We start from the raw sequence: 144179 nt of genomic DNA, 5'->3' as shown, positions 1-144179 counted from the left end.
GCAGCTGCATGTTGAGGAGCGGAGACGCGAACCCAGTTCACCAGATTATGAGTCCACCACTCTTAACCACTACACCATGCTGGCTCCCATGTTGGTTTTCTGCCACTTACATTTGTTTAGAATCTCCTGAACTTTTTTTATTTTTTATTTTTTATTTTTTTTTTGCAAGGGACTTGGATTTTCTTATTTATAGCTTGTGGAACCAGCTGCACTGGGCTTTGGACAACCCGACCATCAGCTGTTTGTTGGGTTTGCAGAGTGCTATGTAAGGGCTGTGCCAGCACCCGATTTTGGGTGGTTCCCTCATACAGGGCACTGAGCCAAGGGGATGCAAAATTGAGATGATCCATAATTGAGAATATCCATTTGGGGGCACCCAATTTTGGCCTTGCACAGGGCACCATTTTACAAAAGATTACCAAAGTCCACCTTTGCCTGCATGGTTTAATTGCAAGCCAGGCAGGCAAAAATGGGTCACTTGGCATCATGTTATTGACAGGTGGGCAGCCCCACCCACTTGTCAAACTTGGCCCATGAGGAGCAGGGGAGATAATAATTGGGCCTACTGACCAGGTCCAATTCCTCACTCTTGATATAGGGCATCAGCCTTGTTGAGATCACTGGTCCATCGCAGTCTAACTTTCTGTCCTGATTGAAAGCAGCTCTCCAAGTTTGTGGTCCCACATCTTTTCCAGCCCTTGTAGTACTCAACATCCTTTTTTCACTGGCAATGCCAGGTTCTGAAGCTAGCAACGTCTGTATGCAATGCATGCGCCTTACCACTGAGCAATGGAAATCCATTGGAAATTTAAAAAGTTTTCCTTTCTTGTTCTCCACCAGCTTTGCCTGTTACTCACTCAAAGGGTAGTTGACGTTTGCTTATCTCGCTCTCCCATGTGAATGATAAATGACTGGTTTGCCTTGAATCCAAATCATTTGTATATGGGTAACAGCAGGACACGCCAGATGTCTTCAGACTTAACAATTATTTTTTAAAACTTACAGAACACAGGCTAACAATTTTAACTCATAAGAGGAACATAAACATTAACTGAATAATGGCTTGATTGCTGCTTATCTTGGCCAGAATTGCTCAGGACTTTTGAGGGCTTAGCAGACCCAAGGTCTTTCTCACGTATTGCATCCAAAATTGAAATCATTCACTTCTTTTCCTCTCACATGATCTGCTAAGCTGAAGTCTTCTGAGCTTGCCTCTCTAAGAGGCAGTACACAACAATATCTATGAGATTTGTTCATAGATAAATCAATAACTAAATCTTTCTCAAAGTCAACAAGGTATGGATCATGGAAATAGTTTTTCCAACTTTGGTTTCATTGGGTACTTGTAGACATTCTAGGGCTGGCTGTAGTTTCTTACCATCCAACATTTCTTCAATGAAAATAGGGATGTTCTAGTCTGTTGTTGTTGTTGTTGTTGTTGTTGTTGTTGTTGTTGTTGTACTATTTATACCTCACCCATCTGACTGGGTTGCCCCAGCCACTCTAGGCGGCTTCCAACATATATAAAACCATTACAAATCATTAAACATTTAAAAACTTCCCTAGATAAAAGGAATATTAACAGATTGGCTACGGTATCACCAATTAAATGATGTTTTTAAAGTAGATAAAAAAGAGGGTTTGATACAGAAAGATCGAGATTTGGAAACTGATCTGTTGGAAAATAAGGTGAAAATACTATCAAAAATGTACAAACTATTGTTGGACTGGTATACGAAAGATGAAGAATTCAAGGCAGTGATGATACACTGGGCTGGAGATTTTGGGTATAATATTTAACTTTCATCATGGTAAAAGTTGTGGAAAGAGGAAATAAAATTTACATCATGCTGTTTGTTGAAAGAAAATTATATGAAAATGATGCACCATTGGTACCTAACACCAAGTAAAATTGCAAAAATGTATAAAACTAAATCAAATATGTGTTGGACATTTAAAGAAAGAGAAGGTACATTTTATCACATGTGGTGGTCATGTTTTAAAGTAAAAGACTTCTGGGAAATGATTATAATGAATTAAAGAAAATGTTTAAAAATACATTTGTTAAGAAACCAGAAGCCTTTCTTTTAGGTTTAATAGGTGAAGAAATACCAAGAGACGATAAAAGACTTTTTATGTACGCAACGACGGTGGCAAGAGTGCTACTAGCCCAAAAATGGAAAGAAGAAGAATTACCAACAAAGGAAGAATGGCAGACAAAACTGATGGAATATGCAGAAATGGCAAAGCTGACAGGGAAGATCAGAAACCAAGAGGATGAAGTATTTGTTAGAGACTGGAGTACATTTGTAGTTTATTTAAAAAAACCACTGTAAACAGTTAAAGTCATTGGTAGCATTGTAATGACATTTTTAATGTGAAATTGATATGTTAATTGGGGATATGCAATAGTTGGATAAAGCATAGGATGCCGAAAAATTAAACTTTTAATATCTGAACCCATGGGAGGGGGGGGGGGAGTCTGAAGGTTCAGAGAACCTTATAATTCGATGTTTGAATTGGTGAGAGATAAAGTGTATAAAAATGTGAAAACCTAATATATATAGATTTTTAACTTCCCTATACAGGGTTGCCTTCAGATGTCTTCTAAAGGTTGTATTGTTACTTATCTCCTGGGCTTTGGGGGGGGGTGTCACATAACTCTATACCCTCCATCATTTCTCCAGTGAAAATAAGGACATTCTGGGATCAAATCAGAAACTGGGACGGCTTCTATAAATCTGGGACTGTCTCTGGAAAATAGGTACACTTGGGAAGTCTGAGATTTGAGGAGGCCTTCAGCAAAGTACTAAGTCCTAGGCAAGTCCAAGGCATTTTGCTTTCTAAGCTGGAATAGGAAATTGCACCTTCCATCCCAAGTCAAGGAACATAGTATATAAGGCTACCTATTTATTTATTTTTGACAACTTAGATGGAAAAATTGTGAGTAAATACACACCATAAAATTAAATTAAGCAATTGGCCATTTGCTCCCCATTCATGACAACCAAATTTGACTGCCTAATGGTAGGAGAGCACTCTTTCATTGATGGATCATCTCAGGGTTACTTGGCAGTGGTGGCAGCTCCAAGGTTGGCAGCTGCCATTTTTAATTTCCCACAATGCCCCAGAGCATCCAACATAGGGACACTCCAGGGCAAATTAAGATGGAATCCTAAACTGGGATCCTAAAATAGTTGCCCTAGAGTGTCATGTGCTTGTGCCAGGCCTACATTCTTCTACCTGGCTCAAACAAAGCTCTGGGAGCTACGTGAATTACAGATTTCACGTAGAAACTACAACTAATCCAGTTGTGGAAACTACAACTAATCCAGAATGCAGCAGCAAGACTGGTGACTGGGGGCAGCCGCCGAGACCATATAACACCGGTCTTGAAAGACCTACATTGGCTCCCAGTACGTTTCCGAGCACAATTCAAAGTGTTAGTGCTGACCTTTAAAGCCCTAAACGGCCTCGGTCCAGTATACCTGAAGGAGCGTCTCCACCCCCATCATTCTGCCCGGACGCTGAGGTCCAGCGCCGAGGGCCTTCTGGCGGTTCCCTCATTGCGAGAAGCAAAGCTACAGGGAACCAGGCAGAGGGCCTTCTCGGTAGTGGCACCCACCCTGTGGAACACTCTTCCAACAGATGTCAAAGCAATAAACAACTACCTGACATTCAGAAGACATCTTAAGGCAGCCCTGTTCAGGGAAGTTTTTAACGTGTTTTTACTATACTATACTATACTATACTATACTATACTATACTATACTATACTATACTATACTATACTAAAAAAAGTTTTACTATACTAAAAAAGTTTACTATACTAAAAAAGTTTTACTATACTAAAAAAAGTTTTTACTATATTTTTGTTTTTTATGGAAGCCGCCCAGAGTGGCTGGGGAGGCCCAGCCAGATGGGCGGGGTATAAATAAATAATAATAATAATAATAATAATAATAATAATAATAATAATTATTATTATTATTATTATTATTATTATTATTATTTTGTCACACACACTTGATGAAACCAGTAGATGCCGAGCGCAAGGTTTGTACCTGCCTTCAAGGATTTATATATCCAAGCATCCTTTTAAAATTTGGGAGTCACATTAGTGTCTGAGTGATTTCATGGGCTTCCTTAGACAGGTATGTAATTCAAGCTCAGACATGGTTAATTCATAACGGGGTAATTTACATTCTTGTTTTTGAAAACACAGACGCACAGGGCAGATTAAATGATTTAGGGACCAAAGAAAAGATTCCCTTTGACACTGGGAGGGGACAGCAAACTTGGCTGCATGAGTTGCAAGGCATAGCCAGGCAATCATAATTCACTTGGCAGAGCAAGGTAAACAGAGAGGAACCAACCCTTCTCAACTCCATCACATTAAAAGGGCTTTTTGAAATAAATTACGCATAGGCTATCAAGGTTAGGCAGGGATGAGGACCCAAAATCCTGCTCAGCCTCAGACCTTGAGAAATTATTAGCTCCAATCGTTTATACAGTGGTACCTCAGGTTAAGTACTTAATTCGTTCCGGAGGTCCGTACTTAACCTGAAACTGTTCTTAACCTGAAGCACCACTTTAGCTAATGGGGCCTCCCGCTGCCGCCGCACTGCTGGAGCCTGATTTTCTGTTCTCATCCTGAAGCAAAGTTCTTAACCTGAAGCACTATTTCTGGGTTAGCGGAGTCTGTAACCTGTGTATGTAACCTGAAGCGTATGTAATCATGGGCCTTCATAAGTATATAAGCAAACCAAACACAATAGTAATAGTATTAGTATTGATGAGGATGAGGATGTTTGTATCCCGGCCATCTTGATTGGGTTGCCCCAGCCACTTTGTGTGGCTTACAACAAATGTAATAAATAAAGCATGAAAGATCCAAAACGTCCCTATATAGGGCTGCCTTCAGATGCCTTCTAAAAGTTGTATAGTTTTATAGTTCTTTATCTCCTTGACATCTGACAGGAGGGCACCGCTCCCAAGAAGGCCCTTCGGAGTGCACTGAGTAAGCATTTGATGTTTAATTGCCGTAAGAGACTCTGGATTGTATATTTCACATTTCTGGTTGCATTTATTTATATGATAAACAAGGGTGGTGGTGGTGGTTTAAATAAGTTTATAGCACCATTATGATTTTACTGTAATTACCTGTGCAAAAAAAATGGGGGGGGGGTGTTGATTCTGTGTGTGTGTGTGTGTGTGTGTCACAGATTTTAGCTTGCCCATCTCTTTGCAGCAGGCCAGAAACTTTATCCCTTGCTATGCAAAAGAAATCGTGCGAATGAATCACAGAGTTAAACCTACATTTACAGTTAAACACATTCATTCAAACCAAGGCTGCATGCCTGGTTAATAAGCTCGTGCCATTAGCTAATGTTAGTATAACTCACCCCCAGAGCTAACTGCAAAGGAATCTCAATTGCAGAATACCTCTCTGGTGAACTCTAGATAAGTATACTGCTATAGTTAGGAAGGTGGACAAGAAACCTGAAACTGGATTTCCATTTAAATAGTATACTTGTGATTGGAATTATTGGTATTTACCCATTTCCTCTTGGGTTTCACTCCTGACTCGATAGGTCTTTAATCTATAGAACCCTTGTGCAACATTATTCTAATATAGCAATTCAGGTACATACTTTAGTTGAAAGTTCAGAGTATGCAGTGTCCCCAAAGGAATTAGCTTTCTATTCACACAGCTTTAAGTACATAGAATGCTATTCCCAGTGAGGTAATAATAAGCCCCTTCTTTGACCTCTTTAGCGGAGCCTTTTGCTGGCTGAGAGTATAACCTTTCAGCTCCACAATTATTGTGGTAAAGAAATGTATTGAACTATTTCGGTGGCCTTCCTTTCTGAAATCTATTCAGAAAAGCCTGGCAAGAATACACTGTACCACCAGTTGTTGATATAGACAAGCAAGTGTCCAGAAAAGCAGCTCAAGGCAGCAGCACAGTGGAGTCAGTAGCACCTAAGACTTAAGTTCAGGGTTGTGGGTTCGAGACCCACGTTGGGCAAAAGATCCCTGCATTGCAGGGTGTTGGACTAGACGACACGAAGGGTTACTTCCAAATCTATGATTCTATGAAAAGGAGCTCAGAACACAAATCCTTGAAAAGGAATTCATCACTATGGATAATACCATTGGTTGACAAAAATCTTGGAATAGGCAGAGAAGGTTAATATTGATGGCAGTGATAAAAGATACAAATTTAGAATCTTTTAAAGAAGACTGGCAGCCCTATCTAGTCTATCTAAAAAGTTACCTCCCATATGCAAAGACCACAGCGAGGTTTCAAGGGTAAGTAAACAGCAGACTGTTTTAAGAAACATGTTAAAAGGTAAAGGTAAAGGGACCCCCTGACCATTAGGTACAGTCGTGACCGACTCTGAGGTTGCGGCGCTCATCTCGCTTTATTGGCCGAGGGAGCCGGCGTACAGCTTCCGGGTTATGTGGCCAGCATGGCGAACCAGAGCAGCGCACGGAAACACTGTTTACCTTCCTGCCAGAGCGGTACCTATTTATCTACTTGCACTTTGATGCGCTTTCGAACTGCTAGGTTGGCAGGAGCAGGGACCGAGCAACGGGAGCTCACTCCGTCGCGGGGATTCGAACCACCAACCTTCTGATTGGCAAGTCCTAGGCTCTGTGGTTTAACCCACAGCGGCACCCGCATCAATAAGCATGTTAGAGAAGATTAAATAAAACGGAATCTTTAAACACAATTGTATGTAATTTGAGTTAAAGACATTGATGTTAGGTGAGCGGGAAGTCACTAGTTTTGTGGAACAGGAATAGAATTGTTATCAAATGTAACTTTCTATATGGGGAAAAAGAATAAAAGATTATTACAAAACAACAACAACACAAAGACTATAGGCAGTACCATGGACAGCAGCAAATAGGGTGCTGTTCACCTTACGCAATACCTGTACAGTGGTACCTCAAGTTACAAATGCTTCAGGTTACAAACGCTTCAGGTTACAAACTCCGCTAACCTGGAAGAGTTACCTCGCATTGAGAACATTGCCCCAGAATGAGAACAGAAATCGTGTGCCGGCAGCAGCAAGAGGCCCCATTAGCGAAAGCACACCTCTAGTTAAGAACAGTTTCAGGTTAAGAACGGACCTCCAGAACAAATTAAGTTTGTAACTAGAGGTACCACGGTATGTCTATCCATCCATCCCTCAGCTTCCATTCTAGGGAGGTTCAAACCATTTCCTGCCATACGAGAAAAAACGGCAAGGGGGTGTAGCAGGGCCACGCCAGCTAGCTCGCCAAACCCCAACCTACTCCAACCACAAGCATCAACCAAATGCACCACCATAGCCCTATGTGTGAAAGGGCTGTACAAGTGGACCAGGACATTCACAGGGAAACCAGAATGCTTGTTTACAAAGCTATTGCACTACTGACCTTACTGTAGGTTTGTGAAAAATGGACCGCTTATAAATGTCATTTCCAACTCCTCAAAAGATTCCATCAACGGTGTCTCCAAAAAATTTTACACATCACTTGGGAAGACAGACGTACTAATGCCAGTGTACTGGAAGAAGCAAAGATCACCAGTGTCAAAGCAATAGTTCTTCAACATCAACTTCGGTAGATTGGCCATGTATCGTCTTCCAAAGCAACGACACTATTCCGAACTTAAAAATGGAAAGTGTAATGCTGGTGGTCAACAAAAGAGGTTTAAAGACTCTCTCAAGGCAAATCTTTAAAAATGTAGTATAAACACCGACAACTGGGAAACACAGACCTGCGAGAACTCCAATGGGAGAACAGCCTTTGTCATGGGCTTTGAAGACGCTCCAACTCAGGACGAAAGGGAGTAACGTGCTAAGAGGAAGGCATGTTTGGCAAACCCTCACTATGATCAACTCCCATCCGGAAACCTAAGCCCCCACTCCCATCTAGAAACCTATGGATGGATGGATGGATGGATGGATCCAGAATTGGCCTCCATAGTCACTTATGGACTCACTGTTAAGACTGTGTTCACGGAAGACAATCTTACTCGGCTACGAGTGATTGCCAAAGAAGAAGAAGCCAAATCTCATCCATTTCCAGTTCTGCTGGAGCCTCCAAAGGACTTAACACCATAGCCACAAGCTCCATTGGCAAAATGATACTATCCAGGGCTCTCCCCCCCCCCCGAAATCAGGTGGGCACCACTGCCGTTCTAAGAGAACGGGAGAGGTGTTCATGGCAAGTTGCGGCACCTCTTTAAAAATAGCACTGCCCTTAACACAAGAAACAAAACTGAGGACAACATGCTAGGCAGATAGGAGCAAGCTCAATGCAACACTTTTTGTGGGGCAGTCCTTGCCCCCAAACAGTGGGTCCACCACAGACATGAGGCAGATTTCATCCTGGAACAATTCTGAACCTGAAAACAACCCTTCACCTTTGTCCATATAAATGAGAGCTTACCATTCCATACAACCTTATGCCATGGTAACCAATGTGGTAAACTCTATATGTTGCTGCCCTGCAACTTTCATCATTCCATGCTGCCTGGGGCTGCTGGGAATTATAGTCCAACAACCTGTGGAGGGCGCCGCCTCAACTATGCCTGCCCTGCGTGGTGAATTCTCTTCTGTGAGCTTGTAGCTTGGATTATTCTCTATTCCAGTTTGTTTCATGAACTTGTGCGAGGAGATGTTAATCTATGCAGATAAATTTCGAAAGGTGAATGAGCTGCCACACTCCAATGTAATTTATGTGCAATAATAGATGTTATTTATGTACTCTGAAGGCTCAGCGAGCCAAAACATCACCATTTTGTCTACTTTCGGAGTGACTAAGTAAGGCATTGCACTGTGGTGAAATTATGCTGGTGTGCAAAAGCTTGCCTCTCTTGTGGCAATCCATATACATAGCCTTTACCACAGGAGAAGAAAAATGGTTCCCTAGAAAAATGCAGGGATGTTAGTAGATGGCTGAATTGTGCTATTTGTTATTTTACTACTACTGGTTGCTTGTCATGATGAGCAAAACATGAGGAAGGAAGAGCCTCTTTACAAAGAGGAAACCCTGTGAATATGATGTGCAGCCTGGACACAGATACTTGTATCCGCTCCTATTAAGTCCCTGTTGGGGACATCATTGTCAAGGGCAATGAATGACTTCCCTTTCCTAACAGAAAATGGCTCTGAACCTGTTGCCAGCAGGTTTGCTGCATGCATGAAAGTCTCTGCAGACATTCCGTGATGTCATGGCAGCACAGCCAAACACTGCGAGGGGTTTTCAGTGCCACAGTTGTGATCAAATATAGACACAGCATTGCTAACTGACTATTAAAACCCATGAGAATAAGTTATAGATGCCCGAGTGCATCTTGAGGTGAATTTGTTTTTGACTCAGCATCATTTTGTCCATTTTTCTCAGGATTGTGGTGCATTCCCACCACAATACTGTCGGCCCACAGTATTTATCAGGGAGATTTTCAATTATATACTATAAGTTAATTTTCTTTAAATATTGAACCCATTAGTAATTTAATAAATACATTGCAAGTTTTCAAATGTACCTTTTTCCAGTTATATTTTAATAAATTTTCAAAAATTTCACATATACACTCCAATACATAATAAGTTTTTATTCTGTTTTTGCCAACTTCCCATTTCCCATTGAGGCATTTTTTCTCCCTCTTTGCTACACCTTATCTTCTATCTCTTATACCATAACAACAATACAATAATTTTTAATGCATTTTCAGACGTGAGTGTTTGAAGAAAATAACATAACAGTAAAGTGCTGAAAAATCCACATTAACTAAGAGGGAGAATTATTTGGAATAATTCAAACAACTGTCTCTCTCTCTCTATATATATAAATATATATATGGAGGTATTATGTCAACAGCTTTTCTTCTCTCCTGAAATAAAATCACTCTTTATCTTGCAACCTAGTAAAAAGTAGGCCGGTACTATTGCCACCATATTGCAGATGGAGGCTGATTCAAAGAACAAAAGGCTTGCCAAGGGGGTTATCAACTCAGCTCATTGTAAAGGTAGGATTTCCTAATTCATAGGTAAAGGTAAAGGGACCCCTGACCATTAGGTCCAGTCGTGGCCGACTCTGGGGTTGTGGCGCTCATCTCGCTTTATTGGCCGAGGGAGCCAGTGTACAGCTTCCGGGTCATGTGGCCAGCATGACTAAGCCACTTCTGGCGAACCAGAGCAGCACACGGAAACACCGTTTACATTCCCACTGGAGCAGTACCTATTTATCTACTTGCACTTTGACGTGCTTTCGAACTGTTAGGTTGGCAGGAGCAGGGACCAAGCAACAGGAGCTCACCTCGTGGCAGGGATTTGAACCGCCAACTTTCTGATCAGCAAGTCCTAGGCTCTGTGGTTTAACCCACAGCGCCACCCGCATCCCTGGTAAAAAGTAGGCCGGTACTATTGCCACCATATTGCAGATGGAGGCTGATTCAGAGAGCAAAAGGCTTGCCAAGGAGGTTATCAACTCAGCTCATTGCAAAGGTAGGATTTCCTAATTCATAGCACACTTCTAAATGTTCTGTCACCTGGGGGCAAGCCCCATTGAATTCAACCAGGCTTTCTTCGAAGTAGACATGTATAGGAGTTTGCTCTTAGCGTCTTAAGTGGCACCAGAACAGTCATGGCTTTCAGTTGCGAGGAGTGACTCCCAAGCCTTCTATTTCTCTTTTCCTTTCTTCATTTCAAATGTTCAACAGGGAAAGAAGCAGCCACATTTCTAAGGATTTTCTTTTTGTTTGCTTTTTAGGCTACCCCAACCCCAAGCAAGCACGAATTCAAAGGCCTCGTTGGGTGGAAATGGAAAGCAGCTTCCTTGCATTAATTAGCGAGGCTTTGCTACGATTGCACTAAATACTTTGTTAATAATTTATCTGACGGGGAGAAAATTAGGCACTATTCTCCCTGACTTTGATTTTCAGAAATGTGCTTGATATGTGGAATTATTTGATGTATCTGAACACATTTCTGCCTGTGGCTTGCTCATGCATTATTCACTGCAACAACTAAAGTATTTGCTTTATAATTTGCCCTTTTTTGCTCTCCACTCATTCCTCACCTAAGTCACGTAACATCATTTCCAGGCGGCGTGAATCCTGACCCAATGCAGAACAAATGCACAGTGGGAAGGGGGCTGGCTTTAAGGTAAAGACTGGCCACTGGATGTTGGGGGCAGAGGATCTATACTAAAGGAGACACGGGACTATTCTCTCCAGAAAGCTGTCAGTGTAGGATTTTTTTCACAGAGAGTTCAGCTGGCTGGCCTCCGTCTATCTCGGGAGACAGTGGAAGAGTGCTCCTTCGGATGTTAACTCAAACCGTTGGAGAGTTACAGAACCTTCTGTGGCTGTAGAGACCACAATATGGGTTGTTGTTGTTGTTGTTTAGTCGTTTAGTCGTGTCCGACTCTTCGTGACCCCATGGACCAGAGCACGCCAGGCACTCCTGTCTTCCACTGCCTCCCGCAGTTTGGTCAAACTCATGCTGGTAGCTTCGAGAACACTGTCCAACCATCTGGTCCTCTGTCATCCCCTTCTCCTTGTGCCCTCCATCTTTCCCAGCATCAGGGTCTTTTCCAGGGAGTCTTCTCTTCTCATGAGGTGGCCAAAGTATTGGAGCCTCAGGATCTGTCCTTCCAGTGAGCACTCAGGGCTGATTTCCTTAAGAATGGATAGGTTTGATCTTCTTGCAGTCCATGGGACTCTCAAAAGTCTCCTCCAGCACCATAATTCAAAAGCATCAATTCTTCGGCGATGAGCCTTCTTTATGGTCCAGCTTTCACTTCTATACATCACTAATAATCATTATTTTGGAGAACGTGGGGCAACTTTGTTATGGCTTAGGCCAGGGCTAGGTATGGAGGACCAGGGTTGCCCTCCAGTTGTGTTGAACTCCATCTTCCATCAGCATCCAGCCCATCATCACAAATGGTCAGGGATTATGGGAGTTGGAGTCCAACATTACCTGTTGGGCCACCATTTCCCCATCCCTGACTTAAGCCAACTTAACTTTGATTTGGGGCCTATACCAATGTCAAGATTACAGGCCTTGAGGTTGAGGAAGATTTCCTAGTCCTTGTGTATCTGCTGTGATGGAAGGAATGAAGATTGTATTGGTCTGGAGTGCTGCTACAGTTTGATTTCACAAGTACTGATCTGTTGGGGATGACCAGGATGGAGTCATCACTTGGGAGGTGATGGGGCTGGGAGGTCAATAGCAAAACAAAAACAAAAACCAATCATGCTCATGGGTCTCTGTGCCAGGTGAAAGGCTGCAAGTTTCCAAACACAGCCTATTACATTCATCTCCCAATTAATTTTCAAACCATTCTTCTGCCTCTGGCAGCAAAGTACTGCAGCAGGAAAGCATTGAACTGCATTAGAACATCTGAAGTCCTTTGGCTTTCCATATCCCAGAGCCCCATTTTATTGGCTAGACTTGAAAAATAAAGAGTAGCTTGCAACCCAGATTGCTTAAAAGGTAAAGGGACCCCTGACCATTAGGTCCAGTCGTGACCGACTCTATGGTTGCAGTGCTCATCTTGCTTTATTGGCCGAGGGAGCCGGCGTTTGTCTGCAGACAGCTTCCAGGTCATGTGGCCAGCATGACCAAGCTGCTTCTGGTGAACCAGAGCAGCGCATGGAAACGCCGTTTACCTTCCCGCCAGAGTGGTATCTATTTATCTGCTTGCACTTTGACGTGCTTTCGAACTGCTAGGTTGGCAGGAGGAGGGACCGAGCAACGGGAGCTCACCCCGTCATGGGGATTCGAACCGCCAACCTTCTGATCGGCAAGTCCTAGGCTCTGTGGTTTAACCCACAGCACCACCCGCGTCCCTCCAGATTGCTTACTGCAACTCACAAATTAAAATATGGAACCCAATAAAAGCCAAATATGCAATTTTTTTTTACAAAGCATGAAATATAATTTGCTTGATAAATGCTAATCAAGTTTGATATATTGGACAGGAAAGGCACTGTTGAATGTCAGCAAATGTGCTAACTGCTTATCTAAGACAGTTTCCTTGGCATGCTAAGTTTAGGTACCCTTTCCTTATTTGTCTAATGGATCAGTTCTAGCTTGGGGAGCCAGGGAGGAGTAGAACAATGTCTCCACCACCACATCACATGCAGAAAGTAGGAGGGCAGCTCTTCCTTTTGGGCTGGCGTAGCTGAGGGGCCCAGGGATCAGGCCCCTTGGAGGACCTTCAGAGATTTAGAGCCAGTAGATTCAAAGCTACCATAGCCCTGTCCCTGAAATTCCAGCTTGGGGGGCTTTCCACTTGATATCACTGGTGGGAGAACTGCTGACACTAGCTTTCCATCCACTAGGGCACAACTGGAGCCTTCATTGCAGGGGAGCCCCCATCCCTGGCATTCTCCTTTCTGCCACTGGAGGCCAGCAGATAGGCATCAAGGTACCATCTTTAAACCATCAACAGACGAAAAGGTTGCTCTCTAAGGCAACAGAGGAATCCCAGAAAATGAAGAGGTACTGGGAGTCAGATGACATGTTGGTGATCTGGAGATAGGAAATTTGAAATGGAGCCCAGAGGGAGGAATATGGTGCTTTGAAGGATGAAAACATAGGTACCATTTCAAGGTTTTGGTTTCCTTCAGGGATTTTTTAAAACCAATTTTCTGTATTGTTGTTTAAGGACATTTGTTGTGGTTACTTTTAAAAAAGCTTTATACTTTTCAGATTTATACATTTCACTGATTTTACAATCGTTTTGACATTTCCCCCTCCTTCTGAGGTTCCTTAAATTTATTTTTAATATCTTCTGCATATTATCTTAATTTGCTCATTTATTCGTCTTTAAATATATACTCTTATGAAACTGCAGGTTATTACAATAATCCTGCCAGTGTTTTTACCTGTTTACAATGTATCTGTAAATATTCAATAACCCATTTCCATTCTGTTACAAAAAGTTTGTTGTCTTGATTTCTTATTCTTCTGGTGAGTTTCGCCATTTCTGCATATTCCATAAGTTTTTGTATCCATTCTTCTTTTGCTGGGACTTCTTCATATTTCCATTTTTGGGCAAGTAACATTCTTCGTTGTCGTTACTTTTTAAACCTTGTAACAGATATAGCAATGTTTTCAACCCAGGCACTACAGTCACTTTTTAAAAGTGAAAGGATTTGTGCCTTTGAGATACGTCCCTCATAAGCCTGATCATTTAATTCTGTAAAACCATGGCTACATGGTAATACCAGTAAGGTGGCCAACAAGGAAAAAAACACATGCAGCCCAAAATATAATTTTCTCTCCCACGTTGCCCAAGATTTCCCCTGTTTTAGAACTTTAATGCCCTTGCTGCAGATATTCTTTCATTCTATTCCATCTCTGAAACCATGAGGACTAGAAATATGTTTTTAAAAAGAGAAAGAATTCTCAAGAATTGTGTGCTTAGTGTCATTCTAGACACCACCCAGAAGTTCAAAATAATCCAACAATGAAGCCTGTAGTCTCTTTCCAGACTCCTGTCAAGACTGCATAAACAACTGACATGTCGGGTCATTTAGTTTCAAATTACTACTACTACTACTACTACTACTACTACTAATAATAATAATAATAATAGTAATAATTTATTTGTACCCCGCCCATCTGGCTGGGTTTCCCCAGCCACTCTGGGAGGCTTCCACAAAGACCAAAAATACACTAATATGTCATACATTAAAAACTTCCCTGAACAGAGCTGCCTTAAGATGTCTTCTGAATGTCAGGTAGTTGTTTATCTCTTTGACATCTGATGGGAGGGCGTTCCACAGGGCGGGTGCCACTACCGAGAAGGCCCTCTTCCTGGTTCCCTGTAGCTTTGCTTCTCGCAATGAGGAAACCGCCAGAAGGCCCTCGGCGCTGGATCTCAGCGTCCGGGCAGAACAATGGGGGTGGAGACTCTGCTTCAGGTAAACAGGTATACTCCTTCAGGTATTCAAAGGGGAATTGGGGACATGTAAAGCAGGGTGTGTGATTCTTTAAATTCCCCACCGTCTCAGATGATTCCTCAGGATCCAAGATCCTCACGTGCAGTTTCAAGGCCAACCTTCTACGCGTGTGCCCCAGCCATTCATTCACTGATAATTAGATAAAACAAACTGGGGGATTTTTAAGGGATAAAAATTTGCACGTAGTAACGGTAATATATTACCGGAGGGTTGCACTTTGTTACATCCATTTGTTAGTCAAGACGGCAGAGCTGCAATTTAATAGGCAAGGAATAAGTACAGTAGAGGAACAGGGGGAAATTAAATTCCGCATGATCAGCAAGGTTTCGAACAATCGCTAGCCAGCTGAAGTGGGTGCCATATCTATAAGTCATTTTGTTTTATAGGCCATTAGGATCTCCTGAGAGAGGCTGCATGGAGACCGCTGCTTTTTGTTGAAATTAAAATGTCAGAGAAAAAGAAATAGAACAAAACAGGGAATCTGCAATTAATTACAAGGCCATAAAAATTCAATAATCAGGAGGCAGTGGTGCTGTAGGCACAGCGGTATCTGATTCAGGCTAACAGGAATGGAATACATTAATCTTTTCAAATTAGTTTTTTAATCTGACAGGGATATATAGTGACGTGTTCTTTTACTGTTCAAGCAGGGCTCCTGTCTAATATATAACGTTGAGTGTCTTGAATTAGGACATCTATAGCCATTTGGTGACTACAACATTTTCTCGGCATTTATTCAACCCTATCTGTACACCTGTCCTACAGCAATCAGGCGCAACATGTTCAAAGTTCATGTCCCTGATACTGCCACCGGAAGGAGGAGAAAAGAAAAGGATTTAAATGCCAAGCACAAAGGCAAAAATATCAGCTCCCCAAACAAGCTAGCACAAATGCTTCGAAGAGACAGCCTGTTCTTTCGCAGACTGCAGTCGCAGGCGAGGGAAGAAGTTGTCTCATTATACATGGGTGCAGTGGAATCACCCCATTCACTAAATCCACTCTTGTAACATCCCAGTTGCTAACATTTGCACCAATGTATCTGTCCATTCCATAATGATGTATGGAAGTGAGAGCTGGACCATAAAGAAGGCTCATCGCCGAAGAATTGATGCTTTTGAATTATGGTGCTGGAGGAGACTCTTGACTGCAAGAAGATCAGACCTATCCATTCTGAAGGAAATCAGCCCTGAGTGCTCACTGGAAGGACAGATCCTGAAGCTGAGGCTCCAAGACCCTGATGTTGGGAAAGATGGAGGGCAGAAGGAGAAGGGGACGACAGAGGGCGAGATGGTTGGACAGTGTCCTCAAAGTTATCAGCATGAGTTTGACCAAACTGCGGGAGGCAGTGGAAGACAGAAGTGCCTGGTGTGCTCTCGTCCATGGGGTCACGAAGAGTCGGACACGACTAAACGACTAAACAACAACAACATCTGTCCATACCATCAACCGAATGCTTGGACTATGCCAGCAGAAATCCACATTTCGCAGCGCCCTTGCCAGTTAGCTAGCATTCCACCGAGATGGTTTGCAAATAAGAATAAGCAGTACGTGGAGCTATCCATCACTGGTGCTCTGAAACCAGGCACTCCTGGGTGCATCAATCTCTGCATTGTGGGAGTTTGCCAAAAATAAGAGAGAGAGAGAGAGAGAGAGAGAGAGAGAGAGAGAGAGAGTTAGTTGTTGGCTTGATCTCTTGCTGCACTTACCCCATTAGGGGCCAGACAGTGTCAAAGTGGTTCGCTCTGATCTCCAAGGTTGTTGTGTCTTTAAAAAAAGAAAGAAATGCTTTTCAGGTTTATACATTTCACTAATTTTACAATCATTTTAACATTTCAAAATGTTGACTTCCTTCCCCCTCTTTCTGTGGTTCCTTAAATTTATTTTTAATATCTTCTGCATATCCAAATTAACTTAATTTGCTCATTTATTCATCTACTCTAAATATAGACTCTTATAAAACTGCAGGTTATTACAACAATCCTGCCAATGTTCTTATCTGTTTACAATTTATCTCTAAATATTCAATAAACCATTTCCATTCTTTTATAAAAAGTTTATTGTCTTTTGTTTTTGCCACTTCTGCATATTCCATTAAGTTTTTGTATCCATTCTTCCTTTGCTGGGACTTCTTCTTCTTTCCATTTTGGGGCAAGTAACATTCTTGCCACTGTAGTAGCATACATGAATAAGTTTCGATACAGTTTCGGTAGAACTGTCCCTACAATTCCCAAAAGAAAAGCTTCTGGGGTTTTTTTTTACAAAAGTTGTTTCAAACATCCTTTTCAATTCATTATATATCATTTCCCAATAAACTTTAACCTTACTACAAGACCACCACATATGATAAAAAGAACCTTTTTTCTCTTTACATTTCCATCACTTATTTGATTTAGATTTATACATTTTTGCCTATTTAGTCAGTGTTAGATACCACTGATATATCATTTTCATATTATTTTCTCTTAGACCATAACATGCTGTAAATCTGATATCCATATTCCACAATCGTTCCCATGCTTCCATGTCTATATTATGACCAATATCTATTGTCCAATGAATCACTGAGGATTTTACTTGCTCATCAGAGTTGCTGTGTCTACTTCTTCCAGCATAACTTGCTTGCCTTCAGACAACCAGTCCTAAGATGCTCGTATCTATTCTATTGTTTGCTATCAGATGTCAGTGGTTAGAATGATTACTGTGAGTTTGATATACGGCAGGGGGTGGGACGGGGACGGACGACCTGTGGTCTTTCAGATGCTGTTGGACTACAATGCCCATCGTTCATGACTATTTACATGCCTGTTGCAGATGATGAGAGTTAGAGTCCAATGCAACTGGAGTACCAGTCAGTTGGGAAACAGAGAAAGGAAGAGATAACGTTGAGCCCTGGAATATACTTTTGTGGGGCTGCATCTCTGGCAGATCATTTGTGATGCAACGGATTGGCTGTTGTATTGTTTAAGCTGTCTGCCTTCCTCCTATGCTCAACCTGTATGCTTGCTAATAAACTCAAATTTTGCACAATGCCTTAAAGGCCTCAGTGCCTTCCATAGGAGACCAGTCCAGACAAAACAGCATCCCAGGAACTTCGTGTGTGTGTGTGTGTGTGTGTGTGTTTATGTATACACTTTTATTAAATTTTCTGTTTTACAATTTAGAATACTCATTTAAACATCCTTAAAATATCCATGACTTCCCTTCTTCTCTTTCCATGGTTCATTTTGCATGTCATAAATCCTTGCATATTTTACATAAACTAAACCTTTCAGTATTCCATCATTACATCCATCAAAACTTATTTACACTGTTGAATTTATCTTAAAGCTGCCAACGTTTTCAATTGTACACAATTCCCACCCCCGTATATTCAATAAACATTTTCCAATCTTTCCTAAAGGTATGTTCTTCTTGTTATCTTCTTCTATATGTTAAGTCCACAAGCTGCACATATTCCATCAGCTTAAGTTGCCATTCTTCTTTAGTTGGGACCTCACTCGTTTTCCATTTTGGGGCTAACTAAACCTGGGCCGCAGTACATAAATAGCCTTTTTTGACACCTGGGAATTTCCATCTGAATTATCCCCAACATTTTGGGGGGGAAAGTACTTTTAAACTTTTTTAAAAATTTCATTATGAATTATTTCCCAATACTCTTTTACCTTTTAACACGTCCACCACATATGAAAGAATGTTCCATCAACCTCCTTGCATCTCCAACACTTATCTGTTTCAGTCTTATAGATCTTAGCAAGTCTGCTCGGAGTTAAATACCATCTGTAAATCATTTTTAAGTAGTTCTCCTTCAAAGAATAACACCAAAGTTCAGTATTACAAGTTGGGTGGGGTATAAGTAATATATTATTATTATTATTATTATTATTACTACTGACAAAAAATTCAGGATCTGGGGAAAGCTGGTAATACGGACAATGAAACTGTTGTTCTTTGAGAACTACCAAATGTTCTCGTTGACCTCAAATGCTTACTCGCTTTGGAAAAAGTTGACTTTTTTTTTTCTTACGCTGATTCTGCCAAAGCATTTTGTAAGAGATGGATGAGACTGAATTCTAACGTAATTTATAAGCGTGCGAGGTTCAGTTATATTTATCTGCATAGTCCATGTTTAATTTATGTAAAGTCATCATTGCAGGCTTAAAAAAAATCCTTTCATATTTTGTTATAAGAACATAGGAAGAGCCCTTCAAAAGTCTACTGAGTCCAGCATCTTCTTGCCAACAATGGCCAACTAGATGCCTCCAAGAAACCCTCAAGCAGAACATTGTTACCATTCCTCTCCCATTGTTACCATGCTAGTCACTGAACCTGAAGGTTCCATTTGGCGTTATCATTCTCTCTGCATGCATAGCTCAGAAGCAAGCGTCAATCTCTCTGTAGCCAAAAGCCACAAGAGAGAGAGGTATAAACAGGCTTAGGTGAACCCTAAAGGTAGGAGAACCTCCCTCCAAAATCCAATGAGAACTGAGCATGCTCACTAGGTATGGAGCATTGGGTCAGCTGCAGATTTTTATTTTATTTTATTTTGTAAGGGTACTCCTCCAAGTCTATAGAAGTTCAATGTTGGTGGAAAGGATTCAGGACCTTGGGTTAAGTACTTAATTCGTTCCGGAGGTCCGCTCTTAACTTGAAACTGTTCTTAACCTGAAGCACTACTTTAGCTAATGGGGCCTCCTGCTGCCGCCGCACCGCCGGAGCACAATTTCTGGGTTAGCGGAGTGTGTAACCTGAAGCGTATGTAACCTGAGGTACCACTGTACTATGAAACTAATGAAGCTTAAGCTCCAGGGCCCCTAAACACAGAGGGACCCCAGAAGCAATTTTAGCCCATGTTGCTTAATTAAAAATAGGTCTATTCTAACAACAAACAGCTTTGGAAATTAGTGAAAGCCAGGGAATCCAGAGTAAATTACAACAGGGCCTGGGAAGCAGAGAAGAGCTTTCATTAAAGCACAGTGGAGTGGTATGATGGGGGGAGCACCCAGGCAGTGGTTTTTGGAGTGGGAACAGGGACCTTATAAGTCCATACGAGTGTCCCTACATTCAGCTGTGAAATGTTGGAGGGCACACATTCAGCAGAAATTCTCTCTTCAAGCACTTGCTAAGCCTCGATGTGAAAAGCTGGTCAGAAGCTACTCGGAGATATAACCAGACTGTGGTGTTTTTTTTAAAAAAGACACCCACACACCAGAGTGTTGCAAGCGCAGAAAGGCCAGAGGTAAAGTATTTTCCCATCCTGCACAGGAATGATAATATCCCAGGCACAGGGAGCGAATGAGCTCTTGGCCTTAATCTCCTCAATGGAGCTTTCTGTGGCTTTGCTCGAAGCACTGGAGGGAGAATGAATCTGGATGAGGGGATATCAGCGACTGAAAGGCTCTGCTCAGTCGAAAGCTGAACAAACCCTTGCCTTGTCTGTTGTTCAACATTTCTGCTACGGCTGTCAGCAGCAACCCTCTGAGCGGGGGCCGTTTTGACTTCTTTATTTTGGCTTTCAATTCCTGGATTGGGGTTTGTAGTGGTTGCTTTTGCGGGAGGGGGGGCGTGTCCTCGAATGCTATCCTGCCCTACGTAACTTGTGACCCATGAAGACTATTGCAACCCACTAACCACATTTTGTGACCTGCCAGGTGACTCCTCAGACCATTACATAAGAGGGCTGGGTGATATCACGTTTACAACATCACAATGCATTGCGTGTTGAGACCCCGCAGCCACCCCCTCGTTGGAAATAACTCACACAAGGACACAGATATTAGGTTTATGTTATTGGGCAAAATTTTGGCCACGACTTTATTGAAATTACAGAATGTGAGCGGTATTGGCTTAGGCATTGATTGGACCTGACTATATCTGACTTCTGCCCATTGTGCAGGAAGTCTAGTAAGGGTAAGCCACTGGTAGAGGGAGCCCTGTCGATGTGAACCAACTCAAGCTCCCCCTGGCATTCCCGTCAGGGTCGTGTCAAGGCCTTAGCCCCCCAGCCGGGCTTCAGACTAGATCAACACCCCTGGGTTTCTTTAACAGAATACCCTTAAGCATGGAAGGGCAGGTGATAGCCACACCTCCCCTCCCCCACACAAGGTCGAACAATGCATAACCGCAACCCTAACAAAGTTGTGACGATTGCTACGAGGTAGGCGAAAACCAAGTGGCCAGTGCCAATTTGCCAAGTGGAAAAATTCCTACCAGTCCCCTCGGACAACCAAGGCGACCAACTGAAGTCCATAGCAAGGCCATTGCCTAACCTGCAAAATAGGGAGGGAGGGCGGGTGATTGAGGAAGCGAGCCAAAGAGGAAGTCTTCTGGCTCGCTGCTCCATTTAAACGGCCCTGGCCATGCTTCCCCGGCCAGCGGGTTGGCTGGCCAGGCTCTGACGTGGCCGGGATCCCCCAGGCAATGGGGGACAAAGTCCCCCGCCCCCGGTGGGGAGTGGGTGGCCACCCGGTCCACCGCAACTCCTTCCCACTGGGAAGTGGAGCAGATTTACTGGCTAAACATCGCAATATAGTAATACATCGCGATGGTGAAAAGGAAGGAGCATTGGCACCAGCCCCAGGGTGAAACCGACACCGCTCCCACTGTCGCTAGTGTCTGGCACAGGGAGGGAAAAGGCAAACCACCCACTCAGCCAGAGAAGGTAGGTAAGGGACCGGCCAGCTGGCTAGCCCCACCCACAATATACTACCAGGTGAAAACACCTTTGCGATCTAGCCCTCAAACTGGTCCTGAACAATGTATCAATACATCACCCAGGCCTATTATATACAACTGTCTGTTCTTACAATCCCAATGCAACCTGGGATTATTTATTTCATCTACAATGAATCCAATTTGTCTAATTCTGGGCTTTTGTAATCCTGAAACAAGAGAGGACTGTTAAACTGTGGGTGAACATATCAGGCGACACAGTGATTCTTCAAACAGCTCTTGTTTATTCACAGGCCCAGAACAGAACTGGGCTGAAGGGTTCAGCCAACCTGCTTATATAGAGCTCAGCTATGAAGCAACAATAACAACTTTCTGTAACTATCCAATCACTGAACGTCGCTTTCAGTTCCTTATTTGCATATGTGGACCTGAGTGAAAACTATCTACAGTATCCCCCTGCTGGCCCAGGGTGAGAACTTCAGTACATAACAAGGACAGACAGTGAACCCATCAGAGGAGACTTCGAGCTACACAAAAGCCTTTTTTTTTTTTATCTGGGGCTCTCCCTGAGTGGAGAACAGCATCAAAACAACACATGGTGCATCATCGTTATAATAGGAAAGCAATTTTAAATCACAGAAAATCTAAATCAAGTCACAAAATTAAAAACAAAACAAAAATAAGTAACTAAAATATACATCCGGGCAGGCTTGCTGAAACAAAATAAGTTTTCAGCGGGCTTCTCTATATTGAGGGTGCCTTTCTAATATCAGGGAGTTCCACAGCACAGGTACTCCTGCCACACAATAATCTCTCCCCATAAGGAGCAAGGAAAGAACTTGAAGAATGTGCTGGAGAATAGTAAGGGCTTAAAATGTTTGCAGTCTGAGCCACTGGTGGATCTTCAACACGAGAGCTGGTTTGGGGGAAACCAGAGTTGCTTGCTACAGATCCTTAGGCAGCTCTGCTTTATATTTTGAAGACCAAGAACTTAGGGTGAATCACCACGCCAAATTATGTCCACTAACCCATAAAGAACATATTTTGTACGGTACTGGTCTGTATATTGGAAGTCCTAATAACATTTTAACACCTTTGATCACATCCTGTGCTAAAACGTCATTAAAAGTGCGACTATTGGCCCTAACGGAGCCCAGCCCTTTCCATGTGAGCTTGCTAAGCCAGCCAACTCCGTCTTTTGCCCTCCTTGTTTGTCATCCTTCCTAATTAAGTCTGCTTCACAGTGGCTCCAAAATGCACAGAATCCCTTCTCAAAAGGCTTTTATTTTTAATCCTCCATGACAAGCCTTATATCATGTTTGATAGAGAACTGGGGGTGCGTCGGAGAGAGAAATGAATATGCCCTGTGACTAGAGGAGAGGAGAGGCAGTATTTGTTGTAAAGGCCTTTAAGCTATCTGTCTAGAAATACAGCTTGTTGATGTGAGCTATTGATTTCCCCCACCTCACCCCAATTCACATAATTCATCTCTTGGCTTCAAAGTTATATAAGCAGCAGGAAAGAGAGGTACCATCCCAGGATGTACATACATCAGCTCACGTATACATCTATTGCATGCTCCTTTTCCCAAGCAGCAATAATGAGGTATTTTTGCAAATAGGGGCATAAGGAATATGCAGCTGTTTTGGGTGCACAACAGTCTCTTGAAGAGCCGCAATCAGTGGCGGAGGAAGCCTCTTGGGTACCTGGGGCGGCGTGCCCAGGGGTGGGCAAACAGCCCAGAGGGGCACGGTGCACAGCACCCATAGGGATAGAACAGGGCGCTCGGCGTCCCATGCCATCCCTATGGGCACCGCAGTGCTCCCTGTCCCTATGGACACTGTGGCGCACCCTGTGCCATGCCATCCTGTGCCGTCCCTATGCCACTGGGCGTATTTTCGCGATTGGATGTTCACGGTTGACGGGTGACACTAGCACTACCGGCTGCCCAGCAGGCAGTGCTCACCCCCCTGCTGGCAGCACTGCATGTCAGCCGGGGGTGCGAGCACTGCCCGCCGGGGGTGCCAGGCGGCGCCACCCACTGATTGCAAAAATCCGACTGGCAATCACATAAAACCACCCATCGGGAATGCGAGCGCTGCCTGGTAGGGGGTGCCAGGCTGATCGCCAGGCGTATTTGCGCAATCAGTGGGTAGATTTTCACAACAACGATCGCGCCAATCGCAAAAATCTGCCTGCCAGGGGTGCGAATGCCTCCACGCAGATCGGCCCAGGGGGATTTTGTCACCCCCCCAGGAATGACACCCAGGGTGGATCGCACCCCCCGCACCGCCCTTGCTTGAGTACATGCTTCTTTCTTTTGTCCTGTTGTTGTCAAACCAGATTCTCCAAGTGTGCCTCTTTTCCAGGGACAAGTCATGGATTTTCAGAAGGCATCCTGGTTTCTGATTTGATCCCGGAATGTCCTACTTTTCCTTAGGACGTCCCTATTTTCATCGGAGAAATGTTGGAGGGTAGGGTTGTCATATTTCAAGAAGTGGAAATACGGACACAAATAAATAGTTGAGCTCTCTCTCTCTTTTTGGAAGATTTCAGTTAGGTTGCCAAAGAACCGACCCCCAGACGTCACTTCTGCCATTGAAATCCCAGTAATGTCTGGTAAAATCTGGACGTATAGCAACCCTATTGGGCAACGCAGTCAGATGGGTGAGGAACAATAGTAATAGTAGTAGTAGTAGTAGCACACAAAAGCTCATACCAATAACAAACTTAGTTGGTCTCTAAGGTGCTACTGGAAGGAAATTTTTTATTTTGTTTTGACTACGGCAGACCAACACAGCTACCTACCTGTAGTAGTAATAATAATAATAATAATAATAATAATAATAATAATAATGGAATAACACGTCCCTATTTTCATTGGAGAAATGTTGGAGGTTATGTCTGTCAGTATGCATTTCTTAGTAAATACAGTATTTTTCTGATGTGTAAAGATATTTCCTATTCTACTTAGTTCAAGAGGGTTCTGGAGGCTTCTCTGTGTGAAAGAAACAAGCAGAAGGTTCGTGATGTTTGGGTTATTCTTTCAGAGAAGCTGAGTACAGCTGGTCTAAACTGGTTCTGTTATCTCTTCTGTCAAAGTCATGCTGACTATAATAAGTGGCCAGAAGGAGCCTCTTTTCACTTTTTCTTTCTCTTTTCCTTCTGGTGTGGTGTTCTGTACACAGTATGCTTAGTGTTAGGGTTTAGTCTTATTATAAGTTTGTAAGTTTAAAGTTAAGTCTGCTGCAACTGGATTTCTTATGGACGGTGTCAATCCTGAATGTATTGGATTTGTGACTATTATGCTCGTTTGCCTTCAGTAGCAATAAAGTTCTGTTGGATGAAATGCCTCTGGTTTATTTTGGGGGGAATCCTGCAAAGTGTTTTAAGTTTCACTCTGCTAACTATACATTGGAATCTGCTCTGGATCAATATTGAGTAGAATTTCAATGACAATGTCGAACTGGTTTCATAGGTTTGTAAATCACAACATAAAACTGCAAAACTTGCTTGAGGGGTGTGGGGCAGGGCGAATGGGAGTTTGCACACCACAAGCAATGATAGCTCTCTCATACTGCCTTCAGTGTCCAAACAACAAGAACAAAAACAACAACAACAACAACAACAACAACAACAACAACAACAATCCAGAATTTACCAGTGAATGCTGACAGCCATGTAAATGGGATTGTCAGCTTTCACTTGCAAATCTTTGAAAAATGAGGAAGCACATTTCTATTCTCAAGCATTAAAAAAATTCATCTGGGATCATCAGGATTCATATGTGAATGTCGACAGTGACCACATTCTGGACATTCCCTGTAATATAAATATATGTGGGATTGACTGAAAACCCAAATTCAGAAAGAGCTGCTAACTTATAGTGAATAAATAAATCTCCCTGTAGGTTTGTAATGATCTCTTCTCCCACTGAAATACGGCTCCTTCTTCAATTTACAGCGGAGGATGTGAAGGGTGGAAAGTGGCTAATCAGTGGAGAGAATAATCAATTCTAGTAAATTATAGGGAACAGCTGTAAGAGATTTATAGAGAGAGTGTTTCAGAGTAACACACATATACCATCCTTCTGATATTGAGAATCTATGTGTCATCCATGTACAAATAAAGATAAATATATCCCCAGGTAGTTGACATTTTGTTGTAGTAGAGGGGAAAAACTCATCCAGTAATTTAAGCACTTGCTTCACAGAAGTGATTTATGAACCTGAATGGTCTGATCGGAGGTACACAGCTTGAGTCTTAATAGAACCCCATTTTGAGAATTCATACATCCTTAAGAAAAGAAAACCCAGGATACACAAGACGTTTTATGTTACCCATCTATACTTTAAAGCATCCTACGTCTCCCACCAGGGTATCCTATGAGACCTTGAATATGTTTTTATTATCCTCTTATTTTTTAACATTTATTAAAGCGTTTTTTTCTGCCACAGGCACTGACAGTGATTTGCAATAAATTAATCCTACAGTTTAAACACTTAAAAATAACTTTGAGAAACATCAAATTACAGCTAGTGGTTGCAATCAAGCATTAACTCTGGCAACATTATGCTGATAAGTAGATAGATTCGACCAGCGCTGCATATGACCGTGTATCAAAGTGACCAGGATGGGTGCCAGGGGTTTCTCACTTATCTGACATCTAAGCACAAAGCAAAAGCCCATGGTTCGGTCATGGCCCCACAATCCCAAGAAATTGTTAGAAAAGAGATCAAAACTAAAATTGCCAAAATCCCAGCTTTTTATACAAATCTACAGTGCAACCCACAATACTGTGTACAGTTTGTTTGTTTGTTTGTTTGTTTGTTTGTTTGTTTGTTTGCTTGCTTGCTTGCTTGCTTGCTTGCTTCATAAAATTTATACACTGCTTGATTGTAAACAAAAAACCAACCTCAAAGCAGTTCACAAAAAGACAAAGCAAGATTCACAATTACAACAATTACAACACTAATTTTAAAAGTACAACAATAATTTAAAACATACTGAAATATACTCGGAGTTGAGAATGGATTTCATGCTATTTATTCTGCTCATAGTGGTGAGGAGGAATGGAAGTTCCCCCACAATATCTGTTTTATATACATTATATACACAAAGGGCTGCACGTGATTGGCTAATTCCAGGATTCTTCTGTAGGCCAATCAGGTTGTGGATTCACTTCCACCTGGAGCTGGATTGGGTGGCTCCTGCAGACCAATCATACTTCTGCATTGTTCTAGGACCAATCAGACTGCTGCATTTTGGATCTTATTGTTCTCAGTTCATAACACATACAAAAACTTAAAATACTACTACAAGTTAAAATTCACATGAGCATCAAGTTCTGGCCATCGCACCTCGTAAAAGATATTGCAGAGCTGTATAAGATGCAGAAAAAGGAACCAAAATGATCAAGGGACTTGAGCAACACCCATACAGGGAACAGTCACAGCGTTTGGGGCTTTTTACTTTAGAAAAAATATGGGTAAGGGAGAGACGTAATAGGAGTGTAGAAAACGATGCCTAGGTTGGTGAAAGTGAAGTTTCCTTCTGAATACCAGTTGCTGGGGAATGCAAGCAAGAGAATGCTAGCTGGGACTTAAGGGAATTGGAGTCCTCCGCATTTGCAGCATAGCTGTCAAGTGTCCCTTATTTGAAGGGACAGTCCCTTATTCCAGCGCCATGTCCCGCTGCTGTCCCTTATTGATGGCTATCCCTTAAATGTCCCTTAAATGATGTCCCTTAAATTTCAAAGGAAGCAGCTCCTCTCCCTCCCTCCTTGCCGGCCAGGGAGGAGGGAGGCTCCAGCTGTGTTGCTTGGCTGTGTTGCTCACCCAATAAGAAGTCTAAGAGCGACTGGGGGGTGGAGCTTGCATGCGTGTGGCTAGTTAATGCAAGCTGAGGGTTTTTTTGAATGCTGGACGCCATTTTGTTGCATGTGCTGCTGCAAACTTTGCAGTGCAAAGCCAGGCCGGGGAGCCATCTTCAGTTGAGGCTACATAGGCCTTGTGGTGCATGTGATTCAGATTCTAGTCAGTTGAACCTCTGGTTACAAAGTTGGTTGGACAGTGTTCTCGAAGCTACCAGCATGAGTTTGACCAGACTGCAGGAGGACAGGAAGACTGGAGTGCCTGGAACAGGTGAGGCTGCAGGTCCCTTATTTTGGCTGCTGGTCCCTTATTTTCAAGGCTGCTGGTCCCTTATTTTCAAAGCTGTAAGTTGACAGCTATGATTTGTAGGGCACCACATTGGAAACCCTGCTGCAGAGGATCGGAGCCTCTGGCAAAGAGGTTCCCAATTCAAGCCCCAGAACCCCTGACAGCTTCAATGAAAACACCAGTTTGGAATTTGTCAGAAAAGTCCCCAAATCATGTTGGCTCATAGCTCAGATTCTGATATAAGAGAATGCAGTGAGCCTGTAGTGAAAGATATATAGAAGGAAATATTTCCCACTGCCAGCAAATTAATTTTTTCCTGTCGGGAAAAGCAGTATTTCTGCACAAGATTTTTTCATTTATACTTTTTTTGCGGTAGCCGAACTATTCTGACAGAACTTCCCCAAGCAGCACGATTTATAACATCCAGAATCTCTTCCAGGAAACATGAGACAAGGCCTCACTTAATTCTAAATAAAAGGTCTTTTGGTGATGATGCTGTTAAGGGGAAGTAAGTTATAAATGTAGCTACACTTTGACAGTAAACTTATATTCATTTCAGAAGATCAGAAGTTATGAGCTCAGTTACAAGATGAGCTGCAGGGCTATAAAAAAAAGCTAGAAGTGATTGCTCACGCTGACACAGTATTTGAGCTTTTGAAAATGTGTATATTTGAGAATTTCAGAGAGAAAAGAATTTCCGTGAGTCATGAAATTTCCTCATAATGGTTTTTTTAATGCAAGAAAGAAAGTAACATGGGGAATACTCATGTGTATTTAGATACACTGGATTCGAAAGATTTGTATGTTGTGTTTGTAAGGAAGTTGTAAAATACAAGTTGTTCGTTCAAAACATGGTCTGTTTGAGCAGCAGAAATGTTAATAGATTTGGGGGCATGAGTGGGGATTTTGGGCAAGAATCTTATAGAGATATGTGAGTATGTAAATGTGAGCCATGTCAATAGATGATGTTTTTGACGCGTGGCTGAATTGTCTGTTCACTTCTTAGTTTAAACCAAGCTTTCCCACAGAAGTGTGAATGGTCACAGAAGAGGCTTCAAAGCACCATTACATGAATATGTTATTTCCTCTCATGTACCACATAGGGCTCGTCTACATGTCGTCGTCATCATCACCATTATCAGGGCTTTTTTTCAGACAGAACTCTCCAGAACTCAGTTCCAGCACCTCTCAGGTGGGCGCCATTGCCATAATTCATGGTGAGTTTTTTCTAGAAAAATTGCACTATTATTGTAAATATTATTGTAAAAATATGTACAATATTTTTGGCAAAGGGTTAAGGGGGTAAAAGAAATCACAGACTGAAAGTCCAGAGGTAGCATTATTATCAACTTATGATGGAGTGGAAGGTTCACGGGCTATGAAGGACTTGCTCACAAATTTATTGACAGCTGCACGAATTATAATAGTTAGGAAGTGGAAGGGGCAAGGAGAATATAAAATGGAAGAATGGAACAAAGAGGTGTGGGATATAGCTATTAATGATAAATTAACACGTGCCATTAAGGTAAAATGGGGAATATGCAGGAGAAATGATTTTGAGGAGATATGGAAGGTGTTTGTAGAATTTGTACTGTTAAAACGGAAGGGGGTCAAACCATCGCAAGAGGTGTTGAAATTTTGGGAGGTTGGATAGTTACAATGGAATGGTCTCAGTGGTGGGGTGCACATTTTTATTCTTATTTATTTATGATTATTACTTTGTCAAAAATAAATAATAAAATTTATTAAATAATGAAATAATTGAAATAACAAAATGCATTTCAAAAAAATTAAAAATTGCACTGCTATACAGCTTTAGATGTTTAAGGGGGGGGGAATCTTAAAATGGTTTACAACCTACATTAAACCACCAAACAAAACAATCCAGAGTAAAACAAAAGTCAAGCAGACGTTCAAAGCGACAGAATTTACAGGAAACTAAAATATTATCTTCAAGATTTCAAAATAAACATGACTAAAGGAAGCCACGTTTAAAACAGCGAGAGAAGAAAATACTATTATAAGCATGCAACATATCTGCTGCTGTTAATCCTGCCAATGGCAGTTCATGGCAGCCGACTGTGGAAGCTCAGGCTTGATCACCCGGGTCTGCAATAAGAGATGGTCTCTGGCCTCCTCAGCAGCCTCAGATTTTGTAGTTGGAGTCAATCAGAGCCCCTTCAGGCCAGGCGGAAAAAGGGCTTCCAGGGCTTCCAGCTACAGGGGTGCCATCAGGGGGGTGAGGGCCAGAGGACTCCCAACAAATTTCAAGAAGGGTGCAGGTCCCCTCAATATTCCATGGTCTTCAGCGGACTGCGACAGGGCTCCCTGCGGCTGCGGCAGGCCTTGTGGCCTCCTTCCACCGCGTGACATCACATGTGCACATCGTGCGGGTGATGTCACGCATGTGCTGGGCTCCCCCAAAGTTGGGTGGAACCCGGTGCCTCTGTCCATCCAAGATGGTCCACTTCCACATGTCCCTTGGGAAAACCTGCTCTTTGCTGCTGAATCGGAGCAAACTTCAAGCGGATTCTCTGCAGATTGAAGTTCGCTCTGATTAAGTGGTAAAAGGGCGGGTCTTCCCTGGGAAAACACAGAACACGTGGGAACACGGACCTGTGCTTTGTGGGCACGGGACAATCAGAAGTGTGAACAAGCCCAATATAGCTTTGCTAGATCTTCTGCAATTCCACACTGCAAAATTTCACCGATTGTACTTAGTGCATGATTTATTTATTTATAGATTTCTATTCGCCAAAATGATCCCAGAGCAATTTTCAAAAAGGAAGGTAATAGAAAACAAAATGCATCACTAAAAACATCAAAATGTATTCTCATAAATAACATAGTAAAGGTAAAGGGACCCCTGACCATTAGGTCCAGTCGTGACCGACTCTGGGGTTGCAGCGCTCATCTCGCTTTATTGGCCAAGGGAGCCGGTGTACAGCTTCCGGGTCATGTGGCCAGCATGACTAAGCCGCTTCTGGTGAACCAGAGCAGCACACGGAAACGCCATTTACCTTCCCGCCGGAGCGGTACCTATTTATCTACTTGCACTTTGACGTGCTTTTGAACTGCTAGGCTGGCAGGAGCAGGGGCTGAGCAACGGGAGCTCACCCCGTCACGGGGATTCGAACCGCCGACCTTCTGATCGGCAAGCCCTAGGCTCTGTGGTTTAACCTTCATCAATAACATAGCAGTGTCCTAAAAATGACTTAAGCACCTCTTGTGATGCCTCATTACAAGATGGCAGTTTCAACCCATTTCCTGTTTTAAAAAATCTCAAGTAGCATGATTAAGATCCTGGAGAGCCATTGACAGGAAGATCAGTCCCCTTATTTTTTTAACTGCTTTCTAATTATTGGACTACTTCGCCTCCACATGGGCACATTTATAGAGCTAGTACGACGGTGGGGGAAAATGTCCCTCTTGCAATCTGAGCCAAATTTTGTCTTGTACTGTTTTCCATCTAAATGGGCGAATGAGAAGGCAGCTTCACACATCCATAATAAGATAGTGACAGAGTACTGGCAAGAAGGGAAAAGCATGAGACAGTCTGAATAAGCAACAGTTATTATTACAGTCTGAGTAATGGGACAGACTAATGAAATTTAAAAGCTGCAATATTTGTCAACTGTTCACTTTCTTTTAGAGCTCCAAGAACAACTGTATCATTAAAGTGAGAATCGTTCAATATTCTTCCACAGCACGGTCTGGAAATTCTGAAGAGCTCCTGTTCATTGTAATATGCTTTCTGAATAAGAACCCGCTGGATTGTTTCCCAAATGGATTGACAAAAAATAGACTACAGATTCTCCTAATGTCTCTATTTTTCAAGGACAGTCCCGGATTTACAGAAGCCATCCCAGTTTATGAATTGATCCCAGAATGTCCCGCTTTTCCTTAGGAAGTCCCTATTTTCATCAGAGAAATGTTGGAGGGTATAGAGTTATGCGACCCATGAGCCAAGGAAGTAAGTAACTGTGCAACCTTTAGAAGACATCTGAAGGCAGCCTTTATCATTTCCCATACACAGAAACAAGTGTGCTAGATTTGTGGACAACAATTCTTCACCACCCTTTGTCCCCGTTTTATTGCCTTTGGGTTCAGTTCCTAAACAGCTTGTTTTTACCAAGGAAGTGCAACAGTCTAAGGACTCAGCTATACAGCTGCAAATAAAACATTTTAAGTGTGTTTTAAGTGCATTATACAAATGTGACACAAGATGGCGATGGTGAGCTTATGGCAAATTCAATATATTTTTTCCAAAACGCTTTTTAAAAAAGCATTTTCATGGCATTTTTTATATGTGTCTAGCTTCCACCTGAGCTGTCCCTTTTGCAACTTGAATCAACATCATTCCTGCAGTTTTGGATCTGGAAACCCAAATGCCAGCTTAAAACTTCTTCTTTTCCCCCATTGCACTCTTCAAATCCCTTGCCTTGTTGAACTTGTAATACTGAACTTTGGTGTTATTCTTTGAAGGAGAACTACTTGAAAATGATATACAGATGGTATTTAACTCCGAGCAGACTTGCTAAGATGTGTGAGACTGAATCAGATAAGTGCTGGAGATGTAATGAGGTTGAGGGTACGTTTTTTCTTATGTGGTGGACTTGTAAAAGGGTAAAAGAGTATTGGGAAATGATCCATAATGAATTGGGGGGGGGGGATGTTTAAAAGCATCTTTCAAAAAAAAAGTCCTTTTAATTAAGATGGAAATTCCCAGGTGTCAAAAAGCCCAAAAAAAGAAAACGAGCGAGGTCCCAACCAAAGCAGAATGGCAACTTAAACTGATGGTATATGCGCAGCTTGCGGATCTAACTTATAGAATAAGAGAAGAAGAAGAAGAAGATTTGTTTAAAGAAGATTGGAAAATGTTTATTGAATATATGGGGGGTAATTGTGTACACTTGAAAACATTGGCAACATTAAAATAAATTCAACAGTGTAAATAAGCTTTGATGGAAGAATGGAATACTGAATGGTTTAGTTTATGTAAAATATGCAGGGATTTTGACATGCAAAATGAACCATGGAAAGAGAAGAAGGGAAATCACTGGTATTTTAAGGTTGTCTAAATGAATGTTCTAAATTGTAAAACAAAAAATTTAATTTTATACACACACATACACACACACATGCATACACAGTGGTACCTCGGGTTACAGACGCTTCAGGTTACAGATGCTTCAGGTTACAGACTCTGCTAACCCAGAAATAGTACCTCGGGTTAAGAACTTTGCTTCAGGATGAGAACAGAAATTGCACAGCAGCAGCACGGCAGCAGCAGCAGGAGGCCCCATTAGCTAAAGTGGTGCTTCAGGTTAAGAACAGTTTCAGGTTAAGAACGGACCTCCGGAACGAATTAAGTTCTTAACCCGAGGTACCACTGTATATATAAACTTTGGTGGTCTGGTAACAGCGAGTCAGTTGAGTGAAGCATTTAATTGGCTAAACTTGCAAGGCACTTTGAAAACAAATCTTTGAAAGGCCAGGCAGCCTGCCTGAAGCAGGGCGGGATGAGGGAGCGAGAGGAAGAGAACGTCAGCATTTGTTACGGAGAAACCTCATTTGAGGAGCAAAGGTGAGCCGAGCCAGGCTCACCCTCCAGCAGCAGAAACTGCACCGGTCCTTGTTTGCCGGTCGGTCGGAGCGCAGCCTGGCGTCTTCTACTTCTCATCTGTGCTTCGGTTATTTTAATAAATATTTCTGCGATGATGGGTCACAATTGGTTTCACTGAGGAAAGCTTCCAACACTCCTTGGCTTGTTCCCCCAGGGACCGGGATTTGTCTTTCGTTAAACAGCGCTCGGTGCAAGTGAAATAATATCGGGCCTGACCTCATGGCACAGGGCAAGATAATCCAAATAAACTCGGGTCGGCCTGCCAGGCATCAATATTTTGATTCGTGAAGCTGGCCTAACGAGAACGCCGATCTCGGTGAAAATCAGCGCTCGGGCACGACTTCCCCGAATCAATCCCAACCCCAGTATTTGTGTTGGACAGCTGTGACAAAGAAAGCAGTCATGGAGATGGATGAGATTCAGGCACAGGACCCAAAAGCAACATTCTGTTTGGTAGGTTGCCACGTCACAACTAGGAGGTCCAACCCAGTCAGTTTGATGGGGCGGGGGGGATAGCTAAAAAGAAACTATTTTGCCACTACCTGAAATCGATGAAACATTCTTTTTTTTCTTTCTCTTTTTTTCAGGAAGGAGCAAATCAGTGGCCAGGGGACCTGATGGTTTATTTGTTGCAACAAAGGTTTCTTTTCTTTTCTTTTAATTTTTATTTATACTTTTCAAGTTTCACTCATTTTATACATTTCACTTATTTTATTCTATTTTATTTTTAAATATTTTATTTGGTTACATCCTTTATGAAATATCTCTCTAACAATTTTGCCCCACTCCCCTGGACCTCCCTCATACTTCCACTTTGTTTTACTTCCAATTTATTCATCCTGCATATTATTTCCCCAATTAATTCCTAATACATTTACATCTCCTTTTTTATTATATACATTGTGAATGTTCACTCAAATATTTCACTGATTTTACAATCATTTTGACATTCCAAAACTTGACCTCCTCCCCCCTCTTTCTGCGGCTCCTTAAATGTACTTTTAATATATTCTGCATATCCAAATTAACTTAATTTGCTCATTTATTCATCTTATTTAAATATATACTCTTATGAAACCACAGGTTATTACAATAATCCTGCCAATGTCTTTATCTGTTTACAATTTATCTGTAAATATTCAACAAACCATTGAGGAAGCATTCTGATCAGGAAACATACCATAAACTCAGGATATCTTGGTCTAAATTGGTGGTTTTCAAACACTTTCCTTGTTATTTCATTTGCCACAGTATCCATGTATGCTGCAGAGAATTATGAACCATATAGTACAGAGGGTCTTTTCAGTGGTGGCTCCCCTTTCAGTGGAATGCACTCCCTAGAGAGGCCTGCCTGGTATCTACAGTTTCATCCTTTTGCTACAAGGCACAAGCTTTTCCATTTAGCCCAGGCTTTTTAACATCTTTTCGTAATTTAAAGCTGCTATTGTCATTCTGGAGTGCAATCCTAATCATGTCCAGTAATCGTATTCCTTTGCATTGTCATTCATTTTATTTTATTTGGATGTGAAACCTTCAGGCCACAGAAACAAGTGTTAAAGCAGACTGGATTTTAGAGTTTCGTTCTCAGATTGGAGGTGGTGTTGTCTTCTGAAATCTTAGCAAATGATTTAAAACTTTTTCTTTTCCTGGTTATGTTTCAGAAAATAAAAGCCATTCCCAGCCCCTAATTTATCACCAAAGCAAGGCTGACATTAATTGCATTCTGTTATTACAAGCAGGGGTCATGTGTGTATTTCATAATAAAGTGCGTTATCTCTTTTTTTTATAGATATATCCATGCAGGCTAAACAACATTAAGAAACCTAAGGTCAAAGCCCAGTCAGTTAGAAAGAATAACAGGGGAGGCAATGGGTGGAAGCAATTTATTTTAAAAAACCCAGTGTTTTCCTTCTAAGATTATACCAGGATGTTATATTTAATTTAATTTATTAGTAGCATTTGTACCCCCACCCTTTAGCCCAAAAGGCTCTCTGAATTTAAGTCAATGTACCTCCACCGTTCTGTTCGGTCTGCTGAAATCCCTGCCATTCTGTGTTGTCCTAAAATCTATTTATTTTATGACAAATCTGGGTTGCCTGGCTCCCAGGATTCTAACCCCTCTGTCAAGTGGGACACACAGCATTCAGATGTTAGTTCAAAGGCAGAAATCTGCTCTCGACCATGGTTTCCAGGGAGCGTTGCAACTGCATTTGGTCGGTTGAAGTACTTGTAGCCAATGGCTTTGCCTCGGGCAATACCATCTTGATCATGAGTATTCAGAACAAGAATTTCCCCCTTAATTAAAAGTGTACCTAAGACAAATGTGCCAAGCAACAGCAATGAGGTGGGGGGCAGGAGAGAGAACATTAAATGACCTCAGAAAGAAAAGAGTCTGGAGTCACAGAGTGTGCAGTTAGTTTATTATCTTGTCCCTGCAAAATATTTTGAGCACAATTCTCCAGGAAGCTCCATCAGACTAAATGGGAACACTGATGTACAGCTCCTAGTCGTTTCAATGGGGTTTGCTCAAGCTAATCTCCTGCTGCCTTATCTCCATTAATAGAGGCTTTGACCAAATAAAGAATTTGAATTGATCACCTGACTTTTAACGAATTCATTACAGTGGTACCTCAGGTTACATACGCTTCAGGTTACACACTCCGCTAACCCAGAAATAGTGCTTCAGGTTAAGAACTTTGCTTCAGGATGAGAACAGAAATTGTGCTCCGGCAGTGTGGCAGCAGCGGGAGTCCCCATTAGCTAAAGTGGTGCTTCAGGTTAAGAACAGTTTCAGGTTAAGAACGGACCTCCGGAACGAATTAACCCGAGGTACCACTGTAATTTGTTGCCTATAATCAGATCCTCAGATGCATGACTTTTAAAGATTAGGGCGCAAGAACCTGCAATAATTTAATCACCGATGGAAGTAAAAGCCATTTTTAACATTTACTTTTTCACTGCTTGCTACGCTAACACCCCAGACCTCAGCTTAGCAGATACAGCCGTGCCTTGATTTGCATTGATTAAACTCCCCACAATTAACCCCACTCACCTACAATCATTATCCCACTTCCCTGGGAGTAAGCCCCACTGGATTGTGGTACAAACACAGATCAGGCAACCTTTGTCCATTCTCGTTCATGCTGCCAATACCAAAGTGGCCTATGCAGTTGTCCCATGTAAGGTTATCATCCCCAACTCTGGCACTGAAATCTCCCAGCAGAAATAGGTGTTCCCAGGCTCAGAGCCTCCTGGCAGTTTCCTGGTTCCCTCTTCCCCATTAATTCCAGGTATTTGGACCTGAGTGCCTTACAGTATGATGAGAAGAACAGGTCATTCACAGATCAGAGAAAGAGGGTGAAACATCTGACTAACTTAGAGTTAAGGTAAAGGGACCCCTGACCATTAGGTCCAGTCATGACCGACTCTGGGGTTGCGGCGCTCATCTTGCTTTATTGGCCGAGGGAGCCGGCGTATAGCTTCCGGGTCATGTGGACAGCATGACTAATCCGCTTCTGGCGAACCAGAGCAGTGCATGGAAACGCCATTTACCTTCCCACCAGAGTGGTACCTATTTATCTACTTGCACTTTGATGTGCTTTCGAACTGCTAGGTTGGCAGGAGCAGGGACCGAGCAACGGGAGCTCACCCCGTTGCGGGGATTCAAACCACCGACCTTCTGATCGGCAAGTCCTAGGCTCTGTGGTTTAACCCACAGCACCACCCGTGTCCCTTAACTTAGAGTTAATCTCTTTATTAAGGAAAGCAGGCCAAAGAACGAACGGTGACTTCTAGAGGCTGCTCCTGTCTTGATGAAGCAGTTGTATGGACTGGCTTGTAGCTCCCCCTTCACTCCCGAACCCTCTGTGTCAGGCCCCTCACTCTGTCTATGGCAGGATCCAAGGGACCATCTCTGTGTCTGCCTGGCTCTCTGCTTGGCAGCGTGCAATAAATGCCTCGTTCTGGGAGTGGTTGGAGCTGCTGTCAGCAGAGAAGCCATCAGAGTGGCTTTGTGGTAGAATGGCCAAGTCTGCCTTGTGCTGGGGCACCGGCCTCTCACCTCCTCTCCATCATCCTTCTAGCTCCCAGCCTCCAGTACTTCCCAGCTCTTCCCCTCCTCTGGGGTGTGGCCAGTTTCCCACCACCAGGACCCCAGATCCAAATTCTCTGTGCTTTCCCTGTGCCTTCCTCATCTAGTCAGTCCCTGACACAGTAGAGAAGCCTTTCCTATTGCGTGTCAAGGTCCCCAGGCCACCCCAAATAACTCACACATCACACAGAATTTTTTGTTTAAGGTTTTTGGCATAATTTTGGCCACAACTTTATTAAAATACAAAAATGTGAGTGGTTGCTTAGGCATTGGTTGCAACTATCTGCCCCCCAGTGGGGGACAGACTGACATTTCGCAAGCCTGAGAAAGTCAGAAAAGGGGAATACATTTGGGGGTAGCGACGGAGGAGGGAACCTGCCCTCGTTGTTGTTGTTTAGTCGTTTAGTCGTTTAGTCGTGTCCGACTCTTCGTGACCCCATGGACCAGAGCACGCCAGGCACTTCTGTCTTCCACTACCTCCCGCAGTTTGGTCAGACTCATGTTTGTAGCTTCGAGAACACTGTCCAACCATCTCGTCCTCTGCCGTCCCCTTCTCCTTGTGCCCTCAATCTTTCCCAACATCAGGGTCTTTTCCAGGGAGTCTTCTCTTCTCATGAGGTGGCCAAAGTATTGGAGCTTCATCATCACGATCTGTCCTTCTAGTGAGCACTCAGGGCTGATTTCCTTCAGAATGGAGAGGTTTGATCTTCTTGCAGTCCATGGGACTCTCAAGAGTATCCTCCAGCACCATAATTCAAAAGCATCAATTCTTCGGCGATCAGCCTTCTTTATGGTCCAGCTCTCACTTCCATACATCACTACTGGGAAAACCATGGCTTTAACTATACGGACCTGCCCTCAGCCTTCCCCAAATGCAACCAGGGGCTCTTGTGTGGCCCTAGCCCCTTGACAGGGTTCGGACAAAAGCAATAGCGAGCCCCTGTATTCCTTTAACGGAATCCCTTGCAGCAGCGGCATTAGAGGGGCAGGCACAGCCAATCCATGCCCCTCAACCAACCAAACCATAAACCAATGCCTAACCGCGACCTTACAAGTTGTGACGATTTGCTACACAGTAGGCAAAAACCAAATGGCCCCAGCCAATCAGCCAAATGGACAAAATTCCTACCGGGCCCCTGCCCCAAGAGCAGACGACCCCATGACAGGCATAGCAAGGTCAAAGCGAACAACCCCTAAATATAGGGAGAGGGGGACGGGCAATCCGATTCACAGAGCGAAAAGAGGAAGCTCTACGCCTCATGCAGGGAGTTTTAACATTTCTGGCTGTCAATCAACAAATGGCAACATCAACTTCTTCCCAACAACAAGGGAAGCCCAATCACAACAGTGGCCAATGATCAATTAGCCCGCCCACAACTTTGGAGTGTCCTGTCGGCCCCCACCGCAACACGTGCTCTCCATGAAGGAGAACACGCTTTGTCATGGATCAAAGCCTCTTCTAACTCGAGTCGTGGTACTGAGTTCTCAGACGCTGTCCTATGACTCTCACTCACTCAGATCATTGTTTGTACACTTTCCAATGCGTCTCGTCTCTTTAATGAGAGAGTCTCGTTTCAGTGTTTTCAGTAAACTTCCTGCCTTTCTGAGAAGTCAACGTAGTTCATCAGCAAAAACTCTAATGAGATGGTACACAGCACCACGCTCGTGTTCGCTGTATAATAATTTACATTAAGTCTTCCTGCTAAATACATATTGTTCCCATCAGCGAACAAACAGCTTATCCAAACGTCCAGATAATTTGAACAACATGTTACGGTTGCGGCATAATGCGACAAAGCAGGCAGTCACAGATGAGTGAGCAATATGCCAATAAAATGGAAAGAAATAAATTAGTATCATGGTAACACATGTGTATTCACAATTAATAAATTCCACTCCATCAGCCCATGATTTAATTATGCATTATGTATAGAGGTACCATGAATCATTCATGAATCCTGTTAACTAAATTGTTATTTGCAAGGCATGTGATTTACATTAAACATATTTACATTAAATTCTCCAAGTGGAGGCAAGAAAAACCTCTTGGCAATTTTTTTATATAGAAAAAAAGTTGGAGGGGTTGTTGTTGTTTAAAAAACACACACGATAAAGATGAGAAATTGTATCTTATGAATTAGAAAACAACATCTCCATCTACAGAAAACTAAAACGAAGCACACACTTCAGTCTATTCCGATTCATATATAGGGTCTCTTTCAGTGGCATGCAGTGATTTTTTTTTAAGTCAGTGACATCACACATGTGACATCACGAACATGACATCATGAATGTGATGACATCATGAGTGTGAGCATCGTGCCTCCCTCCCTAAGCTGGACAGAAGTTTCCTGGGCTTTGGGGAGGAGGCACCCGGGGAACATTTAGGGGACTAGCCTAGTCCCCCTAGTGATCTAGTTCATTGACCGCTTATCACTGGTCTGTTTGGGCTGCTGGTCTGGGGTCAGCAGAGCCTTTTAAACTAAGGCACAATGGTGGGGTTCTGTTGCCATTTTAAATGCACCCAGTCCTCTGGGTCACTACACACACACACACACACACACACACACACACATAGTGACTCCACAGATGGCAGGGCCAGTGTTGATGTTGGAAGTCTCATAAGCTCTCCTGGTGTTTAATACAAGGTTGAACTAAAGAACCTTTTGCAACCTTTTGTAGAAAACTAGTCTTTGGTTACTACAGCTAAATAATAATAATAATAATAATAATAATAGTAACAACAACAACAACAACAATCCCATCTGACTGGATTAGTTGAGGAAACAGTGCTTTGTAGGGAATAGAGTAGCTGCTTTGGAAGTTGATAATCAGGCATCCGCACAACATGGCCAGTCCAACGAAGTTGATGTTGAAGAATCATTGCTTAAAAATGGAAAGCATAATGCTGGTGGTCGACAAAAGAGGTTTAAAGACTCTCTCAAGGCAAATCTTTAAAAATGTAGTATAAACACCGACAACTGGGAAACACTGGACTGCAAGCACTCCAATGGGAGAACAGCCTGTGTCATGGGCTTTGAAGACGCTCAAATTCAGGACGAAAGGGAGAAAGGTGCTAAGAGGAAGGCATGCTTGACAAACCCTCACTGTGATCAACTCCCACCCAGAAACCTATGTCCCCACTGTGGAAGGACGTGTGGATCCGGAATTGGCCTCCACAGACACTTACAGACTCACTGTTAAAACCACGTTCATGGGAGACAATCTTACTCGGCTACGAGTGATCGCCAAAGAAGAAGAAGCTTTGTGGAGATCCACCATTCAGTCCAAGCATTCTTAGGTAAATTGAGGGACAATTGCTGAAAGATGGTGAAGATACAGCACTTGGGGAACAATCTGAACAGAAAATTTATATCTCAACATTTCCCCTTGATGTAGTTTTAATGGTCTGGATACCGAAGAATAATATAACTGCCTTTAGCAGATATTTTTTTAATGACCATTATAGTTTTCATATTTGGATACTCCTGCCCTGGTTAGGTTAATGCTATTTGCCTGCAATCATAGAATTGTGGAGTTGGAATGGGAACCCAAGGGGTCTTCTAGTCCAGCCCCTTGCAAATGTATTGTTTTTTTAATTCCTGTTATTATTTATTGAATTTCTATACCGCCCTTCATCTAAAGGTCACAGGGCAGTTTACAATATCAAGTGTATGCTCTGCCAAATGGAGTCCAATAGCTCTAACGTGGTTCACAACGCAGTCAAAGATATTCATTTAAGATAGTGATTTAAAAAACCAAAACATTAAGGACAAGCTGCACATAAAAAATCTTTACTCTAAAGTAAGGGCTTTTCTATGGTGGTAAGGTAAAGGTAAAGGGACCCCTGACCATTAGGTCCAGTTGTGACCGACTCTGGGGTTGCGGCGTTCATCTCGCTTTATTGGCTGAGGGAGCTTCTAGGTCATGTGGCCAGCATGACTAAGCCGCTTCTGGCGAACCAGAGCAGTGCACGGAAACGCCGTTTACCTTCCCACCAGAGCAGTTTACCCATTTATCTACTTGCACTTTGACGTGCTTTTGAACTGCTAGGTTGGCAGGAGCAGGGACCGAGCAACAGGAGCTCACCCCGTCGTGGGGATTCGAACCGCCGATCTTCTGATCAGCAAGTCCTAGGCTCTGTGGTTTAACTCACAGAGCCACCCGCGTCCCTTTTCTATGGTGTTAAGAGGGTGCAAAAAGGAGGAAGCCCTCATAATTTATTAATATTATTATATTATATTATATTATATTTTAGATTTGAGCATGTAAAGCAAGTCTCCATGACATCAATAATCTACAGTCATTTCTAAACAGTTTTAGACAATTTGTATTTTAGTTCACGGATGAAAAAAAGGTCTTTTTCTGGACCTGCTCATAAAAAAAGTTGCCAGATTAATCTTTACAGCCCTGATCCCAGTTTGGATGCACGACATCTTGGGCTTCTGGGGATGCCTTGAGGCGCAAGGGCAAGGTGTCTCAGCCAATTAAAGCAGAGGAAAGAGAGGACGAAGCATGACAGCTTCCTAGCTGGTCCTGGACCGCAAGCGTTCTGCCCGATTTAGAAAACCATTATAATAAAAAGGTTGGTTGATGTTCCTCAACTGGCTTGGTTTCATGAAATATTCAGATGCAGCCATTGAAAGGGAGAATGACTCTATGTTAAAACGACATGGCATTAATACTGCACTCTGTTGCATTTGGGTCGCTAGCTTGGCTTTTTGCGTTCTCAGGAGCCCATTTCCTCAGAAGGATCAGCACAAAGGCGGACAATTCCAACAAGAAAGAAAAACTGGAGGCACCTAAAGAAAGCAGCAGGGCAACATAAGGAGCTTGCCGGGTGAGGAAGGGAATGTATAAGAAATGGAAGAAAGGAGAAATCACGAAGGTATTGAGGAGATGCTCATCCAATCTATTAAGTTGTGAGTGGACATAGCAGACGACACAGAGATTTCTCCAAGCGGCTCTTTATTGTAAGCTGGAACTGAACTGAACAGCTCAGACGGCCTGCTTTTATAGGCTGTCAACATTGTAACAACAACAACCCAGGGTTTCCCGCCTAAATTAACTTACGTGGACCTGAGTGAAAACTTTATACACAATACACCTGGTGGCCAGGGTGAGAACTTCAATACATAACACAATCTGCAGATGACACCAAACTGGGAGAAATAGCCAATGCCATTGAAGAGAGAATTGGGATTCAAGATGACCTCAGCAGATTGGAGGACTGGTCCAAAACTAACAAAATACATTTCAATAGGGCCAGTGCCAGATTTATGTATAGGCTTAGCAGGCTGAAGCCTAGGGCCTCTAAATCTAGGGGGCCTCACCAGCCCGCCCGCTCCCCAGTGGGCAGTCTCCCTCTCCCAAAATTGCAAACCCAAGACTTCATGCGATGGCAGGGCAACTCGGACCTCTAAATCTAGGGGGCCTGGCCAGGATGAAGGCCTGTAATATACTCTGGGCTTTACGAGCTTTACAAGGCATCTGACCCTCACCTGAGCCTACTTCCCAAGCTACCAACCCCCACCTGGGCTATTTCACTATTCAGGTCAACTTTACAAGGTTTAATTCCATTCCTCTCATCAAACCGTTTTTTGGCAGGTCTGCTATAATCCTGATTCCGGAGCAAAGCACACAAGCCACCCCACCCGCAACAGATCCGTGATTTTCAAAATTTTGTCCATACAAAACACCATCTTTGGCAACTGCACATTTGCTGTGATTCAAATTTACATTAAAACCATGCTTGGTCAGGGTTGTCACACTCAGCAAACTCTTAATTCGGGCAAGTAAATGACATCTCTCACTTCATTACAAATATTTTATTTTTATTATTATTGACGTCCTATTTAATAATTTCCATTGGAGAAATGTTGGAGCGTATGCAAAAGCCTACTGGAATAAGAAGGTCTTCATCTGCTGGCAGAAGGAGGGAGCCTGTCTAACTTCTCTAGGGATGGAATTCTAGAGTCTGGGAGCAGCTACCGAGAAGGCTTTGTCGAAGTAATGATTCTTCAACATCAACTTCGTTGGACTGGTCATGTTGTTCGGATGCCTGATTATCGTCTTCCAAAGCAGCTACTCTATTCCAAACTTAAAAATGGTAACCGTAATGCTGGTGGTCAACAAATGCGGTTCAAAGACTGTCTCAAGGCAAATCTTTAAAAATGTGGTATAAACACCGACAACTGGGAAACACTGGCCTGTGAGCACTCCAGTTGGAGAACAGCCTTTATCAAAGGTGTTATAGACTTTGGAGACACTCAAACTCAGGACGAAAGGGAGAAACACGCCAAGAAGAAGGTACGTTTGGCAAACCCTCACCATGATCCAGAACTGGCCTCCACAGTCACCAATGGACACACTGTTAAAACCGTAGTGATTGCCAGAAAGAGGTGGGGTGGCAGGACTAAAAGAAGGTAGTCTTCACAACCAAGCTGGGCTGACAGAGCCACTAAGTAGATTTGATCTCGGCAATCGGGCAGTTGAAGCCAAGATTCTTTGCGCATTCATCCCGGATGAAGACCAGCTAAAAGCTATCATGTTGCCTCCCTTACAATTTCCCATCGTACCGGACATCTCCCTGCTCCCCTGCACACTTTTGCACAGAGACTTATCACAAAATAGATCTCACGGAGGGCAAGGAAAGTCATTTGCTGTTGTGGTTAAACATTAAAGACCGCACTGGGCTGTCACTTGCAATTTGCATTTACAAACAGCTGTACTGGAATCTTCTATGTCCAGCAACAAGCTTTCTTCTGTGCACAAAAAATAAATTTGTTCATCCAATTAGCAATAAATTATCTTGACTTAACTTCATTAGTGAGCAGCATTTTTTTCCCAGATCCAGAGGACTAGGAAAGTGGAAAATGAATGCTAGTACAGCCAGACTGCTATCTATCTATCTATCTATCTATCTATCTATCTATCTATCTATCATCTATCGATCTATCATCTAGCTATCATCCATCTATGTATCTATCATCTATCTATCTATCATTTATTTATTTCCCTCTCAGTGGGAACAGTTTCAGTCCTGCAGACCCAGCTCAGCACCCTAAGCTGCTACCTTCCTCTCCCACCCTATCTTCTGCCTCAGGGTGGGTGAGTTCAAATCTGCAGGAAGGAAGGTTTGTCCTTCATTTCTTCTCAGTGACTTCACGGCCATGTTTGTTTGTTTTGTAGGCGACTTCTCAGTGCTCACAGCTATGTTTGATTTGAAACTCCTTTTGTACTTCAGTTTTCACTTTTCCCTTCTCCCAGAGAGAGCATGGGGCAGGGAGGGCATGTTAAAAACAAAACAACAGAAAGAAATGGCGAGAAGGAGAAGAGGATCCCCCAGGAATGACCGGGATGGGAGAAAATGCCACACACATATCAACAAGGACCCTGTTACCATAGAGGTTTCTGGTGGGTTGCTAGACTGCTACTCTTTATTTAGGGAACCAGCCAATCTCCCTGCCCTCTCCATGCATGTGAATGGAGAAATTTCTCTCCTGTTTAAATGGCTGGTGGGGGAAATCTCAAGCACACCAAAAAGACTCCTTTTACCACAAGGGTCAGTGGTGAGGTTTCTCCTCCCCACCAGTAATTTTTTGGAGAACCGGCCTCGTCTTTTCCCCTATGCAGGTAACAGAGAGATGGCTCCGTATTAGTTAACCAGCTTCCGTTAATTAACTTTTCCAAAGTGACCTTTAAAGCACCACGCACTTGCCATGCAATTAGAAGTCATCGCGGAGATGTTTGCCACAGAGTTGTGTGGTAAACAAAAACGCGATGGCTCGGCGCCCTCCTCCTTTTTATTGAACTTTCCCGTGGCATGCAAAGCGGGCTGGCATAATAAATAAGGGAGCTGGGATGCGGGTGGCGCTGGGGGTTAAACCACAGAGCCTAGGACTTGCCGATCAGAAGGTCGGCAGTTCGGATCCCTGCGACAGGGTGAGCTCCGTTGCTCAGTCCCTGCTCCTGCAGTTCTAGCAGTTCGAAAGCACGTCAAAGTGCAAGTAGATAAATAGGTATCGCTCTGGCAGGAAGGTAAACGGCATTTCCATGCGCTGCTCTGGTTTGCCAGAAGCGGCTTAGTCATGCTGGCTACATGACTCGGAAGCTGTACACCGGCTCCCTCAGCCAATAATGCGAGATGAGTGCCGCAACTCCAGAGTCGGTCACGACTGGACCTAATGGTCAGGGGTCCCTTTACCTTTAATTTAATGCTCTATTGCATGGGGTGCCCCATGAGAAGGAACGGTGTTTGCAAAATGTACCGGCACCACATCAGCTCACACCCTAAAAGAGTTTTAGTGTAGTTCCTTGTATAGGAAGAGTAGAGAGATAATGGAGAATAATACATTCATTCTTGGTTGGCGTAGGGTTCTTGTATTTTTAATAGTTGTGTAGAAGATGGAATTTCAGCAGGTGTAGCTAGTCATGCTCAGGGCTCTTTAGTTTTTAATACCTATTATATTTCTTCAACCACGTGCCGGACACGGGTGGTGCTGTGGGTCTAAACCACTGAGCCTCTTGGGCTTGCCAATCGGAAGGTTGGCGGTTCAGATCCCAGCGACAGGATGAGCTCTTGTTGCTCTGTCCCAGCTACTGCCAACCTAGCAGTTCGAAAGCATGCCAGTGTGAGTAGATAAATAGGTACCACTGCAGTGGGAAGGTAAACGGCGTTTTTGTGTGCTCTGGCACTCGTCAAGATGTCCTGTTGCACCAGAAGCAGTTTAGTCATGCTGGCCTTGTGACCAGGAAAGCTGTCTGTGGACAAACACTGGCTTCCTCGGCCTGAAAGCGAGATGAACGCTGCAACCCCATAGTCGACTTTGACTGGACTTAACCGTCCAGGGGTCCTTTACCTTTACCTACCTTCAACCATGGGCAGCCAGAGGATGATGCTAATGGCCATGGTTAAAGGTGAGGATGTATTTGGCAAGGCTGATGATGAACCAGGTGTCTCCTAAATATGGAGCAGCTTGAGAATTTGCCCCTCAAAATATATTGGGAGATATCAGTGCCACTCCCCTCCTCCTCCTCCTCCTCCTCCTCCTCCTCCTCTTCTTCTTCTTCTTCTTCTTCTTCTTCTTCTTCTTCTTCTTCTTCCTCTTCTTCCTTTGGCTGCTTTCCCCCACCAGTCCCACCAAACTGCATCCACATTTATTTATTTTACAGCTTGACAAAGGGAAAGTAGACTACAAAGAAGCGACTGCTTTTTGGGATTCGGGTTTTCAGCCAGTTGAAAGGAAGTGCAGAACACCTGACAACATCCTCAGGTTTCTAAAGCTCACCCATTCTGCAGGGGTAACTGACAGCCCTTTCAAGGGAGAAGCTCCTGAGTACTTAATAACAGAGAATTAACAACCTGACAATAGGCAAGGCACTTGCTCAGGCATTAGTAAGAAAACAGAGTGACACCTTCCATGAAAAGCTCCTTGAATGCCATTTAAACTTGTCACATTGCAGAAAATAGAGCTGCAAATTGATAAAAAGAAAAAGAAATCAGGGCTGTTCATTATGCAAGCTAAATGTCTAATTTTCTTAAATTGCATCCATTTTTCGCATGTTAAAACAAGAGGCCTTCTTTGACGGAAGAAATAGCAGCGAGGGGAAATTCTGGTGGTCTGTGCCAGTTAACCCACTTAGGACAGGAAGAACTACAAGGGTTAAGGCCGAAAGACTGGGAGGAGCAGGCGTCGTAGCTGCAACAAACATGTTCCTGCAACAAGGGAAATGATTTGGGCGAGGCGCAGCACAATTAAAAAAGATTGTCAAGCTAATAACTGGAATATCGATGGCATAAGTAAATATTGTGTGACCAGGCGGCGAGAGCCCCAGCCCCCAGGGATCATAAGGAAGGAATAAAAACTCTGAGAACATTATATGGAATTAAAATTAGGCCACAACTTTATTAAACTTCAAATGTAGGAAGACCTTGGCTTAGGACTTGGGCATGTATCCCTCCCAGCCCCCCAGCCGGGGGGAACTGGGGCACATCAGGGCAAATGGGATATGGGGGTGCTCTGCGAGACGTAAGTGTAGCAGGCAGCCCAGCCCATATCTCCGCACGCAGGGTAGTTCACTGACAACCTTTCAGTGTATGGACAGTGACACCCATATATATAACCCCTTTAAGAGGGGACCCTGGAATCGCCGCTGCAGGGGGGTGAGTCACCACTTCACGCCCCCCCCCCACCATATAGGGAAGAAAGGACTAAAGGATTCCACCCAAGGCTATAACCGCCAAAGTTGTGACGAATTGCTACAGGGAAGACAAAACCTGCCAATGCAGGAAAACTTCTTCCCGGTCCTTCAACAGCAACCAGTCCTGCTCTGTAGCAGCGCCTGCTAAACAGGAAGAAAAAAGTTAACCTGCAAACAAGAAAACATTAAACTAAGGGAGGGGAGGGAGGGTGACTCTCCAGAGACTGCCTGGATACTGCCGGCTCCACCCCCTTATATATATGGGACTGGCCCCACCTCCCAGCAATGAAACTTGATTACTGAGGCTGAATGTGAAGCTCCAAATAATAACACTGAGAGGCAGGCCAGTCCCTGTTTGCCAGTAAGTTCCCTGGGAACTGTAGCGCCACACGCAATCCCGCAAAGGGGACCCACAATGTAAAGCGTGAGTGCTCATTATTGATACCTTCTATTTCCATTGCAAGCACACTTTAGTGTAGGTCCAGTGTGTACATTCTGCAAAATTATTATTATTATTATTATTATTATTATTATTATTATTATTATTTATTAATTTATTTGTACCCCGCCCATCTGGCTGGGTTTCCCCAGCCACTCTGGGCGGCTTCCACAGAAACCAAAAATACACTAAAATGTCACACATTAAAAACTTCCCTGAAGTTAAGATGTCTTCTGAATGTCAGAATAAAAAAATTCCTTCCAGTAGCACCATTTTTTTATTTTGACTATGGCAGACCAACACGGCTACCTATCTGTTCTGAATGTCAGGTAGTTGTTTATCGCTTTGACATCTGATAGGAGGGCGTTCCACAGGGCGGGCGCCACTACCGAGAAGGCCCTCTGCCTGGTTCCCTGTAACTTGGCCTCTCGCAGTGAGGGAACCGCCAGAAGGCCCTCGGTGCTGGACCTCAGTGTCTGGGTAGAATGATGGGGGTGGAGATGCTCCTTCAGGTATACTGGGCTGAGGCCATTTAGGGCTTTAAAGGTCAACACCAACACTTTGAATTGTGCTCGGAAACGTACTGGTAGCCAATGTAGGTCTTTCAAGACCGGTGTTATATGGTCTCGGCGGCCGCCCCCAGTCACCAGTCTAGCTGCCGCATTCTGGATTAGTTGTAGTTTCCGGGTCACCTTCAAAGGTAGCCCCATGTAGAGCGCATTGCAGTAGTCCAAGTGGGAGATAACTAGAGCAGTGTTTCCCAACCTTTTTTGGGCAAAGGCACACTTGTTTCATGAAAAAAATCTCGAGGCACACCACCGTCAGCGCGCAGCGTCACGCCGAGAGGGACATGAATTGCTAGCAAATTACATAATCACCTCCTTGAGGGCTGGCTCATCTTCTCCGAAGGCAGAACCCCATTAATTAACAGCACAGACTCACACCATAGCCAAGACGAGGGGGAAAAACCTCAGTCATGCACAGTCATGCACAGTCATGCACATGTTGGGGCTAAATGAGGACGAAGATCGGGCAGAGAGCAGGGTTCAAATCACCCCACCTGGCCAGGACAATCCCTGGGTGCTCCCTTGGGCCACTCGCCTGACCCACCTCGCAGGGCTGTTGTTGCGAGGATAACACGGGGAGAACCACGCGCGCCCCCGGGAGCTCCTTGGAGGAGAAAGCGGGCGATGAATGCAATGCACGAAATATATGAGGCGACCAGGTTTTGCAGGTGAGGGGCCCCCGCCAGCCTCCGCTTCCAACACCCGGCGCAACAACGCCGAAGTTTCCCCCCGGGCTCGGCTCGGGGAGCAGCGCTGCTCCCCCCCGGCTCCCCTTCGCCCTCCCAGCTCTCTCTGCCGCCCACTGGGGACCCCCCTCACCTGCCAAGTCTGGAGCGCCGGTGGAAGTTGCATGCATGCATGCAGGGCGCCGCGTTGCCATTGCACTGCACTGCACTCCATGCAATGCCTGCACGCATGCATTGCCTTGCACGCCCGCCAAGGGGTCTCCCCGCGGTCCGATGCGTCCCCTCCGGTGCGGATGCAGCATTGCAAAAATAAAAAACCCCCGACGCAGCCCTACCTGGGGGGCAGCCTCCGCCTCCACCGCTCCGCCTCCGTGGGGATCCCCGGGCTCCATCCTGCCGCCCGATCTCTGCGGGGGCGCAGGCAGGCTGCGCGGGGTCTGCACAGAAGAGCCCCTGCCCGCCCGGCCGCCGCCGCTGCGCTCATTCCATGGCCGGGAGAAGAGCGCTTCAAACAAAACGCCCGGCCCGCCAGGCCACGCTGGGAAACGTAGTTTGCGCACCCCGCGCGGGCGTGGAGCCCAAGGGCGAGGGGACTACGGATCCCGGCAGCCCCCGCGCCGGGGACGGAGGGGGAGAGGCCGGGTGCAGGGATGGAGGGACGGGTGGGCGAGCGAGTGAGTGAGTGGCAGCCGCCAAGCCTTGGCTGAGAGCCAGGAAGGGCCTTCCCGGAGGAGGAGGAGGAGGGAGGCGCAGAGCGGGAGGGAGGGAGGGAACCCCAGGGGTCATCTAGTGACGGCGCCCCAATCGAAAATTTGACTTTAAAAAAAAAAATCTTTCGAATTTTTTAATTTTTCCCGCGGCACACCAGGCAACATCTCGCGCCACACTAGTGTGCCGCGGAACAGTGGTTGGGAAACACTGAACTAGAGCATGCACCACTCTGGTGAGACAGTCTGCGGGCAGATAGGGTCTCAACCAAAAAATAAAGCTATTCCTGGACTGCACCATGAAAGGTGAGCGTTTGCATGTCTCAGATTTGCATGAAGCAATTTATCTTGCACATCTTTATGCTCTGCTAAAATTCTCCCCCTGACTCACCAACGGGAGGCCATTCAAACATGCAACACACACTGCTAGTCTGAAGTGTTCAATCGAGGAAAATCTTTGCCGTTTGGTTCTGCTAAACGCGTCAACAGAGCCTTGGAGCCAAGCGACACATGGCGTTAGCCATTAACCGCTTAAAACTACTGTGTGTGCCGCTTTTCTGCTGGAGAAAAACCAGCTATAGGCCCCAGATCTGTCAAGTGCTCTCAATCTAGACTGTTTTCTACTGAAAAGCATCGCCTGCCTGTCTGCTACTTACCCCTGATTGTGATAAACAGAACTTCTGGAGGCAGAAAGCAGCCGGGGAGATGTTTTTCAGCAGAAAACAACCTGACGCCTCGTGAGATGCGCTCTTGGCACAAAGAAGGATGACAATAGATTGGGGGCTTGCTTCAGGGACCTCATGTTGGCTACCCCTATCTATAGAATGGAAAATTCAGACACCACTGAAAACAGAGGTGTGCATTTGTCCCCAAAGTGGTTCAGAAACGAAAGCATATGAAATTAAAAGCAAACAAGTGGTATAGCTAAAGTAAATGCAGGTATATTCTCTGGCTCAGTAATTCTCCAACTTCTCGTTTTAATGTGAACCGACATTCGCAAAATAATGTCTTTTTCTTCTTTGGGGAATTATAGGGACAGAACTACCTAAACTGTTAAGAAACTTATTCATGTACGCTACTACAGCGGCAAGAATGTTACTTGCCCCAAAATGGAAAGAAGCAGAAGTCCCAGCAAAGGAAGAATGGATACAAAAACTTAATGGAATATGCAGAAATGGCAAAACGTACCGGAAGAATAAGAACTCAAGACAACAAACTTTTTATAAAAGAATGGAAATGGTTTATTGAATATTTACAGATAAATTGTAAACAGATAAGAACATTGGCAGGATTGTTGTAATAACCTGCAGTTTTATAAGAATATATATTTAGAGTAGATGAATAAATGAGCAAATTAAGTTAATTTGGATATGCAGAAGATATTAAAAATAAATTTAAGAAACCGCAGAAAGAGGGAGAAGTAAGTCAAGTTTAGAAATGTTAAAATGATTGTAAAATTAGTGAAATGTATAAATTTGAAAAGCATAAATAATTTTTTAAAAAAGTGAACTGACATAATTCACACTTTCAGAACCAATACATAGGCTGCCGTTTTTAATGAGAACTTTTCTGAATTCTGCAATGCAGTTCTCCAACCAAAACAGCCAGTATGGAGTAGCAGCAGGATTTCCTCACTTTCAGAAGAGTCTACCTGTTGCATCTATATGAAAAAACAAGATTGCCTTCTTCCCAGGTATGGGATTCTTTGACAATTTGGAGGGAGCAGAGTTTTCATATCCCTAACAGATAGCTCAATCAGTAGAGCAAGAGATTCTTAATTCCAGGGGTGTGGGTTCAAGCCCCATGTTGGACAAAAGTTTCCTGCACTGCAGGGGGGTTGGACTAGATGAGCCCTCGTGGTCCCTTCCAACTCTACAATTCCATGATTCTATGAACTATGCTCAAGGTCAGCTCTAGGAAGCTGGAGAAACTAGCATCCAGAGATGCAAAGAGGTGGAGGGAACATTTTTTTTCATATGTGGTGGACCTGTAAAAGGCTAAAAGAGTATTGGGAAATGATCCATAATGAATTGGAAAAAAGTACTTTCCCCCCCAAAAAACCCGAGTCCTTTCTGTTGGGAATAATTCAGACTGAAATTCCCATTATTTATGTATGCTACTACAGTGGTACCTCAGGTTACATATGCTTCAGGTTACATACGCTTCAGGTTACACACTCCACTAACCCAGAAATAGTGGTTCAGGTTAAGAACTTTGCTTCAGGATAAGAACAGAAATTGTGTTCCGGCGACGCAGCGGCAGCAGGAGGCCCCATTAGCTAAAGTGGTGCTTCAGGTTAAGAACAGTTTCAGGTTAAGAATGGACCTCTGGAATGAATTAAATACTTAACCTGAGGTACCACTGTACTGTGCCTTGTTTTTTGATAGCCCCAAAATGGAAAACAAGCAATGTCTCAACCAAAGAAAAATGGCAAGTTACATTGACAGAATATGCACAACTTGCAGGCTTAACATATAGAATAAGAGAACAAGAAGAACAAACGTTTAAAGAAGATTGGAAAACGTTTATTGAATATATGGGAAATAATTGTGTACAGCTGAAACCACTGGCCGCATTAAGATAAATCCAACAGTGTAAATAAGTTTTGATGGATGCAATAATGGAATACTGAATGGTATAGCTTTTGTAAAATATGCAGGGATTTATGATATGTAAAATGAATCATGGAAAGAGAAGAAGGGAAGTCATTGATATCATAAGGACGTAAAATGAGTATTTTAAATTGTAAAACAGAAAATTTAATAAAAATTATATACAAATAAAAGAGAAACTAGCATCTCTCATCTGCCGGCGCCACCTGAAAGCATTCTCAACTTTAGCGTTGAGTGCCATTTTATCTGCCTTATACTACACCAGCACACATAAGTTTGGGATGGGGGGAATATAATCCTTATTTTAAATCTCATTTCAGCACATAATAACACCCTCATTCATTTGTACAGTGGTACCTCGGGTTAATAATTCGTTCTGGAGGTCTGTTCTTAACCCGAAACTGTTCTTAACCTGAAGCACCACTTTAGCTAATGGGGCCTCCTGCTGCTGCTGTGCTGCTGGAGAACGATTTCTGTTCTCATCCTGAAGCAAAGTTTTTAACCCGAGGTAATATTTCTGGGTTAGCGGAGTCTGTAACCTGAAGCATCTGTAACCTGAAGTGTATGTAACCCGAGATACCACTGTATTGTCCTTTTGGGCCAGTACTACTGTTACCTGTTGATAACATGAGGTAGCAGAACAAAAAGCAATCCAATCTAACCTGTGGGACATAACCCACGAAGACTCTCCTGCCTCGGCCCTGTGCATATATCTCGCATTCATTTCAAAAACACAAGGGTGTCCCAGGTTGCGAGCTGAGGTTGAAGGAATCCCAGGTCTGATACGAAAGCACAGAAATGTTAAGTTTTGCTATTCGAAATACAATCAGACGGTGGCAGCACTGGGCCACGTTAAAGCTTCTCTTCCAAAACCTATAATGCGAAGTTATCTGTTGCTGGACTTTGGACCGGAAAAATCCCCACTTCCCTCTCTCTCCCCCTGCAAACAAAAAACAAAAAAACCCTGCTGGTTTCAAAGAGTTAAGGCGTTTGGCTCTCTGTTTAGAGCAGGGGTCAGCAAACTTTTTCAGCCGTGGGCCAGTCCACTGTTCCTCAGACCTTGTGGGGGGCCAGACTGTATTTTTTTGGGGGGGGGGGAAATGAACGAATTCCTATGCCCCACAACCAACCCAGAGATGCATTTTAAATAAAAGCACACATTCTACTCATGTAAAAACACCAGGCAGGCCCCACAAATAACTCAGGGATGCATTTTAAATAAAAGTACACATTCTACTCATGTAAAAACATGCTGATTCCCAGACCGTCCGGAGGCCGGATTGAGAAGGTGAATGGGCCGCACCCGGCCCCTGGGCCTTAGGTTGCCTACCCTGGTTTAGAGCCACAGATGCTAAACTCTTTGTCTTAGAAGGAGCAGCACAGCTGACAGGTAAGACTGATGTCTAGGTGCTCCCAATTTGCTTTCTAAAGCAGCGCAGCGTAGGTGCTTTTTTTTCCCCAACTGGAGAATGTTTTCTCATTCCCTTAACGCGCTTTTTGCATTGTACAAATTGCCACTGCAGGAACAGTTCTATAAATCTCCAGGTGCCTAGGCCTCTACTCGATGTCCCCCTGACCTGCAATCCTTGGCAAGCAGCGGACGGGGTTCATGCATCTCGATGACGCATGACTCCCGACAGTCGAAATGGATGATGTTACAGTAACCCCGCTAGGTCAGGGTGACTGAACATGATGTAGCTGGGAACCCAAAGTGGTCCCTCCACATCCCATCGCCCTGCGCAGTGGCAGGAAAAGCATGCCCTATTTTAAAAGTATGGACTTCTGGCTGCAAAGGAAAAATCGGAATATGCTCCTAATTCTCAGATTGAAGCTGCAGCTTCTGTTGCATCTACAACTTGAATTTGCACCTTGGAAAGAAGAAAGGAAGAATCATCTCAGCAAAGTCTGGTTTCAGCCACAGACAGGAACATTTGCATTTGTCAAACCTAAATTTAAGTTGAATGGGGCAGTGGGTTTTAATAATGTGGGCAATTTTCCTTTTCCTTTTGGTGTCCCTTCCAGACACTTTAATCACCCAAGTTGTCCGCCGTAGTTTTTCCTAAAGCAACAAAATAGAAGAAAGAATCTTGATGGAAAAGTCCTGCCTCTTTTCTTCATTTATACCCTGGGTCTGGCTTCAAAAGCATTTCTAAGTTGGACCATAAACTTCTTTTATAAATACCATTTTTCCTTGAAAGCTATATCTTACTGCAATGGCCAAAGTTTTGTCATGTGCTAGATTAAGATGCCTGACAAAAATCAATAATGCTGAGGTAACAACATTGGTTTCTGCGAGGCTCTCAATTACTTTCTCGGTTGTTTGTCACCGGGAGAATATATGATGGGTTGTTTTCCCTGCAGGCTGTAAAACTAGCCTGTTTGCCTTCCATCAACTCTGCATATGTCACTTTTACACTCCTAAGTGTATTACTGATGTGTGTGTGTTTGAAGAGCCACGAAACGTGATCCAGTGGGCAAACCCTCCTGCCCAGGCCTTACTGAAATGAGGGGCACAGGTAGCAGTGGCATCACAACAGGGGGGCAGTGCGCCCTGGGTTCCATGTCTGTGGGGGTGACAAGAGGTCACCCTGTGGGGGCTCGCGGTGGCATGAGCAGCCATCGTGCTGCCACAGCTGCATGTGGAGGATTCTTCGTTCGCGGCTGCAGCCACGAGCAGAGGATCCCGGCACTGTCCATATGGCGCTGGAGTGTCCCTGGCGGGTAGTGCTCTGGTCTAAACCACTGAGCCTCTTGGGTTTGCCAATCAGAAGGTCAGCAGTTTGAATCTGTGCAACGGGATGAGCTCCCATTGCTCTGTCCAAGCTCCTGCCAACCTAGCAGTTCGAAAGCACACCAGTGCAAGTAGATAGATAGGTACAGCTGCGGCGGGAAGGTAAACGGCATTTCTGTGTATTCTGGCTTCTGTCACAGTGTCCCGTTGCATCAGAAGAGGTTTAGTCATGCTGGCCACATAACCCGGAGAGCTGTCTGTGGACAAACACCTGAAAGCGAGATGAGCATTGCAACCCCATAGTCGCCTTTGACTGAAGTTAACCATCCAGGGGTCCTTTACCTTTACCTTTACCTACTGAAATGAATGGGAACCAAGTAAGAGCATCCCACTTGCTCTCCCTGGGTAGTGCTCATGGGGTCGCTCAGTTGGTAGAGCACGAGACTCTCAAGATCATGGGTTCAAGTCCCACATTGGGCAAAACGATTTCTGCACTCAGGATCCTTTCCAACTCCACAGTTCTGTGGTTCTTTGGTTTCCATGGAGCTTGCACAATAGACGGCAGGTGAGATGTATCTAAGGAAGGAAGAACAGCTTATTGAAACGAAGGGAGTAGGCAGAACTGGCAAAGCTCACAGCGAAAATTAGAGATCCATATGTGGACTGGAAACTTTCTGCGGAATATCTAAAGAACTATCCTCACGGCATGAAAACACGAGCAGGATTTGAAATATGAGCGACAGCAGAAAGACACGAAGGCTAATAAATTAGGGTGCATATAAGAAGAGTTATAAGTTAAAATATGCAGCGTTGAAGGTAAACACTGAACATCGTGGAGACAGGTGGGAAGTCAATGGATAAATGGGCGAAAACATTCCTTTTTAACCAGGCCTTTGGTTTGATCTGTTTGGCATCCTATACCCTTTTAAAATGTGGCTCTTTTCTGGGAGGGTGTTATTGGGTTGTTGCTTTTATTCTGATTATATACGTTGTGATCTTTTCTGTAAACCGCCCTGGGACCTCTGGGTATAGGACAGAATACAAACACAATCAATTAATCAATTTAAACATATTGTTGATGGTAAAGTATGTAAACTAAACTTTTTTTAAAAAAAAAAGAAAAAAAATCATAGTGATTGTTTCTCTATTTAAATTGCAGTAGTTATTTCTAAAATTCTCTTCCTCTCTCTCAATTAGCATATGTGAAAAATTGGCAGCCTCTTTTCCCCCCTCCTTCCCTAATTTTTGGTGGTGCCTTTTGGTGTCCTTCCTGTTTCAAATACAGATTGAGCCCCCTTCGTCCCTGTGTCGATCAAGCCCCATCTTCTATTTCCCTAGCTCGTGAGCATTTCAGCGGTGCCAAGCAGCCTGTTGAAAGCCATAACATTCACAAGCAAGCTTTTGGAAAGCACACGGTCATGTTATCACCCTGCTGGGATGTCTGCATCCATCTCAGCAAGGCCCAGCTGGCAAGAGGAGCGTGTTGCTCACGCTGAGACCTTTTCTTCTTTTTTTGTCTTTGGTCCTCTTTCACCTGAGCAACGGCAGCAAGAGCCAGAGGACCAGGGGAAGGGTGCCAAGGAGCACAGAAGGATGCAGCTGGTCTCCTGTCTCAGAGGACGGGAGGTTTTACTGTGTGCCCATATAACCTTGCTGCCGAACTGCCTCGTTGGCCCATCATTTGGATGGAGGCAGAGGCCATTTCCCCTGTAACCAAACGGGGTCAGTAACATTGTCCTCCTTCTGAGCCAAGCTGCCACCCAATTCACAAATTGATCTTCCGTTTCTTGATCACTAATGGGCATATGTTTGCCACTCCAAGCATGATATGTTTTTTTTTGGGGGGGGAGCGCTGGACCTCCCCATGACCTCCCTTTTTTTCTCTTATACAGTGGTAAAGGTAAAGGTAAAGGGACCCCTGACCATTAGGTCCAGTTGTGGCCGACTCTGGGGTTGCGGCACTCATCTCGCTTTATTGGCCGAGGGAGCCGGCGTACAGCTTCCGGGTCATGTGGCCAGCATGACTAAGCCACTTCTGGCGAACCCGAGCAGTGCACGGAAACGCCGTTTACCTTTCCGCTAGAGCGGTACCTATTTATCTACTTGCACTTTGACGTGCTTTCGAACCCGCCAACCTTCTGATCGGCAAGTCCTAGGCTCTGTGGTTTAACCCACAGCGCCACCCGCGTCCCATTATACAGTGGTACCTTGGGTTAAAAACTTAATTCATTCTGGAGGTCCGTTCTTAACCTGAAACTGTTCTTAACCTGAGGTACCACTTTAGATAATAGGGCCTCCCACTGCCGCCACGCCGCCGCTGCCGCGTGATTTCTGTTCTCATCCTGAAGCAAAGTTCTTAACTCGAGGTACTATTTCTGGGTTAGCAGAGTCTGTAACCTGAAGCGTCTGTAACCTGAAGCGTCTGTAACCCGAGGTACCACTGTAATAGCAATGGTGCCCACCAGAGAGACACCCAACCGAATGGTAGGGATGGGCTCAGAAATGTGTATTTTGGATGAGGTCTTGTTTGTGACCACTGTGTCTTTCTTCGCGCCACTTGTCTTCTTCCCCTTGAACTTTGCTTCTTCTTTCTCAGCGTCCTTCGGGGAGTCCCTGCCCCCCTCTCCCTGCTCCCCAAAGCCTAGCACTCGATTTCATTCTCGGACAGCAGCTCAGCCAATTGCTGCTCATCTCAAACACCTAATAGAGAGCCAGTGTGGTGTAGTGGTTAAGAGCGGTAGACTCATAATCTGGTGAACCGGGTTCACTTCCCCACTCCTCCACATGCAGCTGCTGGGTGACCTTGGCCAGTCACACTTCTTTGAAGTCTCTCAGCCCCACTCACCTCACAGAGTGTTTGTTGTGGGGGAGGAAGGGAAAGGAGATTGTTAGCCGCTTTGAGACTCCTTTGGGTAGTGATAAAGTGGAATATCAAATCCAAACTCTTCTAATAATGCCGGGGTTGCCGGGAACAATATATTTCAGCCACTGAATGCCTGGGTGAACAAGGATTTGTTTTTTTCCATTTCTCCTGTTAATAATAAGGGTAATGGCTATGCATAGCTGCCTCTGGGTGGCTGAGTGCCTCAGAGGTACCACACTTTGCAGTGTGTCCAGCTGCCCTATAACCAAATCAAATGTTTAAAGGGGGTGCAGAAGAACTGGGACCCATTGCAAAGAATCTGGAGCTCCCATAACCACCACTCCCTAATAATGCCGCTGGTGAAAGGATTTCCAACCCCCAATTAAAAATGAAACTTAATAATAATAATAATAATTTATTATTTATACCCCGCCCATCTGGCTAGGCTTCTCCAGCCACTCTGGGCGGCTTCCAACAAAACACTAAAATACAATGACCTATTAAACATTAAGAGCTTCCCTAAACAGGGCTGCCTTTACATGTCTTCTAAAAGTTTGGTAGTTATTTTTCTCTTTGACATCTGGTGGGAGAGCGTTCCATAGGGCGGGTGCCACTACCGAAAAGGCCCTCTGCCTGGTTCCCTGTAACTTGGCTTCTCACGGAACTGCCAGAAGGCCCTCGGTGCTGGACCTCAGCGTCCGGGTAGAACGATGAGGGTGGAGACGCTCCTTCAGATATACTGGACCAATATACTTCAGATATACTGGATGCCTCAGAATCCGCACACGGACGGGCTCTTCTTCAACTGTCTCCTTTTAAAACAAGCAAAACTGGACTTGGATGCTCTCGCTGCCCTTGTAAGAGGTCGCAGCTGAAAGGAAGATGCCGTTTTCCACATCTGCTCTGTTGACAAGAAACCAAATGGGCCCTTTTGGACAGGCAGGAGGCTGTTTTGGCAGCTGCGGCCTTAGTTCTCCGACCCTTCTGAACCCAGGTGGGAAGGGCAGCCCAATGGTGCTTTTTGCTGGCTCGAGCCTATTAACCGAAAGTTATCATTTCAGTTTGTGCTTTTCTCTATAGCACGCCGTTTTTGGATGGGCAACCCGATCTGCCGTCTCGCCTTGCCCTTGGCATAGCCGCCGACCATTTAGCAAGCTGCAATTTGTTTGTGTGAGCTCATCAGCTTTAAAGAGCAGGCTGTTGGAGGCGTTGAGAGCGTGGCTGAGAGAGAAATGTAAAGGTTCGAGTGATGCTTTCGGCAGATTGGAATATACATAACGGTCTTAACTAGAGGAGTTTAGGCTCCAGAGTATCTATTGAAGTTAAGTGGTGGCAAACCCCCTTCATCGCTTGCTTGATTGCCCCATTCACAAAGACACTAGAGATAAGTGCTTACGTCAGCCCAATATTTACATCCTCCAAATTGTGGCCAATTCAACATAAAACTGCATACCTTCAACAGAGCTTCCAAATGGCCAAAGCAGCTAAGCGTCTCTGACGATAATACAGTTGACCATTTTAACAACGAGACATGATTTTGTATTGCTTTCTTCTTTCCTTGGGGCAACATTTTTGCGACAGCATCTTAGATTTCCAAATGTGCCTGGGGTCCAAAAAAAAGGGGGGGGGGCTTGGGCGTCCCAACCAAGGAAGAATGGCAGACCAAGTTAATGCAGAAACAGCAAAAATAATGGGAAGAATAAGGAATCGAGAAGAAAGAATTTTCAACAAAAATTGTCGACTATCTTAAAAACTATTGTAAACAACTAAACACATTAGCAGGATTAATCTAAAAGCAAATAGTTTAAAAGTTTATTTAAAAGGAAACTAGAGAGTAGCTAAGTAAAAGGTGTAAAATGGGAGATGCCGTTTTGGAAAGGATTTTATACGAAACCACGGAAGGGGTTGGGAGTCAAACTGAGTATGTACTGATTTACGTGTGATTGTTGTTAAACTGAAAACTGAAAAATAAAATGTTTGTTTGGGGTTTTTTTTTAAAAAAAAAAAAGGCTTGGGACCCCTGCTCTAAGGTAAGGCAATATTATTCTCCTACACATTGCTAACGGAGGGGAAAGCAAGACTGAGAAAGAGTGGAATACAGAACAGGGGTGTGGTACAAACCAGGGGCTTTATTTGTTTGTTTTATTTAGGAAATTTTTGTTCCCTCCTTTGTTATTCTCAGCAATAAAGTCAAAGTGTAACATAGCCAGAATACACAAAAACAGAGGAAACCGATGCTCAAAAAACAATTTAATTTCATAAAACCGACAATCTCAACACTTAGGGTAGTATTCAGCTACGTTTTGCTCAAGAGTAGACTCGTTGAAATGAATGAATGCCACTCATTAATTTCAATTTGTTTCCTCTTGGTAGAACTAAGCTGAAACCACCCTTAACAGGCTTGGGGGGGGGGGGGATAAATAAGTTTGAAGCGGATACTGAAACGTTAATCCCGGCAGTAGCTTTCATAACAAAATAAGCAGAAGTAAAACAATGCTTGTTTAATTATCGTGAACTTGATCCATAAAAGCAATGATGCTAAACTTTAGAAAGCATAATAGGAACCACATAATAGGAAGTGGTTACGGAGAGTGACCACTAGATGGAGGCAGATAGTTACTAATCTGATTTATGATATTCAACAGGGCACCTTAAGCTGCGCTCCAACTTTCTTTTTAAATCCTTTTTTAAATCCTACAACGGAACGGAAACGGGATCCATTCTGCAGTTATTTGGACTGGTGCAAATCAAATGTAAAGGCAGTGATCTTTTCATTTGTGGGTTGTAATACTGTTGAGCAAAAGTGGTTGGGTGGTATAGGTCAGTTTTTAGAGCATGAGACTCATAATCTTACGGTTGTGGGTTTGAGCCCCATGTTGGGCAAAAAGCTTCCTGCACTGCAGAGGGTTAGACTAGATGACCCTCGTGGTCCCTTCCAACTGTATGATTCTAGGATTCTGGGAAGCAGTGATTTATTGTAGTAGCTGTGTGAATGGCGGAGTGAGATTGGATGCCTTCAAAGAGTGTCCTTTATGTTAATTGGGGTTATACATTTTACTATCTTTAATGCTTTTAATGTCCCATTGCTCCAGAAGCAGTTTAGTCCTGCTGGCCACATGACCCGGAAAGCTGTCTGTGGACAAACGCTGGCTCCCTCAGCCTGAAAGCGAGATGAGCACCGCAACCCCATAGCTGCCTTTGACTGTCCAGGGGTCCTTTACCTTTTTACCTTTACCTTACCCTCCCAAGCATCCTCCATGGGACAGCCCTTTAGATATATGAAGGTGGCTATCCTGTCTCCTAGGGACGCGGGTGGCGCTGTGGGTTAAACCACAGAGCCTAGGACTTGCCGATCAGAAGGTCGGCGATTTGAATCCCCGCAACGGGGTGAGCTCCAGTTGCTCGGTCCCTGCTCCTGCCAACCTAGCAGTTCAAAAGCACGTCAAAGTTCAAGTAGATAAATAGGTACCCCTCCGACTGGAAGGTAAACAGCGTTTCCATGCGCTGCTCTGGTTCGCCAGAAGCGGCTTAGTCATGCTGGCCACATGACCAGGAAGCTGTCTGCGGACAAACGCCGGCTCCCTCAGCCAATAAAGCGAGATGAGCGCCGCAACCCCAGAGTCGGTCACAACTGGACCTAATGGTCAGGGGTCCCTTTACCTTTACCTTAGCCTACACAGGGCTCTGAGCCAAAGGAGGGCATAATAATAATAATAATAATATAGGTACCTATTGAGAAGGTCCATCAGAAGGCAACTGTACCAAAAGGAATTATTGTGAAAATAAGAAATATTTGCAGGGGGCACTAATTTTTAGTCCTCGTTCTAGCTGCCATGTTACCAAAGTCCACCCCTGCCCAAGGCAACCCAAGCAATTTACAACCCTGAAACCCCCATAGATACATTAAAACCAGGCTGGTTTTAATTAAAACCATCCCACCTATTTCTAAAAGGCATATACATATATATAGGCATCCGTCTGTGTCGGAAGACAAGGGAGGTGTGTGTCTTCAGAGGTGAGGTCAAACTGTGTAAATTAGGTTCTTAATATTGTACACTGTCCTGTGATCTTTGGAGAAAGGGTGGTATATAAATAGAAATAATAATAATAATAATAATAATAATAATAATAATAATAATAATAATAGCTAGACCATAAGTTGGGCAACCAGACTGCACTTCTACATCAGACGTTAGGAGGAAATCTCTATATAGGCCTATAACAAACATAGGCAAACTCGGCCCTCCAGATGTTTTGGGACTACAATTCCCATCATCCCTGACCACTGGTCCTGTTAGCTAGGGATGATGGGAGTTGTAGTCCCAAAACAGGTGGAAGAGGGCAGAGTTCGCCTATGCCTGGTGTTACCCCCAGGAGCACTGGGCGGCTTCCAACAAATTAAAACACAGTATCAAGGTATCAAGTTACAAGGTTTCAAGGAGATTCCAACTAAACATCAGGAAGTTGACATTTTGGAAGGTCGGATAGTTACAATGAAATGGTCTCGGTGGTGGGGCGCACATTTTTATTGTAAGTTATTTATGATTATTACTTTGTCAAAATAAAAAATATTATTACTTTGTCAAAATAAAAAATATTATTACTTTGTCAAAATTAAAAATAGGTTTGTTTTTTTAAAAAAAAAAGTTCGACAGCGGAAGAAACACCCTCGTGAGGTTTCGGGTTCTCCTTCCTTGGAGGTTTCGAAGCAGAGGTCGGGTGTCCATCTGTTCTGGATGCAGGCGTTCGGAATTCCTGCATCGCAGGGGGGTGGACTAGATGACTCTGGGTACCCCTCTTCCAACTCTATAATTCGATCGTTCTACGATTGTCCAGGCTTTCAGCCTTTTCGCAGCTGCCGGGGGTCGAGCCTGCGACGCCCCGGTTGCTCTATCCACAAGACTGGTGGGCTTCCCCCCAGTTTCGCCCCTGCGCGCGCTGTCCGCTCAAACCGGGAATTTCCTCTCCCTTCCCGTGACGACAGCAAGAGCATGCAGGCGTCACGTGAGCGCGGCGGGGAGAAAGTACACTTCGGCGTGCAAAGCTGCAGGAAGCCTCCTCTCTCCCTGACACGCTTTCCAAGAAAAAACCCAAGAAATAAAAGCCCCCAAAATGCCCGCTTTCAACCTCTCCAAAGAAGCAGTCGTCGGGACTGCAGCGCTGGGGGTGGTTGCTGTTGCTGGATTCCTAATAGGTAAGATCCTGAGACTAAGATCCCTTTGTCCTCTGAGTCCGCCTTGGAAGCAGGATCCGCGTGGGCGCCGCCCTGTTTCGCGTTCGCCAGAGGCTCCACGGCTTGTTGCGCGCGTGACCCGGGCGAGGGTGGAGTCGTGGGTGGGCTGGGTGGCAGGAGGGGCAACCCAAACCCTAGTGAGCTCATGGGTTTAGGGTTGGGGCAAGCCCCAGTCTCCCTTTAACAGGACAAACTGAGGGAGTGCGGGGTGCTGACACTATGTGACACTCAAAAAGGGAAAAATAGGTAAAGGGCCCCTGGATGGTTAAGTCCAGCCAAAGGTGACTACGGGGTATGGCGCTCATCTCGCTTTCAGGCCGAAGGAGCCAGCGTTTGTCCACAGACAGCTTTCCGGGTCATGTGGCCAGCATGACTAAACCGCTTCTGGCGCAACAGGACACCGTGACGGAAACCAGAGCGCACGGAAACGCCATTTACCTTCCCGCCCCAGCGGTACCTATTTATCTACTTGCACTGGCATGCTTTCTTTTTTTAAAATGGATTTTTATTAAAGATTTTCTTGGTTTACAAATGTATGTGCAATCTCTCTTTTTTCAAGTAACATGTTTTACAGATCTGTTTCATTTGTTGAGACATTAGGAAGAAAGGGGGGAAAGAGGTGGAGGAGGGAAAGGTGAGTGGGGTCAGGTGGCAATGTTTCTATTTTACTTAATATATGTGGGGTTTTGTGTTAGGGTCACTTGTGCGGGTTCTCTGCTGTTCACTTGTGTTCCTTTGGAGGTGAGAGAGGTTGGGGTTGGCCTAGGGTGCGGTTGTTTGTTTGTGACTGGCTGTGGTGATCTTTGTTTTCGTGTGTGAGTGGGGTGGGTGGGTGTTTTGGATCAGGTTAGCCATATTGATTTGTATGCTGTTGGTGGATTTTTGTCATTGTCTTGTTGGGCTGTGTGTGTGATAAAGGGGAGCCATACCGGGGTGAAGGCCTCTTCTTCTATTTGTCCCCGTGTCAGTTTCAGTTTATTGGTTAATTTTTCTAGTAAGGCTGTTTCCCATACTATTTGGTACCATTGGTCCATGCTTACTCCTGACAGGTCTCTCCAGTGTCTGGTTATGAAGTTCACTGGCATGCTTTCAAACTGCTAGGTTAGCAGGAACTGGGACAGAGCAACGGGAGCTCACCCCATCACAGGGATTTGAACCGCCAATCTTCTGACTGGCAGGTCCAAGAGGCTCAGTGGTTTAGACCACAGCACCACCCACATCCTTTGTATTCTCGAATGAACGTTTTTTTGAAGCCGAACATCTGACACAGCTTCCAATTGAGTGCAGGAAGTTCCTGCAGCCAATTAGAAGACACTCCTTGGTTTTCAAATGGTTTGGGGAGTCGAACGGACTCCCGGAACAGATTAAGTTCGAAAACCAAGGTACCACTGTATAGTGTAACAGCCCTCCTGTTCAAGGCTGGATGGAGCCTGGTAAAAGGACATGATAGCAGAGTTTCACTGTAGTGCTATGGTGCACTGTTCGGTTTGGGGGGCTGTGGAAAATTCATGTTGTGGCAATCTGCATGCTCCCAGTCCTGTGATGCCCTTCTATAGGGAAGAGGGTGGGGCACAGCCTTGATCTCTACTACCCCGGTCCTAGGGCTCTTGTGCTTTGATGTACACATTGAGTTTGGGATGAGCTTTACCGTTAACTTCCATGAAGAAGACAGGCCTGTAAATAGGCAGATCTGCTTCCACCATTGAAGTGAACGGGGAAACCCTTAGGTGCAAGGGAGTGATGTGTGCATGAAGCCCCACCAGAAATCTTTGGAAGCTTATGGGTTTGTATGCTTGTCTTATTTCTTTCCCAAAAGGCAGAAGATATTCAGGCCTTCCCTTTGGAACTCCCAAAAGCCGTTTCCGAGGGAAAAACAGCCCATTACTGCAGTACGTGCTGGATCACTCCTTGAGGGAGCACCCGGCTTTGAAGAAGCTAAGATTGGTAAGTATGTCTTTCTACTGGGTCTATCTTCCCGACTTCAGCTCTCGCATAAGTGCCCCGTTCAGAGTCCACTTAGGAACTTGCTCGTGCCCAGAACTGGGTTTTGTCTTCTCCATGAGATGATAAGGATAGACATCCCAGAAAAAATATATGGTTGTTTATTTTCTGCAATGGTTTCATTTCGCATCAGAACCGTGTTGTCTCAAGGAAAAGGTATATGGGGCCCACAATGAAACCCACAAGCTCCGCCCCATGTTTCTGTGCTGTTTTCACCAGATAATTCTCATATAGTCTTCTAAAAAACAATAGAATACAGTGGTGCCCCGCAAGACGAATGCCTCACAAGACGAAAAACTCGCTAGACGAAAGGGTTTTGCGGTTTTTGAGCTGCTTCGCAAGACAAATTTCCCTATGGGCTTGCTTCGCAAGACGAAAACGTCTTGCAAGTTTGTTTCCTTTTTCTTAACACCGTTAATACAGTTGCGACTTGACTTCGAGGAGCAACTCATAGAACGCGGTGTGGTAGCCTTTTTTGAGGTTTTTGGTGATTTTTGAAGCTTTTCCAAAACTTTTCCGACACCGTGCTTCGCAAGACGAAAAATTCGCTAGACGAAAAAACTCGTGGAACGAATTAATTTCGTCTTGCGAGGCACCACTGTATCAGTAAAGACCAGGACTTGCCTTTCCCCTTGTAAATGTGGCCATGCTGGGTTCAATTGCAAGTGGAGGCGCATGGTGGCTGACTCAAGACAAGAGAGAGAGGTGCTCAGTTAGGTTTCTCCCCAACCTGCTAGTCTTGTTTGTGGAGGAATTTAGCTTTGCTTTCCTGAGAGAACTTTGCAGTGGCGTAGCGTGGGTTGTCAGCACCCAGGGCAAGGCAAGTAATTTGCACCCCCTAACCCGGTAGGGGCAGAGAGCTGCGAGTGCGAGTGTGCCCCCCCCCCGATGTTGCGGCCTGTGCGGCCGGCCCCCCCTGCACCCCCACACTACGCCACTGGAACGTTGCATCATGTGAACACCAGGCTGTGTTCCTCTGAAGTGGTACTGCTAAGCAGCAGTGAGAAGTAGGCCATATCGTGGCGTGGACTCTCCTTTCCCCTTCCCGCTGTGAACTCGCTGTGAACTCAATTCTAAATACCCTTGCAATTCTAAATAGCCCTATTTAATGCAACAAGAGTTCCTGGCGTGCTCTGGTCCACGACTAAACGACTAAACAACATAAAATGCAACAAGGCTGACCTATAGGTACTTTCTAGGAGCTTGTGACAGCTGAACCTTTCATTGTAGTGAATATTAATTCATGTAACCACTGGTGGAAGAAGAGGGGTGTGGGGGGAGCGCACCACCCCAGCAGTGTGATCCCGGTGGGGCGCCATTGCGGCTGCCCCCGAGTCCGCGCTGGGTGTGCTATGCCCCTAGGGTGCCCTGCCCTGCTCTCCGCCCCCTGGTGCCGGAGCATGAAGCTCTGCCACTGCACGTAACAGTTTTGAAAATGTGTACCCCTGTGTTACCTGTCTGTTCAGTCGTGGATCAATAGTTTCCCTGCTCCCCTGCTATTCAGTGTATAGCCTTTACAATTATTATTGTGGTTATTATTATTATTATTATTATTCGTCAGAGTTACCGGTTGCTTTTTCTTTGCTAAAGGCAACTCAAATGACTTACAGCCAAAGACTTTATGCAGAAACAGGGCTTTTTTTCAGCCGGAACTTGCCCAAACTCAGATGGCCGCCATTGGACTACATGGAATTGGCGGAAATGACTGGTAGAATCCGAGACCAGGGAGAAGAGTCGGTGGAAGAAGATTGGAAGAAATTTAAAGACTATTTACAGAAGTATTGCAAAATTAATGAATGTTAGAATGGTGTTTGATTGAAGTTAAGAGGTTTGTAGCTGTAATGATATAAAAGAATATGGAAAAATTGGATTTCTAAATAGGTAAAAATTTAATGTTATAATATATTAAGATCAAAGATCAGGATAATAAGGAGGGAAAGAAATTGCTGAATTAATTAATTGAATTGGAACACAAAAAAGGGAGGAATGAGGAGGTCAGGGAAACAAGGATATGAATGTAAGATATGGAAAGGTTGATTTTTATTTTTATTTTTTTCCTTTTTTCTGTAAGTGTACTTATTTTTTTATTCTGTATTTTTCTTGTATTTTTATTTTTGTCTTTTACTTTTGTATTTCTTGTTTTTATGTAATTCCTTTTTCTGAAACTTTAATAAATATTTTATATAAAAAACAAACAAACTCAGGTGTCCGCCATTGCCATTCAAAGAGAACAGGGGTGGCATTCATGGAGAGTCCCGGCACCTCTTTTTCTTGAAAGAAAAATAGCACTGTGCAGAAGGTTATTGTCATTTCTCTGGTCATGCAAATGGAGAAATCAGCCAAAGGCAAATTGTGTTCACATGCACAAATAGCCCCCACACCCTATAATAACTTATAGCACTGGTTACTGATCAGTAAGTTAGCAACTTGTAACAAGCAGATGTTCTTTTCTAGGTTACTTGGAACCTTCCCAATAAAAATATGATGGTGTCTCTTGACGAGGCCCAGCTTTTAGCCAACCTGGCGAGGCTGATCAAAGCAAAGAAGGTCATTGAAGTAGGTAAGTCATTCTGTTTATGCAGGGAAGGCTCCAGAATGATCTGTAGGCTGAATTGCAGGATCTGTGGGTCATGTGGCTGTTGCCTGCTAATCACATCTGGAAGAGAGGTGACCTTATGTCCACTGGAAGTCTGGCATCCAGTCACTTACTTTCTTTTTTTAAAAAAAATAATAATAATTCATTGAATTAAAAAAAAAACCCACATAAAAATTCCAGTGCGTTAGAGAGAGAGTGTCAACATCCCATCCTATTTTCCATGACGTTTTTCTTATCTCCCCTGTGCTGTATCCTGTCTTCCCTCTTTTTTAACGTAGTTAAATCTTTCATTCTTTCTGTTGCTCATAGTTTGAAACCTGCTGGCGGGTTCTTCGTGCTATAGTATTTCTTCAAATAATCTGAAAAAGGTTTCCATTCGTCAAAATAAAAAAACACCAGTCATCATTAGATTATCGTATTTTAGCTGTTAGCTTGTCTGATTCAACATAGCCCGTTACTTTGCTTAGCATCCAACCACTTTCTAGTTTCTGTTCTTTGGCCTGTACATTCGGCTTGACTCTAAAGATCCCCGTGTTCTTTTCAGGCTGTGGACTGAGGCATAGGAACAAATACTCCCAATTCTGCAACAAACGTTTGTTCTTTTAGAATTTCTGTGGCTTTCTCAGCATTCAATCCCTGGCCCTCCACCTTAAAACATTGCGTTGGTTTCTCCAAAGAACGCTGTCTCCTGTCTGAATTATCCTAGCTTCTTGGAGCTGAGCTGGCCAGGGCAATGTTGAATGGAAGCCTAGCATTGAGCAGGCTGCAACCTCTTAGGCCAGCCATTCTGAGAAGTCCTATTTTTCCAGGAAGTGGCTTCCGAACTGCACTGCGTCCCAGACCATATTGTAGTCCCAAACTTGCCACAGCTCCTGCAAATGTACATTGGCTGCGGTTAGATTGCTCTGAGCATTGTGAAGTCGCAAGGGCAAACACTATAAATAAGTAAGCATTGAATAATTGCATTTCAGGGCTTAATCCACGGTCAAGAGCACCAGTCTGAGCTGCTTACAGGAAGGGCACGGCAGGGCCAAATGAGAGACAAGCAAAGTCTTCCTGGCTGCATGGGTGGAAAAAACACTTGGCACACAAGTATCAGTTGGGCCGCCTCTGCCACCATCTCCGCTTCTGCATTAGTTACTAGAGACTGCGAGATAATTCGGGGTGGGGCAGAGAAGAGCAATTTGTGGGTTTTGCAGAGACATCCCAAGCATCCGTGCAGGATTGGTCATTGGGCAAAGGACCAAGAGATGTGTGGAGCCTGCTTCTCCCCCCCCCCACTGTAGCTGTCTCATGACGCAATGGCATTCTCCAAATAGAACATGAAAATATTCAAAACCCTACCAGAGAAGAATGGCAGATCAAGTTGATGGATTATGCCGAAATGGCCAAAATGATCAGAAGAATCAGAAATCGGGAAGACCAAAATTTTAATAAGGAATGGGGAAATTTCATAATTTATCTTAAAAACCATTGTAAACAGTTAAAATCGTTAGTAGGATTGGAATAACCCACCCAAGAGGCCAGGATATTATTTTTAATATTGTTCTCTCTCTGAAAACAAGTACTGAAGACATCCACAGTCTCTCATGCCTGGAGGAGGTTGTGTTAAGATACCAGTTAATGGGATCTAGAACTCGTGGAACTCTCTGTGTCGCAGAAATAGGAACCAAGCTCCGACAACTGCCCGTAATTCCTGGTGTGTTTCAGGTGTCTTTACAGGGTACAATGCCTTAAACATGGCTCTGGTCATACCTGAGGATGGCAGAGTCGTCGCCTGCGATATAAGCGAAGATTATGCCAATATCGGAAAGCCAGTGTGGAAAGAGGTAAATGAGCTGCGCCGGCACACCTGGGGATTGGAAGACCTGAGAACCGGAGCTAAGCAACATATTACATGGGAGATCTGTCATTTCAGGCATTGGTTGTCTAAGTTTTTAACTCTGAATCAAATGCGGGGAAGCACGGATTTGGTTGGCGCAGCTGGGCTTATAAGAGTATATAAACGTCTCCCCTTGATGCTGTTTCCTCCTATCTAAATCAGTGGTTCCCAGCCTTTTTTGGGCCATGCCCCATCTAAACATCTCTAAAATCCTGATTCTGCCCCCCCCATGACATATACTGTATTTTTCGCTCTATAAGACGCACCAGACCACAAGACGCACCTAGTTTTTGGAGGAGGAAAACAATAAAAAAAAATATTCTGAATCTCAGAAGCCAGAAGAGCAAGAGGGATCGCTGCGCAGTGAAAGCAGCGATCCCTCTTGCTGTTCTAGCTTCTGGGATAGCTGCGTAGCCTGCATTCGCCCCTAAAGACGCACACACATTTCCCCTTACTTTTTAGGAGGGAAAAAGTGAGTCTTATAGAGAAAAAAATACGTTAATTCTTACTATGGATAAATCACGAATTCCCTGAGGTATCTGAATTCCTGCCAATCACCAGTGCTCAGAGCAGGGGGAAATTCCACAACTGTTGACTGAGTGCTCCCAGAGCACCACTCCCCCTGAATGCGCCCAATGTGTTTTCTGTTTAGATAACCTTTTCTGTTTAGATAACCTCTCCATTGCCACCAGCTGACTGCCGTGTACATGCCAATTTTAATTTTAAAAATGTTATGTCACAAAATATCTTTATATACCGTGTATGAGGCCCCTAGAATCATAAGAAATGCAAAAAAAAAAAAAATCACTGCTAATAACTCATTCTCGAATTGCCCCCCTTAAAAATCAAATTGGGAACAACAGAGCTAAATCTTCTCCTCCCCACCCCCCGGCAATCTGCTATTGGCCCTGTAGAAATACAACCGCCGAAGTGTTATTTGGCACTTACTCAGGTAACTGCTTGCGAAATAATGTTGCAGCCACTCCCTAGCAATAATGGCTACATTACCAGTAACTGATGCTGGCACCATTAGCGTCCCACAAAGTACAGAATGTCTGCAAGTGCCAAAGCATCTTTATGCTCCATAAGTGATTCCGCTGTGACACATTGTTTTGAAATCTTTGCTCTAGCTAGTAAAGGTAAAGGACCCCTGGATGGTTAAGTCCACTCAAAGGCGACTATGGGGTTGTGGCGCTCATCTCGCTTTCAGGCCAAGGGAGCCAGTATTTGTCCATAGACAGCTTTCCGGGTCATGTGGCCAGCATGACTAAACTGCTTCTGGTGCAACGGGACACTGTGACAGAAACCAGAGCGCACAGAAATGCCGTTTATCTTCCCACCGCAGCAGTATCTATTTATCTACTTGCACTGGCATGCATTCAAATTGCTAAGTTGGCAGGAACTGGGACAGAGCAAGAGGAGCTCACTCCATTGCAGGGATTCGAACCGCCGACTTTCTGATCAGCTAGCCCAAGAGGCTCAGTGGTTTAGACCACAGCGCCACCCGCGTCCAAATGTTGTATTCCGTCTTAGGGCATTGGACACGATCTTGCCAGATGTCAAATCCTGTTTTAAATCCTCCCTCCTAACTTCAATGAAGAGATTGAAATATATGCTTGATGCTTTTCTCGAAATATGAGGACTTTCTCCCCTTTTCTGCACGTACATAGCGCAATATTTTTTATCTGAAACTGGTTCTCACCCACTGCCAAGTGTATCCACGGCATATGGTTGCATGGCATGCAGTGGCGTAGCGTGGGGGTGCAGGGGGGGGCGACGCACCGGGCGCAACATCTGGGGGGGGGGTGCGCTCGCACTCACAACTCTCTGCCCCTACCTGGCTCACTCTCTCTCACTGCAGTGCTGGCTGTGCGAATCTGATCCGAGCCGCTGGGTCGCCGCCCACTGTGGAGGGGGGGTGCCAGGCGTGCGGTGCGGAGAGAGAGCGAGGGACTATCTGGGGGAGGGACAGTGCAGCGGCCGCCCAGCGCAGCGCTGAGCGCAGGAGAGAACCACACCAGACCAGCCCAGGCAGCAGCAAGAAGAAGCTGGCAGCGGCGGCAGGTTAGGGGTTAGGGGGCGCAAATTACTTGCCTTGCCCCGGGTTAGGGGGCACAAATTACTTGCCTTGCCCCGGGTGCTGACAACCCACGCAATGCCGCTGATGGCATGGGTGCCTAAGAGGGCAGGAGTGGCTGAGCTGGCGCCGCTCAGATGCTGTTAAACTCCAGCACCTTCAGCCATGAGGGCAATTCTCATGGATGCTGGGACTTGTAGTTCAGCAATATCTGCCACAGGGCATTGCCTCTGACGTGGCGCTATTTTTGTAGATTTTCTTGTGTTCTGAAAGCTGAGCATTCCCATCCTGTAACAAGCAAAGAAATAAAAAAAACCTGCTTATCTCATCAGAGGAGTTAGTTGCCTCTTCCTCCTCCTCCTCCTCCTCCAATAATTAAATAAGTAGAAATTAAAAAGCAAAGAAAAAAGGGTGCGCCATTTCCTTGCCCAGTCATGCCCCACAATTTATTTGTAAGGGGAAATGTGGATATGACTTATATCAACTATCAGCCAACTGGCTTCCATTTGGCAGCGTCCTCTGTGTTTTCATGTTCAGCCCTGAAACAAAGGGATTTCAGAATTTGTGACTTTGGCGGTTTGCTGGAGAAAGGATCCAGGAGGTAATGGTTTGTAGCCTCCAGCTAAGCCACAGCTGAACCACTCAGCTTTTATTTCCACCACCTCTCTGTTTTTCCTCTCAACTCTGATTTCCCAAATCCAGGGATTTAGTGTATTCTGTAAACAACCACCCACCTGGTCAGTTGTGGCAAAAAGGAAACTTTGCAGAAGTTGGGTTTTTTAGGCCACAAGCAATGTACCATATTTTTTGCTCTATAAGACTCACTTTTTCCCTCCTAAAAAGTAAGGGGAAATGTGTGTGCGTCTTATGGAGCGAATGCAGGCTGTGCAGCTATCCCAGAAGCCAGAAAAAGCAAGAGGGATTGCTGCTTTCACTGCGCAGTGATCCCTCTTGCTGTTCTGGCTTCTGAGATTCAGAATTTTTTTTTTCTTGTTTTCCTCCTCCAAAAACTAGGTGCATCTTATGGTCTGTTGTGTCTTATAGAGCGAAAAATACGGTATATAGGTGGCCCATAAAGCTTGCTTTGGGCTAATAACTCTTGTGGAGAGTGGTTTAATGTTCCACGTAATCTTCCCAGTACTCCAATTCACAGACCAGACGAAGACCTCTTAACCTTGGCCTTCAAGCAGAGTAAATGATATCCAATGAAATGGAGAAATTACATATGAAAAGACATTGATTTTGTCAGGCCTTCTGTCTCAAAATCACCTATAGTACAGTCGTACCTTGGATCCCAAATGCCCTGGAACTCGGGACGTTTTGGCTCCCAAACGCCTCAAACCCAGAAGTCATTGTTCCAGTTTGCGAATGTTCTTTTGGAACCCAAACATCTGATGGGACTTCCGTGGCTTCTGATTGGCTGCAAGAGCTTCCTGCAGCCAATCAGAAGCCACGATTTGGTTTTCAAACGTTTTGGAAGTTAAACTGACTTCTGGAACGGATTCCGTTCGACTTCCAGTGTACGACTGTATGCCTTTCCTAGGAAATAACCTTTTACCCCTCTCTCACTTCAGGCAAGAGTGGATCACAAAATTGACCTAAGGATAAAGCCAGCCAGCCAAACACTAGGTATGTCAATAATGCCTGGAAATTATAGAATGTGCAGCTGAATTGTGACGTGTCATAGTGGTTGAAAAGAGTAGATAACAAAATGGGTTCACCAGTTTAGTGGTGTGTCAGGAGAGTGGCTTAAAAAGTGTTGTTTTTTCATAAAGGATGGTTTGCTTTTTGGTAGGCCCCTCACCTCTGAAATCTCAACTTACACAAAATCAAACAATATTATGGCACAGCGCTATTGTACATTAGGCAATGCTAATGGGAGGAGTCTGCTAATTTCACTGAAACTGAACTGTCCTATAGATGTTTCCTATTTGAAATGAAATTGTCCTTTTTTTAATGTCTAGATGAACTTCTGGCAAATGGCGAAGCTGGGACATTTGACTTTGCTTTCATAGATGCTAACAAAGATGGATACAACGACTACTATGAAAGATGCTTACAGCTCGTGAGAAAAGGAGGAATAATAGCAATTGATAATGTAAGCACAGCATGCTTCCTCAAGAAAGTCTCGTGGCACCTTAAAAGTTCTTAACAAATTCATTGGAGCATAGGTATTGGTGGAGCCTGTTTGACAATCAAATACTAAATCATTTCAAAGAATTCCAACAGATAATTTGATTATACGAACACTATAGAATCATTGAATTGTAGAGTTTTCGAAGAGGGGTACCCAGGGTCATCTAGTCCAACCCCCCTGCGATGCAGGAATCTCAACTAAAGCATCCATGACAGAGGGCCTTCCATCCTCTGCTAAGAAACCACCAAGGAAGAAGACTCCACAACCTCGTAGAAGTCCGCTCAACTGTCAAAACAGCTCTTAATGTCAGAAAGCTCTTCCTGGTGTTTAGTCAAAATTTCCTTTCTTGTAATTTGAAGCCATTGTTATAGGCCCTACCCTCCAGAGCAGGAGGAAGCTAGCTTGTTCCATCTTCCATGTAACAGCCCTTTAGATACCGTATTTTTCGCTCTTGGCTCTTGGAAGTCTTGGCTTCCTCTTTAGCCACGCACAACCTCTCCATCCGGGAGAGGCTGCGCACGGCTTTGGCAGAAGCCAAGACAGCGAGCGGGATGGATCCTGCTCACTTTCTTGGCTTCATTTTTAGCCGCGGGGCTGGGGCGGGGGAATCCCAAGCATCCCCCGACCCCAGCCCCCAGAACAGGTCCGGGAGTGGTGGCAAGGTTGTGTGCAGCCTTGCCGCCGCTCCCGGAGCTTGCGGGCTGGGGGAGCGCTCCGAAGATTTGCGGATAGCTGCCTGAAGCCCGGGGAGCGCAGTGGGAGTTGGCACTGTGCTCCCCGGGCTTCAGGCTGCAGACTTCTATCCGCAAGCCTTTGGAGCCCGGCGGGAACTCCCACCGCGCTCCAAAGGCTTGCGGATAGCTGCCCAAAGCCCAAAGCCCAGGGTGCGCAGCGTTGCGCTCCCCAGGCTTCGGGCTGCAGGCTGCTATCTGCAAGCCTTCAGAGCCCGGTGGGCACTCCCGCCATGCTCTGAAGGCTTGCGGATAGCTTCCTGAAGCCTGGAGAGCGAGAGGGGTCAGTGCGCACTGACCCCTCTCACTCTCCAGGCTTCAGCGAAAGCCTGCATTCACTCCATAGGATGCACACAAATTTCCCCTTCATTTTTGGAGGGGAAAAAGTGTGTCCTATAGAGCGAAAAATACGGTATTTGGAGATGGCTATCATATCTTTTCTCAGTTTCCTCTTCACCAAGCTGGAACATTCCCAATTCCTTCAACCGTTCCTCATAAGGCTTGGCTTCCAGACCCTTCATCACCTTGGGCACCCTCCTCTGCACACATTCCAGCTTGTCAATATTCTTACATTGTGGTGCCCAGAACTAGACACATTATTCCAGGTATGGCCTGGCTCCAGGCGTGGCAGAGTAGAGCAGGACTATGACTTCCCTTGATCTGGATACTAGACTTTTGTTGATGCATAGCGTCCAGATCAAGGGAAGTCATAGAAGCCACTCCTTTATTTTTGGGTGACAGCTTTAAAGTGATAGGCCCTCAGTCACATGAGTATGTTTTACGGAGGAAATACTGGCGGTGGTGGACAGAGGGCACATATTATGCCTTCCGAGCACAATTCAAAGTGTTGGTGCTGACCTTTAAAGCCCTAAACGGCCTCGGTCCAGTATACCTGAAGGAGCGTCTCCACCCCCATCATTCTGCCCGGACGCTGAGGTCCAGCGCCGAGGGCCTTCTGGCGGTTCCCTCATTGCGAGAAGCAAAGCTACAGGGAACCAGGCAGAGGGCCTTCTCGGTAGTGGCGCCCGCCCTGTGGAACACCCTTCCAGCAGATGTCAAGGCGATAAACAACTACCTGACATTCAGGAGACATCTTAAGGCAGCCCTGTTCAGGGAAGTTTTTAACGTGTGATATTTTATTGTATTTTTGGTTTTTATGGAAGCCGCCCAGAGTGGCTGGGGAGGCCCAGCCAGATGGGCGGGGTATAAATAATAAATTATTATTATTATATTTACTAACAGGAAGGAAAGGAGGAGAAGGGGGAAAGCATTTGGAACTTGGTTGGGAAGGGAATTATCTCTTGTATCTTAAAAAAATCTCAGTTACTATTAGTCAATTTGTACTGGGGGAAAAAGACTAAAGTACAGTCCCTTGTTTGGGAGTAAGACTGCTTGACTCAACTTATGAGCAAAAATTGAAATATAGAGGGCCTTCTTGGTGGTGGCGCCCGCCCTGTGGAACGCCCTCCCATCAGATGTCAAGGAAATAAACAACTATCTGACTTTTAGAAGACATCTGATGGCAGCCCTGTTCCGGGAAGTTTTTAATGTTTGATGTTTTATCGTGTTTTAATATTCTGTTGGGAGCCACCCAGAGTGGCTGGGGAAACCCAGTCTGATGGGTGGGATATAAATATATCGTCGTCGTCATTAGATGGCTTAAATCTGATTTTCAGAGCTGCAGACTACACTTTTCAAGGAGTATTTTGGTAAATGGGCTGTTTGTTTCAAATCTGGTGGTACATTGGTCAGACTCCAATGTCAGGCCCTAGGCATATATGGAAATAAATATTGATAAAACAGAATGAAATATATGTAAATATAAAAGGTGCGCTGTGCTGTGTTTTTCTTGTAAAAATAAGTATACATTTTCTCTCCCCTGTCCTCCCCACCCTTTCTAATAGGTTTTGTGGTCGGGGAGAGTCCTTAAGCCAGCCAAAGATGACCTAGATGGCCAGCACCTCCATCAGTTGAATGAGAAGATCTTCCGTGATCCGCGAGTGAATATTAGCATGCTCACCATTGGCGATGGGGTGACGTTGGCATTTAAGCTGTAGAAGAGAAGCCCAGGTGTCGTAGATGGGCTGGGCCCTCTAAGCATGGGAACATTGAAGATGAAATGATGTATATTTCTGAACTTGTCTCAATAAAATAGCAACTGACATAGACAAGTTCCTTCTTTTCTCTATCGCAGTCACGGCTGAAAATCATGGAGGGCGCAGGAAAACTGTATTTTGCATGTTCTCAGTGGGGGGAAAACCAAAAATTCCTATTTTCACATGCAAAATCATACAATGAAAATAAGCTTCAAAATACCAAAGGTGTTTCCAGGACACATTGGACACCAGTTGCTTAAACGAGAAATTCATGTTGGGGAGGGGTTCTAGACTAGTCTCCCCAGTATGATGATGATGATGTTGTTGTTGTTGTTGTTTAAATTACTGTATTTTTCGCTCTATAACACGCACCCGACCATAACACGCACATAGTTTTTAGAGGAGGAAAACAAGGAAAAAAATATTCTAAATGAAACAGTGGATGTATGATTTTTGTGGTTCATGCTGTGGCCACAGACATGTGATCTGACAGTGAGTTTGGAGTAGTCCAATGCAAAAATCCTGAGGATCCATGTGGATCCATGCTTTGTAACCACGTTTTAAGTGGAGAGGGAAGGAAAAGCACTCAAGGGACAAGGAGCACGTGTGGGGTGTGTGGAGAAGGATGCTGCTAATAATGCAGAAGAGGGGTTTAAGGGGAGAAGGAGCATGCATGGGGTGGGTGGAGAAAGATGCTGCTAATAATGAAGAAGAGGGGTATAAGGGGAGACGGCTCCTCTCCTCTCCCACTTTGCTCCTTTAAAGCGAGCAGGCTCTCTGTCCCTCTCTCCTCTCCACTTAGCGGCTCTTCTCCTGCTTTGCTGTTTCAAAGCGAGCCACGGAGGAGGGAAGGAAGGGGAACCATGGATCCTCTGCTCACGACTGCAGCAGATCCCCCCGCCACCCGTAGGCATTCCCTCCATAACACGCACAGACATTTCCCCTTACTTTCTAGGAGGAAAAAAGTGAGTGTTATGGTGCAAAAAATATGGTATTTATTTGGTTCTTCAACTTAAAATTTTACAGAGATATATCAAACATAAATCATAAAAACAAGATTCCAAGGAAGCTCTTGGACTTCCATCCTCCCCTTTGTGGGTGCTATTATTCATTTCCTTCCACATCTTTTATGTTAATCCAAACCCTTTACCTCTTCCATTATATCCAGAATCAACCTTAAACTACAAGTGATATTCCAATCCTACTAACGATTTTAACTGTTCATAAATTTTCCCCTTTCTTATTCAAATTTTGATCTTCCTGATTTCTAACTCTTCCAGTCATTTTAGCCATTTCAGCATAGTCCATTAACTTCATCTGCCATTCTTCTCTGGTAGGGACTTTCTCTTCTTTCCATCTCTGGGCCGGTAACATCTGTGCAGCTGTGGGTCGCATACATAAATAGTCTTTTCTTTGGGATTTTGGCACCTCATTTTTTATTTTCTTTGTGTGGTGGATTTTATATACGTAAGATTGACCATGGTTTACTGCATTCACAAGAAAACCACTCCTTCACTGCCCTCCTCCTCCTAGCTCGCCGAAGAGGAAACAAACCAGGCTTTGTGCTTTAGTGTTGTGTCTGAACTAGCTTCTCTCCAACGCTGTCCATGGCTGAGGACCCACAGCGATCCCCAACATGCGCTTGGCAGGCTGCCTCACGCCAGACAAACCCTTACCCATGGATGGCATTGGGATAAAAGGTAAAAGTAAAGGACCCCTGGATGGTTAAGTCCAGTCAAAGGCAATCATGGCGTTGCAGCACTCATCTCACTTTCAGGCTGAGGGAGCCAGCATTTGTCTGCAGACAGCTTTCCAGGTCATGTGGCCAGCATGACTAAACCGCTTCTGCCGCAACAGGACACTGTGATGAGTGCCAGAGCTCATGGAAATGCTATTTACCTTCTTGCCGCAGCTGTACCTATTTATCTACTTGCACTGTTGTGCTTTCAAACTGCTAGGTTGGCAGGAGCTGGGACAGAGCAACGGGAGTTCACTCCGTCGCAGGGATTCAAACTGCTGACCTTCTGATCAGCAAGCCCAAGAGGCTCAGTGGTTTAGACCACAGCGCCACCAGTGTGGGGCCACTTCTCTCCTACAATGATCCTTGCTTGTCTTCTACATTAAAGACACAGAGAGAGCACGTTCATGAAAGGTGCCTCTTTTCTGATCCCATAGCTGCCATCAGGAAAGACCCGCAATGCCCGGCTAGGCCACCAATCGATGAACCATCTGTAAACTTGCTGCAAAAGTTAAGAAGGAAGCAGGATGGAACTGAATACCAAGAATATATTATGCCGCCTCCCATTTCCTCAAAGCGTGGGTGAACCTTGAGCAACTTGTCCCGGGTTGCCTTGCATTCATGACTACTAAATATTCCTTGATTCTTTCTTTGATGCTAACGGCATTTTAATCTGCTCTCCATACCAACCCACTCCAGATATCAATGTTGTGAGTCAGCCTGAGGAGTTTCAGGAAAGCTGTGGCAGGCATGTTTGGATATGTTTTCTGCCGACTCTTCACCAGTAATATAATCACACTTCTCCATCATGAAGGCTTTATGCCTACCTACTCTAGGTATTTTTGTGTGTGTGTGTGTGGAATTTGATCTATGCTGCAAAACCGATTTTGGAGGTGCGAAAACATGGAACTCTCTTGTGCATTCTTCCCTGCCTCTTCGCAAACAGCGGTGTGTCGTCCCCGTCCCCCGTGCCCATCTGTGTTGGAAGCAGGAGAAAGAGAGCTCAACCCTGGTAGAAAAGTTGAATTGTTTCAATGCCCAAGAAGAAGTCCCAACGAGAGAAGAATGGCTACAGAAATGAATGGACCATGCAGAAATGGCAAAACATGTCAGAAGAATAAGAAATCAAGACAGCAAGCATTTTATTAAGGAATGGAAATGGTTCGTTGAATATCTACAAACTGCAAACAGATTAGGACATTGAAGAAGAAGAAGAAGAGTTTGGATTTGATATCCCGCCTTTCACTCCCTTTAAGGAGTCTCAAAGTGGCTAACAATCTCCTTTCCCTTCCTCCCCCACAACAAACACTCTGTGAGGTGAGTGGGGCTGAGAGACTTCAAAGAAGTGTGACTGGCCCAAGGTCACCCAGCAGCTGCATGTGGAGGAGCGGAGATGCGAACCCGGTTCCCCAGATTACAAGACTACCGCTCTTAACCACTACACCACATTGGCAGGATTAGTGTAGAAACCTGCAGTTTCAAAAACATCTATGAAAACAGACGAATAAAGGAATAAGTAGAGATGGTTGGGATATGTGGGGAAAGATGTAAATAAATCTAAGGAAGCACAGAAAGAGAGGGAGGGAAGTCCAAGTTTGAAATGTGAGAATTAGAGTTGAAATGTTTGTTATAAATGAAAATTCGTATAATAATTATTTTTTAAGAGAATTGCCTCAATGCCCTGCTCTTCATTTGGGCAGTGTCTGCCACCAGATGCAATGTGGGGCCCAGGAACTCCATTCACACTTAAATGAATATCCCAATACAAAGGTACATTTCCTGGTTGCCTCAGCAGCAATGCCCTGCGGGCCAAATTACTGTATTTTTCGCTCCATAAGACACACTTTTTTCCTCTTAAAATCTAAGGGGAAATGTCTGTGCGTCTTATGGAGTGAATGTGTGCTCCCTGGGGCTGAGGGGGGGGGGACCCGGGCATCCCCCACTGCCAGCCCCACAAACTCTGGGAGCAGCGGGAAGGCTGCGTGCAGCCTTTCCGCTGCTCCCCGAGCTGCTTTTTGGGGCTGGGGATGGGGAACCCAAGCTTCCCTGCCAGCCCCACAAGCACCTGAGCAGCTCTGGGGTAGCCCGCGCAGCCTCTGCAGGGCAGTGGGGAGCCTTCATCCTGCTGCCCTGGGGAGGCTTCACACGGCTATCCCTGGCTTTTGCGGGAGGTGGGGGAAGGGACAGAGCGCGGCTCTTTCACTTCCCCCACCTCCCACAAAAGCCCCCAAGAGCCACGCTCCCTTTAAAGAGCTGTGCGGAGTGTGTGGGGGGCTCTTGGGGGCTTTTCCCCGAGGAGGGAGAAGGGGAAAAGCCCACAAGTGCTGCACACACGCTCCGCACGGCTCATGAAAGGGAGCGCTGAGCAGAGCCTGGGATGCATTCAGGTTCTGCTCAGTGCTCCCTTTAAATAATATTTTTTTCTTGAATCCCCCCCCCCCAAAAAAAGTATGGTTAGGTGCGCCTTATGGAGTGAAAAATACGGTAGTGTGCCCATGGCAAGCTAACTTAGGAAACCCAGGAAATTTGGGGCAGCGAGGGTGGGAGAAGAGTTTGCAACACTCTGCAGCTGCCTCACACCGTGAGCACTGTCAGCGCTGCAGGGTAACCAGTTGAAAAGAGAGGACTGGGTTCTTGCAGCTTGAACATTTGCATAGAAGAGGAAATTGGCAAGTTTGGGCAAGAGGGGGCCATTCCAGCGCACGGTGTTGCCGCTTGTCTGCGCCGGGGCAGAGAAGGTGAGCACCAAGTCCCCCTCTCTCACCAAGTTTAACCCTGCTGATGTGAGGGTTTTCCCCATCGGAAGGCCCCATCGACACACAAGCATGGCTGTCACACAGTGACCCTTTGCAGGTGCTCACAGCCTCTGTCATCTATTGCATTAATATAATAATACAATAAGAGTAACTTCTATAAAGCTGGGCTTCAGAAAGAAGGGATTCAGCTAGAGTGCTAAAGAAAAAGCAATTTATGTGCATTGTATGTGTGATATAACGTTGTGTGCCACCAGATGGCGACGTGGAGTCCCGTTTTTCCCTACCAGATTTCCCTGTTTAAATTTACAGTGCTTTAGACTGAAACACTTCTTTGATGCGTCTAGATCCAGCCAAGGAATGCACAGTTGTAAAACAGTTGGAAAGAATAAATGAACAATTGTGGTGGTGAGAAACATGCCAAAGGGAGGGATTAATGCACAGTTCCGAACAATGTATTTATTTCTCTCTCCTTTCCATAACAGCGAGTACATAAACTGGCTGCTGTAATATTTATTCCTATTATTGGGAAGTTAAATATTGCCAATAACTCACTGGTTTCGCTCTGCGTTAGGTTTCATATTATAGAGGTTGATTTAAGTTTGTGGAAACGCAAACATTTATCTCTTCCTCTCGTTCATATTACCCTCCTGAGTTCCAAGCAAATTGTGCCTACTTATATTTTATGATTTTGAGATAATTAAAATATTTTATGAAGGCAACTAAAAAAATAAAATAAAAACCCTCCCCAGAGTTAGTGGCAAGGCTATTGATTGACTAGCGCTTTACTGCAAAGGGGGTGAGGTGGCGATGAATCATTCTTTAAAGGCTTCTAAGTTTCCTTTCATTGACACGCTAAACACAGCAACCTACACTGCTAAGGCTCCTGGGGGAAGCTGAATATTCACAACATTTACTGATAGCGCCACACCAGAGTTACTAAAAATAATTCATGTTCGGGCCTCGCTGCCAGTTTTGGAAATAAACGCCAAACAGCTGCAAACATTTATACTGTATTGGGGGTTTTGACCCATAAAATAATACAGCAAGGAAGAAACGAATGAAAGAAAATTTGTGAAGCTTTCTGTATTTTTGTACCCGATAAAATATTTAATAGAAACAATTTTTAAAAAATGAATGAAATGACATGAGCGGGGAGCAGGGGCCAGACTGTAAAAACTTAAGAGTCAAAGAATTGGAAGGGGCCCCAAGGTCTTCTAGTCCAACCCCATATTCTGAGTGGTGAGGGACTCGAACCCACAACCGTGAGATTAAAAGTCTCACGATCTACCAACTGAACTATATGTTCTTACTGAAATGGAGTAGAGTCTCTTACCACAAAACGGGTTCGCTTTGACTCTTTTAATACAAAAAGCGTTGAATGGAACGAGGTTTGCTTCATAGGGGAGGGGTAAAATTGGAAGTGCCATTTCTCACATCTGTATCAATTTCCACATCTTCCCGTTTTTTCACAGTATTCCCTGTTGTTCCGTTGCTTGCCATCCACACCCATAAATGTAGCTAGGGTGTGGTTTGTTTTTTTTTAATATTCTTATGTCTCTCACCTGCCTTTCCCCATTCTGAGCACGTGTGCAGGTATTTCTGCATTCAGTCATTCATCGATCTGTACATATCTTTATTCTGACACTCTAATTTTAAATCAATTTCCCTGGAAGGGGAAGGGAGGCTGTGCGGTCTGAGCCACATAAACGCCAGCGCAAGGAGAGAAGAGGCCAGGAAACTAAAGCTGGGTTGGGGTTTCAGCCCAAGCTGGCGTCCTGGCTCTCTGTGAACGCCACGTGGTGTCAGAAGTGGGAAGAGTCACGCTGCAGTGCTCGTCCTCCTTTCAAAGAAGAAAATAATTCTGGGGCGGGGTGCAAATCCCAGGAAAATGAACTGCATAACCTGCCTATGCAGAACTGCAAGTTCACAAGTCCAGCTGTCAATTCTAAACCAAGCACGTGAAATGCAGTCTGATAGCTACCATTGGGGTGGGGCAGGGCAGGGAGAGAGAAAGAACATTTCTGGTGCAGTGCTGGGAAACAGGCAGCCCATCTAAGTGCAGAGAAAACCTCGTGACAACCAGTATGTTCTGAGCACAATTCAAAGTGTTGGCACTGACCATTAAAGCCCTAAACAGCCTCGGCCCAGTATACCTGAAGGAGCGTCTCCCTCCCCATCATTCAACATGGAAATTGAGGTCTAGCGCCGAGGGCCTTCTGGCAGTTCCCTCACTGCAAGAAGCAAAGTTACAGAGAACCAGGCAGAGGGCCTTCTCGGTGGTGGCGCCCACTCTGTGGAACGCCCTCCCATCAGATGTCAAGGAGATAAACAACTACCTGACTTTTAGAAGACATCTAAAGGCAGCCCTGTTTAGGGAAGTTTTAATGACTGACGTTTTGATGAATTTTTAATCTTTTGTTGGACGCCGCCCAGAGTGGCTGGGGAAACCCAGCCAGATGGGCGGGGTATATATAAATAATAAATTATTATTATTATTATTACCGCAACTCAGGGGGCTAAGCCCATTTCAGCTGGGGTTTTAGACCTATTCATGCATCACCACAGCAGTATTGGGGGCTAATTCGCTTCAGCTCCTCTCTTAGGTCCCATCAGTGCTATGCCCTGAAAGCAGTATGTCGCTGCTTTAAATAATCACGGCTCCCCCCCCCCCGAGAATCCTGTGAAGTGTAGTTTGTTAAGGGTGCTGAGAGTTGCTAGGAGACCTTTGTTCCCCTTGCATAGCTAGAATTCCCATGGAGGTTTAACAGTCAATCCCTCTCCCCGGGGAACTCTGAGAAATCTAGCTCTGTGAGGGGAATGGGACCCTCCTAACCACTCTCAACAACTGTCTGCTCCATCTTCTGGGTGACAACCCTTCAGGTATTTGAAGACCCACAACATGTCCCCTCCCACCCCATACTTTATATCCTCCTAACTAAACATACCCAACTATGTCAGCTGTTCTTGAGTCCTCATGGGGCTCAGGGCTTGTTGCATGGGCAGCAGCATTGCCCAGTAGAACTTGACCTGGACTGTCCTATATCAGGCAGATAATAGGCGGTGATAATAGATAATAGGTGGTGAAACGTCCTGTGTGAGTGCCTGGAGGCGGTTGGAGGATGGATGGTGGCTAATGGGTTGGGGTTGCATCCTGACAAGACAGAAGTACTGTTCTTGGGGCACAGGGGGCGGGCGGGTGTGGAGGATTCCCTGGTCCTGAATGGGGTAACTGTGCCCCTGAAGGACCAGGTGCGCAGCCTGGGAGTCATTTTGGACTCACAGCTGTCCATGGAGGTGACGGTCAATTCTGTATCCAGGGCAGCGGTCTACCAGCTCCATCTGGTATGCAGGCTGAGACTCTATCTGCCTGCGGACTGTCTCACCAGAGTGGGGCATGCTCTAGTTATCTCCCGCTTGGACTACTGCAATGCGTTCTACGTGGGGCTACCTTTGAAGGTGACCCGGAAACTACAGCTAATCCAGAATGCGGCAGCTAGACTGGTGACTGGGAGCGGCCACCGAGACCATATAACACCGGTCTTGAAATACCTACATTGGCTCCCAGTACATTTCCGAGCACAATTCAAAGTGTTGGTGCTGACCTTTAAAGCCCTAAACAGCCTCAGCCCAGTACAGTATACCTGAAGGAGCATCTCCCTCCCCATCATTCAACACGGACATTGAGGTCTAGCGCTGAGGGCCTTCTGGCAGTTCCCTCACTGCAAGAAGCAAAGTTACAGAGAACCAGGCAGAGGGCCTTCTTGGTGGTGGCGCCCACTCTGTGGAACGCCCTCGCATCAGATGTCAAGGAGATAAACAACTACCTGACTTTTAGAAGACATCTGAGGGCAGCCTTGTTTAGGGAAGTTTTTAATGACTGATGTTTTAATGTATTTTTAATCTTTTGTTGGAAGCTGCCCAGAGTGACTGGGGAAATCCAGTCGGATGGGCGGGATATATATAAATAATATATTCATTATTTTTATTTTTATTTGTACACTGCCTATCTGGTTGGGTTGCCCCAGCAACTCTGGGTGACTTCCAACATATATAAAAAAATCACAAAACCTTAAACCTTAAAACCTATACAGGGCTGCCTTCGGATATATTCTAAAGGTTATAGAATTACTTATCTCCTTGACATCTGGTGGGAGGGCGTTCCACAGGGCAGGTGCCACTACCGAGAAGGCCCTCTGCCTGGTTCCCTGTAACAGCAAGGGAACCGCCAGAAGGCCCTCAGCGCTGGACCTCAGTGTCTGGGCAGAACGATGGGGGTGGAGACACTCCTTCAGGTGTTTTACCGAAGGTGGTTGTTTTACCGATGATTTGCAATTGCTACTGGCAATTTGTTTGTTTTTCTATATGATTTAAGTTGTAACTGTGATGTGCTGTTCTGTTATCGTTATTTATCGCTTATGAGCTGCTTTGTGATACATGTGAGTGAAAAGAAGCATGGAAATATATTAAACAAGATGAAATGAAATGTGAGAGGGTTATGTGTTGAATGCATCATTTAAAAAAACCAACCCCACATATTCCTTTACTTAGAAAGCTAGCACATCATGGAGAAGGGTGAACGTTCCTTCTGACATGCTGGTTTTCTACATGCAAGGATTGTGGGGTGAGGAAGTACTAAGCCAGGGTTCCTCAACCTCGGCCCTCCAGATGTTTTGAGACCACAATTCCCATCATCCCTGACCACTGGTCCTGCTAGCTAGGGATCATGGGAGTTGTAGGCCAAAAACATCTGGAGGGCCAAGGTTGATGAGGAAGCCTGTACTAAGCATTCACATACAACCCCCCCCATCTCTCTCTCCAGTGTGGTGTTGTGGTTAAGAGCGGTAGTCTTGTAATCTGGGGAACCGGGTTCGCGTCTCCGCTCCTCCACATGCAGCTGCTGGGTGACCTTGGGCTAGTCACACTGCTCTGAAGTCTCTCAGCCCCACTCACCTCACAGAGTGTTTGTTGTGGAGGAGGAAGGGAAAGGAGAATGTTAGCCACTTTGAGACTCCTTAAAGAGAGTGAAAGGCGGGATATCAAATCCAAACACTTCTTCTTCTTCTCTCTCTCTCTCACTCACACACACAGTATTAAGTCAAAGGAAGCTTACCATGTGAAACTGCAACTCCAAACCCTCCAACATTTCTCTGATGAAAAGTGGGACATCTTACCGTAACCTCCAAAATTTCTCCCATGGAAATTGGGACGTCCTAAGGAAAAGCAGGACATTCCTGGATCAAATCAGAAACCAGAACCGCTTCTCTAAATCAGGAACGTCCTTAGAAAATAGGGACACTTGGAGACTCTGCAACTATATATTTATATAGTTATAGATTTAGTTATAGATTTAGCCAGTCCACCAGCGGTTAGGGTTTAGGCTCCAGCTATTCATTAAGTAGCATTCCATAAATCTCTCCTCCATAGTTTTGTTTTGTTTTGTTTTGCTCTGGATTGCCAGCAGATGGTGCAATTGCTCCACATCAGACTGGCCTTCTCCCATTTCTAAACTCTACCATCTCAGCCCCGCAAGCTACTGGCGACTCTTCTTCAGCAGGCAACACGATGGAAAAAACAGTGGAAACAGCTCAAAAAGCTTAAAACAACTATTTGGGGTGTGGAGTTTTCCCCCAAAATGCTCAACAGTTTGGGTTTGTTCCCCAAAAAGAAAGTTCAACAATTATGTGGGTGTCAGGAATTTTACTTTTTTGAAATATGGCAACCCTATGTGCAGGGAACTTTTTGCCTGCTGAAGAAGAGTCGCCAGTAGCTTGCGGGGCTGAGATGGTAGAGTTTAGAAACGGCAGAAGGCTCTGACTCTCTCTCACACAGAGAAAGAAACATCTTGTAGGTGTCTCTCTCATCTGCTGGCTATGCCTCCTACGTGACAGCATGGGACGTGGGTGGCACTGTGGCCTAAACCACTGAGCCTCTTGGGCTTGCCAATTTAGGTCAGCGGTTCGACTCCCCGCAATGGGGTGAGCTCCTGTTGCGCTGTCCCAGCTCCTGCCAACCTAGCAGTTCGAAAGCATGCCAGTGCAAGTAGGTACTGCTGTGGCGGGAAGGTAAACGGTGTTTTTGTGCGCTCTGGTTTCCGTCACAGTGTCCCATTGCACCAGAAGTGGTTTAGTCATGCTGGCCACATGACCGGGAAAGCTGTCTGTAGACAAACGCCAGCTCCCTCGGCCCAAATGTGAGATGAGCGTTGTACCCCATTGTCAGAGCTGCTTGAAGATGCTAGCTCACACAGGATCACGCTAGCCAGCGATCATTAAGTAAAAGTCTTTATTGAATTACAGTTTCCATTCTCACGCTGCTGCGCGCAACTCTACGTCTAGTAGCTAGATCGGCGAAGCTCCGTCTGAGTCTCCGCCCCGTGTGCACCAACTTAATATCCTAGCCTTGCTCCACCTTTTCCGCCTGACTGTCCTCCTCTGGGTCCCTCTACCCCCCGGGGTTTCTTCCTTCCGGGATTCTTCTGACGCTGACCCGGACCCTCCTGTCTCCTTGCGCCGGGCTTTAGGACCTGGCTCTCTTTCGGGGCTGCTTACTGCGCCGCCTTCCTCTGCATTTGAACTTGGCGCGCGCGCCCAACCTTCCACTTTCCTCTTAACCGTTTCTTCGCTCCCCGATGGAGGTGTGGCCACTCCTGACTCATGCCCTCCCTCCTGTGGTGAGCTGCCAGCGCTTCCCCCCTGGCTCCCTTCCTCTTCCCTGCTTCCTGGCGGTGACGCTGGTCCCGATTTCCAGCTGCTCTCCCCTGAGTCCCCTCTGGCTCTATCTTCCTGGGGTGCCCCCCTAGACTCCCCCCTTGCCCTGGCCACTGGTGCTCCTTTCTGTGAATCCTCTGATTCACTGGAAAGACTCGGAGATCTCGGGTCGTCGTCATCACTCATCTTTTCTTCTGCCTCCTCCCCTTCGCTCTCTGTTTCCTCCCTTGCCCGTGCCTCTGCTCCTAAACCCCTGACATCCATCCCCCCCTCGAAGCCCCCCATTCCCCCCTCCCCTCCTTCCGGTGCTGGAGCTGGGGGCTGCTGTTGCAAAGGGACGAACGTCGGATATCGGTCGCTTCCCGTGGCGGGCCTCCATCTGAAGTCTCGCGGGTCTTCCTCCCTGCTCTCGTCGACAACGGTCACCTCCGCTTCCATCTCTGTGCCGCCGTGCTCGAAACCAGGGTCGTCCCCGAAAACGTCCATGTCCGTCTCTCCCTCACTTCCTCCTGGCGGTGTTGCTCGTCCTGGGCCTTCCAGCCACCGTCTGCGGAACTGCTCCTCTGGTCTATCGTCCCACCAATACGAGGGTTCTGATGCAGATCCCGAGGGTGACCCCTCCGGGGAACGGACGTCTTGTGTCGGGTCCTCGTCCGAGTCGAACCCCCGGAAAGTGCTGGCCGAAAGCGTGGGCGTGAAAAGCCAGTCATCGAAAAAGTCTGCTGGCATAGGTCTATGGGGAAAGAGGGCATGAAACTCGTCTTTGAGGAGAGGTTCGTCCAAGGCGTAGCCCGGCACCCAGCTGTTCGCACTGGCCGGGGTGCCCTCCTTGGCGAGAAAGTATTCTACCCCCTCTTCCCCCCATCTGGAGTCCAAAATCTCCGTGACTTCGTTGATGCGCTCCTTCTGTGCCACTCCCGCGTGCCCTGTTCTGTCTCTGACCGGACTCGGCGCTGTTCCGGGTTCCTGGAACCTGTGCGGTGCCTTGTAGGGAGTGAGCACCGATCTGTGGAATACCGGATGCATTCTGGAACCCTCCGGAAGTGCCAGTCTGAAAGCTACCGGGTTGACCTGCTCTTCGACTTGGTAGGGCCCCAGTTGTTTATGCCCTAGTTTCTTCTTGGCCAACGACCTGGCCGGCACTGCGTGGGCTGCTAACCAAACCCAGTCTCCCACGTGGAGCTCTTCGCCAACCCTTCTGTGCTTGTTTGGCCAGCTCCAGGTGGCGCCTCAGCTGATCGTGGACTTCCTGCAGCTCCGACGCGAACGCATCTGCTGTCTGCGGCTCCCCCTCCCCCCTTCTTTCCAGTCCCGGGAAGGTTCTGGGGTGCCTCCCGTTGTTGGCGAAGAACGGCGTGACCCCCGTGGACACGTGCTTCGTGTTGTTGTAGGCGAACTCGGCAAGCGGCAGGTAATCCACCCACGTCGCAGGCTGTTGATTTGCATAACATCTCAGGTACTGCTGCATGATGGCATTGACCCGCTCTGCTTGCCCGTTGGTCTGCGGGTGTCTCGCCGACGCCAGGTTGATCTTGACGTTCAGGAAGCCCATCAGCTTCTGCCAGAAATTCGAGATGAACTGCCGCCCCCGGTCGGACAGAATAGACCGTGGCAGACCGTGAACCTTGAACACGTGGTCTATGAACAGTTTGGCGGTTTGCTCCGCCGTGGCCACCTTAGCACACGGAATGAAATGCGCCATCTTGGAAAACAGGTCCACCACCACCAGCACTGCCGTCTTGCCCCTCGAGCTGGGCAGATCCGTGACAAAGTCCAGGGCCACCCTCTCCCAAGGTTCGACCGGAGTTTGCAGCGGTTCCAACAGTCCGGCCGGCGGTTTGTGCACTGGTTTGGCCCTCTGGCAGGTGTCACACCTCGCCACGTAGTCTGCGACCTCCCCTCTCATTCCAGGCCACCAGAAATCCCTGGCTACTAATTCCACCGTCTTCTCCTTGCCAAAGTGCCCGGCCGTGGGCGCGTCGTGCAGCTGCTGCAGCACCTTGGCGCGAAGGTCGTCTCCCGGCACGTAGATGGCCCCCTTACGGATGAGCAAACCATCTCGTAGCTGGAAACCGTCGGCCGCAGCCGTGCCCCTTTGCACCTCTGCCATCTTTGCTTGCGCGAAGGAGTCATCCTGCAACGCTCGTCGCACCGCCTCCAGGTCCACAGTGGCCGCGGCGCACGCCCATACTGTTGGTGCGAAGATGTGCATGGCGGCCGCTGGCGTTGCGTCCTCCAGATACTGTGGCTTACGGGAGAGGGCGTCCGCCATGATGTTAGTGTCCCCCGGGACATACTCTATGCGGAAGTCGAAGTTCGCAAAAAACTCCGCCCAACGTATCTGCCTCTGGTTTAGGAACTGTGCCGTGCGCCAGTGCTCCAGATTCTTGTGGTCCGTGCAAACCTGCACCGTGTGCTTGGCGCCGATCAGGAAGTGCCTCCACGCTTTGAACGCTGCATGAATGGCCAGCAACTCCCTGTCCCAGATGGTGTAGTTCTGCTCGGACTTGCTGAGCTTCCTGGAGTAAAACGCTGCCGGTCGCCACACCCCCTGCTGGTCCTTTTGCAGCAGGACCGCCCCCAAGGCTCTGTCCGAGGCGTCTGTCTCCACCCTCATCGGCCTGCTGGGGTTGACGTGAAGCAGCTGCTCTTCCGACGCGAAGAGACGCTTGAGTGCCTGAAAGGACTGCTCCGCCTCCTCTGTCCAAACGAACTTCTTTTTCTTGGAGCTAAGCGTGTCCGTGATGGCCGCTGTCTGCATCGCGAAGCCCTTGATAAACTTGCGATAGAAGTTCGCAAAGCCGACAAACCTCTGGACCTCCTTCCGGTTGCGTGGACTCTTCCAATCCAATACCGCGCGAACCTTGGCGCTGTCCATGGCGAGCCCCTTGTCAGACAACTTGTAGCCCAGAAAATCCACCTCCGTCACGTCAAATTGGCACTTCTCCAGCTTGGCGTAGAGCCTATGTTGCTTTAGTCTGGTCAGCACTTCCTTGACGTGTCTGTCATGCTCCTGCTGCGATTCCGAAAAGATCAGGATGTCATCTAAGAAACAGACGCACGTCTTGTAGAGAAGTCCCGCCAACACGTGATGCATGAAAGCTTGAAAAACGTGGGAGCCATTTTGCAATCCAAAGGGCATAACTCTGTATTCGTAGGTACCCAGTGGCGTGAACATGGCCGTCTTCCACTCATCTCCCTCCCGTATACGAATGAGGTTGTACGCCCCTCGCAGGTCTAACTTGGTGAACACTTTTCCCTTCCGCACCTTCGCCAGGAGGTCGTCGATTCGGGGCATGGGGAAGTCCGACGGCTTGGTCCCATTGTTTAAAATGCGATAGTCCACGACCAGTCTTTTTTGGGGCGTGTCTCGCTTCTTAACAAAGAATACTGGGCTGCCCCCCGCTGCCTTGGACTCTCGGATGAAACCGCGCTCCAAATTATGATCTATGAACTGTTTGAGTTCCTGCAGCTCGTCCTCTGACATGGAATACAGTTTCCCCTTAGGCAGCGCCACCCCCGGCAGCAGGTCAATCTTGCAGTCATATGGTCTGTGAGGGGGCAGCCTGTCCGCCTCCTTCTCGCAGAAAACTTCCAAAAATTCTGCGTACTTGTGGGGAATCGCTTGCAGCATGCCTAGCAGCAGCTGTGACTCCTCTTCCTCTCCTTCCTGCCGGGGCACGATGCAGTGTTCAGCACAAAAGGAAGAGCCGAAGATCAGCTGCCTCTGGTACCAAGCCAGCGTTGGGCTGTGCTTGTCCAGCCAACTCATTCCCAATACAATGGGCGTATCCGATAGTTGAGTGACATTGAAGCTGATGATTTCTTTGTGATTTCCAAGTCGCATCGCCATGGGCGGCGTCTGCTTCACCACTTGCCCCCCTAGCAACTCCCTGCCATCCACCGTGACAACCTGCAGGGGCAGTGTGGCCGGCAGCAACTGTATAGCGTGTTTGTCGACAAAGTCCTGCCCTATAAAGTCCGCATTGCTGCCTGAGTCAATGGTGATTGGCACGTCAGTGGTGATTCCATTGGGCAGCTGGAGAGATGCGGTGAGCCTCACCACTGGTTTGGGCGGGAGGGGGTTCACGGGCTGTAAAACCTCTGGGGACTGCGTCACTAACACGTCTGGCTGGGCCCCAGGGCCTCTTCCTCCAGCCAGACTGCGTCGTTTCCCTGCTGTGGTCCCCCTTGCTGCGGTGCTGCAGTCACCATTGCCGAGGCTGCAGTAAGCTTGTGGAGCCTCTGGGGACACTCTTTTGCCATATGCCCTGGCTCTTCACAGACGTAACACTTCCTGTTCCCTCTAGGAGGCTTCGCTTTCACTGCTACCGGTGCTAGGGCTCTGGTTGCTGACTGAGCCCTTGCACCTCCAACCTCCATAGGTTCGGCTCCTCCTCCTGGCGGAGGCGTGGATTGCGCCCGCGCTGCTTCTCTGGGAAGGAAGGAGGAGCCCCTGGCTGGTTCGCGCCCTCCACGCCCTTCGTCCCTGCTCCACGGACGTCCTTCCAGCCTCACCCCCACTGCCAGTGCCCTCTGAACGACCTCCTGGGTGGTTCGGGGTCTCTCCCCCCTCGCGATCTCATCTTTAATCGAGTTGTGCAGCCCCTCCCAAAAGAGGTCTCTTACAGGAGCCGAATCTCTGTCCCATCCCAGGGCACTGACCAAGGCGAAAAAGCGGGCATGATACTGCCTGACGCTGGCCCTCCCTTGTCTCAGCCCATGCACCTCCTTCCGTGCAAGATCCACGTCAATACTTGATAAAAAACACCCATCCATCGCTTTAATAAAGGCATCTGCATTCTGGAGCGCCGGATCCTTATCTCTCCATAAATTGCGTAGCCATGCTTTCGCATCCCCATGCAAATGGGACATGATGAACCCCACTCTCTCTTGTTCATCTCTAAAGTCTTTATGCAGCAGTTGCAGTGCGCACAGTACGTCGGCTCTAAAGTTGGGATACTGTTGCAGGTTCCCATCGAAGTGAGAGACCAGCCCGCCTGTCCGTCTCGCCAACCCAATTCCCTCCTGCCGGGGTGTCTGCTTTGTCAGCACGTCTAACCTGACCTGGAGATCCCTGCAGGCGGCAGCTGCCTCCTCCTCTCTCTTCCTGGATGCGAGAGCCTCGGCGTTCAGTTGTGCCACTGCGTTTCTGAGTTCCTCTATCTGCTGCTCAGCCGTCATGTCGTCTGCCGTTCGTGAGCTCGCTAGTAGGCACCTGTTTCTCTCCCCTCCTCGAGGCTGTAGATGCCCACAAGAGGGAGACGGAGCTTACTGTCAGAGCTGCTTGAAGATCCTAGCTCACACAGGATCACGCTAGCCAGCGATCATTAAGTAAAAGTCTTTATTGAATTACAGTTTCCATTCTCACGCTGCTGCGCGCAACTCTACGTCTAGTAGCTAGATCGGCGAAGCTCCGTCTGAGTCTCCGCCCCGTGTGCACCAACTTAATATCCTAGCCTTGCTCCACCTTTTCCGCCTGACTGTCCTCCTCTGGGTCCCTCTACCCCCCGGGGTTTCTTCCTTCCGGGATTCTTCTGACGCTGACCCGGACCCTCCTGTCTCCTTGCGCCGGGCTTTAGGACCTGGCTCTCTTTCGGGGCTGCTTACTGCGCCGCCTTCCTCTGCATTTGAACTTGGCGCGCGCGCCCAACCTTCCACTTTCCTCTTAACCGTTTCTTCGCTCCCCGATGGAGGTGTGGCCACTCCTGACTCATGCCCTCCCTCCTGTGGTGAGCTGCCAGCGCTTCCCCCCTGGCTCCCTTCCTCTTCCCTGCTTCCTGGCGGTGACGCTGGTCCCGATTTCCAGCTGCTCCCCCCTGAGTCCCCTCTGGCTCTATCTTCCTGGGGTGCCCCCCTAGACTCCCCCCTTGCCCTGGCCACTGGTGCTCCTTTCTGTGAATCCTCTGATTCACTGGAAAGACTCGGAGATCTCGGGTCGTCGTCATCACTCATCTTTTCTTCTGCCTCCTCCCCTTCGCTCTCTGTTTCCTCCCTTGCCCGTGCCTCTGCTCCTAAACCCCTGACACCCATATTCGCCTTTGACTGGACTTTACCTTTATCTTTTACCATACTTGACAGAAGACAGTCTTCTATCCAAAGCAGGGACGGCATGTTACGTTTGGCCATTGGAGGTGAAGAGGGAAGAGACCTTGCCTCCCTGAAGCCTTGCGGATCGGGACAGTGTGGCAGCAATTCCCAAGTTCCAGCGAGATCCCGTTTGAGAGATCTCGCTGGAAGCCGCCAGCACTTCGCCTCTCTTTTCTAGCAGGAGGGATGGAAAGCCATCCCGGGGATTCCGCCACCCGAGGCGTCTGCCTCATGGATGGGCCAGACCTAATCTGAAGGGCTGTCCTGTCCAAGTCCAATTTAAAGATTAAGAAACCCCCCCAAAAGAGGAGTGTTGCTGGTGGTTTGAAGCTGCCCATCCATAGTTTGTATCTGGGCAGCAGAACTGAGGAGGCAGACACAGATTACCAGAGCAGCTTTTCTGTATTGTATTTCTGTTTAAATTATAGCAATCGAGTCTATATATTTGCACACATATATGTATGGTAACATATGAAGACTATATGTGAATCTGAATCCTCTTTTTTTGGTGGCTGTTTCCCCTTATTTTGGCAATATGCAAGTTGCATCCAATGTGCACACAGTTCCTCACTCCAGAGAGGTCAAAGTTCACATGCCCTGTCTCCCATTCAAGGCTATTTGCATGAAACTCTGGAGACGGAAAGTTGCTTAAACCTTTCTCCCAAGTTACTCCAACTTATTAGCTCAACCTTATTTTGCTTGTTTTTTCAGCCACCTGGTTCTAGCTCTGATCAGTGCTTGGCATGAACTAAATCAGACAAATTAATTCACTATAAACAGATTCAAAAATGGCACTGAATGGCACCTGAAAGCCATTCCTTATAATTTTGGGGGGGAACTGAAAAGCAAATGAAGTTCCTTTTGCAGTGGGGCTTGGGGCAATTTTAATTCAATTTAATTGCATTTCAATCATTTGTATATGTATAGGAGCTTCGTCACACTTAATTCTGGGTTTGTGGCCACTAAAAAGTAATGCTGCTGTGTTAAGATCCTAATTGTTGGGGGAAATAAATGAAACAGTTGTTCACATTACACTGTGTGTTTTGATGGTTTCTTATGTCTATTTTATACTTCAGCAGAGCAGCTTGTAAAATTCTGAAGGCTGGAGGAGAGCAGAAGGCAAGGACCACGTGAATCAATTACATAATGAGCTGCGAATTGAACTGGAAACAGTTAGTTCTCTTCTGGAGGGGGTGAATGTGAACTGCAACTAATTCCTTTCTAAAATGAACTTCCCAAGCACTGACTCCAGGATGTTCTAAATCAATTTCTCTCTCCATCTCTACAGATTTTAATTTACACATGAGGAACACTTGGTAAACCTTTGTGACCCACTTGCGAATCACTTTGCAGATAATCTCGCTCATATCTCAGCTTTAACTTGGGTGTCACATTACTTGCTGTGCTATGAATGTCCTTGCAGTCTCCTCAATGCCACATTTGCTTGGGGTTATGGCAGCCCAAGGACATTGGTAAGTTACTTGGAAGACCCGAAGTCTGCATATCATTTGCACACTCGAGCTTTGCCTTGCTGAGCTAAATAGAGCCACCAGAACAAAGGGGGCTCAACTGCTGGGTAAAGGTAAAGGGACCCCTGACCATTAGGTCCAGTCATGGATGACTCTGGGGTTGCGGTACTCATCTCGCTTTATTGGCCGAGGGAGCCGACGTACAGCTTCCAGGTCATGTGGCCAGCATGACTAAGCCGTTTCTGGCGAACCAGAGCAGCGCACGGAAACACCCTTTACCTTCCCGCCGGAGCGGTACTTATTTATCTACTTGCACTTTGACGTGCTTTCGAACTGCTAGGTTAGCAGGAGCAGGGACCGAGCAACGGGAGCTCACCCCGTCGCGGGGATTTGAACCGGCGACCTTCTGATCGGCAAGTCCTAGGCTCTGTGGTTTAACCCACAGCGCCACCCGCCAACTGCTGGGTAAAGGAGACAGTAAATGCTTCCTGGATGGAAAGAACAGTCCCTGTAATCTTGAAGGCTAGGCGAGTCCTGTAGAACAGTGTTTCCCAACCACTGTTCCGCGGCACACTAGTGGTGCCGCGAGATGTTGCCTGGTGTGCCGCGGGAAAAATTAAAAAATTCGAAAGATTTTTTTTTTAAGTCAAATTTTCGATTGGGGCGCCGTCACTAGATGACCCCTGGGGTTCCCTCCCTCCCTCCCGCTCTGCGCCTCCCTCCTCCTCCTCCGGGGAGGCCCTTCCTGGCTCTCGGCCAAGGCTTGGCGGCTGCCACTCACTCACTCGCTCGCCCACCCGTCCCTCCATCCCTGCACCCGGCCTCTCCCCCTCCGTCCCCGGCGCGGGGGCTGCCGGGATCCGTAGTCCCCTCGCCATTGGGCTCCGCGCCCGCGCGGGGTGCGCAAACTACATTTCCCAGCGTGGCCTGGCAGGCCGGGCATTTTGTTTGAAGCGCTCTTCTCCCGGCCATGGAATGAGCGCAGCGGCGGCGGCCGGGCGGGCAGGGGCTCTTCCGCGCAGACCCCGCGCAGCCTGCCTGTGCCCCCGCGGAGATCGGGCGGCAGGATGGAGCCCGGGGATCCCCGCGGAGGCGGAGCAGCAGAGGCGGAGGCTGCCCCCCAGGTAGGGCTGCGTTGGGGGGGGGGTTATTTTTGCAATGCTGCATCCGCGCCGGAGGGGACGCATCGGACCGCGGGGAGACCCCTTGGCGGGCGTGCAAGGCAATGCATGCGTGCAGGCGTTGCATGGAGTGCAGTGCAATGCAATGGCAACGCGGCGCCCTGCATGCATGCATGCAACTTCCACCGGCGCTCCGGACTTGGCAGGTGAGGGGGGTCCCCAGTGGGCGGCAGAGAGAGCCGGGAGGGCGAAGGGGAGCCGGGGGGGAGCATCGCTGCTCCCCGAGCCGAGCCCGGGGGGAAACTTCGGCGTCGTTGCGCCGGGTGTTGGAAGTGGAGGCTGGCGGGGGCCCCTCACCTGCAAAACCTGGTCGCCTCTCATATATTTCGTGCATTGCATTCATCACCCGCTTTCTCCTCCAAGGAGCTCCCGGGGGCGCGCGTGGTTCTCCCCGTGTTATCCTCGCAACAACAGCCCTGTGAGGTGGGTCAGGCGAGTGGCCCAAGGGAGCACCCAGGGATTGTCCTGGCCAGGTGGGGTTATTTGAACCCTGCTCTCTGCCCGGTCTTCGTCCTCATTTAGCCCCCACATGTGCATGACTGTGCATGACTGAGGTTTTCCCCCCTCGTCTTGGCTATAGTGTGAGTCTGTGCTGTTAATTAATGGGGTTCTGCCTTCGGAGAAGATGAGCCAGCCCTCAAGGAGGTGATTACGCAATTTGCTAGCAATTCATGTCCCTCCCGGCGTGACGCTGCGCGCTGACGTCACGGGGCTGTAATGGTGGTGTGCCTCGAGATTTTTTCATGAAACAAGTGTGCCTTTGCCCAAAAAAGGTTGGGAAACACTGCTGTAGAAAACCTTTTCTAGATCCCACATATTTCAATATTAGTAAGTCTCCAATGTCCTGTTGAGCAAGATTGGGGCTTTTTAAATGATTGCTTTGCATCCATCTGTCTCAGGAAACAATAAAGTGAACCTCCGGGGGTGAAGTCAAATCAATGAAGTGACCTCCCCGGGGCACAAGCCTGGGTAGTGTCTATGCAGTGGCGTAGCGTGGGTTGTCAGCACCCGGGGCAAGGCAAGTAATTTGTGCCCCCTAACCCGTGGATTTGCGCCCCCTAACCCTAACCCCCAGATGTTGCGCCCGGTGCGGCCGGCCCCTCCTGCACCCCCCACGCTACGCCACTGTGTCTATGGAGGTCCTGGGCTGCCCAGACCACCAGACCCACCCCCTCGGCCTTGCTGACATGGTCCAAAGGAAAGCAGAGCAGTAAGTTTGGCACCAGCTGGGTTGCAGGAGTTGCCAGGAGGCGGACAAGGAAGCATCCAACCACCTTAGGGACTCCACTCCAGATCTGTGTAGGGCTTAACTCCTTATCCTTTTCTTCTCCCGAAGATATCTGCAAGGCAGTGGAGCTTTAGGATCAGTATGCTCCTTCTCCCAGATGGGCTGCCTTTCCAGGTTGACAAGCCCCATTTGCCCCTTTTCAATAATCCCAATGATCTAAATCAGGAAGGGGGCATCCATTGCCCCTCCAGGTCTGGAGAGTAGCAATATGAGAATGGGCCTGTTCTGCAGTGGCTCCATCTGTGGAATGCTTTCCCCAGGGAGGTTTGGCTGGTGCCTTCATTATACACCTTTAGGGACTAGGCAAAAAGGTTTCTCTTCAACCAGGCCTTTGCCTGGTTAACATCCAATATCCTTTTAAATGTGTTTGTGGGAGGTAGGGGGGCTATTGGTTTGTTTTTCTTGTTGTATTTTTTTTACCTCTTATTTTTATGTTGTGAACCGCCCTGAGATCTATGAAGAGCAGTACACAAATTTAATAAATAACCATATTTTTTTTTTAAAAAACGCAGAGGAACAGACCTTTTACTATCTCTTGTAGATCCACCATTTAGGGGTAATACAGGGCTAGGATGTGTAGCAAGCTATTCTCAACATCTGGGAGAAAGCAATTGATGGAGGTGCTTTAAAAAACCCCAGACACTGCAACCAATAGCTCCCGAAGCCAACAGGCACAGAGAACAGTTTCACGCATGAACCAAGCATGGGCGCATTCTACAATGTGTCAAAATAAATGTATGTACCCAATGCAGCTATGAAACACTATTCAGGAATGTCTTTCCCTCATGTAATTAGGACTGTATGAGGCAGGGTGCAGGCAAGCACGCTAGCTCTGCCACTTTCATTGTCTTGGGGTTTCTAAATTCTGTGGGGAGCCTATGCAAGTAGAGAAGACTCCCCACGGCAGACATTTGCCCTCCAACATGTAGAGGGGGGCAGGGACAGAGCTTAATACATCTCCACTCTTCCAATCTCCATGTTGAGGGGCACAGCACCTAAGGAGGGCAAGCGAGGGGACAATCTCTGTACCTCTTCCTCCCAAAGCCGCTTCCATTTCATATTGCTGGCATATTTTGTTAATAGGCAAGAAGAGAAGCAGCCCTTGGGTGGTTCCAACAGGTCCATGCACACGGCTGCTAACCAGAAGGCTGGTGGTTCGATCCCACCCATGGACAGCTGAGGGCATGATTCCTGCATTTCAGCGGCTTGGATGACCCTCGAGGTCCCTTCCAACTCTACAATTCTATGATTCCTTAAAGGTAAAGGGACCCCTGACCATTAGGTCCAGTCGTGGCCGACTCTGGGGTTGCGACGCTCATCTCGCTTTATTGGCCAAGGGAGCCGGCGTACAGCTTCCGGGTCATGTGGCCAGCATGACTAAGCCGCTTCTGGCGAACCAGAGCAGCGCACGGAAATGCCGTTTACCTTCCCACCGGAGTGGTACCTATTTATCTACTTGCACTCTGACGTGCTTTCGAACTGCTAGGTTGGCAGGAGCAGGGACCAAGCAACGGGAGCTCACCCCATTGAGCGGATTCAAACAGCCGACCTTCTGATCGGCAAGTCCTAGGCTCTGTGGCAGCACGAAACGACTGCCCCAAGAGTAGTACTCCACTCAAAAGATCTCGCTAAGCCATGGCCAAACTCAAGAAATCCCCAGATTGGACATTTAACTGCTTCAGCAAACTGGAGTCATAGCAAATGCTCCAGAACGCCGAAGAGAAAGGGCACCTGGAACAACAGGCAGCTTTTTTTAAAGCAAAATTAAGGCGGACCTCAGCCCTCCCTATCAATAACTTCAACATATCTGGAGGCACAAGTATGTGTGTGTATTTGTTTTATTCATAATTTTCGAATTGCCTTGGGATACCAAAAGTATTTCTAGTTAAGGTGATTTTAACAAAACCGTTGACCTTACTTTTCAGAACATCCACTGATCCATTCTGTTATTTCAATGGCTATTATCACGTGTTAAAAGAAACATAACATGCACACATGTGTACAGGTTTTCATAAAGTCTATTTCATTATTTGTGGGTAGCGCATTCAACAGTTAAATACATTTAAATAATGTATTATGTAGTGACTGCACTAATGCAGAATTGAGAACTAGATAGGTAACCAATTTAACTAAAAACCAGCTAACAAGTAACTGCCTAAATACTCTGAATACAGCTCTTGTTCTAGGCCATCCGTCTGAGTAGGAAAAAAAGCCCCCCCGGGTCACACTGGAAATACATTTTTAAGGCCATATTCTTCTGATATCCCATTTCCTGCGGCAGCTTTCTTCACACCTCTTAAGCCTCCAATTCTAGGCCAAGACCAAGTTTGTGTCCACCAGCATTGATGTTCTTCCCATCGATTAGGGCAGACAGAGTGAGCTTCACACCTGCAGATCAATAGAACCAAAGGGTTTTAGAGAAAGCAAGGTCCACTGAACACATCAGTTGCTGCTAACATTTTTCAGTGCTCAAAGGTAGTAAATTATATTGAAACACACATGGATGCCGACGCCAGTGGGATTAGAAGCATCAAGCTTCACACAAAGGTGCCTACGTACCAGTTAAGTTGCAGAGACACTTAAAAAGGAATGTTTCAAACTTTCATACTGAATGCAAGTAAGTCCTTTTTGAAGAGGCAAGCTCTGCTACTCTGAGAACTGTCAACTTTTTTTTTGCAATTCATCTTTATTGTTTTTAACAAAAATGCTTTCTTAACGTAAAATCACAGTACTGTATAAAGTTTCAGTTTCTTGTTAATGTGCATGTGTTTCTAAATCATAATAAAGAAAAACAAAGATATATTCTTACTCATTCAACACATTAATATTCTAATTACTTCTGACTTCCCTCCCCTTCTTACTTGGGTCCTTTAAGAGTTCTTGGTTGAATGCGTATCATAATAAATCTAGTTTATTGGTTACCATTTTTTCACTACTTTTTGATGATTCTCATTACAAGAGTTAATCTAAACCAGTCAAAAAATTTAATTCTCCGCAGTGGTCTTTCAAGTATTGTTTAAATATATTCCAGTCTTTATTAAATTTTTGTTTCACTTGATCCCTTATCTGTCCTGTCAGTTTATCCATCTTGGTGCATTCCATTAGTTTAATCAGCCAATCTTTTTTTGATGGTATCATCTCATTTTTCCAATTCTGTGCTGCCATGGTGGCATACATAAATACAGTGGTATCTCGGGTTAAGTACTTAATTCGTTCCGGAGGTCCGTACTTTACCTGAAGCACCACTTTAGCTAATGGGGCCTCCTGCTGCTGCCGTGCCGCTGCAGCACGATTTCCGTTCTCATCCTGAAGCAAAGTTCTTAACCTGAAGCACTATTTCTGGGTTAGCGGAGTCTGTAACCTGAACTGTATGTAACCTGAAGCGTATGTAACCCAAGGTACCACTGTAATTTCTTTAAATTTCTAGGAATCTCCCTCCCAATAATCCCTAAAAGAAATGCCTCAGGTTTTTTGGGAAATGAATTTTTGAACATCTTTTTCAACTTGTTACAGACTAAATCCCAAAATTCCCTCATTCTTTTACAAGACCACCAGACATGGTACATTGATCCCTCCACCTGCTTACATTTCCAACATCGGTCTGAATTATTTTTGTACATTATCGCTAATTTCCTCGGTGTTAAATACTAGCGACAGAAAGTCTTCCTGTAGTTTTCTGTAATAGAATAACATGCTCTGAACTTAATTTTTGCCATTCTGAGAGTTGTATCTTATGACCTAGATCTCTTGCCCATTTTACCATGGCTGATTTTACCTCCTCGTCCTTCACTGACCATTCTAATAAGATTTTATACATTTTGGACAGTGTTTTCTCATCGTTATATATCAAGTCTCTTTCGAACCTTGAATGGAGAACTGCCAACTTCCAAGAGCATGTTAACAACAGACTCCAGCCGTTAACCTGAATATTAAGCAAAACCTTCAATATCTCTCACATTCTTATCAAAATTATTTACCTGGCCTCAGGGTCTGGGTGTACCCAACTCCAACTAGACTAGAGTTGTTCACTTTTGCCTGCAAAACAATGAGAAGCAAGATGACATTTTTATCAATCCTTTGTGTGTCACAATATGTTGTGCCCTAATTTTAACATCCCTTTGCCCTGCTCCAAAGAATATAGTGCCCAACTAGAGCAAGAAGGCAGCACCCGCAACCGGAGTGTAATCTAGCATAAGCTTTCTTCAACTGCTTTTTCAACTCATGATGACCAGGCTTCAAATAATCTCTCTCTCATCCCCTCGCCATGGCAACACCAAACCCGGGGCTTCCTCCCCAAGGATGAGTGAGGTGGGCAGGATGAGTACAGGCCCCAGAAGCTTGCAAATTGGCTTTAGCAATGCAATTTCCGTGTGCAAGTAATGATGAATGCAACTCCGCTTCCTCACTCTGGCACCAAGCTGGAGTGAGAACACAAGAGCACAGAGCCTTGTCTTTGTACACAACTGGGCTGCTGGAGTTGCAACGGCCCAGTCGCAGCAGACAAACACCCCTGCTGCCCCTCTCCAGAGGAGAATGAATAAGCCATGTTGCATCATCTCTGTTTCTGCCAAGCAGTTAAAACTTACACTGTCCAGCAAGTACAGAGGAAGAGAGAGGCAGCATGCTTCTGCAGCCCTTCTCTAGCTCAGAACTGGGTGACAGATTCACACTTCTGCTTGTCCCTGACCTTCTCCTGCATTCCAGTGATGTTATCACGAGACCAGGGACATGACGCACAGGAGCAGGAGCATGTCCTGACAACCAGACATTTTTTGTTGGCTACCAAGGGCTGCCAGAATTTGTAGGCAGAAGATAATCACTAGTCCTCAGGACTGTTCCAACCAGGAGATCTATGCAACTTGGGTTTTCTTCCCTTCCCTTTGCTTTAAAGCCTGTTTCTACTATGACACAGCTTCCTATTTTGTCATGCACAATGAAAATAAGAGATGGGTTAGTATTTACATACTGCCATCTATGTATGTGAGTCTTAGCAAAGAATGAGGCCACAGGTCAAAGGAATCCATTACAGCCATACCAGGCAAAAGCCTCAGAAGCAGTGCTACTCACTACAATATTGGACTGTTATAATCTCCATCAAATATTTGTAAAGCACTTTAAACATGCAGTAGGAGGCTTTATACTGTTTTATCTTTACAACCATGTCCTTCAGGTCATTTATTCCTAATTTTACTGATAGGAGTAAAAGATAATGGCACACCTAGAGTTAAATTTACAGCTCAAAGCACAGCTGTGGGAAACCTTACCCCAATGCAATCAAGTCCCTGCTATGTAATTAGACCTCATTTCCATTCATGAGTGAACCTTACCAGAATTCTTAGAACATACAGCCATACCTTGGAAGTCGAACAGAATCCGTTCTGCAAGTCCGTTCAACTTCTGAAACATTCGACTTCCAAAGCGCAGCTTCTGATTGGCTGCAGGAAGCTCCTGCAGCCAGTCGGAAGCTACAGAAGCTCCATTGGACTTGGCGTCCAAAAGAACATTCAAAAACGATAACATTCATTTCTGGGTTTTGATTGTTCGGGAGCCAGAACATTCGACTCCCAAAGCGTTCAGGAGCCAAGCTACGACTGTACACAGCATTTTCTGCTACACACAAAGCAATTCATCTGTGTAAACTTACAAAACAGGGGTGGGAATGACCCTGCCCCTCAGAAACTCCAAATAGATGCTGCCCATCAATGTGGATGATACTGAGGTAGACAAATTATCTGTCCTTGCACAAGGCGGTTTCGGTTATGTTCTTAACCATTTTGCCGGGCTAGATCTCACTTGGAGAAAGTGGTGCTACTGAGAGCCCACACTGTTTCATTCAGACTACGAAGCCATTAAGAAAAGTTGTTCATGCCAAAGTTGGAGTTAGGCAGCTCACAAAGGTAAACTCAGGCACGAACAAAGGCCAGTTGGGAGGTGCTCATTCAAGCTATGATGGGGAGGGGGGCTTCTCATAGTAAGGGACATAGAAGTTTCCTATGTATAGTTTTGTGGACCAAGACAGCTATGGCATTTTCTTCTATAGATCTACTTACGGAAATAGAAGCGGTAGGATCCAACAGGTACTTTGCTGCAATTCCAAAACGAGTGCTATTGCTGCCTGCTGCCCAGTTAAGGTTTACAGCAGTCTCAAGGTTGTCGCTGACTTTTTGGTAAATTGAGCCACCAAACTCCGACCCATCGTTGCTGAAAAATATTTTTGAAATGTTTTTTTTTATTCAAGTGATAAAATAAAGAAAAGATTCAAATGAAGAAGAGCATTGAGGGTTCCCCATGACATAGGAAGTGACTGCATTTGAGGGTGGTGGTGGGAGATAAAAAACCCTGGCTCACCCTACAGAAAGTGCAAACATAATACAAAATGCAAACATTTAGGCAGTCTTCCATTTCCCTCTGAAAGGCATGATAGTAACTTGTGACCCTGAAGTCACACTGGCAAGAATAATAGATTTCGTCAAGTTTTTCCTTTGCAGTCGTTATGTTTATGAAAGTGCTGTGAGAAGTGGCTTAAGACACTGCTGGTAAGCAAAAGGCTACAACGATGGTAAGCTACAACAGATTTTTTTGCTCTGCATGAATATCCAGTACTCCTCTACCTCACCAAATACCCTGTGGTGCATTAGGGTTCCAGGCCTGATTGATCTATGCACTAACTGCCAACTGAACTAAAAGGTAAAAAAGGTAAAGGACCCCTGGATGGTTAAGTCCACTCAAAGGTAACTATGGGGTTGCAACGCTCATCTCGCTTTCAGGCCGAGGGAGCCGGCATTTGTCCACAGACAGCTTTCCAGGCCATGTGGCCAGAATGACTAAACTGCTTCTGGCGCAATGGGACACAGTGACGAGTGCCAGAGCGCATGGAAATACCATTTACCTTCCCGCCGGAGCGGTACCTATTTATCTAATTGCACTCTGACGTGCTTTTAAACTGCTAGGTTGGCAGGAGCTGGGACAGAGCAACAGGAGCTCACCCTGTTGCGGGGATTTGAACCGCCAACCTTCTGATCAGCTTAACTAAACACTATTAATATATAACATAACTGCAAGTACTTGGCATTGATTTTTATGCAATTTTACACATTTTACTTACCTAGCAAAACTAAATTATATTAATTTAACCAAAATATATTTTGAATTTACAAGCCATGCTACAATTTTTTTTTAGCATCCCTCATTTTTGGAAATAGGAATTTGAAAACGCCAACACACTCTAATGCAGTATTTATCAATGAGAAACTGCAAGTTCTCATACCAATTTGTACTAGATCATATCCAGTTGAAGTTGTGTGAAATAAAACTACTCACTGGAGTTGGGAAGGTAGCCCGTTTTTTAAAAAAAATGCATGCATGAACTTTTTTAAAACAACTAATATACTTTAGAATAATGCTTTAAAAGTACTTCTGCTATTCTAGACCTTCAAAATTTATTTTGATAATTAATCACCCAGCAAAAAATCTATTCAGAATGTAGGCATATTCAGTGCTCCAACAATGAAATTATTTCCCTTAGTTTTCAAGATTTCTGGATACCTTCATTAACTGCAATCGTGTTAGCTTCTGATACTTACACATTGGTGTGCAACTGGAAGTCTCCAGTCTTGTATCCCACAGAGAAGTTATTCCTTGTCAACTTGGATTTGGCACTATCAAAGGTCATTTGGTAGCCGGCAAGCCAGCCCTCATAACCTAAGACAACTGTACCATGGATGGCAGGTCCAGCAAAATCAAAGTCAACATCACAACCGAGGTTTATACATTCACGCTTATAAGCAGATTTGATTTTGCCACTTTTCTTCCTGGAAAAAGAAATATGTAAGGAAAAAACCCGCTCTTCCCCTGGAATGCACAAGTTATACTGATTCTCATCTTAAGCAGATAAATTAAAGATGTCCACGTAGTCCAAAATGTGAGTATTCACTAGATCAAGAGCCACAGAGCCGACCTGTGGCTACAAGAAGGAGATCTGTATGTTTAAGGGGCAAGAGAGTTTGTAGAATGACTTTACTTGAAATTAGTAACTCAACTCTACAGTAGGAAACTTGTTCAGTATCAAAATCCTGGCACCTCTAGGTAGGGCAGGAAAATCACGGGGAGCTGCTGGTAGTTTGACCTATGGCCTCACTTGCTGTTAAGTGGTTCCACATTTTCTCAAATGACATAACTAGAAGCATATCATGGGGTAAAGGGAAATCAGTAAGTTTATTATATGCCACTCAAGTATACAAATATTTGCCTATCATTCTTCCCCATGAGTCAGGCAGAAGCCAAGCCTAAAACAATAACTCCTGCCCTTGCAGAGTAGATAAACCGATTCAGCAGTTTAAGTTGTTTTATTCAGAATTTAGGAATCAAGGCAGTTCAAACACAAGTTAATGGAGGCTTTCCCCACTTACCACTATCTAGTTGATAACAATATCTGCTACTACATTTTATGAAGAGAAGTCTGGATTCTGTGACACCAAGAACTAAAAAACAGCTTCACACTGTCTGCTCTGGTTGTAACTGGCATTTGGAGACAGAAAAGTGTCTTTTGCCAGGTCAGATGAATAGCCGTTACTGTACGTTTGGCTGGTTTTTCTCTGTCACATGTTTTTGGGATCATCTGCTTGAATTCACTGAGATTTTATAGAATTATTCCTTGAACCATAGGCATGAGGCACCATGTATCTGCCTGAGATGTATTATAAAATTAAGACATATTAAAATAAGTATTATGTGTGGTGTGAATTCATTTTGTATATTTGTGTTTTTTTGTTTTTAAAGACCACAGTATGTGTCCAGCCACTGAAGTCTTCTTCAGTAGCATTCATTAGCCCATCTCTCACTTTCAGTGTAATCTACGTGGAACGTGCCAAGACTTAAGAGGGAAAGAACTTACCCGGTGTTTGGTGAGAAAGTTGTGTCAAATGTCAACTTCAAACCTTTGGCAAGCTAGTTTAGAGAGGGGGAGAAAAGTTATGAATTAGCAGATGTAAAAAGTGACTACCACTTAACTTTTCAGCAAATCGAAATTCAATTACCTGATCTTCAATTGCCATTTCTGTTCCCAGAGTGTTATCCGTGTTCCATTTTTCTGTGAAAGTGACACCATACTCAGACCACTTGTATTTTGTCTCCAAGCTCCCATTCACTTTTCCTGTGTCTGTGTTTGATGAACCAGCTGTTGCGAACTCCTAGCAGGAGAATGCAGGTGGGAAGAAAAGGTTTAACAAACCGAAGGGGAATACAGAGAGGAGCAGTTACTACTATGACTATTATAATATCCCTTCTTTTTTCTTGAGAGGACTCAAGGCAGCTTACAGATAAAAATAAGAACTTGTTTTACCAAAAAACCCTGCAGCTTTCTGAAAGTTTCTGACGTAACTAATTGGACGGAATCACCTTCGAGTTTCAATGCCATTGACAATGACTTACTGAAATTCTGAAGAATCGGACAATCTGTATACCTCTGCTACAATTGCGATTATGCTCAAAGTGTCACTGCAACTTGTGTTATAAAAACCTCAAACAACACTCAGAGCAACTAGAAACTCCTGGTCCATTTATGACAAACTGGTCTGTAGCAAACTATGTGTTACTTCTTTAGGCAAAATTTGAAGAAAGCTCCACAAGTTCCAAATTTTACTATGAATACAGGGAAGAGGAAGGGTGAGGACAAAGTACACAAACCTGGTCATTCTTGTTTAACACGTTATGCCTGAAAGACCCTGGTGATCAAGCTACTTAATTATGGGGCCTGAGGTATTATTAACCTGTACTTTAAAAGGAATCACACAATGACCAAAAAGAAATGTAATTTCTCAGTTCAGGCAATTGTACAAACCATGATTTGGAAGATCAGAAAAAATGCTCCCTCCTTCATTACAGGGATCCAAATTGAGCATCTATTGTAATACTGTTAATATTGAAATTGTGGCTTGCAAACCCATCTGAAACTATAGCTTTGAGGTTAGCATGAGTTTGCCCAGCTTGGACTTCAGAACAAACGATGATTATTACAGATGAGAAAAGGGAGAGGCAAGGAGCTTGCAAGGGAAGGAAGAGAAATGAGTCCATGGCATATTCCCCATTCAGCTGTCACATCAGAACACTGCATGTTAAACAAGGTCAACTTAGTTTGCAATTAGACTAGAAAGATACCCTTAAAAGAAAAGAGAAAGAGGAAAGGAAAGGAAATAAAATCACTTTCTCCTTCATTTCTATGTGCTTGAAATCTTATGGGGGGAAAGCATGCAACATAATAATTTGGAATTGAATTTGTTTTGAACTGTTTTTAAGGTTGCATTTAAAATTGCTGAGACCTTCCCTGGGACATTAAGATAAAGGGAGGGTAAATAATAATAATGCCTCATGGAGACAAGTTTACCCCATGGCCTTTTGCTTGTTAAGAAGTTTTCACTGATTTTAATATTCTTGTCACCTTGGCACCATGTGATGAAGGGCAGATTACTACTACTACTACTGCTGCTGCTGCCTGGGGAGTGGAGAAAGGGAGTGTGGGAAGGCTGAGAAGGGTCTGGAGCACTCCCCACCACATTTCAGAGGTTATGAGCTACTGTTTAATATTACACCAAAATGCACTTACCACGCCACTTGCAGATTTCGTTTTCACATCCAATTTCACCAGACCAAAACCTTGACAGACAAAACTGGAATTACTACTGCCCTTTTATACAACATGCCAGTTTTTCAAGAAGTTAACACTATAGCCAAGCTTGAATACAATTCCAGGCAGAGTCGTAAGAAAACATTACGCTGCTCTCTTCCTGGTTGCATCGCTGTAACTGTAACAAAATTCTGATCTTAGGACATCTACATCTCTGATGAATGAGCACGGGCTCTTTCACTAAAGCACTGCTTTTATTTAACTACAGCGATAGTAAAGCATTCTATAACTGAAATGACCATCTACATGGATCTAATCAGTTTCTCTAGCAACATCAAGAAGAAAGTTCATTTCTTGCATATACTGCACATGCTCGTTCCCAGAACAGATGGGGGAAAGACTTTTAAAAACTGAAATATTGGAACAAGGACCCACCCCCAAAAGAATTCACACCAAGCTTTTAGTGGGAGCAAAAGCATTTTACAGAGGAGGCCCAGGACATGCTGCTTTCCAATGGGTTCCTGACCTACTCTAAAGCATCTTTGCCTACCTTAGGGAGCCAGGGACTGCATCTATCTCACCCCACACCCTTCTGAAAGATTCACTGTTGGACCAAAGAAAACTCAACAGACCTTTGCTGGACCAGAGCAATCTAAAAACCAATTTATGGCTTCCATGATCCCCTTGAAGTTTTGGCAATGCGGAATGAAATCATTTTGTTCTTTGCCAAAGCTCAGCAGAGCAGAACCCAATATTTACCTGGGAGATATTTACTTAGATGCACCCCACAGTAGTTAGTATGGAATATGAATATGTAAATGGTTTCATGAAAGCAGTCATTGCTCAATTTAGAACCCAGAAACAAGAAATCAATTCTCCTTGCATTCCCCCAGCAAGGCTCTCTCCTAGCAAGCTGTTTTGCCCGGGGGGGGGGGCATGCCCCATTTGCATTATACATTTAAAGCAATATCATAGTACCTTAAATAGTTATGGCTTTGCCCCCCCCACCCCCAAGAATGCCGCCGACTGCATTTGTTAAGTGTGCTAAGAGCTGATAGGAGTCCCCATTCCTCTTCTGAGCTAGTATACACAGAGTTCTATGGGAAGGGGACTCTAGTTAAGCCCCGCTGGGAACTGTAGCTCCTTGAGGAGACTGGGATTATCCTACAGTACCCAGGATTCTTTGGGGAATCCCTAACTGTTTCAAGTGGTTCATTTTTTCATTCATTCATTCATTTGGTTAATAAAACTTACTGTACAGCTTGATTGTAACAAAACAAAGTAAAACCAGCAACCTCAAAATGGTTTTAAGTGTTTCTTCTAATGTCAGTGAACATGCAATTCTGTGCTGACATTAGAAGAGAAACAGAGCAGAATCTCTGACACCGTTATAAAATGATACACAAATTAACACAAGAAAAAAAGCAGCAGCTCTTTCAGAATCCCCCTTTTCCCAGTACATTGTTTATTTCCACAAACCCAAAAATGCATCCATCAGTGCTTTCTGTTCAGGGGCATTCAACCCATCAGGTTCTCAGCTGCTGGTGAGTGAAATTTTTAACTACCTCAGGACCTTATCCCTTCCAATAACCTCACAAACTCCCACCCTGCTACTGGTGCCCTGCAAGGAAGAACCATCCCACAGTTTGAAAACTAAGGTTTCCCTCACTGGAAATCAGCTACCAGCACTAGTAGGGGGGAATATTGTTAATTCAACTCCCACCTCTTGCTCCTGTCAGAAAAAAAAACAGCACCCAGGGTAGACGGGTGAGTTCTCACTTTGCTATAACCATAGTAAATTCCCTTTGTGACATCTACGCATGTTTGAAAATCGTAGTGCTAAGGCCTATCGTAAGAAACTTTTGATCTGAGATACCTTCCAAGTGTTCCCTAAGAAGTATATTTAATACTTTTATTAGTCTCCCAATACAGTAGACTCCACTGTACTTGGCAGTGCCAATCTTTATATGTCCAAAGAGAAACTAAACAGTGAAAATATTCAGCAGCAAGTTACAGTTATGTCTAATGACACACCAAACATTCTGGTGATAAACATTCCACTTCTAGCAATAATTTGCCCAATAAAGTGGGGAAAAGGTGGAAGACAGCAACTATGTAGCATAGTTTGGGTTTGCTGAGGGCAGCAGCAAATGTTGTGTCCGCCTCCAAACAATACTATATTCTTTACAAATGTTTTCATACCAAATCCTTTGTTGAAGACGTCTCTGGCAGACTTGCCAAGGTCCGCATATGGTGGCGGGATAGCCATTGGAGCTAGGAAGACAAAATAATGGGAATGTTAGTACTGCAAGAACAAAATGTAAGCAGTAATTAGTTCTGTCTGCTGTGAAGTCAAATAACAATTCATAATGAGGTGGTTAGCCAGTACTGCTGCATATTTTTAAGTAATTTGACAAAAGGTGATATATTTAGTCCGGCAATGCAGTACTGTACTAAAAGGAATTGCAAAGTTAAGATGACAGACTAACATACCTCTAGATGATTTTAGGGGGGATCCGGGTGCACTTTGACAACAGCAAGGGCAAATATATACCAATATTTAAAATACATTATAACATGCAAACAATTGTTGGTGCATTTTACAAAATGCCTCCTCCCCCATTCCATGCATGAAAGTCCTACAAAGCAGATGTTCACATCCAATAATGCCAGGAGCCACTCAGTAACAGCTGCAAATCTATTCACATAGTGGAAGTAAAACCCAATATCCTCTTTACTTATTAAACTGTTCTGCCACAAATCTGTTTAAATCTGTAATACAGCTTTGCTCATGCAGAATATGGAGAATCCTGTGACAATTGAGGACAGACACATGCACACCCCATATTATACAAACTGCATGTAACATGTAAAAAAGGTAAAGGACCCCTGAACGGTTAAGTCCAGTCAAAGGCGACTCTGGGGTTGCGGTGCTCATCTCCCTTCAGGCCAAGGGAGCCGGTGTTTGTCCACAGACAGCTTTCCGGCTCATGTGGCCAGCATGACTAAACCGCTACTGGCGCATGGAGGACTGTGATGGAAGTCAGAGCACACGGAAACACCGTTTACCTTCCCGCCACAGCGGTACCTATTTACTCAAACTGGTGTGCTTTAGAACTGCTAGGTTGGCAGAAGCTGGGACAGAGCAACAGCAGCTTGCCACAATGCACGGATTTGAACCGCCAACTTTCCAATCGGCAAAACGTGTACCATGAATCAGACACCACATTTAACTTGCATATCACTGAACAAAATACTTGTTAAAACTTGGTTAACAGCATTTGTTATTAATATGTTCAAAATATTGACAGACAGATATAATGTTGTGAAGAGCTTCAGTTTCAGATTTCTGCATCTTTCATTTTGGGAGAAAGTTAGAATTCAATGAGTGGTTTGAACCAAACATCAATATGTAATATTTCCAAGTCAAAATGTATTAGTGCACATTTGAGGCATGAAGGATAACATTAGTACATTTTTGCATGTACTAATGTATAAAGAAATGTTTATCCTACAACAAAGGCCTGTGTTTCCATCTCTCTACTGTGCTGGGTATAAAAATATGACAAGAATGCAATAGTAATTATGTTTCACTTGTATATTAGAGAAATGCAGTTGTGTGGGTTTGTACTATCTAGTTTTGTCAACTGGGATAGCATGGGCTCAATGAAAGCCAGCTTCTCCTTTCCTATCCAGTAGGATCAGCAATTGAACCCCCGCCGCAGACCACCCATTTCTTCACCTCCCCTCAGCTGCCAATTCAGCTGGTGGTAGCTGAAGCAACTCACTTTGGGGGATAGGCAAGGTCCACTACCCTGCACTCTCAATGGGGCACTTCTGGGTAGCTCAGTCGGTAGAGCACGAGGCAAAGTTTTAATAGGCATTCTAAATATCACTTTCTCCCAATTTCAAAAAATGTTGACAATTTTATCAGAACATACATTTGCAAAGAAAAGGCACAAGGCCTGCCAATTTGAACAGTTAAGTGTTTAAGTCCCATTGAAACGAATGGGGGGGAATTCCAAGTCAATACCATTAAGAATAAGCTGCCAACCATGTAACAACTTCTTAATAATGAATTTTAGCAAGTAATTGCACTTCCTAATTCCAGTTATGTACTGAGCCCTAGGGACAGACGATCAAGGAGAGAAAATATTTGCAAAACCCTTGCTAAGAGCAGCCCAATGTATGATGATTAAACCACAAGTTATGAAGATTACATAATTATGCTGCACCTTTCCCTCAAGTTATTATTTCAAACACCTCCACACCCTTATCACAAAGCACATCCTCAAGGCTTTGCAAATATCTGCAACTCCCAACATATTAACATATTAAGCAGTCCAGGCAGACACACCCATAACAGACAGTAGAAATATTTCATTTAAACAGATATTTAAGCAGCTTAGCCACCTAGATTTCAAATACTTATTTTGACTTTTTCTGACTGTGGATTATATGGTGAGTTAGGTATTAGTCTCATCGTCAAAGCTCACTCTTACTGTAACTTATAAATCTGTTAGTTAGGTTACTTCAACATCCTTACTTCATCTCCCTACTTACGTCTTGGACGCTGACATGCTGGATTAAAAGACATAGCTATCTAGTCCAATTTAGAGAATCTATAAAATGGAAAATTACATTAAAAATAAATTACACAGATTTTAGAATTAAGAACTCTCGTGGTATTCAGATAACTCTCATGTCATGACTTTGGGGAGGGATGCTGCACACAAAGATAACAGAAAATTTCTGCAGTTTCCCTTCTGAACGGAAGTGTCCCTTTACTCATGGAGGCTGCCTCTGTCCCACATAAAGGAGATGACTTTGGGTGTGGCAGCTATTGGGGAGAAAGGAGGAGTGGTGGTGGTGGTGGAGAGAGAAGATAAAATAACTTTTTCCCCGCTACTGCAATGTGAATTCTTCCTTGCGGCCATCTTAGGGAGCAAGTCCTGACCCTTTCCCTGCATCTCCAGCCTAAGTACAGCCCACCAGAAAAGCACATCCTCCTCTCCTCTTTGCAAACGTCACAAAGCTACAAATAAAGGAAGAAGCAGATCTGAACCCGAAAACTAGGATCGAAAAGGGGAGTATAGGAGAATGCCAGCTCCTTTTTTTGCAAAGGGGACAGTTTGCAAACGGGAGCCAAGCCAAAAACTTGCAAGGGTGAACCATCCAGAAACTGCAGAGGAAAGGGAGAGGGAGCCACCTTGATGCTCAACTTAACTAGACGCCAAGGGTACTTGACCCCCAAACAATAAAGCAAGTGACATGTTGTCCGTATCTTTATTTTGGAATTATGTGGAAACTGTTCGATTCGCTTGTGCACTTTTTGAAGTTTTGTTTATTATTTACAATTGCTTTTATGTTTGTAGTTATGTGCTTTTCTTATATACGTTGTAAGCCGCCTTGAGGATAGTTTAAACTTCGGAAAGGCGGCATACAAACAAAATGATTGATTGATTGATTGAAAAAGCAAGCGAAGAGGAAAGCCCCAACAGGAAACTGGGGATAGTAGGGCCTGCGCCAGATACCTCACAAGGGGGAAAGGGAGGAGGAAGGGAAAGGGGGGAGGGGGGGGAAACACCCCACTCGGGATCCCCCCACCCACCCACGGAAAACCTTGACGGAAAGAGCGCGTGGAGAAACACCCCGAACAGAATAAATTCCCTATTAAGCCCCGCAGGAGGAATTTGAGGCCGAGCCAACCTCGCCGGGCTGTTGTTGCGGGGAAACGAGAGCGGGGAGAGATGCTTCCTTTTCAACTCCTTTCCTCTCCCGCGCCATCACCCCCGGGCAAAAGGAAACCCCCCACCCCACCCCGCGTTGTCATGGTAACCCCGCCACGGCCCTTACCTGCCCAGTCGGGGGGGAAAGGGACGTGCTTCTTTCCGAGACCCAGAGAGACCCGCGCGCGCCTCCGCCGCCCCTCCCTCTTCTACCCGCGTGAAGGCCGCGCTGGAGGGCGAAGTGAAGGAGACACCTCGCGCTCGCCGCCCGCCTGCGCGCAAGGACCCCCTCCGCGACTCGGGCGCGCAACGACAGACGGGCTGCCCGAGGCGGGCGCCTAAGTTGGAGCGGCCCCGGGGACGCTTACGGAGACGGGCCGGCGGCGAGCAAGCGAGCGCCGAGGAGACACTTGGCGGCAAAATGCAGAGGGAGGGATGCAGAGAGAGCGGGGACGGGCGCGGGGAGTCTCGCGGCCCACGCAGGCACTGGAGTAGACAGCCCTGCCGAGGAGATGCCGCGGGCCGGCAGGGTCCTCGGCTCGAGGAGGGAGGGGCGGAAGAGGGGCGGGGCTCCGGAGGGAGGAGAAGAGGGGCGGGCTGCGACGGGGCAGCCGAGCAGACATGCGCAGTGCGAGCGAACGAGAATCGCGGGTTTCAAGGTGCTGGGAGGCCGCGCCTGCGCTTTGCCGGGCAAGAAGCCGCGGGGAGCTCAGGGCGGAGTTGCTTTTGAGCTGAGCATGCGCGGAATTGGAGCCTGAACCGCGCCTTCCGAACAAGAGTAGAAGCGCTTAAGTTTATTCTACTAGCAATTCCGTTTTTTTCACTGCAACAAATGCTGTATCCAGACACAGTGGGTTGTGTGTCTGAATATAGCATTTGTTGCAGTGAAAAAAAAGTATTCCCGGTTTTTAATATATACATATGTTTCGATATAGATAAGGAGAGATCTATAAACAAACACACAATTTTTTTTTTTTACGATATATTCTATAAATATAAAATCACAGAAATGTTGGAAGGGGCTGTGAGACGAAACACCTCATGGTCTGCTGGCTGAGGGGAGATACATGGTAAATGCAATTGCATATAATGCAACATATAGATTATTTGGTTCTCTATATATATAATTTATGTTTCTCAGATGTATACCCTGATTTTGCCATCATTTTAACATTTCAAAACTTGACTTCCATCCCCCTCTTTCTGCAGTCACTTAATTTTTTAAAATTTCTTTTCATATTCAAATTAATTCACTCATTTAGTCATCTGCTTTAAATATATACTCTTATAAAACTGCAGGTTATTGCAATGATCCTGCCAATGTTCTTATCTGTTTACAATTTATCTGTAAATATTCAATAAATCATTTCCATTCTTTTATAAAAAAAAGGTTTGTTGTCTTGATTTCTTATTCTTCTGTTAAGTTTTGCCATTTCTGCATATTCCATAAGTTTTTGTATCCATTCTTCCTTTGCTGGGACTTCTGCTTCTTTCCATTTTTTGGCGAGTATTTTTCAAAACGTTTTTTTAAAATAGCATTTTCACAGCGTTTTTTATATGTGTGTAGATTCCGCCTTAGTGGACTATTCCCAGGCTGTCCTAGTTAGTCCAACAATTGAATCCATGCTGGATTCAGGAATTAGGAAATTGTTTGCCTAAGATCACCTAATCAGTGCACAGCAGAGAAGAGTTTGGATTTCTGGATTCTTAGCTCAGCAGCAGCCTGCTACACACTGATTCTCAGAAGCAAATCCCACTTTTCTCAACGATGCTATGGGATTTTGCAGCCCTAACCACACTGTAACCATATGCTTCTGGGATTGGTTCCTTTTTTTCCTGGTACCTGTCCAAAGCAAACAATGAAGCAATTTTGCCCACATTATCTGCCTTTTGGTGCATATCATTATTTGGTTAAGCCACATCGCAAAGGATAGCTTAAAAATAGGCAAAATTGTTAAGAATAGCCACTGTCCAAATCTGAACAAATACAGTACTTAAAACACAGTTTCCAAGGGGAACAACTTAGCAACCAAGAGCTAATAAAGCTAATAAAGACTTTCTTTTTTCTTTTCCTTCTCCTCCTGCGATGAGGCTACAACTTGGCTGGGGAGGGAAGGGTATAAATAAAAATTATTATTATTATTATTATTATTATTATTATTATTATTATTATTATTATTAGCTGGATCAAATTCCACCCAATGTTTATGTGAAAAGAAGAGGATAATCATGTTGTATTGAGGCATAGCATATTAACTGTGGACTGTCTCTTATGTACAGGCCATCCTCCATTTCCCCCTTCCAGTTCTGAAATAAAATATTTAGTGTTGCGTACTTCTGCAATAAAGTTGCTATACCCAAGGCTTTACATGCCCCCATGCCCCTAGAAGTAGTTTGTAAAAAATAGATACGTTTTTATCTTAGCATTTATTTGTCAGAATAATTTATATCCCACGTTTCCAAACAAATGGTCAGCGTGTTCAATACAATATGGTAAGGTTAAAAAAGGTAAAGGACCCCTGGATGGTTAAGTCCAGTCAAAGGTGCCCATGGGTTGTGGCGCTCATCTTGCTTTCAGGTCGAGGGAGACGGCGTTTGTCCACAGACAGCTTTCCGGGTCATGTGGCCAGCATGACTAAACTGCTTCTGGCGCAACGGGACACCGTGATGGGAACCAGAGCGCACGGAAACACCGTTTACCTTCCCGTCGCAGCGGTACCTATTTACTTGCATTGGCATGCTTTCGAATTGCTAGGTTGGCAGGAGCTGGGACAGAGCAATGGGAGCTCACCCTGTCACAGGGATTCGAACCGCCAACCTTCTGATCGGCAAGCCCAAGAGGCTCAGTGGTTTAGACAATTAATTCACTCAATGCTTTCCACCACCACCCCCAAAAAATGTTAAGGGGTACTCTCATTTTCCGACTCATATTGAAATACTGCCCTTCAATGAAGCCAAACTTAGATTCACAAAATGTTTAGGGGTGCGCATACCCCTGCGTCCCCCCAGAAAAAAACCCCCACTGAATTCACCTGCATGAATCTCACTTCTGTCGAGTTTGCATGGACACTAAAGCACAACGGGACTGTGCAACTGCCACTTCCCAAATCACAACCACTGGAATTCATTTTGAACCATTGCCATGGTATCGCATATAGCAGGGCAACTATGTTTTTCCAACTTCACCACCCCCAGTTTTTTTGCTCTTGCGAACAAAGCCTGGTTGTGACTCAGTTAATTCTTTCGTGGTTATCTAAACAAGTTGCCAGCAAACCGCTTCACTCCTCTCCCTCTTATCTAGGTTGTCGATGTTGCTGCTTCAGCCGTAACTATTCTGTGATAAGTACAACCGTATCGGTTGTGAGAATAAAAGCAAGATCCTCAAGTTTTAACAAAAGAAGCTGCTGCAGCCATGGGCGTAGCCAAGGGGGGGGGGAAGGCAGCCTAAACCAATAAAAATAAATAATAATACATAGCTAACTGAGGTTCTGTGCCCCCCTCCAAGGCCTGCCTTCCCCAACAATACCCTTTAGAAGGCAGGACAACACAGGCCATTGCAGATAAGAGCTAAGTGCTTACAGAATAGGGGGAGAGGGGAAGAATGAGAATAGGCCAGAGCAAGAGCTCGCCAAATTAATTAGAATTTAGCCTGCAAACCACCCCCGGCACGCACGAATGGAGCTTAGAGTAAAATGATAGTCTGCTTCAAGATTTTGCCAGGGCAAGAGAAAGATTCAGAGATCCTGGCTGGCAACCAATTTTTAATACGGGGGATGTTGTGAAATTAGACAAGATCTGAAGCATAGTTCAAGTCTACCAAATCTGCAACAGAGCAGGGTTTCCCATAGAATTGTTGCTTTGAGCACCCCAGATGCCGACTCGTATGAATACGCCAGGGCACTGGAAAGGGGGAACTAGCAAATGAGGTACCTAAGTAAGAACAGAACTATCCCAAATTTCTCATTCTTTGTTTGTTTGGTCCCAGGGTGGGTTACAGCAATGTTCATACTGGGGAAGAAAGCACCCTTTGCCTGTGTTCTGGGGCAAGGAGCTAAGGTGTGCAAAATATGTGTTTCTTAGCCCAACCCCCTCCAATCAATCTTTAATATTTGCATACAGTAAAAGTACATTATAAAGTATGAAAGAGAATGGAAACTGCCTTTTGTTTAGGAGTGCATGCAATACTACATTCTTACAGCTACAATAAAATTAGGGATTTCCCCACTATCCCCTATGGATAGTAATCACTCTTCCACCAGGAAGACAAACAACTGGATTCAAAATAACCAGCAAGCCCTTTCTTCAGTCAATGGGTGTGTCACTCAAACTTTTTTTATCTTTAGCGACAGCATCTAACATGGAGCTAGAACAATGAAAGGTAGGAGCAGGCATGATCAGAAAGACATTTTTGTCTCCTATCTTTGGTTCTAGATTGCTTGAAAATGGTCCAGATCCAGACAAAAAATAAAATAAAAAGTAACATGGATAGAATCCAGGTAAGAGCCAGCCGGCCAGTTACAACAGCCCTAGTAACAGGCACACATGCCAAATACTTTTGCTTTAAAAGAAGCACTGGTGCTATTCCCTCTGGTTATTATGAGAGACACAACAAGACAAATCACAACCAGTATTCTAAGACTACATGGGGGGGGGGTTGTTTGCAATTGAATATTGAATATATCCAAGAGCAGGCCTTAGAATCTTATAGCCAAAATTGCACCCTAATTACAGACTAACCTCCGTACACCTTCCCCTGCAGGCTGCTTGCACATTGTATACAGGTAATCGTCATACAACCCTAATTAGTTCATTTCTGATCTATAAGAGATACAAGGAGATTTATAGCAGCACTACCATTTTGAGGAACATGGAGATTCCTAGGAAGACTCTCCTTTAAACTGGAAGAGTCAAGAGAGTGTGCTAAACAAGAATTTCCACCTGGCTTTCTGCTCCCCACAGCCAGCCCCTCCCAGTCTTAGGGTCCAAATAAACGCCTCATCACCCTGAGTCATGCCTGAACCATGAGGATGGAGCTCTCTTCTTAATGTGGCCACGATTGTACTCACATTTGTGCTTCTCTTTATGCGACCGTTTATGTCCTTTCTTTTTCTTCTCTTTCTTCTCAACCTTTTCCTCTTTCTTCATTTCCACCATTTCCCCCTGCAGCACAGAGAAAGGCGGTTCTTCAGCCATAAGTGAAAACCGTCTCAGCGTTTTGCTTCCTTCAAGGCAATCTGACTCGATCCAAGACTCTGTTTGCAGAAGATGTGGACTTTAGCACTGGGGCGAAACTACTTTTGTCATTGCCTCTTTCTAGGGAGAAGGATCTCTGTCTTTAAAGGGGCTGTAGGGACCTCTTGTAAATGAAGGAAGACTAAATAATCACTTCCTGCCACTTATATATCAGTGGGAGGGGTGTATTTTCAAAGCTGCAATCCCAACCCACTTACCTATTAAACCTAGTAAGACTTACTTCAGAGCAAACATGCACAAAACATGTTATATAGTTTGGTTCCACTTTATTGTCTAGGTAGAAGGTCTTTCCTGTGGTGGCACCCTGGTTGGTGCAATGCCTTTCATACAAAGATTTACCTGGCACCTTCATTGTGGCCTCTTTAAAACCAGGTGAAAACATTTCTGTTGTCTCGATGGCACCTTCTATCATATGTGGTGGACATGTAAGGTATTAAAAGAATTTTGGGAAATGATATATAATGAACTGAAAAAAAAGTCTAACATTTTCCAAACACACACACACCCCTGAAGCCTTTCTTTTAGGAATTCTAGGTGCCAAAATCCCAACAGAGCAGAAAAGACTATTTATGTAGGTGACCACAGTTGCACGGGTGTTATTGGCCCAGAGATGGAAAGAAGATAAAGTCCCGACTAGAGAAGAGTGGAAGATTAAGTTGATGGATTATGCCAAAATGGCAAAAATGACCAGAAGAATCAGAAATCAGGAAGACCAAAATTTTAATAAAAAATGAGGAAAATTTATAATTTATCTTAAAAACCATTGTAAACAGTTAAAATTCTTAGTAAGATTGGAATAACACTGGTAGTTTAATGGTGAATTTTGTATATAATGGATATGTAAAAGATTTGGATTAGTATAAACGATGCAGGAGGAAAGGGGAGGAGGGAAGTCCAGGAGATTCATTTGAATCTTGTTTTCATATTGTATGTTGGATATGTGATCGTAAAACTGTAATTTGAAAAACCAATATTTTTTTTTGAAAAACACACATTTCTGTTGTCTCACAAGCTTTTTCATTTCAGTGCCTATAAGTGGTTTGAACGGTGGTTGTTTTCTGCGACTGCTTTTATGCTAATGCTGTTTTAACTGTTCCAGATTGCATGAGTCTTTTTTTTTTTAATGGGCACTGTAAAATGGTATAAAGAAATTAATCTCCTACAGAAAGACCTGTCCGTAGAAAAATGCAAGCACCCTATGAAATTCACGTCCTTATTTCTCACATCCGACTGTAATATTTTATTTTCTGAGTCTGAGCAGCTTCACAATACTGCCCCCACGTGGCAAGGACAAATTGTGAATGTGTGTCGAAAAACTCCCCTAGCTGACTCACAGCGGAGAAGCTTCTTTCGCCTCTGCCAAGAGCCTATGATGTTCTGCCAGCCTGGGACGCCACTAAGCATACACTCAAAAGGGGCTACAGCTATTGCAGCTCCCTGATCACTCTACCTGTAGAGTTAGCAAACACCTGTTTGTTGCAGTCACACATTGTGAAGGGCTGCGGTTTTGTTTCTTTCTTCCTTTAAGAAATGTGGCTGGAACAGAGCTTTTTTTTTCTGGGGAGACGCAGGGGTCTGTACACCCCTAAACATTTTGTGAATCTTTGTACTTTTGCCCATTTATTGTATTTATTTTTCCCAATCTGAACTATAAAATGGTGATTTTCTTGAGTCAAAATGAGAGTACCCCTAAACATAATTTTTTTTTGGGGGGAGCACTGGGCTGGAGTATGAAAATGCAGAATGCTAAAAAAACTAATATTTTTTTCCTGGAAGGTAATCCTTTCACCCTTAAATGTCAGGCTATTGTTTTTTGCTAGCAGACAGGCACCGGCTATTAAGAATTTTCTTATTCTGTGTTTGTCTCAACCTTCCAGCAAAGGCACCTCAAAGTTGCTGTTTGAAATTAAGAGCCACAGTCATTTTGACTTGAGAACTGTTTAGTCAAATCCTCCTGGCACCGAGTGATAGCAGCCACGAAATTAAAAGACACCTGCTTCTTGGGAGAAAAGCGATGACAAACCTAGACAGCATCTTAAAAAGCAGAGACATCACCTTGCCAACAAAGGTCCATATAGTTAAAGCTATGGTTTTCCCAGTAGTGATGTATGGAAGTGAGAGCTGGACCATAAAGAAGGCTGATCGCCGAAGAATTGATGCTTTTGAATTATGGTGCTGGAGGAGACTCTTGAGAGTCCTATGGACTGCAAGAAGATCAAACCTATCCATTCTTAAGGAAATCAGCCCTGAGTGCTCACTGGAAGGACAGATCCTGAAGCTGAGGCTCCAATACTTTGGCCACCTCATGAGAAGAGAAGACTCCCTGGAAAAGACCCTGATGTTGGGAAAGATGGAGGGCACAAGGAGAAGGGGACAACAGAGGACAAGATGGTTGGACAGTATTCTCGAAGCTACCAGCATGAGTTTGACCAAACTGCGGGAGGCAGTGGAAGACAGAAGTGCCTGGCGTGCTCTGGTCCATGGGGTCACAAAGAGTCGGACACGACTAAACAACAACCTGCCACCAATGTGGCATGCTGAGTTTGATTTAGATGCAGAGAGTCATGCCCCCACTTCTATTTATATAGAAATCCCCGACATGGGGATTCACTCTGGCTTGCTCTTGTTTCATGCTGGATTTTGCTCTAATGTCTGTGAAAGAGCCAAACTCGCTCCATATTATGGACGCCGCATTATGGACTAGAGATGGGAGTGTCTGCCACCTGCCTCAGACTGACTCAGAAATTCTCAGAGTTGTTTCCAAGATGAATCAGAAAGAACTTGAACCATTTTCTTTTTTACATATAATAATTTTTATTCAATTTTACATTTCCAAATAAACATTTTACAAATTTTAAAATATCCAATGACTTCCCTGCTTCTCTTTCCATGGTTCATTTTACATATCATACATCCCTGCATATTTTACTATAACCATTCAAATCTGTTTTCCACTTTTACATCCATCAACTATTATTTATTTGCTGAATTTATCTTAATGCTGCTAACATTTTCAGCTGTAAACAATTTTTTCCATATATTCAACAAATGTTTTCAGTCTTCTTTAAATGTGGCTTCTTCTTGCTCTCTTATGTTAAATCTGCAAGTTCTGCATATTCTGTCAATTTAAGTTGCCAATCCTCTTTAGTTGGAACCTCACTCACCTACCATTTTGGGGCTAACAAAACACGGGCCGCAGTTGTTGCATACATTTGTTGTTGTTGTTGTTTAGTCATTTAGTTGTGTCCGACTCTTCGTGACCCCGTGGACCAGAGCATGCCAGGCACTTCTGTCTTCCACTGCCTCCCACAGTTTGGTCAAACTCATGCTGACAGCTTCAAGAACACTGTCCAACCATCTCGTCCTCTGTCATCCCCTTCTCCTTGTGTTCTCTCTTTCCCAACATCAGGGTCTTTTCCAGGGAGTCTTCTCTTCTCATGAGGTGGCCAAAGTATTGGAGCCTCAGCTTCACGAGCTGTCCTTCCAGTGAGCACTCAGGGCTGATTTCCTTCAGAATGGAATACATAAATAACCTTTTCTGACACCTAGGCATTTCAGTTTGGGTTATCCCCAACAAAAAGGACTCTGGTTTTTTGGGGAAAGTAGTTATAATTTTTTTTCCCAATTCATTACACATCATTTCCCAATACCCTTTTACCTTTTTACGTGTCCACCATGTGTGGATGAATGTTCCCTCTGCTTCTTTACACTTCCAACACGTATCTGATTCTTTTATAAATCTTAGCCAACCTACTCAGGAACTTGGACCCTTTTCTTAGTCATTCTAAGGATCAGAAAAATCAACCCCTTTTCCTTGCCTCTTTCCATTCCCCAAGCATTGTACTGCTTCATTTTAATTACTCGGTCAGCAATGGCGGTGAAATCTGCATCACCATCCGAGCCTGTAGAGAAGGGAGGAGACAGGTTGCCCCTTCTAGTTCATCCACTTGGTCTGCAGGGCCTCTCCAGACAGGGCTGGCTCCATATATTTTGGCACCTGAGGCAAATCACAAAAATGGCGCCCCCCCATGCCCCACCAGGGAAGAAGCAGTGAATGATGATCTACCTCAGTAACAAGGGGGAATAAAGATCTTCTTCATGAACCAGGGTGGTAGGAGACCAGCAGCAGGCTTCCCTGGCCTATTGTCATCCCCAATATGTGTTGAAGTTTTTTATTTATTTAAAATTAAGATCATCTTTCACTCAAGCCTTTTCCTTCAGTCTAGATTTACTCTTTTGCCTACTTCAATTCAGCAAACCCAAGTTGGAGGCAGAGTTAACAACTTCCTTCCAGTCGTCAGGAATTTCCATCTGTCCTGAATTTCCATGCCGCTTCAGGCGAAAGGATGTTGACTCATTCTCATGGAATTCCTACAGAAATGAAGGAAGCGCCAGGCAAAATAAAATAGAAAACATAGCTGTTTACACGATTTAGCTGATCCTGTCCTTGGGGTGGGCAACAAATAGCAACCGATAATCACAACACTTACATATCTGTATCTCTATTGATCAGTCTAGCTAGTAAAGGGCCTAGAATGTTGTAGAAAAAAACACACGACTCTGAATCAAAATAAAATGCAGACCATTCATTCTGGTCATCGTCAGCCAAAAGATGCTCGCCAAATAAATAGTGCTTCCAGAAAACTTAGATCACATGCATATCATACATTTAAAGCAGTCTTATACCATGTTAATAGTCATGGCATCCCCCCAAAAGCAGGAAAGTGAAAATCTCCCAGAGTGGGAGACTGAGAGAGGAAATGAAAGCTCCATTTTCTGTTCAGGCTGGAGTTAAGAGCTGCTTTTGCATAAAGGGAAGACTGTTGTACAGTTGCCCTGTTTTTGTATTTTAGATGCCCTGCTGCCAATTTTCTGCATGCACACACTTGTTTAAGCTGTTGCTGCTAGGTGTGAATTATGTTTTAGAATTGTACAGTGGTACCTCGGGTTACAGACGCTTCAAGTTACAGACTCCACTAACCCAGAAATAGTACCTCGGGTTAAGAACTTTGCTTCAGGATGAGAACAGAAATCGCGCTGTGGCAGTGCAGCGGCAGTGGGAGGCCCCATTAACTAAAGTGGTACCTCAGGTTAAGAACAGTTTCAGGTTAAGAACGGACCTCCAGAACGAATTAAGTTCTTAACCTGAGGTACCACTGTATCTAATAACATATTGTTGTGAGTTTGTGGATGCCAGACTCCCCTAAATTCCTGGGTCCAGTAGGTGTTAGAATTTAAGCAAGGCTTGGGGTGTTGAACTGGATGCCAGACTCCTAATCCCTGTCCTGGACCCAGTTTCCCATGGTCAGGAAATAGTCTGGGAGATGGGCCATTAACAGCACAAAGGACAGGTAGTGGACCATTAAGAAAGCCAAGGAAAGGGGTTCTGTACCGGATGACAAATGGGTGGGGCCCCTCCTCCAGCTCTGAGTTAGTTAGAAGGACAAAAGACAGAGTTTAGAGGGGAGAGTTGGCTGTGATGTGACTTAGAGGACAAAACGTTATGGGCTGGTCAAGGCAGCAAGCTGGAGAGAGGATCAGAGCACGATGGTTGAATTCTGTTTGAACCCAAGCCTATGCCTAGGGGAGAAGCAAGATCCTCTAGCAGTGTTAATGCCGTGATACTCTAATTTATGGGGAACATTGAGGGGACTAGCCTAGTCCCCCCAGTCCACTGACTGCACGCCACTGCCTTTGCCCGCTCCACAGCAACCGGCGTTTTGGATAAACTGGCCTGCAAGCATCACCTCCGTCTGTCATGGTTCATAGCCACTGACGAACCAGCATTTCAGGAATTTGTCAGATGGCTGCTTTTCCAAATCCAAGCTAGTAACAACTTTTACTGCGACCTTTTGAAATGCTGTTTGACAACCCCGTGGCTCAAGTGGCAAAGGGTGTGTTTGTTTTCCAGGGAAACGCAGGGGAAGGGAGTCCATTTGTTTGCAGAAGCAGCACCAGGGGAGGTCTGACCAACAACTTACCTTCAGGCTATTTTGGTGATCAGATCCACCCACCCACAAGAGTCTCACTGCTCTCTCCTCCCTCTACCGCCATGAGTGGGGAAACAATGAATCACAACTCCATGTGCTCTGCTTCTGCAATAAACTTCACAGCTGCTCCCAGGTGCATTTCCCAACTGCCTTTGCCAGGAGGCAGAATAATAACACTGGACTGCAGCCACCCCTCCTTGCGATGATAGATATTATTATTATTATTATTATTATTATTATTATTATTATTATTACTACGGCTACTACTACTATTACTACTTTGTTGTTGTTGTTTAGTCGTTTAGTTGTGTCCAACTCTTCGTGACCCCATGGACCAGAGCACGCCAGGCAGCACTCCCATTTCTTTAAGAACTTGCCATAGTTTGCTGTGGTCAACACAGTCAAAGGCTTTTGCATAGTCAATGAAGCAGAAGTAGATATCTTTCTGGAACTCTCTAGCTTTCTCCATAATCCAGCGCATGTTTGCAATTTGGTCTCTGGTTCCTCTGCCCCTTCGAAATCCAGCTCGCACTTCTGGGAGTTCTCGGTCCACATACTGCTTAAGCCTTCCTTGTAGAATTTTAAGCATAACCTTGCTAGTGTGTGAAATGAGTAGAATTGTGCGGTAGTTGGAGCATTATTTGGCACTGCCCTTCTTTGGGATTGGGATGTAGACTGATCTTCTCCAATCCTCTGGCCACTGCTGAGTTTTCCAAACTTGCTGGCATATTTGAGTGTAGCACCTTAACAGGATCATCTTTTAAAATTTTAAATAGTTCAGCTGGAATACCATCACTTTCACTGGCTTTGTTATTAGCAGTGCTTTCTAAGGCCCATTTGACTTCAACTACTACTATTTAACTGTGTATACTGCCCAATACCTGCAGGTCTTGGGGGGGTTGCAAGATAAGGTCTAAATCACAAGGTATAACCATGCAGAGCTGTTTTGCAGGACTGAGCTAACTCATTCTTTCTCAACCACAGCACCCTCCATCCTCAGTGAGCTACAACATGAGTATGAGGATTTAATTGGACTTGGTACAGTCATTTTTAAGATGCTTTGCTTGTTTACAATGCTATTGTACTACCAACCTTACTGTATGTTTGTGAAACATGGACCGCTTATAAACACCAGCTCCTCGAAAGATTCCATCAATGGTGTCTCCGAAAAGTTTTACACACCACTTGGGAAGACAGGCAAACTAATGCCAGTGTATTGGAAGAAGCAAAGATCACCAGTGTTGAAGCAATGATTCTTCAACATCAACTTCGTTGGACTGGTTATGTTGTGCGGATGCCTGATGATCGTCTTCCATAGCAGTTACTCTATTCCAAACTTAAAAATGGAAAGTATAATGCTGGTGGTCAACCAAAGAGGTTGAAAAACTCTCTCAAGGCAAATCTTTAAAAATGTAGGATAAACACCGACAACTGGGAAACACTGGCCAGCGAGCGTGCCAATTGGAGAACGGCTTTCACCAAAGGTGTCATGGGTTTTGAAGACACTCAAACTCAGGATGAAAGGGAAAAATGAGCCAAGAGGAAGGCACGCTTAGCAAACCCTCACCATGATCAACTCCTGCCCAGAAACCTAAAGTATTTTTCGCACCGGCCCATAGGGCGCACTTTTTTTTGGGGGGGGGAATAAAGAAAAAAAAATATTCCCCCCCTCCCGAGCCCCAAAGAGCAAAGAAGCTATGACATTGAGCGGGATGGATCCCGCTAGTTGTCTTGGCTTCGTTTTTAGCCTTTGGGCTGGGGGTTCCTGGAGCTTGTTCTGGGGGTTCCCAGAACAGGTCCTGCTGCCCGCAAGCCTTGCGAGCCTGGCGGGAACTCCCGCCGGGCTCCCAAGGCTTGCGAATAGCTTCCTGAAGCCTGGAGAGCGAGAGGGGTTGGTGTGCACCGACGCCTCTCGCTCTCTAGGCTTCAGCGAAAGCCTGCACTTGCCCCATAGGACGCACACACATTTCCCCTTCATTTTTGGAAGGGAAAAAGTGCGTCCTATAGGGCGAAAAATACAGTATGTCCCCACAGTGGAAGGACGTGTGGATCCAGAATTGGCCTCCACAGTCACTTACGGACTCATTGTTAAAACCGTGTTTATGGAAGACAATCTTACTCAGCTATGAGTGATCGCCAAAGAAGAAGAAAATGTGTTCTGGGGGGTAGCTAGCCTTTTTTCCAATTGAAAAAAAGAGTCTGGAATGAAATAATAATTTTCTGTCTTCATTGACACTCCATGTTTTGGGATGCATTCCAGCACAATCACAGTTAGACTACAATTCTGGATATCTGACTTTTTTCTATGGGCAGGAGACACTTCTCCGCACAAACATCTCCCATGGTAACCTCCTGCATCTTCCTCTTCCTACATATTGCAGCTTCTAAGCACCCCTTCCTTCTTCCACATCCTCCTCTCTTTTATTCTGCGCCCCTTTTGATCACACACACCCTGCTAATATATGTTTCTGCATCTTTAAGACGAATAGCACCTTCAGAGGAAGGTTTTCAGTTAGCTTATTCAGTCAGATGCTGTAAAGTTCAGTTGATGTACATTGCACCTTTAAGGGTGTTTGCTTGTTAATAAAGCATCTCTTCTCTACTACTGCATGCACAAATAGCTCAGCTGGTAGAGCACAAGTGAGAGCGGTTCAAACCAGCTTCAACCGGTTCAAACTGGCTTCAACTGGTTCAAACCGGTCTGGACCGGTTCCAACCATCTTGAACCAGTTCAAACCAATCTAGACCAGTTCCAACCAACTTGTACTGGTTCCTACCAATCAAGACTTGTTGCAATCAGCTTGGACTGGTTCCAACTGGTCTATACTGGTTCCAACTGGCTTCGACCGGTTCCAACCGGTCTGAACCAGTTCCAACCAGTCTAGACCAATTCCAACCGTCTTGGAACGGTTGAAACTGGCCTAAACCGGTTCCAACTGGCTTCGACCGGTTCCAACCAGCATGGACCAGTGCAAACTGGTCTGGACCAGTTCCATCTGATCTGCACCGGTCCCAACCAGCTTTGAGCAGTTCAAAATAGACCTAACTGGTTCAAACCGGCTTGAATCGGTTCAAACTGGCCTAAACTGGTTCAAACTGGTCTGAACCAATTCCAACCGTCTTGAACCGGTTCAAACTGGCCTACACCAGTTCCAACCGGTCTGAACTGGTTCCAACCGGCTTGAATCGATTCGAACTGGCCTAAACCGGTTCCAACCGATCTGAACCGGTTTCAGCCGGCTTGGACCAGTTCAAACTGTCTTAAGCCGGTTCCAACCAGCTTCGATCCGTTCAAACTAGCCTAAAGTGGTTCAAATTGGCCCAAACCAGTTCCAACCAACTTGGACCAGTTCAAACTGGCTTAAACTGGTTCCAACCGGCTTGGACCGGTTCAAACTGGCCTAAACAGGTTCAAACCAGTCTGAACCATTTTCAACCGACTTTGACTGGTTTAAACTGGCCTAAAGTGGTTCAAATTCGACTATACCGGTACAAACCAGCCTAAAGCGGTTCAAACTGACCTAAACCGGTTCCAACTGGTCTGGACTGGGTCCAACCGACTTAGACCAGTGCAAACTGGTCTAGTGCAGTTCCAACTGATCTGGACTGGTCCCAACCAGCTTTGACCGGTTCAAACTGGTTCAAACCGGCCTAAACCGATTCAAACCGGCTTCAACCGGTTCAAACTGGCTTTGACCGGTCCAAACTAGCCTAAACAGGTTCAAACTGGTCTAAAGCTGTTCAAACTGGCCTAAACCAGTTCCAACTGGCTTGGACTGCTTCAAACAGGCCTAAACCGGTTCAAACCGGCATTGAACTGTTCAAACTGGCCTAAACCAGTTCAAACTGGCTTTGACAAGCTCAAACTAGCCTAAACCGGTTCAAACTGGCCTAAAGCGGTTACAACTGGTTTGGACCAGGTCCAACCAGCTTGGACCAGTGAAAATTGGTCTGGACCCTTTCCAACAGATCTGGACCGGTCCCAACCAGCTTGGACCGGTTCAAACTATCCTAAAATGGTTCAAACTGGCCTAAACCAGATCCAACTGGTATGAACCGGTTCCAACCGGCTTGGACCAGTTCAAACTGCCCTAAACCAGTTCCAACCAGCTTCGACAGGTTCAAAGTAGCCTAAACCAGTTCAAACTGGCTTAAAACGGACCAAATTGGAATAAACCGGTTCCATCGGGCTTGGGCAGGTTCAAACTGGCCTAAACTGGTTCAAACCGGTCTGAATCGTTTCCAACCAGTTCAAACAGGCCTAAACCGGTTCAAACTGGCTTCGACCAGTTCCAACCGGCTTGGACCAGTGCAAACTGGTCTGGACCAGTCCCAACTGGCTTGGACCAGTGCAAACTGGCTTAAACTGGTTGCAACTGGTATAAACCGGTTCCAACCGGCTTGGAGCAGTTGAAACTGATTTAAACTGGTTTCAACTGGTATGCACCAGTTCCAACCGGCTTGGAATGGTTCAAACGGGCCTAAACCGGTTCCAACCGGCTTGGACCGGTTTAAACTAGCCTAAACCGGTTCAAACTAGCCTAAACCGGTTCAAACCGGTCTGAACCATTTCCAACTGGCTTTGACTGGTTCAAACTGGCCTAAACCGGTTCCAACCAATCTGCCCGGTTCCAACTGGCTTGCACCGGTTCAAACTGGCCTAAACCAGTTCCAACTGGTCTGGACCGGGTCCAACCGGCTTACACCAGTGCAAACTGGTCTGGACCAGTTCCAACTGATCTGGACTGGTCCCAAGCAGCTTTGACCGGTTCAAACCAGCCTAAACCGGTTCAAACTGGCCTAAAACGGTTCCAAGCGGTCTGGACCGGCTCCAACCAGCTTTGACCGGTTCAAACTAACCTAAACCGGTTCCAACCGGCTTCGACCCATTCCAACTGGCTTCGTCCGGTTCCAAACAGCATGGACCGGTTCCAACCATTCTGGACAGGTTCAAACCAGCTTGGACCGGTTCAACCTAGCCTAAACCGGTTCAAACTGGCCAAACCAGTTCAAACCGGCTTTGACCACCTCAAACTAGCAGAAACCAGTTTCAAACTAGCAGAAACCAGTTGAAACCGGACTAAATCAATTCCAACCAGCTTGAACCGGTTCAAACTGGTCTAAACCGATTCCAACTGGCTTTGACCGGTTTAAACAGGCGTAAACCGGTTGCAAACAGTCTGAACCGGATCCAACGGGCTTGGACCGGTTCAAACTGGCCAAAACCGGTTGAAACCAGCTTCAACCCATTCCAACCATCTTCGTCCGGTTCCAAAAGGCATGGACCGGTTGCAAACGTTCTGGAAGGGTTCCAATCAGCTTTGACCGGATCAAACTAGCCTAAACCAGTTCAAACTGGCCTAAACCGGTTCAAACCGGCTTCAACCGGTTCAAACTGGCTTTTACTGGTTCAAACTAGACTAAACCAGTTCAAACTAGCCTAAACCAGTTCAAAGCGGTCTGAACCAGTTCCAACCGGCTTGGACCACTTAAAACTGGCCTAAAACGGTTAAAACCGGTTTCGACCGGATCAAACTGGCTTAAACCGGTTCCAACCATTCTGGACGGGTTCCAACCAGCTTTGACCATTTCAAACTAGCCTAAACCGCTTCAAACTGGCCTAAACCAGCTCAAACTGGCCCAAACCGGCTCAGACTGGCTTCACCCAGTTCAAACTGGCTTTTACCGGCTTTGGCGATGGAAACAGAGGACTTTTTATCACCGGACAAGAAATCAGCCCTCAAAAACTTAACCTGCGGAAAATATTTTTTTGAAAAAATCCCTAAGCCCCGGGGTTACAATTTCAGCAAGAATCTGACTTTTGGCAATTCACTCAAAAATGGTGCCAGAAGCTTGCAAATGCTCCCCTGAAAGCTTTGGCGATGGAAACAGAAGGCCTTTTATCACAAGACAAGAAATCAGCCCTCAAAAACTTAACCTGCGGAAAATATTTTTTTGAAAAAATCCCTAAGCCCCGGGGTCACAATTTCAGCAAAAAACTGACTTTTGGCAATTCACTCAAAAATGGTGCCAACCGGTTGCAAATGCTCCCCTGTAAGCTTTTGCGATGGAAACAGAAGGCTTTTTAGCACATGACAAGAAATCAGCCCTCAAAAACTTAACCTGCGGAAAAGATTTTTTTGAAAAAATCCCTAAGCCCCGGGGTCTCAATTTCAGCAAAAATCTGACTTTTGGCAATTCACTCAAGAATGGTGCGAGAAGCTTGCAAATGCACCCCTGTAAGCTTTGGCGATGGAAACAGAAGGCCTTTTATCACAAGACAAGAAATCAGCCCTCAAAAACTTAACCTGCGGAAAATATTTTTTTGAAAAAATCCCTAAGCCCCGGGGTCACAATTTAAGCAAAAATCTGACTTTTGGCAATTCACTCAAAAATGGTGCCAACCGGTTGCAAATGCTCCCCTGTAAGCTTTGGCGATGGAAACAGAAGTCTTTTTATCACAGGAAAATAAATCAGCCCTTAAAAACTTAAAAGGCAGAAAATATTTTTTTGAAAAAATCCCTAAGCCCCGGGGTCACAATTAAAGCAAAAATCTGACTTTTGGCAATTCACTCAAAAATGGTGCCAGAAGTTTGCAAATGATCCCCTGAAAGCTTTGGCGATGGAAACAGAAGTCTTTTTTATCACAGGACAAGAAATCAGCCCTCAAAAACTTAACCTGCGGAAAAGACTTTTTTGAAAAAATCCCTAAGCCCCGGGGTCACAATTTCAGCAAAAATCTGACTTTTAGCAGTTCACTCAAAAATGATGCCAGAAGCTTGCAAATGCTCCCCTGAAAGCTTTGGCGATGGAAACAGAAGTCTTTTTTATCACAGGACAAGAAATCAGCCCTCGAAAACTTAACCTGCGGAAAAGACTTTTTTGAAAAAATCCCTAAGCCCCGGGGTCACAATTTCAGCAAAAATCTGACTTTTGGCAATTCACTGAAAAATGGTGCCAGAAGCTTGCAAATGCTCCCCTGAAAGCTTTGGCGATGGAAACAGAAGTCTTTTTATCACAGGACAAGAAATCAGCCCTCAAAAACTTAACTTGCGGAAAAGACTTTTTTGAAAAAATCCCTAAGCCCCGGGGTCACAATTTCAGCAAAAATCTGACTTTTGGCAGTTCACTCAAAAATGATGCCAGAAGCTTGAAAATGCTCCCCTGAAAGCTTTGGCGATGGAAACAGAAGTCTTTTTATCACAGGACAAGAAATCAGCCCTCGCAAACTTAACCTGCGGAAAAGACTTTTTTGAAAAAATCCCTAAGCCCCGGGGTCACAATTACAGCAAAAATCTGACTTTTGGCAATTCACTCAAAAATGGTGCCAGAAGCTTGCTAATGCTCCCGAGAAAGCTTTGGCGATGGAAACAGAAGTCTTTTTATCACAGGAAAAGAAATCAGCCCTCAACTATTTAACCGGCGGAAAAGACTTTTTTGAAAAAATCCCTAAGCCCCGGGGTCACAATTACAGCAAAAATCTGACTTTTGGCAATTCACTGAAAAATGGTGCCAGAAGCTTGCAAATGCTCCCCTGAAAGCTTTGGCGATGGAAACAGAAGTCTTTTTATCACAGGACAAGAAATCAGCCCTCAAAAACTTAACTTGCGGAAAAGACTTTTTTGAAAAAATCCCTAAGCCCCGGGGTCACAATTTCAGCAAAAATCTGACTTTTGGCAATTCACTGAGAAATGGTGCAGGAGCTTGCAAATGCTCCCCTGAAAGCTTTGGCGATGGAATCAGAAGACTTTTTATCACAGGACAAGAAATCAGCCCTCAAAAACTTAACCTGCGGAAAAGACTTTTTTGAAAAAATCCCTAAGCCCCGGGGTCACAATTTCAGCAAAAATCTGACTTTTGGCAATTCACTCAAAAATGATGCCAGAAGCTTGCTAATGCTCCCGAGAAAGCTTTGGCGATGGAAACAGAAGTCTTTTTATCACAGGAAAAGAAATCAGCCCTCAACTATTTAACCGGCGGAAAAGACTTTTTTGAAAAAATCCCTAAGCCCCGGGGTCACAATTACAGCAAAAATCTGACTTTTGGCAATTCACTGAAAAATGGTGCCAGAAGCTTGCAAATGCTCCCCTGAAAGCTTTGGCGATGGAAACAGAAGTCTTTTTATCACAGGACAAGAAATCAGCCCTCAAAAACTTAACTTGCGGAAAAGACTTTTTTGAAAAAATCCCTAAGCCCCGGGGTCACAATTTCAGCAAAAATCTGACTTTTGGCAATTCACTGAGAAATGGTGCAGGAGCTTGCAAATGCTCCCCTGAAAGCTTTGGCGATGGAATCAGAAGACTTTTTATCACAGGACAAGAAATCAGCCCTCAAAAACTTAACCTGCGGAAAAGACTTTTTTGAAAAAATCCCTAAGCCCCGGGGTCACAATTTCAGCAAAAATCTGACTTTTGGCAATTCACTCAAAAATGATGCCAGAAGCTTGAAAATGCTCCCCTGAAAGCTTTGGCGATGGAAACAGAAGTCTTTTTATCACAGGACAAGAAATCAGCCCTCAAAAACTTAACCTGCGGAAAAGACTTTTTTGAAAAAATCCCTAAGCCCCGGGGTCACAATTTCAGCAAAAATCTGACTTTTGGCAATTCACTCAAAAATGATGCCAGAAGCTTGAAAATGCTCCCCTGAAAGCTTTGGCGATGGAAACAGAAGTCTTTTTATCACAGGACAAGAAATCAGCCCTCAAAAACTTAACCTGCGGAAAAGACTTTTTTGAAAGAATCCCTAAGCCCCGGGGTCACAATTTCAGCAAAAATCTGACTTTTGGCAATTCACTCAAAAATGGTGCCAGAAGCTTGCAAATGCTCCCCTGAAAGCTTTGGCGATGGAAACAGAAGTCTTTTTATCACAGGACAAGAAATCAGCCCTCAAAAACTTAACTTGCGGAAAAGACTTTTTTGAAAAAATCCCTAAGCCCCGGGGTCACAATTTCAGCAAAAATCTGACTTTTAGCAGTTCACTCAAAAATGATGCCAGAAGCTTGCAAATGCTCCCCTGAAAGCTTTGGCGATGGAAACAGAAGTCTTTTTTATCACAGGACAAGAAATCAGCCCTCGAAAACTTAACCTGCGGAAAAGACTTTTTTGAAAAAATCCCTAAGCCCCGGGGTCACAATTTCAGCAAAAATCTGACTTTTGGCAATTCACTGAAAAATGGTGCCAGAAGCTTGCAAATGCTCCCCTGAAAGCTTTGGCGATGGAAACAGAAGTCTTTTTATCACAGGACAAGAAATCAGCCCTCAAAAACTTAACTTGCGGAAAAGACTTTTTTGAAAAAATCCCTAAGCCCCGGGGTCACAATTTCAGCAAAAATCTGACTTTTGGCAGTTCACTCAAAAATGATGCCAGAAGCTTGAAAATGCTCCCCTGAAAGCTTTGGCGATGGAAACAGAAGTCTTTTTATCACAGGACAAGAAATCAGCCCTCGCAAACTTAACCTGCGGAAAAGACTTTTTTGAAAAAATCCCTAAGCCCCGGGGTCACAATTACAGCAAAAATCTGACTTTTGGCAATTCACTCAAAAATGGTGCCAGAAGCTTGCTAATGCTCCCGAGAAAGCTTTGGCGATGGAAACAGAAGTCTTTTTATCACAGGAAAAGAAATCAGCCCTCAACTATTTAACCGGCGGAAAAGACTTTTTTGAAAAAATCCCTAAGCCCCGGGGTCACAATTACAGCAAAAATCTGACTTTTGGCAATTCACTGAAAAATGGTGCCAGAAGCTTGCAAATGCTCCCCTGAAAGCTTTGGCGATGGAAACAGAAGTCTTTTTATCACAGGACAAGAAATCAGCCCTCAAAAACTTAACTTGCGGAAAAGACTTTTTTGAAAAAATCCCTAAGCCCCGGGGTCACAATTTCAGCAAAAATCTGACTTTTGGCAATTCACTGAGAAATGGTGCAGGAGCTTGCAAATGCTCCCCTGAAAGCTTTGGCGATGGAATCAGAAGACTTTTTATCACAGGACAAGAAATCAGCCCTCAAAAACTTAACCTGCGGAAAAGACTTTTTTGAAAAAATCCCTAAGCCCCGGGGTCACAATTTCAGCAAAAATCTGACTTTTGGCAATTCACTCAAAAATGATGCCAGAAGCTTGCTAATGCTCCCGAGAAAGCTTTGGCGATGGAAACAGAAGTCTTTTTATCACAGGAAAAGAAATCAGCCCTCAACTATTTAACCGGCGGAAAAGACTTTTTTGAAAAAATCCCTAAGCCCCGGGGTCACAATTACAGCAAAAATCTGACTTTTGGCAATTCACTGAAAAATGGTGCCAGAAGCTTGCAAATGCTCCCCTGAAAGCTTTGGCGATGGAAACAGAAGTCTTTTTATCACAGGACAAGAAATCAGCCCTCAAAAACTTAACTTGCGGAAAAGACTTTTTTGAAAAAATCCCTAAGCCCCGGGGTCACAATTTCAGCAAAAATCTGACTTTTGGCAATTCACTGAGAAATGGTGCAGGAGCTTGCAAATGCTCCCCTGAAAGCTTTGGCGATGGAATCAGAAGACTTTTTATCACAGGACAAGAAATCAGCCCTCAAAAACTTAACCTGCGGAAAAGACTTTTTTGAAAAAATCCCTAAGCCCCGGGGTCACAATTTCAGCAAAAATCTGACTTTTGGCAATTCACTCAAAAATGATGCCAGAAGCTTGAAAATGCTCCCCTGAAAGCTTTGGCGATGGAAACAGAAGTCTTTTTATCACAGGACAAGAAATCAGCCCTCAAAAACTTAACCTGCGGAAAAGACTTTTTTGAAAAAATCCCTAAGCCCCGGGGTCACAATTTCAGCAAAAATCTGACTTTTGGCAATTCACTCAAAAATGATGCCAGAAGCTTGAAAATGCTCCCCTGAAAGCTTTGGCGATGGAAACAGAAGTCTTTTTATCACAGGACAAGAAATCAGCCCTCAAAAACTTAACCTGCGGAAAAGACTTTTTTGAAAGAATCCCTAAGCCCCGGGGTCACAATTTCAGCAAAAATCTGACTTTTGGCAATTCACTCAAAAATGGTGCCAGAAGCTTGCAAATGCTCCCCTGAAAGCTTTGGCGATGGAAACAGAAGTCTTTTTATCACAGGACAAGAAATCAGCCCTCAAAAACTTAACTTGCGGAAAAGACTTTTTTGAAAAAATCCCTAAGCCCCGGGGTCACAATTTCAGCAAAAATCTGACTTTTAGCAGTTCACTCAAAAATGATGCCAGAAGCTTGCAAATGCTCCCCTGAAAGCTTTGGCGATGGAAACAGAAGTCTTTTTTATCACAGGACAAGAAATCAGCCCTCGAAAACTTAACCTGCGGAAAAGACTTTTTTGAAAAAATCCCTAAGCCCCGGGGTCACAATTTCAGCAAAAATCTGACTTTTGGCAATTCACTGAAAAATGGTGCCAGAAGCTTGCAAATGCTCCCCTGAAAGCTTTGGCGATGGAAACAGAAGTCTTTTTATCACAGGACAAGAAATCAGCCCTCAAAAACTTAACTTGCGGAAAAGACTTTTTTGAAAAAATCCCTAAGCCCCGGGGTCACAATTTCAGCAAAAATCTGACTTTTGGCAATTCACTCAAAAATGGTGCCAGAAGTTTGCAAATGATCCCCTGAAAGCTTTGGCGATGGAAACAGAAGTCTTTTTTATCACAGGACAAGAAATCAGCCCTCGAAAACTTAACCTGCGGAAAAGACTTTTTTTAAAAAATCCCTAAGCCCCGGGGTCACAATTTCAGCAAAAATCTGACTTTTGGCAATTCACTGAAAAATGGTGCCAGAAGCTTGAAAATGCTCCCCTGAAAGCTTTGGCGATGGAAACAGAAGTCTTTTTATCACAGGACAAGAAATCAGCCCTCGCAAACTTAACCTGCGGAAAAGACTTTTTTGAAAAAATCCCTAAGCCCCGGGGTCACAATTACAGCAAAAATCTGACTTTTGGCAATTCACTCAAAAATGGTGCCAGAAGCTTGCTAATGCTCCCGAGAAAGCTTTGGCGATGGAAACAGAAGTCTTTTTATCACAGGAAAAGAAATCAGCCCTCAACTATTTAACCGGCGGAAAAGACTTTTTTGAAAAAATCCCTAAGCCCCGGGGTCACAATTACAGCAAAAATCTGACTTTTGGCAATTCACTGAAAAATGGTGCCAGAAGCTTGCAAATGCTCCCCTGAAAGCTTTGGCGATGGAAACAGAAGTCTTTTTATCACAGGACAAGAAATCAGCCCTCAAAAACTTAACTTGCGGAAAAGACTTTTTTGAAAAAATCCCTAAGCCCCGGGGTCACAATTTCAGCAAAAATCTGACTTTTGGCAATTCACTGAGAAATGGTGCAGGAGCTTGCAAATGCTCCCCTGAAAGCTTTGGCGATGGAATCAGAAGACTTTTTATCACAGGACAAGAAATCAGCCCTCAAAAACTTAACCTGCGGAAAAGACTTTTTTGAAAAAATCCCTAAGCCCCGGGGTCACAATTTCAGCAAAAATCTGACTTTTGGCAATTCACTCAAAAATGATGCCAGAAGCTTGCTAATGCTCCCGAGAAAGCTTTGGCGATGGAAACAGAAGTCTTTTTATCACAGGAAAAGAAATCAGCCCTCAACTATTTAACCGGCGGAAAAGACTTTTTTGAAAAAATCCCTAAGCCCCGGGGTCACAATTACAGCAAAAATCTGACTTTTGGCAATTCACTGAAAAATGGTGCCAGAAGCTTGCAAATGCTCCCCTGAAAGCTTTGGCGATGGAAACAGAAGTCTTTTTATCACAGGACAAGAAATCAGCCCTCAAAAACTTAACTTGCGGAAAAGACTTTTTTGAAAAAATCCCTAAGCTCCGGGGTCACAATTTCAGCAAAAATCTGACTTTTGGCAATTCACTGAGAAATGGTGCAGGAGCTTGCAAATGCTCCCCTGAAAGCTTTGGCGATGGAATCAGAAGACTTTTTATCACAGGACAAGAAATCAGCCCTCAAAAACTTAACCTGCGGAAAAGACTTTTTTGAAAAAATCCCTAAGCCCCGGGGTCACAATTTCAGCAAAAATCTGACTTTTGGCAATTCACTCAAAAATGATGCCAGAAGCTTGAAAATGCTCCCCTGAAAGCTTTGGCGATGGAAACAGAAGTCTTTTTATCACAGGACAAGAAATCAGCCCTCAAAAACTTAACCTGCGGAAAAGACTTTTTTGAAAAAATCCCTAAGCCCCGGGGTCACAATTTCAGCAAAAATCTGACTTTTGGCAATTCACTCAAAAATGATGCCAGAAGCTTGAAAATGCTCCCCTGAAAGCTTTGGCGATGGAAACAGAAGTCTTTTTATCACAGGACAAGAAATCAGCCCTCAAAAACTTAACCTGCGGAAAAGACTTTTTTGAAAGAATCCCTAAGCCCCGGGGTCACAATTTCAGCAAAAATCTGACTTTTGGCAATTCACTCAAAAATGGTGCCAGAAGCTTGCAAATGCTCCCCTGAAAGCTTTGGCGATGGAAACAGAAGTCTTTTTTATCACAGGACAAGAAATCAGCCCTCAAAAACTTAACTTGCGGAAAAGACTTTTTTGAAAAAATCCCTAAGCCCCGGGGTCACAATTTCAGCAAAAATCTGACTTTTGGCAATTCACTCAAAAATGATGCGAGAAGCTTGCAAATGCTCCCCTGAAAGCTTTGGCGATGGAAACAGAAGTCTTTTTTATCACAGGACAAGAAATCAGCCCTCGAAAACTTAACCTGCGGAAAAGACTTTTTTGAAAAAATCCCTAAGCCCCGGGGTCACAATTTCAGCAAAAATCTGACTTTTGGCAATTCACTGAAAAATGGTGCCAGAAGCTTGCAAATGCTCCCCTGAAAGCTTTGGCGATGGAAACAGAAGTCTTTTTATCACAGGACAAGAAATCAGCCCTCAAAAACTTAACTTGCGGAAAAGACTTTTTTGAAAAAATACCTAAGCCCCGGGGTCACAATTTCAGCAAAAATCTGACTTTTGGCAATTCACTGAGAAATGGTGCAGGAGCTTGCAAATGCTCCCCTGAAAGCTTTGGCGATGGAAACAGAAGTCTTTTTTATCACAGGACAAGAAATCAGCCCTCGAAAACTTAACCTGCGGAAAAGACTTTTTTTAAAAAATCCCTAAGCCCCGGGGTCACAATTTCAGCAAAAATCTGACTTTTGGCAATTCACTCAAAAATGGTGCCAATGAGTTGAAAATGCTCCCCTGAAAGCTTTGGCGATGGAAACAGAAGTCTTTTTATCACAGGACAAGAAATCAGCCCTAGAAAACTTAACGGGTGGAAAAGACTTTTTTGAAAAAATCCCTAAGCCCCGGGGTCACAATTACAGCAAAAATCTGACTTTTGGCAATTCACTCAAAAATGGTGCCAGAAGCTTGCTAATGCTCCCGAGAAAGCTTTGGCGATGGAAACAGAAGTCTTTTTATCACAGGAAAAGAAATCAGCCCTCAACTATTTAACCGGCGGAAAAGACTTTTTTGAAAAAATCCCTAAGCCCCGGGGTCACAATTACAGCAAAAATCTGACTTTTGGCAATTCACTCAAAAATGGTGCCAGAAGCTTGCTAATGCTGCCGAGAAAGCTTTGGCGATGGAAACAGAAGTCTTTTTTTCACAGGACAAGAAATCAGCCCTCAACAATTTAACCGGCGGAAAAGACTTTTTTGAAAAAATCCCTAAGCCCCGGGGTCACAATTTCAGCAAAAATCTGACTTTTGGCAATTCACTCAAAAATGGTGCCAGAAGCTTGCAAATGATCCCCTGAAAGCTTTGGCGATGGAAACAGAAGTCTTTTTATCACAGGACAAGAAATCAGCCCTCAAAAACTTAACCGGGGGAAAAGACTTTTTTGAAAAAATCCCTAAGCCCCGGGGTCACAATTACAGCAAAAACCTGACTTTTGGCAATTCACTCAAAAATGGTGCCAGAAGCTTGAAAATGCTCCCCTGAAAGCTTTGGCGATGGAAACAGAAGCCATTTTATCACAGGACAAGAAATCAGCCCTAGAAAACTTAACCTGTGGAAAAGACTTTTTTGAAAAAATCCCTAAGCCCCGGGGTCACAATTTCAGCAAAAATCTGACTTTTGGCAATTCACTCAAAAATGGTGCCAATAAGTTGAAAATGCTCCCCTGAAAGCTTTGGCGATGGAAACAGAAGTCTTTTTATCACAGGACAAGAACTCAGCCCTAGAAAACTTAACGGGTGGAAAAGACTTTTTTGAAAAAATCCCTAAGCCCCGGGGTCACAATTACAGCAAAAATCTGACTTTTGGCAATTCACTCAAAAATGGTGCCAGAAGCTTGCTAATGCTGCCGAGAAAGCTTTGGCGATGGAAACAGAAGTCTTTTTTTCACAGGACAAGAAATCAGCCCTCAACAATTTAACCGGCGGGAAAGACTTTTTTGAAAAAATCCCTAAGCCCCGGGGTCACAATTTCAGCAAAAATCTGACTTTTGGCAATTCACTCAAAAATGGTGCCAGAAGCTTGCAAATGATCCCCTGAAAGCTTTGGCGATGGAAACAGAAGTCTTTTTATCACAGGACAAGAAATCAGCCCTCAAAAACTTAACCTGCGGAAAAGACTTTTTTGAAAATATCCCTAAGCCCCGGGGTCACAATTACAGCAAAAACCTGACTTTTGGCAATTCACTCAAAAATGGTGCCAGAAGCTTGAAAATGCTTCCCTGAAAGCTTTGGCGATGGAAACAGAAGCCATTTTATCACAGGACAAGAAATCAGCCCTAGAAAACTTAACCTGTGGAAAAGACTTTTTTGAAAAAATCCCTAAGCCCCGGGGTCACAATTACAGCAAAAATCTGACTTTTGGCAATTCACTCAAAAATGGTGCCAGAAGCTTGCTAATGCTCCCGAGAAAGCTTTGGCGATGGAAACAGAAGTCTTTTTATCACAGGACAAGAAATCAGCCCTCAACAATTTAACCGGCGGAAAAGACTTTTTTGAAAAAATCCCTAAGCCCCGGGGTCACAATTTCAACAAAAATCTGACTTTTGGCAATTCACTCAAAAATGGTGCCAGAAGCTTGCATATGATCCCCTGAAAGCTTTGGCGATGGAAACAGAAGTCTTTTTATCACAGGACAAGAAATCAGCCCTCAAAAACTTAACCTGCGGAAAAGACTTTTTTGAAAAAATCCCTAAGCCCCGGGGTCTCAATTACAGTAAAAACCTGACTTTTGGCAATTCACTCAAAAATGGTGCCAGAAGCTTGAAAATGCTCCCCTGAAAGCTTTGGCGATGGAAACAGAAGTCTTTTTATCACAGGACAAGAAATCAGCCCTCGAAAACTTAACCTGCGGAAAAGACTTTTTTGAAAAAATCCCTAAGCCCCGGGGTCACAATTACAGCAAAAATCTGACTTTTGGCAATTCACTCAAAAATGGTGCCAGAAGCTTGCTAATGCTCCCGAGAAAGCTTTGTCGATGGAAACAGAAGTCTTTTTATCACAGGACAAGAAATCAGCCCTCGAAAACTTAACCTGCGGAAAAGACTTTTTTGAAAAAATCCCTAAGCCCCGGGGTCACAATTACAGCAAAAATCTGACTTTTGGCAATTCACTCAAAAATGGTGCCAGAAGCTTGCTAATGCTCCCGAGAAAGCTTTGGCGATGGAAACAGAAGTCTTTTTATCACAGGACAAGAAATCAGCCCTCAACAATTTAACCTGTGGAAAAGACTTTTTTGAAAAAATCCCTAAGCCCCGGGGTCACAATTACAGCAAAAATCTGATTTTTGGCAGTTCACTCAAAAATGGTGCCAGAAGCTTGCTAATGCTCCCGCGAAAGCTTTGGCGATGGAAACAGAAGTCTTTTTATCACAGGACAAGAAATCAGCCCTCGAAAACTTAACCAGCGGAAAAGACTTTTTTGAAAAAATCCCTAAGCCCCGGGGTCACAATTACAGCAAAAATCTGATTTTTGGCAATTCAGTCAAAAATGGTGCCAGAAGCTTGCTAATGCTCCCGCGAAAGCTTTGGCGATGGAAACAGAAGTCTTTTTATCACAGGACAAGAAATCAGCCCTCGAAAACTTAACCTGCGGAAAAGACTTTTTTGAAAAAATCCCTAAGCCCCGGGGTCACAATTTCAGCAAAAATCTGACTTTTGGCAATTCACTCAAAAATGGTGCCAGAAGCTTGAAAATGCTCCCCTGAAAGCTTTGGCGATGGAAACAGAAGTCTTTTTATCACAGTAGAAGAAATCAGCCCTCAACAACTTAACCGGCGGAAAAGACTTTTTTGAAAAAATCCCTAAGCCCCGGGGTCACAATTTCAGCAAAAATCTGACTTTTGGCAATTCACTCAAAAATGGTGCCAGAAGCTTGCTAATGCTCCCCTGAAAGCTTTGGCGATGGAAACAGAAGTCTTTTTATCCCAGGACAAGAAATCAGCCCTCAACAACTTATCCGGCAGAAAAGACTTTTTTGAAAAAATCCCTAAGCCCCGGGGTAACAATTTCAGCAAAAATCTGACTTTTGGCAATTCACTGAGAAATGGTGCCAGAAGCTTGCAAATGCTCCCCTGAAAGCTTTGGCGATGGAAACAGAAGTCTTTTTATCACAGGACAAGAAATCAGCCCTAGAAAACTTAACCGACGGAAAAGACTTTTTTGAGAAAAATCCCTAAGCCCCGGGGTCACAATTTCAGCAAAAATCTGACTTTTGGCAATTCACTCAAAAATGGTGCCAATAAGTTGAAAATGCTCCCCTGAAAGCTTTGGCGATGGAAACAGAAGTCTTTTTATCACAGGACAAGAAATCAGCCCTAGAAAACTTAACGGGTGGAAAAGACTTTTTTGAAAAAATCCCTAAGCCCCGGGGTCACAATTTCAGCAAAAATCTGACTTTTGGCAATTCACTCAAAAATGGTGCCAGAAGCTTGCTAATGCTCCCGAGAAAGCTTTGGCGATGGAAACAGAAGTCTTTTTATCACAGGACAAGAAATCAGCCCTCGAAAACTTAACCTGCGGAAAAGACTTTTTTGAAAAAATCCCTAAGCCCCGGGGTCACAATTACAGCAAAAATCTGACTTTTGGCAATTCACTCAAAAATGGTGCCAGAAGCTTGCTCATGCTCCCGAGAAAGCTTTGGCGATGGAAACAGAAGTCTTTTTTTCACAGGACAAGAAATCAGCCCTCAACAATTTAACCGGCGGAAAAGACTTTTTTGAAAAAATCCCTAAGCCCCGGGGTCACATTTTCAGCAAAAATATGACTTTTGGCAAATCACTCAAAAATGGTGCCAGAAGCTTGCAAATGATCCCCTGAAAG

The 144179-nt window shown here is 44.9% G+C and overlaps 2 protein-coding genes and 3 long non-coding RNA genes across 7 annotated transcripts; 3 read left to right on the top strand and 2 right to left on the bottom strand.

The window, feature by feature from the left end:
- The first annotated feature begins 19347 nt into the window (after positions 1-19347).
- On the top strand, positions 19348-31612 carry LOC310706734. Its single transcript, XR_014526128.1, has 3 exons — positions 19348-19429; positions 28914-29027; positions 31518-31612. It is a non-coding gene; the product is annotated as an uncharacterized lncRNA (long non-coding RNA).
- A 31714-nt stretch (positions 31613-63326) lies between these two features.
- COMTD1 (catechol-O-methyltransferase domain containing 1) lies at positions 63327-77141 on the top strand. Its single transcript, XM_083505543.1, has 7 exons — positions 63327-63527; positions 65383-65510; positions 68022-68127; positions 69874-69992; positions 73697-73751; positions 74087-74220; positions 76895-77141. The coding sequence occupies exons 1-7, from the start codon at positions 63446-63448 to the stop codon at positions 77045-77047; spliced, it is 777 nt and encodes a 258-aa protein (XP_083361669.1). The 5' UTR covers positions 63327-63445; the 3' UTR covers positions 77048-77141.
- Positions 68319-73690, bottom strand: LOC310707966. Its single transcript, XR_014526784.1, has 2 exons — positions 73409-73690; positions 68319-69035 (listed from the first exon to the last, which is right to left on the bottom strand). It is a non-coding gene; the product is annotated as an uncharacterized lncRNA (long non-coding RNA).
- A 7161-nt stretch (positions 77142-84302) lies between the features above and the next one.
- LOC310706628 lies at positions 84303-108526 on the top strand. Of its 2 annotated transcripts, none has more exons than XR_014525953.1 (3): positions 84303-84460; positions 95454-95849; positions 107614-108526. It is a non-coding gene; the product is annotated as an uncharacterized lncRNA (long non-coding RNA). The 2 variants fall into 2 exon arrangements; XR_014525954.1 differs by lacking the exon at positions 107614-108526 and adding an exon at positions 96318-96384 and having other exon boundaries at positions 95454-95959.
- Positions 100136-115285, bottom strand: VDAC2 (voltage dependent anion channel 2). 2 transcript variants are annotated; one of them, XM_083502838.1, is made up of 10 exons: positions 114793-115285; positions 113500-113558; positions 111139-111210; positions 108916-108965; positions 107351-107503; positions 107209-107261; positions 105899-106126; positions 104366-104516; positions 102293-102350; positions 100136-100703 (listed from the first exon to the last, which is right to left on the bottom strand). In XM_083502838.1, the coding sequence occupies exons 2-10, from the start codon at positions 113531-113533 to the stop codon at positions 100612-100614; spliced, it is 891 nt and encodes a 296-aa protein (XP_083358964.1). In that variant the 5' UTR covers positions 113534-113558; positions 114793-115285; the 3' UTR covers positions 100136-100611. The 2 variants fall into 2 exon arrangements, with proteins under 2 accessions (XP_083358964.1, XP_083358965.1); XM_083502839.1 differs by lacking the exon at positions 113500-113558 and having other exon boundaries at positions 114793-115234.
- Positions 115286-144179: the final 28894 nt, after the last annotated feature.

The sequence above is a fragment of the Podarcis liolepis genome, assembly GCF_965112155.1.
Source record: "Podarcis liolepis genome assembly, chromosome: 5".
Classification (NCBI taxonomy): domain Eukaryota; kingdom Metazoa; phylum Chordata; class Lepidosauria; order Squamata; family Lacertidae; genus Podarcis; species Podarcis liolepis.
The sequence above is the reverse complement of the archived record's forward strand: the minus strand, read 5'-3'. Positions and strand labels throughout refer to the sequence as shown.

What these genes read in the sequence shown, in the direction of transcription:
- VDAC2 (XM_083502838.1), bottom strand. Translation starts at nt 113,533, where the DNA reads ATGTCTTTTAATCCAGCATGTCAGCGTCCAAGAC. An exon ending in CGTCTTCAACAAAGGATTTG is followed by an intron (nt 108,966 to 111,138) that starts GTATGAAAACAT and finishes TTGTCTGTCAAG; the next exon opens with GTTTTGGTCTGGTGAAATTG. An exon ending in CACCCAGACCCTGAGGCCAG is followed by an intron (nt 100,704 to 102,292) that starts GTAAATAATTTT and finishes ATTGATCTGCAG; the next exon opens with GTGTGAAGCTCACTCTGTCT.
- COMTD1 (XM_083505543.1), top strand. Translation starts at nt 63,446, where the DNA reads ATGCCCGCTTTCAACCTCTCCAAAGAAGCAGTCGTCGGGACTGCAGCG. An exon ending in TGTTGCTGGATTCCTAATAG is followed by an intron (nt 63,528 to 65,382) that starts GTAAGATCCTGA and finishes CTTTCCCAAAAG; the next exon opens with GCAGAAGATATTCAGGCCTT. An exon ending in AAAGAAGGTCATTGAAGTAG is followed by an intron (nt 68,128 to 69,873) that starts GTAAGTCATTCT and finishes GGTGTGTTTCAG; the next exon opens with GTGTCTTTACAGGGTACAAT.